Source organism: Oreochromis aureus, linkage group 12, assembly GCF_013358895.1.
Source record: "Oreochromis aureus strain Israel breed Guangdong linkage group 12, ZZ_aureus, whole genome shotgun sequence".
In the NCBI taxonomy this organism is placed as follows: Eukaryota; Metazoa; Chordata; class Actinopteri; order Cichliformes; family Cichlidae; genus Oreochromis; species Oreochromis aureus.
The window spans coordinates 9,330,674-9,449,650 of NC_052953.1; the positions used below are offsets into that span (position 1 = coordinate 9,330,674).

Here is a 118,977-nt window from a genome sequence, read left to right on the forward strand (position 1 = left end):
TGCTCCACAGCGCCCTGCTGAAATGCCTCTGTTTTGCTCTCCTGCAGTGCCAAACGTGCAAAACACTAACTTGGAAATGTGATCCATTTATTGCTGACAAGAAAAACCATCTCCCAGCAACATGGACCACTAATGTGGGTTCTGATAGTTTTTTGCTCACCACATGATCAAGGATGCAAGCCAAGGTTTGCTAGTGAGCTGTAATGTGAGGTGACTAGCACATGTAATCTAAGAGAAGAAAGACAGTTTTAAGCATATACAACATGCTCAGCATGACGTCACCCATGTTAGTGAAATATAGTGAAATCCCAATAAGAAGCCTTGAAATAAGATGAGTTGCTAGCAACTTGTGAACCTTTCTGACTCAAAAAATGCTCATAATTTGCCATATGGTCTTAATGCTCTATTCAGTATGAGTAGCAACTAGAAACATAAGCCATTAACTCATTATAAAAGTGTTTGCTGAATTCAGAGAGCAAGCATTTTCAAATATTTTCAAAGATTTCTCATGTGATGTCATGGGCACATTATTGAGGTTTTTCAATGATACTGGACATGATATAGCCACTGGTTGCTAGGGGAAAAAGTAACTTCCCAACTGCACCCCAACTGCAGTGAACCCCAAAAGTGGTTCACTGCAGTGGTTCGCTGGGTGAAATCAATTGCAAAGAAGCTCCTGGACCTGAAATTTACACACTTTCCTGTAGTTTTTCATGTTTGTCTGCTAACACTCACTAAGTAATAGCTGATTGGTATTAAAACCGGAAATGGAGAACCAATACAGTCACAAGGAGGTTTATGCTTGTGATAGTTGGGTCACTAGGGAAAGATATGGGTCACTGACCATCTTTAGGCCAGTGCCAACAGCTGCGATCAACCTCCAGCAACCACTTGCAACTGGCAAGGTAGTTCTTGTTTTTCCCTCATTGCATCCTGCCAAATGACCATTGCCCAGCTTTGATTCTACGCTGTCATTATATTTGTCATGCCCAAAATGGCTGACATGTTTACGTCAAATGGCTGGCGCTCACATGTGTGCAAAAGCTCAATATAAACAAAAGGCTTTCTGCAAACACAGGGGTTACCCCCTGGTGGCCACTGAAAACACTGCAGATTTAAGGGACTTAAGTGTTCCCTTCGGTTTTCAGACATGGTAGGTTTGTCCGTCTCTTATACTGTGTACGACTTTATCCAGTAAATCATATTTGGCCAAATGGCAGAAGAAACCAGAGTTAGTTTTGTCAGTGTATTCAAACAACTGTGTAACACTTTTCCTCTGGCTAATGGCTAGCGTAGAAAATTACTAGTAAATAAGGACCAAATAAAACAAATGATATAGATTTTGAGACTGTTACAAAAAAAAATCATTTTAAAGGTCCATATATCATGTAAGCTTGCCATCTACAAGCAATACAACGGTGGTGTTATGAGCCAGATAGCTAAATAAATAGCCAGTTAGCTGCACAGCATGCAGGCAAGCTAATGCTGACAGTTTTGTCACCAGACTGACTTTGTTGTCATTACAGCCTACTTTCATATAGGCATTCCGATGGTTTCTTAGTCGCAGGAAACATACCTTTTTGGAAATGCAGGTAACAAATCTGTCATTAATCCCTGATGACTTTTTTGGTCTATATGTTGACTTCAGTTCTTGAACAGCAAACTAGACTAAATCTGTCATCTAAACTAAAAACCACTTTATTGCTTTTGAATCACAGAGTTCATCTGATTGCTCAAAATATTGACATTTTAAATGCTTGAAATTCATTATTGAGTTATTGTAAAAATTAGCAAAGTATTAGCAAAAATGACAATAATTAAAACACACAGCTGCTGAGTAAATTATCAACACTGGCGATGCTGAAAATTCCAGGAGAAGCAAAATATACAACACATCAGGATAAACAGATGTTGGTATTCAGAATTCTGGAGTACACCTTTATTCATATACAGGCTTATAATATTATAAGTAATACATTATTATTTTTATGAAGTGCCTAATTTATTGCTAGTTTACAACATCCCTTTTCTTTTGTCGTGACACTGTTTAAGTTGGGTGATATACGGAATTCAGTTTTTGGCTTCACACTAAGTAAACGCTCCAGAAAGCATCACTGTTTGCCACTTCTCATTTTGAGGATGAAAATGGTCCTTTCAGATCATCCTTCAAACATCACTGTCTTTGATAAAAACCTCATAGTGTTCACATGGTCAGAAACTGGTCGAAACCCTCCAAAAACACGGTCACATTATCATTAAAGAACCTCTTTTCTCCTACAGCTTGACCAGCCCACTTCAAGCTGACCCTGCTCCATCTAGTAATTACAGTTAACACAGAGAGCTGCTGAAGTGCATTACACTGACAATACAAACTGAGACAATCAGGGGTGCTTTTTAAGCGATCAATAAAAATTAAGAGTCATTGATTTTGTGGAAACCTTTACTTTTGGTCTTTTTGTTCCCCCTCTGAAGGTGTTTGGAGTAAAACCTTATATATATATATATATATATATAGACAAGGGAAAATATTCTTGAAGTCGATGCTGTAAAATCTCTAGGGAACACATAACTTAAAGCACAGAAAGAAAGATCGAAACATTTCAAATGTATATTTTGTTGTGAACACACATAAAGAGTACAAGTACCCAAATGGTAGTTAAACATCTGTCAACGAAAGTTTCTTTCTACAGAAACTCAGTTTTATATTACCATGTATCAGGGGAGCTATTCATAAATCACATTTACTTATCAGTTTAGCCAATCAAACATGAATGTTTACATCATCATATTCACACAACAGCTAAGGTGTTATTCGTCCTCCATGACCTCAGGAAACACTGAAGTGAACGTGGCAGTCGTAACATGTTGCCATTTTAGCATATTTAGCAACAACATAAAACATCATATAAATGACTGCAGTTAAACAATGAAGCCTCTTAAGTATCCCTGTGGGGATGCAAGCAGAATGAGGTGTGTGATCAGTGCTGACTGTCTGTTTGTTAGTAAGATTATACAAAAACGACCAAGCTAAATTTCATGAAACTTACAGAAGAGGTGGAGCATAGGCAAAGGAAGAAACCATAAAATGTTGGCACTGCTTCAGTTCACTTTCTTTAAAGTGGACTTGGTAGAGGATGTGCTCTGCACGTCCCTTCATTGTTCAAATGTGTAAGTAAGCATGAGAATAGGTATCCACAACGATCACAGTACTGCAGAGTCCCTTAGATTCAAGTGTTTTTGTATGTCGTTCAGTTTGATTAAATTACCTCAGAGTTCCCGAGATTCAATCAAACTTTAATATTGTCTCTAAAATACTGCCAATTGGACCAGTAACATTATATTTAATTTCCTGTGGTATTTCTCAGCCTAAAAATGTCAGTGCAGGTGGCAAGCATGGCAGCAGATCAACAGAAACCATCAGTCAGGGATAATAAAAGCCAAGAAAGAGCTGCCTCTCTAGTTTACTAAGTAGCAGTGTGATGCTGGGAAACGTGTCATCAGTACTAAGTTTAAGTGTTGGAAGTAAAACTGTTATTCTAAGCAATGAGGGGCTTTCTCTGCACCAAATCATGGGTTCACTGCAAGGCGCTGTAAAAATACTGTGTAGATTATTGGATCATTTTCTAAAGCATGATCAGGGAGAACAAAAGTGTCCATCGGAAGATCAAAACATGAAGCCTGTTCACTGAGTGGTGGAAAAGCAGCTGCATAACAGAGAAAAAAGAGAAAAAAAATCATAGATGAAGACCTAAATAACTCGGCCAGCAAAAATCCTGTCAAATGAAGGCTGATCGATGGTATCAGTGGAGGAGAAGCATCACAAAACCCCTTCTTTGGAGGAGACCAGTGCCAAATACTTGAGGTGAACAAAGTTATATCAGCATGTTTCTTTTCTGACAGGCAATAGAAAGGTGTCCAAGAAAGAGCTGGAGAATTTTATCCTTCAGGGTATGAGTGAAACTTTGTGGTGGGACTGTTTAAGTCTGGGGGTGTTTTCTCAGTGCTTTGCTTGGACATCTTTACAAAGTCTCCTTCATCATGATCAAGTAGTCTATTCTATGACGACATCCTCCGCCCTCTGCTTTCCATCACTATAAAACATTATTCATATTAGTGCAAATATAAGATACCCCCAAAACAGTTTTAATACAACTACTTGAAGAGTAGTTGTTAACCTCACTGAACCATTTCTGGAGGAAATCATGTTTGTTAGAATATCCCCAAAATGTATGGCGTCACTTGAATCTGTCATTAAGCAGAAGGACTTCATCTTCTCACTGAAACTTTTTTAACTCACATAATAATATTACTTTTGTACCCCAAATGTATATTTTTATGAACAGTATTCACTTATTTGCTAAAGCGCTGAACATGCACTCTCTAAAAGTATGAATAGAAATCTTCTGGGTCTAATTATATGTCGTTTAAACTCTAAATAGACCTTAAATTTCTGTAGAGCAGCATTTCCTATATCCTATAGGATCACAAATAGATTTTTTTTTCATTCTGATAATGCAAAAAAGTATAACACTTAAACCATTTTAGAAGAATTAAGAGAATTTCTATATGACTGATTATTATCACTGCAGGCGTCATTAAACTCCTGAAGTTGCAATCAGCTCTTATGCATGGAAGCGATTTCAATGAAGTGGCCTCAAAGCTGCGACCTTTATATCCAAATGAAGAAATTCAGTTAATTAGCGGGTGTTCGCTCGTTTTTTCTCGAATTAATGCGCTAAATGTACATTTTCCTGTGAGAAAGGAGATCTGCTGGTCCAGCGTGCAGCATCACATCCTGTCTGACTGAACTGGGTGTAAACTCCGAGTCGAGGCGGGGAGGAACAGCAGAACTGGGAGGCTGTTTGGGAGGGTCACTGGAGCCACTGGTTTGTCCTGCAGAGTGAATGAAGTTGGATTATTATTATTATTTTTGTGTTGAATGCAGAAAAACAGAAGGAAGCCCTTGGGAGAACAAAAAAAACATGGTCCCCGGAATTATTTGGATATTTTACCTGTGATGTTTTGGAAAAACTTTCATCGGACGATGTTTTCTCTGCTTTTGGGAGGTTTTCTATGTATGAAGTATATGTTTTTATGTTCCCATAGGCCCTCTCGCTTCATTTTACTGCCTCCAATATTTATACCGTAGCTGGTAATTAACATAATCTTGCATTCGTGTTAATTTCGAGGAATGAAGGACAACACGGAGTCCGGATTGCCACCCAAACGCAGATTTTTTGGCAGTTTATGAATGCAGCTGTAATCACGCAGGGGAGCCTCAAGTACTTAAATGGGTCCATCACGAGAAAGAGACAATCAAGCTCCTTTATGTCTCAAGATCAGCTGCAGTTTCTGCACATTGTCTGTTATGAATAGACCGATCTCCAATTGAGCCTCTTCACTTTGAGATTTTTCGATTTTCGATTATACGGCTATTGAAATTAGGATGTGGCGCTTTTTTTTCTCTCTCTTAGCTTGGTGGCTTGGTTGCTTTTTTTTGATTGACAGATGAAATTGACACTCGGGTTGCCTCTTATCAAGCGAAGCATTTCAATCTACCGCTAATTGCAGATATAGTGCCATCCTTTCTTTTCACTGCGTTTGATTGCATGGGAATACAGCCTCCTATCGTGCACAAGAGGAATGATCGATCATATATAGTTTTTCCCCTCCTAATTACATCAAAATTTCTTTTGTTGCCAGGGTTTAAATGCAGGAGAAACTGTTATTCCTTGTTTTGGACCGGATATAGTGTGGGTTGGGGCAGAGATGCGTAATGCGCAGAGCAAGCTCCATCTCTTCTCCAAATAGGCAGCCTTCAAGATCCGAAAATGGTGAGTCACAAACATCTGGACGAGTTTGGTTTTCAACCTTTTCATTTCTTTGTCTTTCATTGACTCTCCCTATTTTATTTATTTATTTTCGTAGCGGGATAGAGTTAATTTGGCGGAAGCGCAGGTTTAATCGGGAGGAGATGGAGCGTAAAGACGCCAAAACTCAGTTTATCCACTTTCCTTTTGCGGTTGGAGTTCACATATTGCAAAGGTTCTAGGCTGAGATACAGATTCATGTAATTTTATGAAACTTGAAATTGCGAAATACCATACAACATATACGGGGAAATTATTAGTAAATATACACAGAAATAGTTAGCACTCACTGGCAAACCAGATCGAGTTATTTTTTTTGTTTGATATCAATGTTTTTTTCTGGACTGGATCTTCATGTTGGTACCACGTCTCTGGTTAGGATTTACATATTTCACTGACGGTTTTTTTTTTTTTTATATAAAATCTAAAAGATGCAATGAAACTGTATTTGCTATAAAAGTGATTTATTTTATTTATTTATTATTTCTTTTATTTCATGTAATTTTATTTTGTTGTCTTTGCGCAGTCTAAATCGGAGGTGAAGAAGGAGTCCGGGGAGTCTAGCCCGTCGGAGGCCGCCTGCCTCTGCCCTCCTCCGGCGGCAAAGAACCAGTGCGCGAGCTGCGGCATGGAGATCCACGACCGCTACCTACTGAAGGTGCGAAATTAACCCGTAAAACCTACAGTGAGAAGTAAGATTTGTTTTGTTTTTGTTTTTTTATTTAAGCGTAAGCTTCTCTTCACATCCCTGTCTTCAGGAAATCACTGATAATGACAGAAATGATCATTTTGCAAACGTTTCCTGAGGTTGCTGTCCATTTTTCTTCATGTCTGTTTTCTTTTCGAAGAAAATCCCAGTTAGTGTAGAATTCCAAAGAAGACTGTACAGAACTGTTCAAATGCTTTTTGTTTTAGATTTTTTTTTTCTAACGCGGTTTAATTTCTAGTTGAGCATCTCGATTAAGAGAGCTATCGGAGTGTGATATGTCAATGTGTGTGTGTGGGGGTGTGTGTGTGTGTGTGTGTGTGTGTGTGTATGTGTGTGTGTGTGTGTGTGTGTGTGTGTTTGAATCTACTCAGGTCAACAACCTGAACTGGCACCTGGGCTGTCTGGAGTGTTCAGTGTGCAGAGCGTCTCTGCGCCAACACAGCAGCTGCTACGTTAAAAACAAAGAAATCTACTGCAAGCTCGATTATTTCAGGTAAGAGCTCTGATGTTTTACGACGACTGTAGTTTTCCAAAGCTGCCTTTAAGAGTCTTATAAGCTTTTCTTGACATTTTAATATTTTTCTTAATATTTTCTTACTATTTTTCCTTAGAGCTTTTTCGACCGTTAAAACATAAAAACTCCGATATGTAATTTGATAACAGCCACAGCACTGAAATGTGTTTATTTTTCTATAAGGCCTGAATGGAAACTTATTAATCATTAGTTATCGTTTCTATAGGATTAATATTAAAATTGGCAATTATTAAAGAATAATGTATAACAATTAAAAAATTTAGTAAAGTGTAGGTCGCTTTTTTGCCTGATCGATGTAATTTATTCAGAAAAATAAATGCGACGATTTAGCTTGGTGGTTTCGATGCCACTCCATTTAACTGAGAATATCCAAAAACGTGTCTTATTAATAAACAACGCGGCGCATTAATTCCTCTTTACGGAAAAGAATAAACAAATGAAAAATGTGTATTTCACTACAAGCATAATGCTGATACAGATTATTTATCTTGCCATTTTTAACAGCACCCGCCTGTCTTATCATATCAATAGAAATCTACACAGCCAGACTCGTTGGGCAGACTCTACATATCTTCAATTATTTGGGGGGAAAATACAAAAAATAACCTTTTAAAATGCGGAAAGGGTGGAAAGTGTTTTTCCCTAAATTTTTTACATTTAATCCTTCATTTAATAGAGTAGAAAAAACTTGCCATAAAATATTATTGTGCTTATGTGATAAATTATTGCACCTAAATTAAATTAATTTCTAGCTGTTTTTACAGCTTATTGATCTTTGCTCTCCAAGTTGATCTTTTGGTCTCAACATGATTTGGCTTTAGTCATAATTGAAAAAAAAAAATAGAATAAATCACCAGTAAAACAATGTTTTTAAAATGACTTCTTGTGTTTCTATCTGCTTACTCTCATAAAACCTAATGACCAAAAGCCTCCAGAGGAAACAGCTTGATTACCAGCTGGCTGCCCTAAATGTCCCTTTCCATTTCAGTTAGTTTTGGCCTTTTGAGTATTTGCAAATTTGATAGAAAACTGGCGAAATGTGCAAAATCAACAGTTTTACTGGCTAATTTTGTGGTTCTTTCTAATGGAAGTGATGGCTATTGTTTTAATTTGAACTTCTTTTGATTGACTTTTTAAAAATATACAAAATGCAATCATCTTGAGATGTAGCAGTCTGTTGCCACTGCCTGCTCTCCCACATCCTCTTACCCAGCATCTCACACAAATCACTCAAAGAGAAAGAGGACACTTATTATCTTACACTCACTTATTCTTCAGTCCAGTTACTTCAAACCGAGTGACTCACAGAAATCTCTGCGTAGGACATTTAGTTTCCACTGGTGGGAGGAATGCCTCCACCTTTCACTTTTCACGGTTCCAGTTTTCCAAAATCTCACTGGCTTTTCTTTCTGCACCAGAAATGTTCATACACTCAGTGAGATCATGTTGAATCATTGTTTTTGTCCTGGGTTGTACCTTTCAGGCTACATGCAGATTGTATTTGGTGGACAAACAATCTGTGTGTGTGCAATGTTTAATTACCCCAAACAGAGATGTTGGATCATGCTAAGATAAGTCATGTTCAAAAACTAAAGCTTTATTGAGAGCAGATGATGCAAGATCGTATCAGTAATACGACTCCTCCGCACAGATGTTACACAAAACAGTAAAACTAATTATTTCATATTTTGCTGTTCTATATAGTCAAACTGTTTTTTTAGTCTTTTTGTGTGTTAACAAAATTTAACAAATATAGAATAGAGTTTGGTTGGACACCAGAATATCCCTTCTTGAACTCTGTAACCTGCAGCCAGCCTTCACCTGCTCGTGCTTTTCTTCTTCACAGTAGGTTCGGCACTAAGTGCGCCCAGTGTGGCCGACAGGTGTACGCCAGTGACTGGGTGCGACGGGCTCGGGGCAGCGTGTACCACCTGGCCTGTTTCGCCTGTTTCTCCTGCAAGAGGCAGCTGTCGACCGGGGAGGAGTTCGGCCTGGTGGAGGGCAGGGTGCTCTGCCGCAGCCACTACGACATCATGCTGGACAATCTACGCAGAGCTGCAGAGAACGGTAACCCAACCAGTGAAAGTTAATCTCACAGACATTGAAGATGAATGTCTGAGGTTGGATTACCAGCTAAAACCGCTGAGGGGAAAGTACCTGCTAGTATTTAGGCACACTAGAAATGCAGATTTTTGATGACTGATGAATGGCAAAACCTGAATCATACACAATGTCTAGTTGTGCAATTCTGAGGATTTTTTTTTTTTTTTTTTTTTGGTTAATGAAACATTTTTGTGGTCTTTGACAAGATATAAGAAGATTTTTATTTGTTCTGCACGGCCTGACTTTGTAATTAGAGAGAAGAAGCAATCTTACTGATAGTAAGTCATCATTGATCCGTTTGTGGAATAATATCACAAATGTCTTTTGGAGTGTTAATTGGTCCAAACATCTTTAAGAATCGGGCTACAAGATTGAAGAACCAACATGGCTGACACGCTGGTTCAGTGGTTCAGATTTCAAACTTATTTGTTATTAATTAAATAATTTGGAGTAAACCGAGGGGGCTTTTGAGGCCCCTGTGTACTTATGACTTCACTTGTTTTGTAACCCAGCCTTGGTTTAAGCCTCAGTAACAGAAGGAGCAGCTCAAGCTCTAAACCTCTTCTACTTCACTTGCTCTCGAGCTATTCAGCCCTTTTTAACAGCGATGTAATGCAAATAATCAGTTGAAAGGAATGTTTTTCTTGATGTGTTTGGATTTCGGATTCATCATTTTAACTGGTGTAAAATTTCTGAATTGCTTTTGCTTTACTTTGACTATCTAAATTCCCTCCTGTTAACTTGTTGGACTAAAATTAAGTTGCGAGGGTCTGAAAACAGAGAGAGTGTAGAGGTTAAGAGAGCCTGGAAAAAAGGAAGTTTTGCAGAGGGCTAACAATAATAAGAGACGTTCGATGAAAGACAAATAGAGGAATAATTCCTTCATTTCTCACTCTGCTGTGCTCTCAGTGATTCAAACGTATCCCATAATGGTGTAAATACTTTGGATAGTGCGGCCGCTGGCAAGAAAACATTTTAATTATGTTACTGAGTAAATCTTCCATTTTGGGACATTGTAATAAGATTTTCTTTTCCTTGAACTTGCTTTGTGTAACTTTGCACTCTGATGACTGCATTTTAATTAGTGAATTATTACTGTGTCTATCTTAAGGTACAGGACTGACTCTGGAAGGAGCGCTACCTTCTGATCAGGACTGCCAACCAAAACCAGCCAAGAGGGCACGGACATCTTTCACTGCAGAGCAGCTGCAGGTTAGCACCATTCTGATACATATGATTGTGTATGTGTGCAGCACAGTGTTACTTGCCATTTCATGCCCTCTGTGTGTGGCTTTGTGTGTTCGCAGGTGATGCAGACTCAGTTTGCCCAGGACAACAACCCTGATGCTCAGACGCTGCAGAAACTGGCAGAAATGACGGGACTGAGCAGGCGAGTCATACAGGTAGGCAATGGTCAAATCTGGTGATACACTATGGTTCAAGTTCTACATTATATCAAACAAAAAAAGAGTTTTCATGTAATATAAGCATGATAGAAAAGAAAAGGATGGTTTTGCTTTTTCAGGCTCCTGCTGGTTAATAATCACACTTAATAACACAAATTTGTGATTGTAACTTGATGTTTTAGGATCATAAGTTAAAGAAACTGAGGAATCACGGTATAATATTATCTGTTTAGTATCCAGAGTTTTAAAAGGGTGATCCCATTATTCTTACATTAAAACTTCACATGCTAACGGACTCGTACTTCGCAATGCTTTTCTTGCAATTTGCTCTGATGATGCTTTGTCTTATTATGACTTAATTTCCACCCAAAAGTTTTTGATTTTAAGGGTTTCCAAAAGAAAAAGCAGACATCTTTGAGAAAGTTTTCCTTTCTTTTCACTGTTAGTGCTTTAAAAACATGACCCCTCTGGGAATGATTCCATTTCAACTCTAAGACCAATAAAACACAATTACCATTGTTGTACTTTACAGAGAGGCCAGTTTAAACACTAACACCATTAAGCTGCAGAGTAAAACACTCACACATCAAACTGGAGTTATCACCTGGCTTAGATGAAGAAATTAATGGGGTGTGGTGAGGGGAATCTGAACCCGGGACCTGCTCAGCGTTGTTGTAGCGTTTGATCATATCCACCTGCATTTCGCACGATCACATTATCAGTAATATTTTTTACAGGTTTGGTTTCAGAACTGCCGGGCGCGACACAAAAAGCAGCCGCCTCAGAGCAGCTTCTCTCAAAGCGCCCCGCTGTCCAGGATGCCCCCGTCACTGCCAGAAGATATCCACTATTCACCGTTCAGCAGCCCAGACCGACCACACCTGCTGGCCCTGCATGGATACCTGGACAGTGAGTGTCAAGTCTTTAATTGTCTGCTAGTGCCATTTAATGCAGGGTCCTTTTTTCACTCCTGGCAGGTGAACGATCAGCTTTCACTGCTTAAATGTGACATTTTACCTCAATCTCTCTCTTTTATATCATAAACTATGCACAGGTGGAAGCCGATTTACTCAAGTGCAACCCCTAAGTAGGAACTTGAAGTATGTAAGGAGGCTTCTTCGTGCTTCCTTTAAGGAAGGAAAGTCATGAAAGATGTAATTATTTTACATGTGAAACAGATTGTGCATTAAAAATAGCAGTTTGCAGTGCTAAACCACCAGTAGTAGTTTAACAGTGATTATCATTAAATTATGTTGCATAGAGGAAGCTGTGTCACGTTATGGATCACGACTGCTTTTATTTTAAAAATTAATACGATAATATTTTTGTCCCATTAAGTTCAGTTAACACTATTTTTAATGCAGGACTTAATCTTAACTATATATATATATGTATGTATATTATTTATTGCACCACCAAATGTGTCCATGTTTGATAAATAATAAGAATAAAAAATATTTGTAGTGGTTTACACAATCACCCAACACACAAACGATTCCTGGTCTGAGACCTGGAGGAGACACAAATCCCTTTGGGATCGTGCCAAATCAAATATGGGGAGCCATCCACTCTGGTGACCTCTTGTGAATAATGGCGAATTTCATGTTTGCAATATCATGATTTGCATGGGAGATAAACGGTGCTTTATTCTGGGGTGGAAGCTGAAAATTTCATCGAGTGTTGGAGCTCTAAGGGACGCTTTAAAGTAAAATAATGGAAACATTTGACTGCTAACATGGAAATCTGAAGGACTGTGAAGGAGGGATCCCCTCTCTGGTTTGTTTGTTTTTTCTCATCAGAATTTTGTTTTGATTTCTGGCAACAAAACAGAAAAATGTATTTATCAGACTTTCAGTCATTGCTGGTAAATTCCACTTGTGTTCATGGTACTTAAATGTTCACTGGAATCGCTTTGCACACAAGTTTTAAACTAGCTGAGCAAAAAACAACAACTTTCTGTTCAAGCGCCATGAAATAATATGTGGCTTAGAATATTGTTTATTAAACATTTGTACTAGAAAATAAGTTAAAAGAGAAAACTGTGCTAGTTTTTTAGCATTGTAAAGTATAGAAAGTTTTTAGCCTGCACATCTTTGTGGTCACAAGGTAATAAAACTGCAAAGATTACTACATAAAAAAGAACAAGGAGCCTAATTTCTTTTGTGTTTAACTGATTTTTAACATGTATTACTCTATTTGTGCACTGAACTTAAAGTGAATGTTAAAAAACATTAGCTATAAATATTTGCACCCAAAATAGCTTCACATTAAAAAACAATGACAGACTTACATGTTTGTTTTGAGTAAAAAAAAATTTTTCTGATTTTGAAATTTCTTTATATTTGCATATGTACAACAGAAAAAAAAACAGCAATAATAAAGAAATAAAGTTTAGAAATCATTTAGGAATGGTGATGTAAAAACTGGATGCCAAAACTTAAGTTTAGAAACATGTTGTTTACAAAAGTGTAGGTTGGGAGAAGAAAGCTATAAATAACTAATCACTCTTGGGAGGACTTCACAGTTTAAACATCCACCCACCTCATCTCCACCCAGTCCAGGTTCTTCAAACTGACCACAGGACAAATTTGCTGTTGGGTGGAAGTTATTTGTGAACAGCTTGTGCAGAACGTTGCTGGTGACAACACCAGCAACGTCCACTGTACACTATGTGGGTATCAGCAAGTATTTCATAGGTACAGATTACATCCAGTGAAGTTACACTTTTATAAAAATGCTGTAATAGTACAAGGTGTGTTTTGTAGGTTTTAAAACCCTATATGGGAATATTTTGTGATTTTGAACTATTCTTTGAAACATTAACTCTGAGCCTTCTTCTCTGTGGTTTATCTCATTATTTTGATGCTTTAAGTATTTATGTCAGTCATCAGTAGCATTTTTCTTCAGCTTAATTATAATAACGTGGTCATGTTGCTTGCCAAGCTCATGTTGTTTCTCTTTCTTTGTGCAGCTCATCCCTTCTCTGTCCTCGCTGCTCCGGGCCACTTGACCCACCCGTCCATCTCTTTACCACAACTTCCCATCAGCCGCTGACTTGCTGTGTCTACTTTTCCACCGTCGACACTCTGATGATGTTGTGGAGGGAAAAAAAATCCTTCGGGACGCCCTGTCAGCAATTTGCTCCGTTTGGAAGTCAAGTCCTCGGGTGACGGCAGGACCGCGCTTTCTAATCAGTCGGGTTTTTCATTGTGAGACTGCTGAGTAAACTGTGGTGAAGCCTTCAGGCTAACACAGGAGTTACTTTTTAATTTTGCCTTGTTTTTTTTTTATAATGCAGAAGACCACTTTTATTTTATTTTCCTTTTTTTTTTTTCCACGGGACACGAAACATTGCATCGGAATTGGTTTTCACTTTCATACAAGATATTTTAATTGCTCCAACATGATCTTAAAGAACAGAAGAAAAGAGGAGTGGTTGTAGCAGTGTTACAGTAAAACCTCAGCATTTTTCTTTTTTACATTTTGTACTGGTGATGAGCACATTTGCAGCTTTATTGTTGTTTGTTGTTGTATTGTTGTCAGAAAATGGAAACTCTTATTTATTCAGAGCAAAACTTCACTTTTAAAAACGCACTTTTGAATGTGTCTTGAAATGGAAAAATTCAGTTACTGTACATTGTAAATACGGCCATGGTTTAATAAAATGTATCAGATCCCTTATGAAGGTTTTAGTGTTTGAATAATAGACAATCAGGCTGACTTGAAGAGCAAGGAGTAAAGTGTTTACACGTAAGTGTGTGTGTGATTGAAAATGCAACAGCTTCTCGAAGATGGAGTAGAAAAATGCGATGTTGTATGAGGACACACTCCAAACCACTAAATCTAAAGGTCACCTGTCAGAGGCTAAGTACCTAAAGTAACCTGTTATTAAGAGCAATATCCCACGACAAACCTACACATCATCTCCAATTTACACGCTGTACTTTACAGGAAATGTGATCAATCCCACTGTGAAAACGATTATAGCCGTTTTCACTCGAAGCGTGGCCATCGATTGGGCAGTTTGTCGGCTTTTATGAGCTCTTTTAGCACAGATTATCTACAGCTGTTATACTGATTGACAGCACTTAAGGCGCCGTGATGGCAAAGAGTGAATGGGATACTTCGAGCTAAAGCATATCGTTACATGTGTATTTTCAAAACCGGATCAATGTGGGGGCTTTTTAACAGCAAATCCAAGAGTGCGGCACCTGTGCAATTTCACATTCCTGCTCAAGAAGACCCCTGTCAGGTTCTGTAGAGTTTAACAAATCAAATAAGAGATCACATGTGTGACCATGTGACCAGTATACAGCTAAAAAGAATAGGGTGTGTATTGATTTACTAGAGATTTTTTATTATATTAAACCAGTTTTCTGATGTGGTTTATAGATACAGATATATTTAGGATTAGCACAAATGTTAGCATTAGCACATTTTCTGACAAGTGGTAAGTTTTGAAGATGACTCTTTACCTACAGAAATTGATTGTTTGCAATCAAAGTGAAAAGCTATTTTCTGTGTATAAAGAATGATCCATTTAAAGGACATAAATCCACAGTAAATAACTGCTTATTTAGATTCCTAGTTTGTATTTTATATCTTGTGAAATGAAATAGCTATTTGCACAAAAATCCAGAAACACCAGGATCAGTGAACTGACATACTTTCCACTGATGGTAGTCTTCCTCCTGTTGCTTGTAAAAAAGAAGCAGGAAAGTCCATTTGAGCCCCTGCTGCCTTAAGCAGACAGCAGATAAACACACACACACACACACACAATGGTTCCTTTATACTCCTCAGAGATTTAATTAAAGATGTCCATATGTTGGCTGGGCCAGGTGTGTTTGAGTGTCTATTGAGGCTGATTTTAATGTATATATGAGTGCTGTATTATCTCAGTGCTCTTGTTCTTTCCTAAACTTTGCGCTTAAATCAAACTTTCCTCTAATCAATCGCTTTCAATCAATTCAATCCAGGAGGAAACCTGTTCACTGAAACGACGCTGCTCCTTGTGAAATCTCAGAACAAAAGCTGTCTTCATGCTGAGCAGAGATGATTATCAGGCTGACACAGCTTGGGCCACCTGCCAGCACTACACTGTAAAAACGCACATTTCTTCCCCTCTCAGACGCGAGCGCTTAAGGCAGCGTTTAGGCATGTCTCTCTCCATGCACAAGCATCCCTGAACGCTAAAGTCGACCCATTTTTGTCATGCTGTCATGCGTCCGCCTCTGTGATTGGCAGCCTCAAGTGGTTGCAGATGAAAGCGGGCCCCCCATGCTAATGAATAGGCCCCTGATTGCAGAGCTGCTCGCTCGCTGAATTACAGCGTCGGCCGCCTAATGAGCAGATACACTGCAGTGCCCCTCGTCTCCACGTATTCACATTTCTCTCCTTCACGCTGATGAGCTCTCCCCTGCACAACAGTCAACAAAACCTCTGTGGAAGATTGCAACATGAGCCATCTTCATCAGCACCCTCCTCCTCCTCTAGTTTTTTTTTCAGACTGCCATATGCTGGCGGGGTCTTAGAATTTTTTTTGTGTGTGTTATTTTTCCTGCTTCACTAGATTATATTATTTGATTGCACTGAAGATGTTATACAAAGTAACTGAAAGGCTGATGAACATGATAATAGCTCAGTTCAGTTTAAATAAAGAAGCTAGATGTTTTGTGTTTTTTCTTACTTCAGTGGTCTACAGTCAAATGCATTACAAATAAATGTAGTCAAACTTTGCTAATTTTACAAGAAACTAAAAATGATGCTTAAATTTGTTGGTTGGCTCTGGTTTCATGGCATGTACCTAAGTCAGTAAGTCAGTTCTTAATTGAAACCAGAAAAAACTCAAATACATTTTGGCCACTGAAATTTGGCAAAAAATGTCCCGCATAAGGCCAGGCAATTTTCATTTCATCATTCTTCCTTAACTATTCATTTAGTTTCAATAAAACTCTATGAAGTATAAAACTGAATTTTCACATTTCAACTTTTATCTCTACTTTTGACCTTTTGACCTCCTCTTTGACCCTGGATCTGCTTTCAGAAAATCTGGGAAGTTCCATGGTTTTTTTAAGCATGTTGAAATATCCCACTAATAATAGTTCTCACTGAATGTACAAAACCTGAACCAATGAAATGTACACTCACTGGCCACTTCATTAGGTACAGTAGTAGTACCTAATACCGCAGTAATACGTCTCTTTTAGTACTGTTCAACCGTTCGCTACAGCAAATATCTAATCACCCGGGCACATAGCAGCAACCCAGTGCAGACTTGAACAAGATGACCTGCTGAAGTTCAAACTGAACATCAGAATGGGGATCAAATGTTATTTAATTTAATTTGAATGTGGGATGGTTGTTTGTGCAAGGTGGGCAGGTCTGAGTATTTCAGAATGTGCTGATCAACTGGGATTTTCCTGCACACCCTTCTCTAGGTCTGAAAAAGAGAAAATATCCCATGAGTAGAAGTTCTTTGGGGGAATATGATGCCAGAGGAGAGAGGGGAAAGGCCTGACTGCTTTAAACTGATAGGAAGTCACAGTAACTCAAATAACCACTGGTTACATCCACGGTATGCAGGAGAGCATAAACAACACATCAAACCCTGAGGCAGATGGGCTGCAGCAGCAGAAAACCATACCTAGATCCACTCTTGTCAGCTAAGTATAGAAAACTGAGGCTGCAACATAGTTGCACCAAAACTGAACAATAGAAGAAAATCGTTGCCTGATCAGATCAGTCTCACTTTCTGCGGTGACATAGTAAGGTCAGTTTTGGCATAAACAATATGAAAGCACGGTATCAGTGGTTCAGGATGCTGGTGGTTTATCATGCCACACTTTAGGTCTTTTAGTATCAACTAAGCTTGTTTAAATGATTTCCTGACCACACCTATACCTTTGTAATTAGTGTACCCACTTCTGATAGGTGCTTCCAGCAGAATAACACATCATCTCACAAAGCTCAAATCATCTAAAACTGGTTTCTTATGTCACTGAGTTAATTGTAGTCAACCACCAGAGTCAAACTCAGTCCAGTAGAGCACCTTTGGTATGTGGTGAAATGGGAAATTCATATACACCCAACCAAATGCAGCAGCTGTGTGAGGAATCTTTCCAGCACTCTCTTGAATCTGTGGCATGAAGAACTAATGCAGTTGAAGGGAACAGGGGGTCCAACATTGTACTAGTAAAGTGTCCCTAATGAAGTTCCCGCTGAGTAAACCAATACTAGTGTCCTAGATTGTTAAATGATTAAATAACTTTGGTTGTGGAGACATCCGTGTGCATACATGAAACAACGTGATGAAACTAACATATCTATTCAATAATGTTCTGGGTAAAACTGAAACTGATATTTCTCCATGTCAGGGCATCCACACTTGACAAAACCTCTTGGTCTAGCCTGGCAGATCAGGCTCTAAACAAATTCAGTACAGTTTTGTTGAGTTGCTTTTTGATTTACTGGTATTTGCTAAGCCTTGTGTATCAGTTTGTAAAAACATGGAAGAAAGATGTACCCGAAGGTTTATTAGGGTCTTCTTTGCTTCTTTGAACCCTTCTCCTTAGTTACACATGAGCAGCTTCTCTGCTTAAGTTGTTCAGTCATGTATCCCTAATATCTTTATTAATGTTTTTTTGGTTCTTCATGTTCTTAATCATGTAATTATTAACTCAATCCCAGAAGAAGGACATTTTTTTCCAGTCATAGTTACTACGAGCAAGGAGTCTTTTTTCTGATGTCCCTTATTCTGGAAGACAATTATTTTTTCCCACAGACAGTCTTCTGTGACTCACAGTGGATGTCTATCTACATCTTGGCATGAAACTCTCCCAGTTAAAACATCAGCTAAGCATATTAAAAGATCATTCTGGTGTATTTCAATCAGATGTATTTCCCATTAAGGCTGCTACTGTGGCTCTAAAAGTCATTCTAACTTTGCTTCTCCTTCTCCACCATTCAGATCAGGGGTACTGAGGAGCTGCAAGACAGGGCATCACAGCTTTGAGCTTTCATTATGTTCTCGATTCTTACAGCATTTTTAAACCTTTGTTTTTTATTTTGACTCAGTATAAGTTAAATTCCTTACTTGCAAACATCTTACAAGGCTCTAGACTATGCTGACATGATAAAATCAGACTGTATCAACTGCGAATTTAATGTAAATGATGATTCTCAGTGTTCACATCTTACATGATAGGAATCTCCATGTCCACCACATCCCGAAGGTGACCAGATTGAGATGTGCTGGAAGGAAACATGAGAAGACAGACACACTGTGGTCATAAAGAGCTGGACATAACAGCAACAACACTCAACTAGGCTGTAGAGTTTAAATGATGCTCAATAGGTACCAAGAGGCTCAAAGAGTTCCAAGTAAATACCCCCTCCAGGAATGCTTCCACACCCCTGACATGCTTTCATTTTGTTAACGCTGATCGACTATCTGGATGTTACAGCAAACGTGAGACTCTCCAGAACATGTGTTTTTCCAATCTTCTATTGTCCAATTTTGTTAAGCCCCAGTGAATAGCGTCAGTTTCCTGTTATTAGCTGACAAGAGTGGCACATACTGTGGTTTTCTGCTGCTGTAGCCGATCTGCTTCAAGGTTTGTTTTGAGATGCTGTTCTGCATGTCTCTTTTGTAACAAGTGGTTATTCAAGTTAATGTTTCCTTCTACAACTGGAAGATTGACTGGTGATTGACTGATTTGTGTCAACTAGCCTTTCCTATGCTAAAATGTAGCCTTTCCTACATTTTAGTATAAGAAGCTTCAAATTTAGTTTTCATGATATTGACAGTTTACTTCATTTATACAGCAGTTATCATGTTTAAACTTTCCTTTTAAGCTAATGTTAGCTTAAGCAGCTAATCAGCTATAATTGAGAAGATACTTCATCATGTGATTTTTTTATGTATTTATTTCTTTTCAGTTATGCATCATGTTAGTTATTTTGTTATATTTTTTATATAATAACAGTTTATATTCTTATTATTTTATTATCAGTTTTGTCAATAAAGTTACAAGGAAAATAGGTTTGCTAGCTACTCCGCTCCGCTGCTAGCTACATTTATTGCAAATTTTTAGTTGTAAACTTATTGATACTGCTCAGCCTTAGCATAGTTGGGTGTTATGAAAAGTGTTGCAGAGTGTCTAAGAGCTCCAGTATCTTTTAAAGATTGATACTTATGATTAGCTTTTAGATTAGATTAGCTTTTATTACCTGTAACCAGGGCTGCTCAATTATGGTGAAAAAAAATATATAAGAAAGGAAAAATGATGCAATTTCTTTTCTCAGTTATCTTATTTCATAATTGTTGGAAACCATAATTATAACTGATTTTAAATTTAAAATTTTTTTACAGTCCTTTGCATAACCTAGATCTGGTTATAATAGCCTTCTCTTTCTTTCTTTTCTTTTCTCATCTTTTGCAGTCCTCCAGCTGTCAGCCAAACAGCAATGACTTTGCTAATTTCCTCCCAAAAAACAGGTGTTTATTTGCAGAGGTCTCACTTGTAAATGTAATGTCATCAACCATCAACATTTTCATCTTTTCTCATTCTAAGACTCTAAATTTGTCCCTCAAAAGTGGATTGTTTGAGGCTTCAGAGCTAGACCACGTCGACAAACAGCGTGATGGTTAACACTACATGAGTGAGCATTTTTAGGTGAAATGTCCTTTCTTTAGGAAAACTGGACCACAGTGAATTTACTTTATGGCTTAGAGTGTTTTGTTTAAATATAGATACTGCACAGCCCTACCATTTAACCCTGGCTATAAAAGCACTGCACAACTGTATTTGGTATCGTGTTTCCAAACAAAGTCAAAACAAAGCAAAAGGAATTTATTTGGCTCTGGATTTTGGGCCTTTGCATAGTGCGCTGTAGAAAGTCATAGAAATAAACAAAGAACCTTTTTTTGTGTGTGTAAACGATAACTCTTACAGTAGCACATGAGAGCAGGGGCCCTGACGAAAGGCAAGGAAATAGCTGAAACTTATGATTCACTTCACCCAGGCTGACGGCCAACCACGCACCATGCAAAAATAAACATAGAACTCCACAGCAGGTTCCCAGATAGTGTTTACTTTGGGGAAATGACAACTGGTTTTGAAACATCACTGCACTTAAGTTTGATTTATAAGAAGCTGGAGCAGATTCTGAATCAATCTCCTGAGACATGTTGAAGACTGATATGATTAGGTGCTGCATGTCATATAAAGACAGTGGCACTAAAGCACACCTGAAGGCTGAGAATGCTGTTAAATTACTACATTTTACCCTCTCAGATGGAGCTTAAATGAAATGATTCTGTATATCATGCATGTCTGTATAGCTTCCTCCATTTCCACAGGTTCCACAGACACATTCAGAAATTTCAAATTCTCCTATAATTCAGTCCTGGACAAATACTAAATAGATATAAAGTAAAGAAGAAGTCACTGTAGTGTATTACAAGAAAGATCTAAATGTTTTTAATCTCTGCACTCAACCATTTCCATGTCAGTTATGTGGCGTATGGCTGCTGATGATGGCTTTTTCAAAGTTATTAAAGCAGTGATTCCCAAAGTGTGGTCTGTCGGCCCCTTGTGGGCCGTGAAGGTACTGCACTTTAAAATTACAGATTATTGTTTTAATGGAGATTCCCAAATAAGTGAATTGATAGAAACACAAAGAAGAAAGTGTTTCATTCTCAGCTCGTGGGGTAATCAGAGAAAGGTTTTGTTGGGTCCCATGAAGTTTTCAGACTTTAAAATGGGCCACAGTGACCTGCGGGTTTAATGCTATCTCCTCCCCTTTTGCAAAAAAAAAAAAAAACAAAACTTTACGAAAGTACACCCAGTACACTTATTTGTGAATCTTGTAGTAGTACACTTAAAGGTTTGATCATATAAAGTCTATCACCAGTCCAGAATAATTTATCAGTCTCATGGTAATGGCCTGATAAAGATATGGGAAAGACAACATGAAAAAGTTATATTTGTTTTGTATCCAGTTTGAGCTTCTGCCATACTGGAATGAGATGCCTGCTAAGGCTAAAGTTGTCCTTATTCCAGGCCATGGGATATCAAAAGCATGAGGACAACATGTGCAATCACTTTATACATTATTTATAGATTATATTGGCTGTAGTCTAATTTAAAGTCTGCACGTTAAGAAGCAGTTTTTCCAGTTATTCTCCAGTTTTTCAGTATTGTAAGCTAAACAGAAGCACCACATAAATCATTATCCTTATCGAAAGATATTGTGTCTTGAGCTTAAACCTATCTCGAACTTTTGAATAATTTTAACATGAAAGTGGGAAATAATTGAAGTGATTTATTTAAACTTGTGCAAACCTACATTGAATACAGCAAATAAGGGCAATTTATAGTAAGCTTGAAAGTCAATATTTGGTATGCTCACTTTTATAAACACTTTCAGGTAAGCCTTCTTGGAATTTTGCTAGTTAGTCTTGAAGGCCTCTTGAAGAAGAAGCTTTTTATGTCAACTGCCTTTTGTTCCGTTCTCTGTCAAGATGATCCTACACTGCTTCAGGGATGTTGCGTTCTGGGCTCTGGGGACGCCAATCTATGACTGACAGTATTGCCACCAGCATGGCTTTAGTAGTCTGCGTTACGTTACGTGTTTGGGAAAAATGAAACTATGCTGATCAGATTATTCAAAGAAAAGCGTCTGGACTTCTTTAAGTTGCTTGAAGACGTTTCACCTCTCATCCGAGAAGCTTCTTCAGTTCTAAGGTCAAATGGCCGAAAGTCCCAGATTTAAACCCAGTGGGAGTATCCCCCCAAAGAGGGACAAAGGACCCCCTGGTGATCCTCTAATCACATGAGCCAAGGTGTGAAAGCGGGTGTGGGACCTAATCAGCCAGGGTTTCGGGTGAGCTTATTGTGAAACCTGGCCCCACCTCGTCATGTGAATTCCTGAGGTCAGATGGCCCAGGATGTGAGTGGGCGTTAAGGTTTAAATCTGGGACTCTCGGCCATTTGACCTTAGAACTGAAGAAGCTTCTCGGATGAGAGGTGAAACGTCTTCAAGCAACTTAAAGAAGTCCAGACGCTTTTCTTTGCAAACTCCTTTGAGTACGATGACCTGGATGACTGAGAACCTTCACAGACATCAGATTATTCACAATTCCATTCATTTTGACAAGATCCCCCAACACCACTGGCTGAAATACAGACCCAACCCATGACAGAGGCTCCATCATGGCTTTAGACACTCACCTTTGTACTTCTCTCCTGACCTGGACTGGACCTGTGTCAGGGATTTGCTGTATTTCTCCCAATATTTCTTAAGGAAAGGACTTTTAGATGCTTTTCATCTGCGGTAGATAGCATTTTTGAAGCCTACAACCTCCATTTGTCATATTTACTTAATTTTTCAAGGAGACACTGAACATGCCAAGATATCCTTAGTTTTGGACTAATAGCTCAAGTCATCTGTTGTGTGTAGCAACAGCACTGATTCGTCCCTTGAGTTATAGATTCCCTTTTTGTGCTTGAATGATTTAAGAATAATTTCTAAGTAACTTAAACATAATTCTTCTGAAAATGGTCAGATACAAAGACTGGACTGTGAAGTATGAGTGAAGTAGCCAAAGCCTAGAGACCTACAGCTCAAGACCGCTTTAAAAAATTACAAGAATGTCTGGGTCATAAAGAAATCAGGAGTAGGTCAAGAGTTGCGCACTTTATTGGAATATAAATCTTTATATTTCTATATAACTTTTAATTTTCATACCATGGCTCTTTACGATTCAAGTAACTTGTGTCTGAAAATACTGAAGTTCTCTGCTGTAGTATGTGTTTTAAGCCGCATGAAGGCGCTGTATCCTTGCTATGTCTTGCTTCAGTCCTCGTGAGAATCCGTTTTATGGTTTTTCCCCTTTGTCTAAGGAACAAAGATCCCACACATACATGAGAAAAATGTAACGAATATCAACACAAGTGTATTTTTACAACATGTATGCATCCAGTTGTATTACACTATGATGTAGTGACACAGTAATACAGACACACTTGTCCTGCAGTTAAGACCACATTTATTTTAAGTTAATTATCCATTTGTTTGATTCATTCTGGGCCAAGTTGGACAGCTTTAAGTCATTAATGTTAGTGTGCCTGCAGCCTGTAGAAACAGACGGGTGATAGGTGGCTTGTACGGTTAGCTTAGAAACGGCACAAAAGAAAGTTTCCACCTTGAGCTGTCCCAGAATGTAGCCGGCCAATGCAGACGAGTGCTGGGCGGGGATGGGTGCAATGAGATGTAATTCATACAGCACTAAATCAGGTCACTGTCACTGAGAGCTCTGATCTTCTTGGCATAATAAAGCCCAAAGAAATCAAAAGTCATACATGTTTTCAACAGTAACAGGGGATTATATGCGCTAAGATGGAAATAGAGGGCTGAGAGACAATTCACCCTTATAAAATGGTGCGTGTTCATGTTGATGTGGGTGTGTGTGTCTGTGTGTGTGTAAATATAAGCCAGGTTTCCAGTTCATCCACACCTACGCCCTGCATTTCTTTGTGTATTTCTCAGGGGTCTTCACTTTCTTTTCATTCTTTCTCTTCATTGTTCCCGTTTCCTCTCGTTTCTGCCCATCCTGGCTGGCCGTCCTCAGGTGAAGCCTTCTCACATCACTCTAAAGCCATTGTGTCCGCTCTCAATACAACCACTGTGGAAAGAGACAGGTCAGATTCAAGTCTGAGGAAGCTATTGTGAGGACAAATATAGCAGTAAAGGCCAAATTTTCTGCTGGGTAGGACCGGTTTGTTTTTTATGTAACAATATTGAGTGAATACAACTTTTTTTACCCCAGCAAACTATTACATTTGTTCTCATTTTAACATTTTTTTCTGCCATATTCATCTTAGATATACTTATATTACCTGAAAAAAGCAGGTTAAACTATAAACTATACTGACAGTAGCAGTACAGGTTTTTCCTCCAATGAAAGGACACATTGATTTAAACTCATGCGCACCTCTGTATTTTTTCAGTCCTCCACAAGGTGTCATATTGCATCCTCTTCTTTGTTGCTGATGACTGGCTCCTCCCCAGCCAGGACAGCTGATCCTCTACAGCCGGACTCACCTGTGAAAGCTGCTCCAGCAACAACAGTCACTCTCACCATCAGCGACCAGAAGAGACCAACTGAACAACTGAGCTCCAGGTAAATACTGTTTTTGTCCTTCTCTGTTTCTCTTCATCAAATTACAACAGGGAACACATTTTCTGGATGATGTAAAGCTCTCAGGGACTTGAAATTTACTTGATCCTCACTGTTGTTCTTTTTAAATGACTCTGTGACGAGGAAAGACTGATGATGCTTTGTATCCTGCACTTGTATTTCAAACACAATGTTTCTTTAGTAGATTAGAAATATGATTGGTAATATTTCCTGCTTGAATGTTCAACAGAAACCTGAAAAAGGGAGACAGGGAGACAGAGTGATTCAAATGACTTTTTAAGTTTTTCAGGATCTCAAGAAAATCATTTATTGTTACATTTTTGGTAATCGTTTAGTAGAAAGTCATAAAACTCAGTCAGAGTTGTTTCAGATCTATCAAATCCAACAAGACAAATCACATGGCTGAGCTTGCTGGATTAATCATGTGACTTTAAGAACCAATAGGTGTGCGCTCTCTGTTTTCCTAACCAGTGTTGTCTATTCTGAAGTACTTTCTATTTTTTCCTTTTGGGTGATTTTGAGAACAAAATAAGACAAAAGTGGCCATGACAGCCTATTCATGTATCAATCTACTAATAGTTTTATTTTATTTTATTTTATTGATGGGAAATCATCTCAAAAGGAAACTAGTTATAGTCTTGTAAATAATGACTCCATTCTTTGAACAATGTTATAGCCTAATGACATACTAGCTTAAGATATGACAGGGTGCCTTGACTTTTAGCCCTTTCAGAGTATTCTGGTGTATGATAGGCATAAAAAGACCTCTAGGTGTGTTTTTGTCTTCCTTATTGATCCTTATTGACCCAAATGTATCTAACTATCTGTGTAGTGGACACCATGGCCTCTGCTCTCTCTGTGCGCTCGGTGTGGCAGCCATCCTTCTCCAGCATCTCTGTGAGGGGCAGTGGACGCAGCATCCGCTCCAAACCCGCTGTCTCCAATCTTTCCTCCATCGGCAGTCTGTCACGCTCCCTCTCTCTGGGCAATGGCCTCAACGTGCTGGGCTCCAGCCTTTCCATCAATGGCCTCAGTGTCAGCATCAGCGAGAAGGAGACCATGCAGGGCCTGAACGACAGGCTGGCCAACTACCTGGACAAGGTACGGTCGCTGGAAAAATCCAATGCTGAGCTGGAGGTGAAGATCAAGCAGCTTATGTTGGAGAGAGCTCCAAAAGGGCACGACATTGAGGGGATGATGGCACAGGCCCATGCCATTGGACAGGAGGTCAGTGTCTAGTGCTTTAGACTATACAATTAATTTTAAGACTTCCTGTCTTGAGATTTATTTATTTTTTTCATATTTGTGCGTGATGTCTTGTCATGAATTCTCTAATTTGATGTACAGTTTTGGTGGAAGAACTCAGCTTAACACATTAATATTTAACATATGTTAAAGCTAGACACATTAAAACTACACGTGATTTTAACTTGCTGTGCATTGTGTTCTTCCACTTAGGTGAGAAGGAAGACACTGGAGAATGCCCGAATAATGCTGGAGATTGATAATGCCAAGCTGGCGGCTGATGACTTCAGGGTCAAGTGAGTGTCACACTGCAGCCTTTTCCCTGGCTGTGAATGTTCACATGGGAGCGCCAGACTGCAAAACAGTATGAATAAATGACCTTTCTGTCAGGCGCCGAAATAAATGCCTTATTCCCACGGTGGGTGCTCCAGTACCGAACAATGGCACGTCAGTTAGAGGAGAATATGATAGATGGTGCAGGACAGAAAGAGGATCGTCCCCTTACGGAGATTCTACAGTTGGCAAGGTGAAGCTAAAGGTGACAGAGTCAGGAAATACCTGCTGCTGGTGTTTTTCACAGTGTGTTGATGGTATGTTTTGTGGTCTATCGTGTGGGAGTATTATGTCAGCTGACAGTGATTCATGGTATTTACAGCAAAGTGAGTGTGGACCTTAATAACACAGAGCTTTGCAGGAGTTTGCATGCTATTTTTCACATTTGTGCATCCATTCCTGAGTGGCCTAAGTGTCAAATTAGCAGAAGAATTACTAATTAGCTCCAGCTGCCTTTATCAGGTGCCTGTTAATCAAAGTGTCAACACCCCCAACACCAGTATCCACATGAACGAGTTACCAGGCTCTAAATCTGCTATCTAAAGTTGTAAAGTTGGATATTTTACTGTAGGATTTTATGGAAACTGATTTTCTTTGAGAGGTAGTTGCCTCCTGAGGTACTTAAGGAAAAATGAAAATAGCATGGAAGTGTTCGGCTACTTGTTCAAAAGTCATTTTCTTTATGCACAAGCAGGAATATTTTTGATCTATAGGTACAGAAAGATTGTATTAAATAACCTGCAGTATTTTCAGATCTCATGACAATGAGTATTTGTCAATAATGTACACAATAGGTAGAAACCTGGTCTAATATTGCACATGTTTACTGATGAACTTCCATTCTCTTAAGATGAACTTGTGAGAATTTACAGGGAATCATGTTGGGATATTTTCCACAGATGTCTCACATGTGCAGACAGCAGGAAGTAGCCGCTTCAGACACATTCACACAACTAGAAATGCTTTATGCGCCATGGGTAACGTTGCTACCTGGATAAAGTGTACAGGAAGAGCTGGCAGGTTAAAAGTAGTTTCTGTGATTACTTTCTGCATTTACCCCCATTTCCTCAAGAAATTTTAGCTTTTCCCAGAACGTTGTGGATAATGTATGTGTGCATTCTTATTGATTTGCCTGGCTGACTTGCCACAAAATTGTGGTACAAATTGCTATATGAAATCTCTTCAACACAACACATGGGACAGCTGTTATTCTGTTGATTCCTCATATCCAACCTGACTACATCAGATATTTCTGTTCTCAAGTGCAGAGCTACAGCACAAGTGTGACAGTTGATTTATTTGATTTAAACTTATCTTTAATGCTGATTTTTTAAACTGCAGATGGGAGGCAGAGGCCACCTTGTGCCAGTCAGTAGAGAGGGACTGTCAGGCTCTGAGGAGAGCAAAGTCAGATCACGACCAGATCATCGCCACTCTCCGAGGAGACCTGGACAGCCTGAAGGAGGAGCTCTACTTCCTCAAGAAGAACCACCAGGAGGTGAGACTGCTGCCAAAACGAAGGTTACATGAGATTAAACAGTGTTTACATATCCATTATTATAATCTTCTTCACAAGACACAAGTTCATATAAACTAGTTCTCTGCCAGGTCAATTTGTGTTTTCTCCCACAAGGTTTAAACAGTGTTCGGTGTCTGAAATACGATAATATAAGTACAGGGACACACCCTTCATCTTTGTAACCAGACTGCTTCAAGATAACGAGGTAACTCCAATGTACACAAAGCAGGAGTGTTTGAGCCCAGTCATTGCAGCAGTCTGTGTGTGTTTAGGCAGTCAGGTGTGGTGTCCAGGATATAGACTGAATTTTGCACGGAGGGAATTTTTTTATTTTGTTTTAAAAATGTGTAAAATTTGACTGACTGTAATTATAGTGTTATGATAACTGTACAGTGCAGCTTTTTAAATTTCAAAACACATCTAATTTTTCTCAAAACGAGAATCTAAAAACACAAATATTTTCTAATTGTTGCAGCAAGTAAGAACTGCAAAACCCAAGGGGTGTTGATGCCGCTACCAAATAAATGTCTCAGAAATTAGTTTGTAGCAAGGGTGAAGTAGATGTAGCCTTCTGACACACAACCTGTGGTGACACTCTTTTAGGCAGCTACAGTGATCATTTAAACTCATCACTCATTTAAACTTTAATTATATTGTGAGCTTTATGAACAATACAGTAATAACTTTTAATTCACTGTGGCATTCCTTCTTTAAAAAATCTTATTATATTTGGCTAGTACTCTGAAGATTATCAGTTGGCACTGACTTTTTCTTGAGGCTTCATATGTTGTGAATAAAAACTTTACAACTACTGAAAAGATGTAAAAGGAAGTGAAAAATGGTGGCATAAAATAGTTAGCGGAGAGCTGTGAAGTTTCTGTGTTTCTGTGATACGAAAGCTGACCTGATTTTGTGGCATTAGTCCTGCACATGTAGCTGATGTTATTACAGGTGTCAAGGTAGGCAAAGGTAGGAAGACAAGAATTAAAATTCAAGAACAACTTTATTGCACAGCTCTTAAGTAAACAAAGAGCAGCAGGTCAGGTGCTGAAAGTACAACTCTTCTGGGGAAATGCACGAGGAAGGACACAGCCATGAGAGAGACTGTGATAAAGGGTAAGAGATGAATGAGACAACACACACACACACACACACACACATATGTACATAAAACCCTAACCCAACAGATGTGAGAACAGCTGTAACTAATTACAGGTGACAGGCAAATAGAACTAAATACACGACAGACCACCGAAATGAAACAGGAAGAAACAGAACACGGAAACAGAAACTCAGACATGACACAAAGACAGAAAGATAAACAAACACTGAAACAAGACTGACTTCACAAGAAGTCACAGGGAACACAGGGGAGGCGTGAATATGAGCCAACTTAGCAAAACTAAGACCTGAGAATACAAATACTAAACTAAAGCTAGTCTAGTTTAGAAACTTCAATAGAACTAAATACACAACAGACCACTGCAATGAAGCAGGAAGAAACAGAATGCTAGTTTCTTGAATTCACTTGAATTCAAGAAACTTAAAGTCCAGACGCTTTTCTTTCCAAGCTCCTTAGACTTCGATGGCCTGGATGACTGAGAACCTTCACAGACATAAACTAAAGCTACTTAATGATGGAGATGGGGTGTGGTTTTGGCAATGCTGTGCACTACTGTAAGAGGTTTTATGAGTTCACTGCTGAATAGCATCTGCAGCACCAGGTTTACACTAAAGTTGCACAGCTGTAAAGCTAATTTAACAAAGTACATTAGAGTTTTGATTGACTCTAACCTACATCTGCTGTAGCAATAGGTTAGCTCATTGAAAACAAACAGCCAATTAGGCAACGTGGATGATGTTAAAGCAGATTTACCAACTCTCACGCTGATGGCATGACTTTCACCTTCAGTCTCACGCTGCTAAAACAGTCTCACGCCAAATAAAAGGAAGCCTCAAAGCTCCTCCTTTATAAAAAACAAACAAATAAAACGAGCAGGCTCAACAGGCTTTTTCCATCTGAACATCAGACCTTTTCTTAATTTCAGCTCTGGTCCCTGAACATCTCAGTTTACAAGCTTAATCCACCAGAGACATTTAAATGACTAAATGCAAACAAACAAATGTCAACAATGTTAATGGTTTTCTTTTAATATAGCAGCTCTTTTACACACATATTCGTTTTGTTTGCTCAGTGTCTGTATCATCAGAGAGTACTAAGTGTACTAAAACCACTTGAAGTTGAAGTTGGTGGATTAAAAGGTGGAGAAGAAAAGTTTAAGTTAAACGCACAAATCTCAAAACAAAGTACAGCACATGTTGTCGTGTCAGTGTGCTTTGTGTGCGTAAGGAAAGTACTGTATATAAGTCAAGTCAAATGTGAAGACCCACTGTGGCTCTTCAATTGTGTTTTTACATCAAAATATTTCTCTTATAACCATGATTTACATTATAGTGCATCTACAGTGAGATGCTGTTTTTTTCCCTCATTCCTTCTTTAAATGTCTGCAGGAAATGAACTCCCTGAAGGCCCGTCTGGACAATGAGCAGGTGAACGTGGAGGTGGATGCGGCTCAAAGTCCTGATCTTGGGGCCATCTTGGCTGAACTCAGAGTCCAATATGAGGGTATTGTTCGCAAGAACAAGGAGGAGGCTGAGTCTTGGTACCTGAAGAAGGTGTGTAACTGCACAAACCAGCTCTTGTTCTTCTGTCTTTTCCCCACAGTAAATAAATATGTACGACTGCTTTCTTTCATCTCTGCAATATTGTCAAAGTTAGAAACATCCAGTTGCAGAGTGAACCTAAAAAACTAAACCATGCATTGGTTACAGCTAGTCGGGATTATTGTCATTCCTTTTTATCAACATGTCCTAAAAACTCCCTGAATAACTGTCAGTTGGTCCAAATGAAAAGAGAAAGAGAGAGAGCGAGGTATCATATTCGTCCCTTGTTTGTTCACTGGCTTCCTGTTAAGCTCATCATTTAATTTAAAATCCTCCTTGCATAGAAAGTCTTGAAGAGTCAGTCCACATAACATCTTAAAGACCTTAAGTTGTTATATTATCCTATCAGAGTGCTTCACTCTCAGACTGCAGGCCTTCGTCTGGTTCCCAGAGTTTCTAAAAATAGAACTGGAAGCAAAGCTTTCAGCTACCAGAACCACCTCCCTAACTAGGTTCAATTATATACTAAGATTAGGCTTCAAACTTTCATTTTTGGCTTATAGTTAGCGCTGCATCATGTTAACCTGAAACATTGCTTAGTTATCCAGCTTAGGCTGCTAGAAAGTAATCAAGTACTTCACCTCTTGTTACTCATTAAGCATTTTTATGCTACTACATTAATTTTCTTTTCCCTTCCCTTCTCTGTCATCACCAAACCAGTTTTAGCAGATAACTGCTCCGCCCTGATCTTGGTTCTGGTTTCTTCCTGTTAAAGATCTTGTAATGACCGTAAACAGGGAGCTAAAATTAATAAAAAAATGGATGGATATAAATAAATTATCATTAAATATAAATAAAACTAAAGCAATGTTTTTTGGTAATTTAAAATATAATATAGAATTACCAATTATCATTGAAGGTGTACCAATTGATAATGTGAGTGAAAACAAATTTTTGGGAGTCGTAATTGATAACAAAATTTCATGGAAACCCCACGTCAGACACATAAAAACCAAAATTTCAAGAAGCCTCGCAGTTTTGAACAAAGTGAAACCATACCTTGATAAAGATGCACTTCGTACTCTGTACTGTACCCTGGTTCTTCCATATTTTTTTATATTGTGTGGAAGTGTGGGGAAATACATATAAAAATACAACTAATCCATTAGTCACAGTACAGAAAGCGAGCACTGCGTATTATTCACAAGGCTGGTTATCTAGATCATACTCACAAACTCTTTCTTCAGGCAAAGTTACTTAAATTCCAGGATCTGGTTAATTACAATACATCCATAATCTTATACAAAGCCTTTAATAAACTTTTACCTGCAAATTTACAAACTATATTTGAAATTCGAGAAGGGTTTTATAATGTGAGAGGCTTCGGAGAATTCAAATTACCCAGAACTCGAACAACCCGTAAAGGTTTTTGTGTGTCTGTATGTGGTGTGAAAATCTGGAACAGTCTGAGTTTACAACTGAAACAATGCAAAATATTCATAGATTTAAATTCCTCTACAAACAGTTGGTCTGGTCACAGTATAATCAATGATGGTTTTGGTGTGCTCTGTAATGTCTGTTCTCTTACCATTGCTGGTATGGATTCCCAAAAAAAAAAAAAAAAAAAGTGTGTGCATATGTATGTACATATATGTACATGTGTGTGTAGATATATGTGTATGTATGTATATGTATGTGTGTTTGTTACTATGTAATTATTATTGCCTGTTACCTGTGGTAACGCAATTTATAATTAATATATTCTGTATTCAGTTATGAAGGTTCTATTTGTTGTTTGCGAGCTGCCGTTGAGATGCTTGCTTGTGCCCGGGGCTGTTGATGGGTTTGTTTGGTTTGCAACGATGGGCGTAGCTGCGGGAAGTTTATTGTTTTTTGTTGATGAGTGAGTATAGGGGTGGGATTTAATAAGTTTTCTTCGTCCCACTCCTTTTCAGGCAAATTTTGCTTTTTGTTTTGTGCACTTTATGTTTATTATATGTATTTTTGTTGTGCCTGAAATGAACAAATTAAAAAAAAAAAAAAAAAAAAAAAAAAAAAAGCACATTCTTCCTCCTCAGTGTCTCCAAGTCATAAGCGATTGCCTGATTTTGGGGGGTTCTCAACCTAATGTTGTCGGGTCTTTACTTTACAGTATGAAGCACCCTGAGATGAGTGCTGTGGTGAATTGTTTTGAATATTATGTTGTTATGTGTTTACAGTTAGAGGCAGTACAGTCGGAGGTCAAAGAAAGCAACGAGGCTTTGCGTTGTGCGCAAAGTGAGCTCGGTGAGAGGCGGCGTTTCCTTCAGGCTCTAGAAGTTGAGCTTGAGAGCGTTCGTAAACAGGTACAGTACAGTTTGTTCATATACATGTGAATCACTGGCTTTTCTTCCTACTTATCTTCTTCAGCAGTGAGGTTTCCGTGAGATGGAGACATTAGAAACCCTGTATGAGGGCACATGAATGATTGGTCCTCACCACATCCTCACATCCTCCCCCGCACACTTGTCGAGACTAGCTATAGGTAACAGCTGCCGTCTTTTTGTCAGCGAAGAGCTGCTGCTGTATAGATACAATGTACACAGCAGGTTAATAATGCTTCCATAATCAATCAGTGTGACAAGACACAAAAACCTGGTGTTTTGTCTCCACTTCCTGTGAACTCAGAACTAATGTACAGCATACAGACATGTTCACTGGAGGCAAACATAGCTCTCAGATATTTGCTCAGCCTGATCACACAGTCATGAATGCAGCCGTATTATAGTGCTGACAGGAAAACTTCTTAATAGGTAAAATTACAAAGCAGCAATCTTTTGACTGATTGTCTGACAGTGGTGACACTCTTTATGGTCCGTGTGAACAGTGAATTAATACGGATGCTTTAACATTTTATCCTCACTGTATTTACCTTCATCCTAAAAGTTTCTACTGTTACATGAAGACCATACACCCCTTTAGAGCAGACTTATAAATTAACAACTTAATATTTTTTTCAGCCATTTCCAAAATTAAGACTGCTGTACCACTTTCTGAAATGTGAAAAGCTTTAACAAAGTCAAACCTTTAACACAGCTTTGATCCTCCTTTATGTTTTAATTGATTCATTTTAGTCTCCTAAAGATTTACTTCCTGACTATAAGAAGCCGAAATGAAGCCGTTATAACGGCTTCATTTCGGCTTCTTATAGTCAGTGCCTCATTTTAGCTATTTGCACTACTGATGAGATTTAACAGTTAAAGATTAAAAGAAAGTCAGAAAATCAAGAATAACGTGTCATTTTAAAATTTTCTGGCTTTGTTTGACTGTCGGGAATCACTGTTTACACAATCGATGACCAATGCAGCTTGTATATGCCATTAAGAGCAAAATAAAAATGTTCATGCAGTTTTAAATATTAAAACAGCTGTTTTGTTATTTTGTTATTTGTGATTGCTCTGTAATTAATTCCCCAAAAGGCAAATCTACTCTACTTTCACCCTAAGCCAACATCCTCATTAGTGACGCTTCATCTTTAGCACACAGACATTAGAGCATTAATTATTTCATTTTACTATCTGGAAAACAGCAAATAACAATTTTTTTAAATGTCAAAGTGGGCAGTACCATCTTAAGTAAGCAAAGGACGACATTTTGGACAACTAACTCCAAAATTTGATTATTGTTTCCAAAGACATTATGTGTTTTTAACCAAGCATGCTTCTGCCACTCACACTGTTATCTGTGCTTCTCAGGATAAAACAAAAAGTTGTTCCTTAAACGCAGTTCTTGATGGCATATAGCGAATTTTCTACTATTGTTTGGTGGTGACCTGTCTGAATATTCAAGCCAGCTTTAGTAATTATGTAACACGGAGGAGAAGATGTTATCTGTTGTGGCCATTCAGCATCAGTATGCTGTGTTTTCAGGTTAGCGTTTTAGAGGGAAATCTCGGAGAATCGGGACACAAGTACTCTGTGGAGATGGACCGTCTTCAGGCCGTTCTGACACAGCTGGAGGATGAGCTGTCTCAGATGCGTTTGGACATGCAGCGCAACAAGACTGACTACGAGCAATTACTGCGCATCAAGCAGAACCTGGAGATGGAGATCGCCACCTACAGGAGGCTGCTGGAAGGAGAGGACGTGTAAGCAAGTAGAAAAACAAATCCAAACCTAAGGGATGCACACTCCCAAAATAACAACAGTCACAGGACCAGTTCCTTTTCAAATGCATATTATTTTACTTGAATATTATCAAAAAAACAATTGACTCTTGTAGTTATACATACTTTCTACAAGAAGGAGGCATTTGTGCATTTATTATTCTTCGAATTAAAGGACTTGTTCTCCATTTTGGGACATATGTGCATTTTTTAGCAGAAATAAGATTATCGTGTCTGTCCACTAAATTTAGACCACAGTTTGTTTTAGATTAGCACAGATTAAAAAAAGGGGGTAGCATTTAGACAGAAAAATCAGCCTACCAAGAATGTCAAGCTTATTAACACCTTATATTTTATTTGGTTATTTACTTTTGCACATACGTTTGTATAGACTAAACTTTGGACAGAGCTAAAGTTAAGCTAACCATAAGCAACTGTAGCTTCATATTCAGTTCACTATGATTGTTCATATCAGAGTTATTATAGCTTTGTGTTTTCTAATTAGTATATTTATTTCATATTTGACTTTTTGTTTTTATATTAGTTTCTTTTCAGTTAGTTTTCAGAATTTGGAAATGTTTAGTTTTACTATAGTTTTTATTAGTTTCAGTTTTAGTTTTAGTCTTTTTAATTACTGAATGGAGGACATGTCTCTGAGGCCAGATTTAGAAAAATCAGTGCAGGTAATCTAATAAAAACACATAACTTTTTTAAAGCACCTGACTGATGGTCAGACTCTCAATAAAAATGTGCATCAATGCCTCGTCAAGCAAGATGTAATAACATTTTTACTACACTAAGCACAATTGTTTCAGTTTGTTAAAACATTTTTTAATCATTAACTAAAATGTTTTTCACATCTACTTTTAGTTTTTACTTTAGTTTTAATAAACAAGCGTAATGACCTTGACTGGTATGAATATTAGAATATTAGGTATTAATATTAAGGTGTAATAAATGATGCCCATAACTGCAGTGAAAAAAAGAATAGATATAAAATACAATAAATAATTAGACAAAAAGAAAACATGAGAACAAAGTGTTTTTTCCCACAATGCAGAACTGTATTTGCTTGAACCTGCTTTCTGCTTTGTCTTCACTGATTATAATTTTGTCCTACAGGGTGAAAGAAACTCCACTCCCTCCGCCTCTTAAAAGTAAGTTCAGATTATTAAATTTAACAAATCTGTTCCATTCTGAGCGTGTCATCTGCAAGTTCAGGTTGGATAATGCTAGTCTGGGAGAAGCACTTGAAATCCAACAGGTTTTCTGAGCCAGAGTTGAGTTGCTTTAAAACTGCTGAATTTGAACCAGAACTATAAAGGCTGTCGATGGTTTGTGTTAAATTCTTTCATAACAAAAGTTATTTGCTAGTAGAGCAAAAGAAACAGTTATAAATACAGTATAAGAAATTGTGGGTGTCATACTACAGGCAGATGCCACAGATAGGTTACTAGAAGTACCTTAATCTTACAGTTATGGTTTTTATAATTATAGTTTTTGCATTCAAAAGTGTGCTAAGGTCTGCTTGGGTCAGAGTGATGTCACTTGTCAAGAGACAGTCATCCTGACACTCGTTGCGGAAGTCCACTTGTCAGCCATTTAATACAGCCCACCAACAAATGTGCTCTACAGGAGAACTTCAGAGAACTTTACAAGAGAATAGAATAGATATTTATTCATGGTGTCTGCTGCTGTCTGTGCCTCAAGCTTCTGAGAATTTATGTGACTTGGGACAGAGTGACATAAATTCAAGGCTCGATGCAGATGTCCATGTTTCTGAAAATGTTTTGTGACACACTGCGGCACACTGTCGCACTACAATCCACCAATCGCAATGCGTTTTAAGGCCAACTTAACTGGATATTATCGCTTGCAGAGATGGAACGTCTTATCACTATTATTACATTTAAAAAAAATTCAGTCTGCTTGGAGTCTCTCTGAGCAACACACTCTTATTTGGTAAATTTTAATAAAGCTTTGCTTAGACAAATAATGGAGTTCGAAGCCTGGTTTTCACCTCATTGGTGATGAAATGTACATCACTCAAACGCAACCAAGGTAAAAAGGAAGGCATACTCACCAGCAGTTTCTGCAGCTCTCGTGCGTGTGCTTATCCTCAAGCAGGCATGATCGAGGCCACAGAATCTATTTTTACACACTTTAATGCAGGTGTGCCTCGAAACTTTGGTGCGCTCTGGGCAAAAAAAAGTTTGAAAACCATACCATACCATACCACACCATTGTTGAATGGTATCCAGTGTCATACCAGAGGCCAGAATTCATCACTACTGCAAAAGGGTCCTATGTTTCAGTACAGACTTCTATAGGACGTCTGTATAAAAAGGACTTGAGTGCTGTTGTCCTTTATGTCTTTTATAGTCTGCTCTTGTAAAGCTGGGTATTTTTAGTCATCTTAAATTCTTCCAGTAAGCCAACAATGGAGGAAAATCTGATCCTTTCCTTCGCTATTCAAACTCTTTTGTGAACATGTGTTCACTTGATATTCACACGGGATCATAAAAAAATCAAAATAGTACATGACTCACTCGGGGAAAGTAGGAATCCCTTTTCTCGGGCTCAGTGTCGCTTCGTAGCCTCAATATAAACTTCTTATGCAAGCATTGCACTGTTGTTTCACTGTTAATGACACTTTCTGTGGCTTTAGATTACCAACATTAGTGTGATTAACCCTTGTTATCCACGCTCCTGTGTTACAGAAGACCCCGATGTGAGGACTAGGAAGATTGTGAAAGTCGTCACTCAAACAGTGATCAATGGCAAAATAGTCGATGAGTCCAGCGAGGTGGAGGAGATCGAGGAACCCAAAAAATGAGCCAAAGTGCATCAGTGTACAGAAGCAATGTTTCATAAATCCAAAGCGTTAGCTGACTGTGGATCAAATTATTGTTTTCTTTATTAACTTTATTTAATCACAGCTAATATTAGCCCTGTGAGGGTCAAATAATGGCTCCAGCTCTGAACCAACACCTGTTTTTTTGAGAAATATAAAAAGGTATTCTTTCCTATATAATAGCCTTACATAAATTGTTTATACACATTACTTAAAATAACTTTTTTCTTCCCACGATTGCAAAGAATTTGAAAAAAAAAAAGAAGCAAAAATGGCATATTGTTCTACCATAGGGTTAGGGTTGTGGTGATAAGCAGTGATGAATAAGACCTCACAAGATCACTGTGATTGTCAGTGTATTGGAACAGGGCTGACCAGATTCTTCTTCTTCAATATTAAAATAAGTCTGACTAAAGATTTATAATCGCTTCCACACTTGAGGGTTACAGTCAGTTTAGAAAATGATGCACTGTGATGGTCTTTGTTGTGCTTTTCAGTTTTTAATTCAAATCCATGAAGTTTAATTTTCTTAAAATGTCTTTAAATAGGTCAACCCATTATTTAAACTTCTCGTCCCTATTTTCTAAAATAAAATGTAATTATTAATATATCCTAGTTCTGCAGCAGAAGTATTCTTTATGTAAATCGAAGTACAGAAACCTGTGTTTAAAAAGTACTCTGGTAAAAGTACTCAAAAGTGAAAAAAATACAGGCTCTGAGATGTACTAAAAGTACTTTTAGAGGATATTTCTACCAGCGATTTTTGTGCAAAGCTAACTGAAGCTTGTGGTAATAATAAAAATAATAATAAAATTATGTTAGTATGTGAGAGTACAAACAAAATTCCAATCTGTATTCCAATTCTAATGAATGTAGTCAGCTTGAATCTGTTATGTAGGACACATCATCATCTGCCTAAAATCAAATTGGCTACACTTGATGTAACCCAGTTTGACCATGAACACAACAGTCACTGGACACCGGTCCAACACACTGCCTCACTGTAAATTCATCAGTGTAACTCTCTGAAAAACCTCTGAAACGTACAACATTAGTTTACCTCAGTGTGTTTCGCAGGATGTTTCAAAATATCAAAGCATTTAATTCATCAGAACACATCATAAACAGACCCCATCCATCCATCCATCCATCCATCCATCCATCCATCCATCCATCCATCCATCCATCCATCCATCCATCCATCCATTCGCTTCCGCTTATCCTTTTCAGGGTTGCGGGGGGCGCTGGAGCCTATCCCAGCTGTCATAGGGCGAGAGGCAGGGTACGCCCTGGACAGGTCGCCAGTCTGTCGCAGGGCTGACACACAGGGACAGACAACCATTCGCACTCACATTCACTCGCACATTTACACCTAGTGGCAATTTGGATTATCCAATTAACCTATCCCCACAAGTTGCATGTCTTGGGACGGTGGGAGGAAGCCGGAGTACCCGGTCTGTTCTCTCATAAACAGACCCACTGTTTGATTAAAAAATGATAATATAACACGTAATCGTAACAGTTTACAGATGTCACTGAGCAGTCTTTACCTTTAAATATAACCCCTCTTCTTCCTCTTCTGTCTTTCTTACGTCATTCTTGTGCAGCTTTAGCTAGCACACACACTGCCCGCAAACAGTTTGTGTTGATATTTGTTGAGCTGTTAGAAAAGTTTCTTTTGAAATTATCTGCCACAACATGTTATTCCCTTTATGCTGTCATAGATGACTTTGCTCAAATTGCATTAAAATGAAACGTCCAGGAAAAAAATAATCATGTATTTTTGTGGTTTCCAATATTTTAAAGGTTTAATGTATGTGAAAGTGAAAATGAAAGTATTTCCCAAATTTTAAACCCTTTCTTTTGATCATTACTGGAGGCTAAATGTGATTAAATATTTGTCTTAACTGTGCCAATAATGTCATTCATAAAGTGACTGTACCAACTCTGTTATCATGTGATAGTTCCACTGTGAAAAACTACTGAAAGTATTGTTATGTACTTTTAATATCCGAATAAACATATTAACCAAAGCGGCTTTACAGTGCCAATAAAACTCAGTGATTAAAATGTGTTTTGTGTTCTGGGTTTGTTTGAAACAGAAACTTTGACTAATACTCAGAGAACAAAACGAAATGTGATTCTGCACCAACAGAGCAGAAACTACCAAACCTGAATCCAGCAGTGTCGGGTATCAAGCTTTGTGCGTGTGTCTCTGTGAGTTTGTGTTCACATTAAAGTGAAAATTTACAAAAAGATGGCAGAGCAAGCTCCTGCAGTGTTTAATGTGGTCTGCTGCGGTGGTGTATGAAAAAGTCAGATGTCAATGCAGAAACAAAGAGCCTACAGTCAAAGTGCAACAGGTGGAACAGGTAAGAATTGTATCAGAGTTTGTTTTGGGCTTTTTTGCTGTATGTGAGACTTGAGCAAAAGATACTTGGGTGTCTACCCAGAGGATTCGTCTTTGTTTTTGTGTTTTTTTACTGGGAAATGTTCCTCTTTTTGTTTCCTTGTGAAAACAAAGTGCTCTGTGTGCAGTCAGGATGTCATTTGGGGATTTCAGCCACTTTGAGTTTTTGTTGTCTGGTCGCTGAAGGATTTTATCTTTCTTAGAGGTGTTTGTGTGTTGAGGGAGGTTTCATTTAAATACTGAATGCATTTCAAAAATGTGTGCTCTTGTGATGACTCTACATAATATGGGAACACTAAGGACCAGGCAGTTGGGACACAAAGTAATGAATAGTCAGGATTGCTGGCAGGTGTGCAGCAGGGGTGTTTCCAGGGTTGTTAAAAAAGGCCGGCGTGGGGGACATTGAGGAAACTGTTAAAACCAAATAAAATCAGTTCAGTGAGTTGTATTTGCACACACCTCCTGCTGCCATAAACATGCATTAAGATTAACATGGCACCTAAACCAAAGCACAACATTTAATATGGACATATCAAAGCTAAGACGCAGCCTGGTTAGAACAGTAAATGTGATTAACTTACTGAGTGTTAGGATGAAATAATAACGTCTTACCGTTTGCAAAGTAAAGGAGGGGGAGGAGGAGTAGATTGTGGATCAAATCATGGGGGAAAGCCCACTTTTAAAATATGAAAAATATATTGTTTCCCATCTAAAATTAACCAATAGTATTCAGCACATCCAGTATTACTGTATACATTTACATCATTTTTTTTGATGGGGAAGCTTTTGATCTCACTTGTAATTTCCACTTGCCTGCGCTCACATGTCAACACATTTTTTGCCTGGAGGCTGCTCCCTTCTGTACCTGGTTTGTTTGGTGTAATCATTTCTGTTTTCTTTCTGTTTTTTTGCAGTCTAGCTGAGCTTTGCTTGGACATAAACTACAGAAGCTCAAACTGCTTAAATGGCTCTGTTATGACCAAGAACTCTGGGGAGTGAATTGGCCAGTGTCTGTCTTCATGTCTTGTAAATAGTGAGTTATTTAACCCACATTGACTGTTGTGGCTTCTTACTGACAGCCGGATGGGAAAACACTCAGTGTGTGGTGTGGGTTTTGTGTGGATAGAGGTGATGTGTTAAATGGGATTCAGTCCAGAACATTGAAGCAGCCCCCTTAAAGCTCCCCAGACTGAAAATAACTTTTAATTAAAACCTGCTGTGACACCTCTGCTCTATGTTCTACATATGGACATCACTGTCCTCACTTTTCCCCATGCTACACATATAATACTTTCCTTTATTTTTAGTGACATGTTTTGGATGAACCAGTCTTCTTTTGATAAACTGTAGAGATTCCTTCTGTTCTTTAGATAATTATTCACAGCTGCTCTATGACAGAGGGGGTTCTAGGATTCCAGTCAAAGAAAATAAACCACCAGCTCTCCTATAAAAACCACTGGATGTGATTGTTGCAGTGTGTTTGGCATCATCATCTAATTCCTCTCCTGTCAACCTTCTGGAGAGCGGGAGTCATCTTTTAATTCAGTGTTGGGAGCATTCTTATTCACACAGGCATCGCGCCTTAAACCCTCATATAGCCTTGACAATCTTGTGGTCTTGTAGAGGCACAACACTGAACTCCACCTGATCTAAATACATTCTCTGTTTTCTTCTCTCCACACTGTCTGAGCATGACAGGTAATCCTTACCAAGTCACGAGCAATTTAACTTAACGTTTTCAATGTAAGTCTGTGTAAATAGTTAATCTGACTGCCATTGATAGTATGTCTGTCATTTTATTTCCTAACCCAGTGATAGAGTAACCAGGTTAATATTACTCAAGTAACTAAACAAACCCTAAATTACAATATAATTAGAGGACTTAATGAATATGAACAGGTTATTTATTTCAAAGTATGGATAAACCACAAAAAGACTATAGAATGCAAAAGTAAATGTAATTAAATGAATAGTAAAGCACTAAGTAAAAACTAAATAATTACATAAATGTGGCAATATTTCTTTAAGTTTAAATACATATAATAACAATTGGAATAAATATCTATGTAAGTAAATATAGTTATAAAGTTATAAGGGGTAAAGAGTCATAATATGTTGTATAAATTGCTGAAAAAGCTGAAGATAATGGATAAATGTTAAAACATATATCTATATACTATGATATACTATGAATAAAGTAGCTGAGACCAAACTGAGCAAAACACTGACAGTGTGACTGGATGAAAAACATCCTCTACATGAAAATAAAACATCAGAATAAGAGTTGTGTTTATGATGAATCAGTCTGAGAGGCCTGTGGGGATGTTTGCTACTGTCCTGAAGTCTGCTGCAGCTGCTTGAATGTCTGTTCAGCAGCCCTCTGACGCTCCTGTTTTCTCTCACATCGTTATGAAGTCTCACAGTCTAATGTCTTCCTTGTTCAGGCAGCTTGTCACCACATGGAGCCACGCTGCATAACACACAACCTACTGTAAGTTAAAACTATAGAAAGCTATGATATTTACTAGTTTAGTTTCCATAATTATAATACAGTTGACTCTAACTAGAAATTATATAAATACTTGTGCCTTGTATTAAGGTTGTTTATATTCATCTGTTTATATTGTATGTTTTAAATCACGGAGGCACACTCAGTTTTTTCTGTGAATACCTGAGGCAGTAATCCAGAAATCGAGACAAACACCAGCTCACATTTAGTGCAGTTTCATGTCAGTGTGAATTTTCTGTATGTTATCACTCCTGTGAGAAAGCACACATAGCCAGAATATGCTGTCTTAAAGTGAAGCCTGTAAAGCATGCTGGTATTTTGTCACCTTGATGAGAAACTAGCGAACTCCAGACATAGACCTTTAAGCGTTTAATAATTTTCAGTTTACCCAATCAGGATACACAGATGAATTACAAGGTCACAGAAGAGACAACACAAAGTTAAAACTGTCCACACCCATTTTTTCTAATGAGAGGAAATATAATAGAGAGGACGGAAACACCTTGCAGTTTGTTTCACTTTCTTTTCTTTTCTTCTCTTTCTTTTCTTTTCTGTAAGATCGAAAATCATCTCGTTTGGAAACTGAAAACCGAAGGGCCCATATCTTGTAGGCATATAGAAGAATTGGATTGGTAATTGTACTTCCTTGACTGATGTTGATGGTGAAGAGCGCCCTCCTGTGGTGAAAAGTAGAGTGTCCGTGCAATTGAAAAGCAGAAAACACAGAAGCCATTTAGTTCATTATTACACTATAACTATTATTGTGTCGATTTGTATGGTAAATTGCAACCCTGTTTTTCCATATTTAAATATAGAAACAATTTATATTGTGCCACAACATGGCACATTTACACAAATACTGTGTTGGGAAAATAATGAATAAATAGCTAAGAAATATGTATTACAGTGAGATTTATTTATGGTTATCTGTGATTTAAGTGTTTAAACCCAGTCCATAGTCAACATCTTAGTTGATGTTATCCTTGGTGGACTGGCTTTATACAGGAATAATATAGGAATTTTAAATTTACCTTTTATTTTGTTCAGTCTATGGGGAAATGTAAAGGGGCATTTTGACACATAAATGTGTGTTTCTGCCATAATGAGACCTGTCGGCACTGACCCAAACTGAAATCTGGCGACATCCTGAGATAGAAATGCTTCGTCACCAAGAAGAAACGAAAGACTCATGGACCATTATAGTGTGGAAACGAGTTAATCTTTCCTTATCAGACCAAAAACATTTATATGAGTGTAGCGTATAATTTTGTAATTAGTCATTTTAATCCTAGCGCCTCTGATGGCCTATGTTAGGTATTACATTGTCATCCACACAACCACAGAAAAAAACGTTGGCCAGCGTCCATTGAATATTTGTGTCCATGGGTCTATAACTTCAGTGGGGGCCTTTCCAGGATTGACAAAGAGCTCGTTGGGGTCCCTGAAATATTTTAGGTTTTCTCATTTTTTAGGCAAATACTATTCAAACTTTTTTTTTTTCAAAGGCAGATCCTAGCTTTACTGGTCACATGTCTCAGAGCGCATGCGTTAATGCATCTTGAATAAACAATCTTGGACACTACAGCTGCGCAACACTAAAACTTAATTACATCATGTAAGTTTGCTGTTACTCAAACACACAGTGTTCTTATTTAATTTTTTTTGTCAGGTTTCCATGTTTAAAGCTTTAATTTTAGAGTTAAAATGTGTAAAAAAAAAAAAAAATAAAGTCTTACCTTAAAACCTAGCTATAGTACGATACTTGCTAGCTAAGCAAGCTAATAAACTTGAAAGATTTCCATGTGACAGTTTTTATCCGTTTACATAAATATATTTGTTTATAGCGTGAGACATTAAGTTAGTTGGTGTGATGTAAGATACTGAGGTACAGACATGTTACCTGTAACTCCGATTCTTTGTGTGCACAGGTCAGAAAAGGACAACTCTCCCCAGACTGAAGTCTTCCCTGCTATCAGATATAAAGCTCTTGACTATGTTTTTGAGGTGAGCTTGTTCATTTTACCCGGAGTATTTCATTAAAAGCTTGTTGTTCTGATTCTTTGTGTGTTTATTTCAGGCCACCACCAGTCTGAAAGTCATGCTGAACCTGCTGGCTCTGCCAACACCTTACCTGACAGGTGCCAGTGACCTGTATCCACATAGTGGAAAGCTGCTTGAAGACACCTACAGGAAACCGTGGGTCAGAGGTATTAAAAAAAAAAAGAAAAGAAAAGAAAAATTGTATTTTTATTGCTAAAGATTTTGGTTAAAATGCACATCCATCATTAACACATTTGGGTATCTGTGCAGGTGTGCCAGAACTTTAGTGCTGACTGCTTTCTGCACAGAGTAATTGTCAATGTGTATTTGGTGCACCCTGTCATATGTTGCCATTTATATGAGCTGGCTTAATGAAGATTATAGAGTCAGTTTGTAGAGCGGGGATGTAAGTGGACCAGACTAGTGAAAATCTCATTTCTGTTAGTGCAAAAAAGTTTGACTGCATATTTAATCCTATTATAAGAAAAAGATGTGCAACTTCAATAGTACATCTCAGTTTTTATATATGATAAAGAAATGCTGCTATAGTTGAAAGAAATCTGTCAGCATGACTCTTTGGGCTTAAATTGTAATAAGTCAAAGTGTAAAATTACTAAAGTAATTTTGAAAGTACTTAAGCAATCAGTAATAGCATGTTGATGATACAGGTAATCTTCACATGCCTGCCATATGAGTTAATTTGCTTATATATTTACTCCCTTGACAGGACAGGTGATCTCCACTTGCAGACTTAATGTCGGTGGCTCTGTCCTTGATAATCTGAGAGAAAAAAACCCACCAGTAAATTCAACAGAAAGGTTCTCCCTTTTAAAAACACAATCCATTCACTGAATTTTGTATTTGTGGAGAGATATAATAAATACTTTTACTTTTCAGATTTGATGTGAAAGATGAGGTGGAGGTGATACCCAGCTCTAATCCTGACTCACTTCAGGATTTAGATGAAGATTTGTATGTTTCCCTTTTAAAAGACTCACAGACTGACGGTCCATGTCAGGAATCGTTTTTAAAGCAGACACCTGATGAGATCACAGATAAGAGTGAAGGTGAACCATTTCTGTATACTACAATAAAGTTGTGAGTCTAATCTTCTTAAGGAAATCAGTTATGCTTAATAAAACATGTTTGTGTTCTGTGAAAGACCTCCTCTTGTCAGAAGAGCTCATTCCAGTCGATCACCTGCCCGAGTTTAAGAGACATTTGCCTACACTGAGAGTCATGTTGTTCAGATTGAGGATGCTTCCTGTAGCTGACCCGCTGCTGAGTTCATTGGGAAATCCCATCTCAGAAGACAACATGTTCAGGTGTATTTTAAAACCTGCAAATAAACAATCTTTGTGTGTTTATGGCCTCACTAACCATCGTGTCAAACCTGTTGGATTGAAGCTGTTTCAAGCACTGTGCATCTTATGAAAAACCGGCAGATGTGGACACCACTAATGTTCAGACATGCGCAGACATTCAAGAGGAGTTTGTTAAAGAGCCACTCACGAACGGAGAGGTAACTAATCCTTATAAACATGAGATTATTTGCTCAGTTTATTGTTAATAGTTTTTCCTCTGCAGTTGCTGCTGTTGCCTGCTGTAGTGGAGACTCTTCAGCTGAGCACAGAAAAGTTCACAAGGTTTTCAAGCATCTGCAGTCGTGTGAGTGTTTCCACTGAGCTGATGGATGAGGAGGTTCCAGTCCTAGATGTGCTTCAAAAAGGTGACAAAGACCAAAATCCTTTAAGATGAAATAAAAAATATATTTTTTAAAACACTATTAAAAGATAAACTGATATATCTGACTTTTCTTCAGCTTCCCTTTCAAATCCTTCAGTGGATATTTCCAAGTTTAATGTACCAGATGAAGCCGGTGAAGAAACCAAGATGAATGGAGGTCTGATTGAGTCAGATTTTGCAGGTACAGAGAGTTTAGATAAAAACTGTAACTTGTTGGTTGCACTTTTTATCCAACAGTAGAGAAATGTACAGAAGCTACATCAGGCACACCATGTCTCTTCGATTGTTTGAGGTGTCTAATTATCTTTTTATGTGAGCATGTAAGTTTTAGTTTACTGTGTCTTTAAGGATGTGCGGTGCTTCCCACCGAAATGGAGCTGGAGTTGACTCTCACCCCGACTCCCCTGAAGAGTCAAACTGACATCAGTCTGTCCACCTCTGAGCTCAAGAAGGAAGAGCTGTCTCCTTGTTGCAGAATGTGTGTTTTTTTTGTTTATTTTCACTGATTTCACATTAACTGAACAAACATGATGCACACATAGAGATGTCATCACACTGGATTAACATGTATATTAAGATATAAATTCTTATAAACTGCTACAGCATGATGAGAAAATATGAGTGATTCCCATTTTATGGTACTTGGAGAAGCTTTTGAAACAGTAATAATTTTCATCTAGATCTTTGGTGTCGCCGAGAGCTCAGAAAGAGATGAAGGCGGCACTTTGGAAGGCAGAGAAGCACCTGAACTTTGTGGTGGGCTTTCTGTTGTCAGGTAATTTTGTAATTAAAGGAAGACTCCACAAATTTTCCACATTAAATACTCAACACTGATTAACAGTGGAAAAGTGCCAAAGCCTCCACTGGCTCTTTAGAAACTGCTTTGTTCACTGTGACAGTTTTGCTAAAGTGACTTTGAGAGAATCAGCAGGGGGAACAAAAGCCATTAAGTTTAAATGATATGAGTACACATTTTGTATTATTATGCAAAATTTGTGGTGCATCTGCTGCAGCACGTCTGACTAAGAGGACTTTTAAAATCACTGAGGTGCTGCACTGCTTTGGCATCAATAGTTAAAAGGCTGATGTTTTTGGAGACCACCAGATGTCACTGTGGCCCCAAAACATCCTCTGTCTTCAACCACCCATCTACTGAAAACATTTCTGATGGGTTTGCAGCTCTAAATGGAGTCTCAAATTGGATGTAGAGACTTAAAACTTAATGTATCACAATCGAGGGACAGGCGTTGACAAAATGTGACTGTTTACCAGGCAGAGAAAGTCAAACTCTGGGGTGCATGTTTTTGTGTCATGATTGGACTTAAAGTGAGATTTTTTTGTTTTGGTTTGGGTTTTTTTTTGTTTCTAATCTGTCACATTTACAGACCTACTGAACACAGAAATCTGTGAACTGTGTCACTAAATTGCTGTATTTCCTACAGAGCCTCAAATGTATGAGCCAGCTGTTGACTTCCAGCCTCTGTGGGAAGCCTTAAAAGTTATCAAACTAGAGAAAGAAAGTTTCATAAGCGCTGCTGACAAACTGCAGTCCGAGATGGAGACGGGAGTCCCGCAGTTATCTTCGTGCTGCTGCTGCGACTTCACAGAGAGTGTGAAGTCTGATCTTCCCTCCATCAGAGAGGAAACTGGGGAAGACTTCAGTAAACTGCCACCTGAACATGTGGAGGGTGAGTATTTTTGGTTTTTACATGTGAATGTGTCCATGTGTGGTAGCTGTATTAAACATATGTAGGTAATTAATTACTAGGCCATCGGTTCACTGACACCGCATCCATTTCTTGGGAGCAGCAGTCTGAGTAGAGATACCCAGACTTCACTCTCCCCAGCCACCTAATCCATCTCTTTCAATGACACACTGAAGTGTTCCCATCTAACTGACAGACATAATGTCTCCACGTGTACTGGGTCTGCTTGGGGGTTTTCTGGCTAAATATGCCCAAAATATCTCATCTAGGTATCCTGAAATGATCCTATGCCAGAACCACCTCTGCTTGCTCCTTTTGATGCTGTGCAGTAATCAGTCTCAGGTGGGGCTCAGACCCCTTTAGGAATTGTCCACTCTGTGGTGTTAGTGGTTTGCATGGTAGTTTTTGTCCATCGCTATGTGTTTTTGGCAGCTCACTTGCAGCTGGTTTAAATGCCAAAATGCAGTCAAAACCAGGTTAATTGTTTCAGGTGTTTTTTTTGTTTTTTTTTTAGTTGAAGTGCAAAAATTATTCATATTAAGTATCATCAGACCTCATCTCTTTTCCTTCTACTCTGGTTTCAGTCGACTCCTTTCTATTGAGCACCACAGCTGAAACTCTTCTCCAAAAGAAAACCACTGTTGATTCATCTCCAAATGCCTCCCAAATGCCTGCATTCAACACAGTGAATAAAGATGTAAAACCAGCTGCTGTCACCAGCACCAGATATGATATTGGTGGCAAGAAGTTTTCTGAAGTTGCAAGCTGCTCTTCAGCTCATAAAAAAGGCATCGGCAGACAAGGACACGACTGTCAGATGGAGCTGGGTGCGAACATTTCTAAGGAGGCTGTCGCCTCCACACTGAATACTAGAGATGATGACAGAGGTTTGCTGTTTGCAAGAAATCCACCAGAGCTGGACCTTGACCCCCTGGCCACCTTCATGATGCTTAGGTCTCAGCAGATCACTCCTGTTTCTGCATCACCTCAGAGCTCAGGCAGCACTGCAGGTACACTATGCTTACTATCTGTTCTTGCATAGTCTGAAGGTGATTTTCAGCACCTGATTTATGCTTTTGCAGCTTTATTTTCAAACATTTTTTCTGAACTTAAGACCAGACTGTTTGTATTTATTATGTGAAAAATGTAAATGAAGTATTATAGCCAAAGTCTCCACAGGAAAACTGTGTGTAGCCACAGATCCCTACACTTCCCACACAAGAAAACAAAATGCGTGAAGCTCTTAGATTCTTCATGTTAGATTCCTCAGTAATCATCATAATTTCTTCAGCTAATCTTTTAATCCCGATAAGTTTATAAACTTCTGCTCACCCAACTCACATAAAGAAGGCATTGTTTCTAAGGAGGCTCTAAAGCTCTCAGGTAAGCTGATTATTTTTAATAGTTAAAAACCTCAACAGATCCAGTAAATTTACCTTAGTCTGAACTTTCTTGCTATGACTCCAGATGTATGCCTGTAAAAACTAATTTAGCCTAATGAAAACATGTTTTACCTAAGCTCATCCTTTTATTTATCAGCACATGAGGTGAACCAGCAAGCACTATTGTCAGAGCTGCAGCCTTCTCCAGTGCAGAATCAAACACTGGACGTGAGGCCAGGAAATTCGGCCAGAGAGGAAGAACCTGCTAATCAGTGGACGGGACAACTCAGTGGAAAATCACAACAAAGACAGGACAGCCAAGTAGTTAAGATCAAACCTACAGGTGCGACACAAGTTATCAGAGTGAAGTAAAGTAACAAATATCCACACCTTACTTTCACATTTGAGTTTCAGTCAAGTAATTTCACACTTTTACAAATGTATCATTAGCAGCGATTATATGGAGACCTGAAAGCCAGGGGCGCCTCCAGAATTTTTTCATAGGGGTGGCCCTATCTGGGCCACTAAAAATAGGTCACAGACCAAAAACAGAATTTCCAATATAGGTTTTTTGAAAAATATGTCAAAAAGAGAGAGGTCTTGACAGGGGGGACCACTAGGGGGGCCAGCAAAGTTTGGGAGTGCCCCCCCATCCCCCTCTTGGCGATGCCACTGCTGACGACAGAAGCTCTTGGAGAACAATTGCAGTTTTGTGACATCAAAAACATCACTGCTAGTGTCAGTTGTAACATGTTACTTTAATGCTGCCTTTTTGTTTTGAAGTCAGGCTGCTTGAGTGCATTTCTCATTGACCAGACTATAGTAGGGTTTGTTTGGAAAGCATGGTGGTTCAGATGGTGTTTTAAATTAGTGTTTTAAACCCTGTGCAGACAGCCAGCAGCGAGCCTACTGTGAGCTGCTGGCCTTCGCTCAGCCTTGTCTGAGCTCTGCCAGACAGCTGGGGCTCAACTTCCCAGGGTGTGGAGACTTCAGCAGCCTGGCACCAGACCAAACTCACTTCCTTCTCAAACAACAGGAGAGGGCGCTCTGCGGGGCCCCTGCACAGACTGCAGAACTGATCAAAGGTAGGAAATGCCATGTTAATGTTTTAATTTGCATGTTGTTGTATTAATGTATTAAACCTAGATTTAAAAGGAGTAAATTATCTACTCCCTCTCCCACTGTGTTGCAGATCAGGAAGCGCTTTTCAACCTTGCAGCTCTGATCCATGTGCTGGTGACATTTAAGGAGCTGCTGCTGAAGTGCGACCTCAGTACGGGTTTGGGTGAGCTTGATCTACTGTCACACAAGCAGCCAACCTTTAAAGTTTATTAAGTTAGTTCAAAATGCTGCAGTTTTAAAGGGGGAAAAAATCACATTGTAATAAATTCAAAGTTCAGACAGTTAACTGGAAGTAAATTTCATAATTGTGCTATTTTTATTATAATTTAGTATGATATTGTTTTTACTTTCATATAAGTAATGACTTTGTCGAGCCAGTAGGAGAGAACCTGGGCAAGATACAGAAATATCTCCTGTAAATATTCCAAAAAAGTAAGGTAGAAAGTAAGCAATCATGTGGGATCCCATCACTCAAAACTGGAAGCTGGAGTTTCCAAAATCTTAACTTTAGTTTCAGTGTCTGCACTGAGGTTTTAACCAAACAGATGAAATATGGTGAGATTTGTAACCTGCTCTTCTTGGACAACAGAGTACCTGACAAAGGCACCTAAGGCATGTGCAGAGCAGAGTCTGCAGCAGCTGCTGAAGAGGCTACACATCATCCTCTACCTCAGTCAGAAAAACCAGGAGTCCAACCTCAAACTGCAGGAGCTCCAGCACCTGGTGGCTGAGTGGCTGAACAGCAGTAAAGGACAGAACACCAAAGATAAAGTCAGTATTGTGTAATCAATCATATACTTCTATCAGCTAAATATGATATCAGTTAAAGTCATAAATCTTTATGTGAAAAACACTTGATAAGTTGTTTATTTACCTTTGTGTAGATTCTTGTGATCATATCAGTTCACTGTGATAGCAGCAGATCAACAATAATCAACAGCTTGAACCAGGTTACAGGTAAGTAGCTCACTGATCATTTCAGTCAAAGGTTGCTAAACTAAAAAATATTCAAAGAAAAATTAAATGCTGCAAAACATGCAGAAATAAGACAAACAGGTGACTGTCGTTGTGTCATAGAGTTAATTATATTTGCCTTTTTTTTGTTGTTTGAGGTGCAACTGCAGTTTGTCCAGAGCAGGACAAGATAAAGCTCAATGGTGCAAGTGTAGTCAGCAGGTAAAAGTGTATCATAGTTCATTCATCTAGGTCTGTGTGATACATTGGTATATAGAGATATGAAGTCATAAATAATTACATGATATTTTTGATGTAGTTGGATATTATAGAGACATAATAAAGCTGTGCTTGAGGTCCCATCCCCTACTTTCCAAGTTATTTTTTTTAAATTAACATACATTCTTTATTTTATTTTATTTTATTTTTTCTGAAGTGCCTCATATGAGTGTTTCTGAAAAGACTTGAAAAGGGTATTTTCAGTTTCAAGGGGTAAATAATATCTATTTTGTTATTTTATATTTTGGCAATAGCAAAATGTATACATCTAATAGTTATATTTTCAGATTAGGAGCCATTCATCACACTGTCCTGAGTATAAGTAAACACGTTGTTGTCATACTTCTATCCTGTTTCCAGCATGCATGATAGCGTGTGCGTGGTGGTGTATGAACAGGATATTGGCCCCGACTTCCCCTGGACCTGTTTCTCTCTAGTCATGGAGTACGACCATCCGGGCCAGTCTCCATGGTCTGCAATCTGTAGGGAGAGGAGCATCAGCCACCTAACGTTCAACACCAGCGTCTCTGATGCAGGTCAGCTGCCACCAAATTCCACGTATTAATATTATGTCTGATATTTTCGCTTAAATTCTTTTAAATGTGCTTGTTTCCCTAAAGAGAATATCTCGTGGTGCCTGGAGGACAACGTCCCATATGTGTTATTTGTGACGGAGGGACTTATTAACTGTCCGCTGCTACTGCAAACACTCGAGTCAGAGTGAGTTTAAATATCCTTGGAAGTAAGCCAGCAGTCTAAGTGCTGTCATAGTCATCACAGAGTTTACTCATATCATGCATGGAGGAAACTTATTTTCTAGTTCTGCTGCATCACTTTTGACATTTTAACAGATAATTATAACTCTGACAGCTAAAAATCAATCAATCAATATGCTGCCTCTGCCTTGGACTTTCCTTACCTTCAGACAGCAAAGGCTTTTTTTTTTTTTTTTGGTAGTTTTTTTTTTTTTGTAGTTTTTTTACCCGACCTCCCAGTCCTGACGAGCGCTGTTTGATTATTTGGTGAAACATGTCTGTCACAGGTTTAATGTGACGGTGCTCGAGAGGAGCCATTGTCCCTCGCTGCAGAGGCTCGGAGGGATCCACAATTACACTGTCATCACAGTGGACGAAAGCACCACCATCGTCATTCAGGTATCAGGAAACACATAAACACTTCATCTTTGTGAGGAAACGTCATTTAATACAGTGCTGGTTGTAAATTTTAAAGCACATACAATAACAGTAGACTCCGCGAATGTGGGAAAAGAAACATTTTTCTTTACACATCTCAGGCTGTTCATGGTTTGTAAATGTGTCAGTGACAAAATAAAAATCCGATGTCTGACAGTGTTTTAAGGGAACTGGTAACATGTGCTTCACTTAGGTACGGAAGCTTTTTTCTAACACTGAAAAAAAATGTACATGAAATTTAAACTGGTAAGTTATTTTCAAGTTGATGAAATTTTTTAGATACTTAACTCAAAATTTAGAGTTTTTAAGTTAGAATTTAAACATGCATAACTCAGAATTTTGACTTACAGACAAAATCAGTGATAAAAGTCTGCTTCCATACTTAGGTTTATGGTTTCATGTTTTTAAACATCTTGGTTTTAGCCAAGCTGTTTTAGATCCTACTCTCACCACTTGACGACCATCTTGATACACTTCTGGGCAGTTATTTTGAAGCATTATTTAACTTTAATTTCAGTCCAATCAGTCCTCATAAAGACAGTATACACAGACTTGTTATGAGGGCGGATTTCCTCTGCGTTTAGTCCCAATGCTCTGAGTCTCTTAAGTGGAAATGCTGACCAACAAACTCTGCAACTACTTAAAGAAAAACACACATACTTTTGCTGACTGTGTGTGTGTGTGTGTAGGAGCAGGATGAACTATGTCAAGAGCGAGCCAGTGAGAGAGTGGTGATGAGGCTGACTGCTCTCTCTCTTCAGTACAGCTGCTGCTGGCTCATCCTTCATTGTCCAGAAGGTCAGGGAGGAAGGTGGGTGTCCACATATACTTAACCCTACACCCTCACTTGGAGAGTGTATTTAACTTTGAACCAAGTATTGACCCTAAAACCTGATGATTTTGTCTTCCAAAAGGGTCCTTATTTATCTCCCCTAAACAGTAGTAGTGTATGAGAAGGCTTGATTTTGTGTGTGTGCAGATTTTCCAGTGAAGCCTTCAGCAACTTGGTGCTAGTCTATTCATCTCTGGTGCTATTGAGAATGAAGTCTGAGGATCTGGATGTAAAGGTAGAACATGTGGTGCCCCTCTCTGTAACAGATCATTATTATTATTATCATCTTCATTCAAATCAAATTAATATCCTTTCAGGATATTGAAGACATTTCACCAATATTTTAAACAAAAAAAACAAAAGTTATAAAAAAGAATAAACAACAGTAAGATACAGGCATTTCTGAACATTGTCTTGCAGGTGCTGATTGTGTCAGATGTATTGGAAATAGCAAAGTCCATCAGTCAGATCTGCTTCCACAGCCTGATGTCCAGTGACAGAGACCCTGTCAGGTTCCTGAACAGAGACTGGCTGACTGTGATGCCCTCACAGGTGAAACTCATATCCCCAAATCAAAGCTATTCATACGGAAAGGTCTAGAATAAATTGCACCAACATCAGTGATGAATTAAAGCAGTGTTTTGACTCTATTTTTAAGAGCATGTGGATACTTTTTTATCAATGGTTAATTATAAGCTGGTCCAGTTGTAATCAAGAGGGATAACTGGACAGCATACAGTTAGAAAATGCAGGTTCTGTGCAGTTCGGTTTTTGTATTTCTGTAGTCACACTGCAGAAAACAGTGGTTGGAGACTGAGGAACAACTGAAATTATTCTTACTGTATGCAGGATCCTTTATTATTAACTGTGATAATTAGGACTGATAAATCAGGAAAAAATGCAGATCTGTTGCCATCTACATGCACAGAAATTCACATTTAACAGAATGTTTTTTCATTAACTACTTATACTGAGAGACCAGTCAGGACCTCATAGGTTTGAAACAGAAATTATTCCATAAATGGTGGTGAAGTTTCAAAGAGACAAAAACTAAATGCACCTTTTACAACTGTCTTATGTCTGCTGTGTGATTTTATATATTTTTTTATGAATCAAAATCTATTACATGTTTTGTCATTGATTGCATTTCTTTTTTTTCCATTTGCTTCCTCCAGGAAGAAAAGTGTTTGTCACAGTTCCCTTGCATTAACCCCCTGGTTGCACAGCTGATGTTGAGCAGAGTGCCATCCTTTGAGTGGCTCCTGGGGGCTTCACTGTGTCAGCTGAAGGAGCTGCTTCCTGAGGTGCCACATAAAGTGCTAAAGGTGATCATGTGCAGTAAATATGTTTGTATTTGGAACACTTGTTTTAGAAAAATTTATTACTTTAGACAGAAGGGAAAGTACAAATTACAAATAAAAATAAACAGAGTTCGGGCGCCGGTTTAGCTCAATGCGTTGAGCAGGTACGGCTGAGAGCAGCCGGCCCGGGTTTGAGTCCGACCCGAGGCCCTTTGCCGCATGTCTTCCCCTCTCTCTGCCCCCGCTTTCCTGTCCTTTTTTCACTGCGTCTATCAAATAAAGCTGAAAAAATCCCCCCAAAATATTTAGAAAATAAATACATAAATAAACCGAGTTGTTAAGAAATTAAATTGGATTTTTTCCCCCTTCTCTTCCGAGTTTAGCTCTTCAGTGACACGACCTCCCTGTATCCACTGGCACCAGATCCAAAAGGCCCTCAGACTATTACCACTGGGACAAACCAACAAAGCAGCCCACAGACTCACACTGGGGATTATGAATGCATGAAGTCCCCCCATCCAGACCTTCTCTGTAGCAACCAGAACACCAGCCTCCTGTTCGAGAGTCCACAGGAGAGCTTCTACCCAACATTCGAGGATGGCAACTCGGATTTCAAACTTGACCTGAGTGATACTTTTGGCAGTTCAGATGTTTGTTTCCAGCGAAGCTGGACCAGCAATGATCCATGGAGAGAGGATGGGAAGATCTCTGGATGGAGGAGCATAGCTGGAGCAGTGGGGAGGGTTGTTGAAAGATCAGTCAATGGGTGGACACACAAGACTCCGCTAAACGATTGCACCATTTCTTTACACCCTGCTGACAACCTACTCAAACTGGACTCCACCTTCAGTTACAGTACCTCCCTGCAGCAGCCAGCCAGCCCCCAAACGTCCACATACCCTACACTCTACAAGGACTTTAATCCTCCCAGTCAGCACGTCACCTCCAGTCTTAGCACACCTACAGGTATCCTGTGGGGTCATGATCATGTTGGTGGAGAGATGGCATCACTTTCAGCCAACTATGGCTCCAGATACTGGACAGGACAGGAGAGGAAGAGGAGCAGAGAAGCTGCAGGCTTGATTGGATCAGGTGAAAAATAGAAATAGAAGCTATTCGGGTCTCTAGCACGATACTAGCTGTTGACACAACCTTTGATACTATACTTACGTTGCCATGGTTCCCTGTAGTTTTTGTGGAAGATGTCTATGTCTGTAAACACTAACCAAAATCCCTCTGAGCAGCAGTAAAACTGAAAACTTCCACACAAGCCACAAATGGAGACCATTCGCCTTCAGAGTAAAAGTTGTTTCAAAAAGGTGGAGCTTTTACTTTGAAAGCGAATGTAGTTTGTATAGTTGACCATTCACAAGATTTACAATGACAGGGAAATGCAACAAAGTATAAAGTACGTTGTGCATTCTACACCATGGTCCTCAAACTTCCACAGAGAACAAACAACTTTTATTGTCTGGCATACTAACCTGTATTTCATGCTGCTGATGTGAGCTGAGTCACTGGTGACAACAGAGCAGCTTTTACTTCAATAGTCAATAGTTTCCAAACCTGAAGGCAGCACATCAGGTGAGGAGCAGACTAGGTGCATGCTCAGAATCTTTTTTTAACTTTTTTTAACTCTCTCGATTTTCCTCCCAGGTCCTTTATCTACATCTTATAATTAAAAATTTTGTTGAATAGTCACACGAGAACCAGCAAACAATAAGTGGGCATAACAGGAGTTGTGTTGGGTGATCTAATTTATAGATCCCATGTTCAGAGCTGCACGAGAAAATGATCCTGAACAGATTTTGTGGTTGGAAATGCACATTACAGTCTCCTTTTTCTTATTTCGCAGGTAAAAGTTTAGGCGCTAACATGGCTCATTTGTTCTTACTTTATTTTTTGGTTGTTTTTTTTTTTTCCATTTGCAGTGTTGTCACCATCGAAGAAGGGAAGGCTGAGCTATGAGAGAGTGCCCGGGAGAAGTGATGGACAGACGAGGCTTAAATTGTTTTAGAAAAGAATGGGAGAAGGAATAAAAAATATTAAAATGCATTAAAACATTAAAAGTTCAGTCATGGCATAGTTTGCAGTGGGGTTTTTTTTTTCTCAGATTACATTTTTAGTTTTTCACCTAAAAGTCTACATTTTAAATGTTTATAAGCAGTTGTGACTTTCTGAATTCCTTTTTTGTCGCCAAAAATGCTGTTAATGTTTAAAAAAGGAGGAACAGTTAATTTTATTAAAGTTCAAAGGCAATATCATATGATTTTTGTATTATCTCAGTGTAAAATATTATTTATTGTATAAATTTGCTTTGCACTTTTTCATATTATAGTATTAGCTATTTTAAGCAGTTTTACAGGGCGCGCTGCTCCTTTTCTATTTATAATTTAATTAATTTTAGTTATCTATTTCTAATTTATCAAAATTCAGAATTTGTTTGGTGTTTTTCTTTGTAAGTGTCCCTGAAGTTTCCCAAGCTGGTATAGAAACAGACAATGAATAGTACTAATAACATGGTGGCATTTTAAATTGATTAACGCCTTAAATCTGCTTACAACTACATTATAATGTGTTATAAATGATTATATGTTTAAATACTGCTAAGTAACAAGGAGAAGGTGTTGGCAGGTTCTTCTTACAAAATAAGATTAAGCATAATTATAATTATCTGCACATGTTTGCTGTGCCCCCTCCCCATACTGAGCATGCTCAATTGAGGAAAAACAAATTGTGATTTATGGCTGGAGGAATGGGATGGAGGGTGTTTCCCAGTTAACCTGATAAAGTCTCATTTTAGCAGCTCCAATGGCGGGGCTTCTTTTTTTATATATATAATTTAGTGAAGCAATCCCCTTATCGTGCTCTCTCAGCATGTGGAGAGAGTGCTTATCTTCACGAGCCAGCAGAGTGAAGCCAGCTCCCTCAGGAATGATCCCCAGACAAAGACGACCCCAGGGACATCGACTCCAAGCCTCCCTGCCTCTGGACAGCCATATCAAGCACTGACTACCACCATCAATAACCCACCACTTTCTTTTTTTTTTTTAAATGTGTCCCTCTCTCTACGTGTCCGTCTCCCTGGCTGCTGCCTGCTTAGAAGCAGTGGACAAACAAAGAGAGAAATGGTTTGTTTTTTTAATGGCACAGGAACAAAAGCAGTCAGCAGGGTGGTCAAAGGAGTCCCCCTATGAAGGCGAGGCAAACAGTAGCCTAATGGTGCAGTAATGGTCCCTGACTACACTGGAGCCCTGCACTGAATGGGACAGGAGAGATATTGTGGGAAGGAGCAGGCTGTTTAAACCAAAGCATCCTTTAGTCTGGCTCCTATTTTGGCTTCAGCTGTAAAGGTCACACTGTTATCTTTAATCACAGCCTGCAATTAAGAGTCACCTGTGAGTTTTCTCTTTTAAAGAAGAGATGGAGCCCTAGCAGAAGCACCTTTATAGTTGGATAGTTATTACAGATAAAGAGGGGGGGAAACTAAGATGTATGATTGCTTTTGGGCATAAAAAGCAGCACCTCAAAATGCTGAGTAAAAGGTAAATGACATAAGCTCCATGAAACAAATCAAGAAATAATGATTTGCATGGTAAGAATAAAATTTTCTGAAGTATGAGTAACGTGTTGGTATTTGATAATCCAAATGTAGATTTATCTTGTAGTTTTTTGCCTGGTTCTAGTTTTAATATGTAAGGTTTATTACCATTTTAATTTTATTCTGGGGTTGCTGTTCTTACACTGATTTAAAAAAAAACTATCTAAAAAGCTGGTGCTGATTTTTGCACAGGGTTCTTATAACATTATTTAAGGTAAATACATTTGAAAATGAAGTGAATTTAAGATTAGGATTTTTCTTTTTTTTTATTTTAAAAAAAAGTGCCTCCAGGAAACAGTTCATGTAATAATAACTGGTCAGTCAGTGATCATCGATAACAATTTAGTCATGTGTCAATTCAAGTCAAGCCACACTTTGACGACACTTGAATCATTGACTTAGCAATCCACTGCACACATGGTGTCACAGTTTTGCTAAAATTATAATTGTATAGGCTAACGTATGAATGTTAGCTTAGACTGAATGATTTAAATTGTTTAAACTAATGATGGTGCTGTAGAGGATAACCAAAATGCTACATGAATGTCCATCTGTACAAAATGTGGTTCCAGTCTTCAGTTTTCAGGGTGTTGTGCCACAAAAAATGGACATTTCCAGGTAGACTGAGCCCGATTGAATGTGTACCTTCTGTGTTGCCTTAGTTGATAAAAAATGATAAAGTTTACCACTATATGCCTCCCGATGATGAACAAAAATGTCTTTAAGTCTAACCAAAACTAAGCCCCAATCAACAAGGCTGCTTAAAGATTGCTTTGTTTTACATGTCTGATGAAAACTCCTCACATGATACCAACTGTTGAAATGAGATGGTGCTTGGATAAAATTAAAAGGAACATTTTTGGTCCAGTGCATCAACTTGCAAAGGAAAAACGCAAAAAATAAAACACCTCATTATGTGGTTTTGGTCAGCTGTTTGAAGGACTGCATCAGCAGGACTTATTACGTTATATAAATTAGTATACAAAGTTAAAAATGGGAAGTATCCAAACAGCTCAGACTCATTTTACTGTAACTTCTCTGATCTTTGGCTGTGTTGTAACAGTGTAGGATGAAGTAATGTGATTTGGTCTACTGCTAAAAAAAGATCCAGTGTTTGTAATGTAGTACAACATTCTTTATATATGAATTCTGCAGTGACTTCTGGCTTAGATTTTCTCTGCAGAACCCCCTGAAAAGACACAACATGCTGCACTTCATTCAGTTGAATTTATTTTACGAGTTTGCCCTCATTCTGCTCCCAGATGATGATGATGACTTACAGCAGGTACACTCTGCCATCAAACCACCACACAGAGAAGTGAGTCTGCAGACCTGGAGTGGAGGCTGGACGGAGGCAGCGAGCAGCGGCGCCTGGCCTGCAGGTGCAGCCTCTTGGACGTGCAGCGGGGTCTCATGAATGCCCGATTCAGAAAACGGCCCCCATCGGGCCTGTTCTCCAGGCCCGGGGCTAATCCCGGCCCCTAATCGGATTATGTAAATTCCTACTCCACACAGAGACTTTTATGGAAGGCTGCGTCTTTGAAACAACACTTGAAGGGTGTAAAAAGAACAGTGACAATTGGTTAAACTAGATGTGTTTTTCTGTCTGAACGGAGGTTGAAAGTGGGAGGCAGAGGAAGGGGGTGAGATGGGGGAGTGAGGAGTGGCTACAGAGAGGTGAGTTAGACGCTGTGCTCTCCGTGTTTCCTCTCTAATTTATGTGTGGCCCCTTGGAATGGCTCAACAAGATTACCCTAGTCATAACAAAACCCATATTGTCCGACTGTCAATCTGGATATGGTATTTTTACCTTTTGTGGCCCAATCAGGCCGGATTCAAAGCAGAGCAGCCACTGATATCAAGGTCTTTTCCTCGGTGGAGGGGACGGTGGGTTGTCCATGCCTAATGTCAGAGAAACAGAAAGGAATAAGTGTCCACAGCAGTAAGAGAAGGATCAGAGAGATGAACGTCTCAGTTTCACTTCAATAGGAATTTATTTGTCACCTTTAGCGCTAACCTTCAAGGATTAAATGAGCAATGAATCATAAAAGCAGCACAAATAGTCATTTAAAGAGCTGTTAAATCATAAAAGCTGCAGAAAGGCCCCCACAAATAAAGACAAATCATTTAAACACAGCAGCATCATAAACACACACACACTTGTTCCAAGTGACAGAAAAGGGAGGAGTTATGTGTTTTAACAATCACACCAACCTCACACAATGCACGCAGCAGCTCCACGACAGCACACGTCACACAATGGAGCTCGCGCTGCTATAAAAATGTGGGATGCGAGCACTCGGCACTCTCATCCCTCCCTCCCTCCCTCTCTCTGTCTCTCCCCTCTCCTCTAATTCATTAGGAGCTCAGTGAGCATGAGGAGACGCATCTAAGTGGACCTTTACACTGGTCTCCAGGACACGCTGATGACAAAGGAACCTCTGCCTCTGAGATTTCTGCACATTTCCCACACACAGGTACAGGTAAGACTTCATTCTCCAGGATTTTCCCTCCTCCGAGGCAATGTTTCCACTTATAGTAGCATAGTAGATATTTAATGTGCTGTAATAAACAGTTGATAGCTGCAGATATTTGTTTTCAAAATATTAAGTGCAAAAGAAGTTTAATAAATAGTGTCTAATGTAGTTTAAAATACCATCTGTTAATGATTTAAAAGCTTCATTGCTTGCAAATGGTAAACACTGCAGAAGAACTTGATGTGTCACTTGTGCCAGCCAAAAAAAACTCTGGAATATGCCTTTAAATATGAAGAAAAACACAAAGGCTGCGTATTGCAGAAATAGGTAGTAAATGAATCAATTATGATAAATGCTTTTGTGGGATTTAAAACAATTTGCAAATTTCTCCCTGCTCCTGGTGCCTCCACCTTCCTCCTATCATTTTCAGCACCAGCACTGTGACTGATGATTTACTTATTTATATATTTTAAAGCTTTTATATCCATTTTCTCTGTCTTGCATTGAGTTTGGAAACAAAAACTCAAAATAAACACAAATTACTGTCATGCCTTGAATTAAGTAGCCTAACGTTTTGTCACTTGTTGCAGCTGAGCTCAGCACCATGACCAGAAAGGTGTTCACCAACACGAGGGAGCGCTGGCGCCAGCACAACGTCAACACCGCCTTTGCCGAGCTCCGCAAGCTCATCCCCACCCATCCTCCGGAGAAGAAGCTGAGCAAGAACGAGATCCTGCGCCTGGCCATGCGCTACATCAACTTCCTGGTCCAGCTGCTGGAGAGCCAGAGCGGCCAGCCGGCCGGCCACTCCCCCACCACCCTGCTCACCTTTCTCAGAGGCAACATGGAGCAGCTGCACTCCCCTCCTCACCCCTGGGCCCTGACCAGTGACACGGAGGCTCCGTCGCCCGGATCCAGCTGTGACAGCTCTGAGGCCTGGTAGAGCCGCAGCTCATCTAACAGAAGCAACTCTGGAGTGAACTTTTGGACCCTTTCTTTCTTCCTGGGGTTTCTGCACTGATCTGGTCCTCTGTAAAGACTGTTGTGTGTCTGCCCTCAGGGCAGAGTGTGTGATAGTCAAACGTGGCTGAAAAGTGAGCACCGTCTCTGTGTTGAACTTATGAAATATAATTTGCAGGTGAAATTGATTTGTGTTCTGCATGGGTGTGTAAAAACCTGGATGTACTATTCCCCTCATGTCTTTATGTTAATATTCCTTGTTGCCAGCCCGCCTGGAACTAATTTAGTTTTGCAGCATCGGGGTGTTTTGCCAATGAGGAAAAATGGAAGGGATTAAGGAATTTCTCATTTCGAGCAAAAGATTGAATAAGGAATTTGAATAGATAATGGTTCAGCCAAGACTGCAAATAATCTCAAAATAACCAAGGGCACTTTTTCCCCACTAGTCGACATGCTGCCCCCCTCCTCCCAGAGAAGACTACATGTGACCTTTCTTTTCAATTATCAAGGTTATACCACTTCACAAAAATCAATCCTACGAAAGCCTTTCCCCCTTTTCTCATCCCTTTCACACAACAGTGTCAGTATTTGTTACTAGTCGGGTTGGGTTTTGGCAAAACTGACAATCTTCTTTCAGTAATTGTACACAAATCTCTTCGCTGTGTTTTCACTTGGTTATTTTTTGTACAATACGCATGTCATATAGCCAAAGATGATAATAATAATAATAAGTTGATTGTCTCCTGTTAAGAGTGTGCTGATTATCTTCTGATACCTCTTTTGTAAGTTATTTTGGTTTGTTTGTGAATATAAGGTATGTTATTTATTTGAACTATTTATTTAATAAATGATTTGTTACCTTCTGAATTGTTAAGTATGAGTAATTGTTTCACTAAAGTGTTTCAAAGCCCCCAGTAAGCAAATTTTGAATCACATAGACATAGATACATTTTATCATTTGAACCTATTATAGAAAAGGGGATCTGGACTAGTTTCAGTCTGACATTTACTCCAGGCGCTGATATGAAATCTAATCATTCAGGATACTTCAATAAAAGATAATGCAGATAATGCATTATTATCATTATCAGATAATGCAACAAATGAACTGCTCAGAGGAGTTAAAAAGATTATCCAGACTTCTACCCATCTTTCCCCAGGTATGTATCAATGCAGCTAACCAAAAATTTAATTGTATACTTTTAGATAATAAACTCCATCTTTTAACTAATTTGCTTTGCCATTTCCACCTTTTATTGTTTTTTTTATCTAACAGTTTCATTTTCAAAAGCTAGTTATTTCACCCATCCATCCTCCGTGTTTAAATGATTTATGCACTTCTTTTAGCTATCAATAATTTTTGTTTTTACATTTTGTTTCTTTTTTTTTTGTTGTTTTAGTCATGCTAATATTAAGTGCCCTCAGGGATATTTGTACCCCTGGTTGGGAATCACTATTCTAAACTTTTTGAGGAAGCAGGAAAGTGGACACTCCTACTCCTTTTTGAGGTAAAAAACAAACAAACAAACTCTCAAAAAAACCAAAAATAACTTATAATTAACAATAACCAATAAATATACTATATATAATTTCTGATAGATAGATAGATAGATAGATAGATAGATAGATAGATAGATAGATAGATAGATAGATAGATAGATAGATAGATAGATAGATACTGTAGGTTTTTACACTAAGTCAGAAACACAGCTGATGTGAAATTAAGAGCAAAGCTGCTGCGTCGTTGTAAGCCCAGAGACATTTGCTTTTAGCAGCGCCTGTGATGACAGTGTGGACACAAAACTGACCTCTGCTCTCTGTCTACTGACCAGAGGCCTGAGGGATGAGCGCTCAATGTGACCGCTTAACTTGCAACCTCTGAGGTCAGAGGTCACTCTGGAGTCAAACACTGTTGAGATGACCAGAGTGCAAATGCCGTTCTTGCTCTCTCTCTCTTATTTTTTAAAGGATAGCATCACTCTGTTGCTTCATAAAGTATTTAACAACCCTAAAGTAAATGTAATATATACATAATACAAATATATACATATATATATATATATATATATATATATATATATATATATGGTTTAATAATCCAAAGTGCTCTTCAGATATTTTCTTCGACAAACACTCTGAAAGCAACATTCAGTTAACAGTACTTTAAAAACAAGAAATTTTACATTGCATTGCTTATTTTTACTGCTGCCAGTAAATAATTAGGCCTTTTTTTAATTATCAGAATAGCTGCTGATCAATTTTCAGTCAGCAAACCTATTAATGGATTATTTCTTTCACCTCTAGCTACAACATCAACAGTCTTCTTGTTTGGCAGCCGGTTAAACTGAGGTCAGACATTTACATGTCTAATCGCCTATTGTGACTACAGAAAATGGGCCCCGTTTTCAGGCAAGAGGCAGTAACTAACTGAGCTGCAGAGTAAACACTGAGTCGGTTTTAGGCGCTTTCACCCCGGCTGTTAAACTCCGGCTAATGGTGTGTAAACGGAGCAGAGGGCAGCTGGACACAGTGACTGCAGGCCTGTGGGACGTGACAGGTGACTCTTTGTGATGCTGCAGTAATACTAAATGAATTCTATGGTAGAGGCAGAATGACAAATATTTCAACCAAGCAGTATGGCTCATCTATAACATGAATTTAGGAAGTGTTTATGGCTTGAGGAATTTAACAGGAAATTGAGCAACTTTCTGGTAAAATGCAAAAAGATTAAAATAACAGGGGACTGCTTTGTGGGCTGAACGTTTTGGTGAAAGTCATCGTGATGTTCCACAATTCAGTCATCTGACATTGAAGGCGTGTGAAGCCTTTTCCGTACAGGCTATAAGGCTGTGAAAAAGCATTTTGTTGAACCACCTTATTTACAGAAAACGCCTAACGGCAGCGTGAGCATAACTCTGACCTCAACTTTCCACAAGGATTATGAAACCATGCACTGAGAAATAATAACAAATCTGTACGCTTCTCATTCCCTCCACCAAGTATATTTGCCTGATTGACTATTCTCTCCCAAGTATGTGGGCAATCGTCTATTGAGAGCACATTTCCTTATCAGCGTCTAGCACACTGTCTGAATCCGTTATCACAATGGGCCAGATCAGTGCAGGCAGCCCCTCGCTCTCTCGGCTGAGGCGCCCATGAAAAAGAATTTCTGGAGTTGGGTGCCAACCGATAGGCCCTGAGCTCTTTATCCCCTTAAAGCCAATTCACACTCTGCATGTTTAAATATCTCAGCTCAACCCCTGCCCTCCCACTCCCATCACGCACTCGAACCCCTCCTCCTCCCCCTGCACCTTCCTCTCGCTCTCTCTCTTACCCTTCCGAGTCCAAGCATAGACTTGCGAAGCTGCCGACCTGCAGCACGGGTTGGTGGGTGGCTGGGTGGCTGGGTGGGATGCAGGTGCAGGGCTGGTTGGATAGTGAGAGGAGGGGAGTCTTCCATTGTTGGGCTGGACAGCACCCTCTCTCCTCTGGAGCACCCTCTGATGGGGGAGCCCACTGACAATCACACATCCTAATCTGATTATGCAAATGTCTACTTCAAAAAGCATTGCGCTGTAACCCCTTACCCTGTGGTGGGAAGACAGAGCAAGGAAGGAAGAAGTGGAAGCAGTAGGAATGCAAACAGGAAATGGTAGATTGTTGAGTTCCAGAGAAAATTAAATATGAGGGCAAAAGCACAGTTAGGGGCTCAGTGATTCTGCTGGTTAATCACTCATTGATCACTCACTCTCACACATCCACCGCACCACCAGGGGAGGTCTAAGGTTGAAAACAGTACACACTCGCACACTGAATGGCCAGTGACTGCCTCAGCAGGCCATTGAATCCAATATTCAAATGCTTATTGTTTTTCCAGACGCTCCTGAATCCAGTGTCAAAAGGAATCTACAATGTTAATGAGGGGGACAAAGTACCCAGAGTTAAGATTTACACGCCCAAACAGTCAGCAGTGACGTTTCCCAAGAACAACAACGATTCCTGAAGGCATGGCTGACAACTCTTCCAACCCTTCTGGCCTCAGCAGATTTCTGAAATCAGCTGCCTCTTTCTGCTCCTGGATATCTTTCTACTACGAGTCTTTAAAATGTTGGGAGACATTGTGTAGTTATACACTGTAGGACTTTCAGCTAAGTGCTAATGGTTTAAAATTCAACATCGTAGTGTATCATGGTGACTTATCCAAATATGGACTGGAGGCACAAGTGAATATTGTCAGATCTGAAAGTATTTGCTCAAAAACCAAAGTTGAAACTCAAACATAATAATGTAAGGATCAGTTCATGATACTGAGAGCTAAAACTTCACCCATTTATTTTCTTAACTACTTTTTGGGTTGGTAGCCTGGACCATCCCCTGATGTTTGGAGAGAGGCAGAATGCAACCTGGACAGGTCACAGGCAATGTTGGATTTAATTTAGAGTCACTAAACCACCTAACATGCCAGACAAAAATAACAAAGACAAAGAACACACAAACTTGCAGAGATGCTGGAACTAACCACTAGTTTTAAGCTAGGAATGCACCGATGCAACATTTTCCAAGGTCAGATATAAAACTCTAGCATCCATAATCCAGATTTACATCGTAGATGTAGCAGTAAGTAGTGACGAAGGGCGTGCAGAGACTTTGTGTGAAACAGGAGGCTTTTTTAAAAAAGGGAAGGGATCAGAAGTATGAGACATCATATTACTAACTCTATTACTTACTAAGTTCCGCATATGTTGTGGGAGTTATGTATAAGCCTATATAACTGAAATTTCACTCTACCTGTACTATACTAACAACCACAAACTGGTGCTCTGAAAACTTTTTTCATTTCCTAGTGTTTTTCTCTTATTTGTTTGTTTTGTTTTTTCCAACACTGTCAAATTTATGGTTATTACGTTTTAACGCACGCTAAAATAAGCAATGGTTCATAGAAAGAAGTGAGTCAGAGTTCAGATTTATTTAATAATCATCTTTCCTTATATACTTTTACAGAAGGATCAGCCCACGGCTGGTTTTCCTGCTGACATTCAGACACCATGGAGCTGCGTCTCTCTGCCTGCATCCTGCTGGTACTTTGTGCAACATGGAGTGCAAATGGAGGGAACATTTTGGTGTGGTACACCGAAGGCAGCCACTGGATAAACATGAAGCCTGTTCTGGAGACATTGGTTGACAGGGGACACCAGGTGACTGTACTGGTCCCGAGCTCGTCATTGTACATGAATGCCAATGAGCCATCCCGCTTTCGCTATGAGCCCTTCAACGTCTCTTTCTCAAAGGACGCCATGCAGGATTTTTTAGAAGAATTCCTTCGATTCTCCATGTACGAAATTGATTATATGAGCTACTGGGAGATCTACATCAGATTCAGTGAAATAATCAAGACTCAAATGCAGTTTTCTATCCAGTATTTGGACGGTGTGGTGAAATCAGAAGTCGTCATGAAGAAATTGAAAGAGGGAAATTACGACCTTCTCTTGGCTGACCCCATCTATCGTGGCAGTGACTTGGTAGCAGATATTTTGGGAATCCCACTCGTCTTCTCCTTGCGCTTCTCTGTAGCTTATAACTGGGAGAGACATTGTGGTCAGATGCCTGCTCCACCATCCTTTGTACCCGGTGCTATGAGCAAACTCACAGATAAGATGGACTTCTCAGAGAGAGTGTGGAACTTTCTCTACTACGCTCTTCAAGACATCGCGATGAGTCACATTTTTGGAAAAGTAGACAGATATTACTCTGATGTCAAAGGTGAGCAAATAGGCATGAAGCACTGGTTTAAAAAAACATTTTTTTAAATCTGCTAATACTATAAATGCAGTGTTTTATATCTCATCAGATCTGATTAAGAAAATATGTCTTCTATGAACTATTGGTGATACGTTTGGTGATACTCATGCATTGCAACAGGAACTCCCACAAGTGCCTGTGAGTTGATGAGTAAAGCAGACATCTGGTTAATCCGAACCTACTGGGATTTTGAATTCCCTCGTCCTTTCCTCCCCAACTTCAAATATGTTGGTGGGATCCACTGCAGACCTGCTAAACCTTTACCAGAGGTAAGGACACTCAACTATTACCATCTGATTAATCATTACATCACAGAATATTCCTGCCAGGAGCAGTGAAGCCATCAAAATGTTGAACAAAAATGCAAAAACAGCTGGTTGGCTGCCAGTGGGATAATATTCGACTTGTTACAGGATCTGGAGGAATTTGTGCAGAGTTCTGGAGATGATGGCATTGTGATCTTCACTTTAGGATCCATGATCAAAAACGTCACCAAAGAGAAGGCAAACATGATAGCCTCAGGCCTCGCTCAGATCCCACAAAAGGTCAGAGGATAATCTTTGTGCCAACTGTAATCAGTTTTTGTAAAGCGTGGAGTAGTTTTTCATGTTCCAGATAACTACATTTATTAATGACATTACAGATTGGACATTTCAAGTTCCCCTCCCTTGTGGGAACAAGCCAACTTAAGCTTGTTTTGTTTTTTAATTCAGAGTGTGAAAATTCTTTGTCACCAACTTGATACACTGTGTCCAACAAAAACACCACAATACACTGACAACACAGTAAGCTTAGAAATGTGTTACTGTTTATAGGTGCTGTGGAGATACAGGGGAGAAAAACCAGCAACTTTGGGTGCCAACACTAGAATATATGACTGGATCCCTCAGAATGACCTCCTGGGTAAGTAATGTTGGTACTCGTGGATATGGGCTTGGATGGGCAGAAATTATACTAGTGAAATGAGATGCTAGAGAGATAGCAAATTTAACAGTACCACTGCCAACGAAATTATTTTTTTTCTCAAAACCTTTACTTAATTTTAATTCTTAAAGCCACTTGAGGCTTGTTACGACCCGGCTCATAGCCGCAACATAAGAGACGATGAATACCAGATTGTGGGTGAGAAGAGGTTGGCTAAAAATGGCTGGTGCCACTAAGGCAAAGACAAGTGAGCTCTCGAAGCTCCGTGGGTGGGGTGAATGCCGCTGGATCCATATCTGGCTGGTCCGTACTGCCACGGCGAGTGAGATGAGCCATGTGGGAATTAAAGGAGGATCCAAACGCAGGCACTTGTAAAGGTGTGAGGGTGGTTTATTAAACACAACAAAAGAGATGGACAAAATGGTGAACGGAGAACTAAACTATACTGGGAAAACTAAACTACTGACCCTGAACAGAAACACAAACCTGAACACGAATAACAGCGAGCAGAAAACAGATGACGGTTGGCAGCAGGGAAACACACGGATGAGACATGGTGGATACACAGACGGACCAGCCAAACTACAAAGACAGAGGACACGACTTAAATACACACAGAGAAACACAGGGAGATTACACACAGGTAGGGAACACAGCTGGGAATAATCAACAAGACGAGACAGAGGTAAAACTGAACACACTCACATGAGACGCAGACCTTCACAATAAAACAGGAAACGAGAACAAATCCTTAAACATAACATAAAACAAAACACTGACAACATTAAATCATAACAGGCTTATTTCACCACAGTCAACATTAACTTCCTAAGACCCAAACTCTTCCATGGCATGCATTTTTAATTTCTTTTTTATATTTGGGCATGTTGGGACCTGATGAATGTAAAAACAATGAATTTCCAGATTTTTTTTTTTTTTTTTTTTTACCTGTTTTTTGTTTCTGAGAAAAATGAGATCCACATATGAGGTTTAAAATTGTTTAAAATTACAGTAGAACAGTGGCAGTATAATCCTCATAAGTGGATATCAGGCCCTTGTTGCGCAAAATTTAGTATTTTGGTCTAGACAACCCAAAATGCCATGTCCACATATGTGGATACCAGGTCCTGGGAGGTTAAATGTATTTTTGGAAGCTGTGAGCACTTTTGATGACACAAGGAAACAATTTGAAGACTGAGAATTTTCTGACATACTATCCTGATAACTTATTACTTCTTGTGCAAACCTGCTGTGTTGATTAGGCTGGGATTTTTTTTCTCTCTCTCTTCTTCTGTTGCACTATAGAGTTAGCTGTTTGAATGTGCAAATCAGTGTCAGCTAAAATCCCCTGTTCCAGGTTGTTGATATCCTCCTGTTGTCCAAATGTAAAAAACTAACTTTCAATGTCACACGGTTATTTGGCATGTGTCAGGTCATCCTAAAACTAGAGCTTTCATCACTCATGGAGGCACAAATGGGATTTACGAAGCCATCTACCACGGAGTTCCCATGGTGGGCATCCCAATGTTCGGTGACCAGCCAGACAACATGGTCCATATGAAGGCTAAAGGAGCTGCAGTTATTCTCAACTTGAACTTCATTACAACAGAAGATCTTAGAGACACTATCAACACAGTCATCAATGACAAATCGTGAGTTCTCTGAACTATCTGTGCTTTGGATTAGGTACTGAAAGCATAGACTGTAAAACAAAAAAACATTCAAAGAAAGGATGGATGTAGGCTCAGAGTATGAAAAGTGAAGTCTGCCTCTGCAGAAATCCATACAAGAGGATATACAACCCTATAGCTCTTTCAACACAAAACGCTCCTAAATTATGGTCACATTTAAAATAAAACAGATGTCAACACTTTAGGGCATGGCTACTTTGCGTCATTACCCTATGAATGTGCAGTAACCTCAGATTCTCAGTTAGTCATGCTCAAGTCAAGGCTTCAAAATAGGACTTTACTAATCTGTTATTTGTCACATGGACCATTTTATTTTTTTACGTACAGTAAATGATTGAAGCTGATTTTTTTTAAACCCATATGCACATTCACAGGTACAAAGAAAATGCTATGCGGCTGTCCAGCATCCACCACGACAGACCCATGAGTGCTCTGGAAGAAGCAGTATTCTGGATCGAGTTCACACTGAGAAACAAAGGGGCCAAGCACTTGAGGGTCCAGGCCCATGAGCTCACCTGGTACCAGTATCACAGCCTGGATGTCCTGGGCTTCTTCCTCACTATAGTTCTACTCCTCATATTCATCTTCATCAAGACCTGCAGTTTCTGCTTGCACAGGTGTTGTGTCAGGAAAGGAAAGACAAAAAAGAAGGCTGAATAACAACTAAACTGAAATGGTGCTGTGAATGTTGGGCCGGGGCAATATTTGTTACCTACATGAAACTTTCTTTCATTTATGTTGAATTTCCCTTCATCTTCTCCTTTATGTATCACCACTAACTACTTTAACTGATGCACCAATTTGCAGAAGTGTACCTGAAGTTAATCTGACATTAAAAACCAAATGCTGATTGGATGTTGTTTTGTTTTTTAAAAGAAAAACCCCCCACAAATACACACACCCACACACAAAATTCCTTCTGTGCCTTTATTTGAGTAATGAAAAGTCGACACTTTATGTAATCTTAGCACTACCATCAACTTATATATAGATGTGGATCATTTTTACATATAGAAATCATATTAACATTAATCACATAACAAAAAAACAAACTGCCCTCCATGTCCTGAAAGAGGTTTACACAAGAGGTTTTACACATTTGTATGGCATTTACTATCTACCTTTCTTCTTATTTATAAACAGTTTAGGAATTATATTATTCCAATCATTTTTTTCTATCTTCTTTGACCTTCCCCAGCATCCGCTATATTGTCATGTAATACCACTAAAATGGTGCACTGAGTCAATGTAGCATGTTCTCTGCCCTGAAAGATGTAGGTAATACAATGCAAGGCAGAGGAAGCACTGGTGTCCTACTCAAGGGGACAGCAAACAGTGACTTGAACACCTTGAACATGGCCCTCATCACTACCAGATCCTCCCAGAAGATAACATGCTCAGTTCCAAAGAAAATAACATTGGAGCAGCTTACAGCTGTTCAAGAGTAAAATGAATCAATGATACTCAATTAACAGCATTTCTTGTGAACTGATAAGATAAGAGATGTTGTTGCCTATGATGACACGTAGGAATATCAATCTGTTACGGACAGTTCAAATACATTTGCTAAGATAGCTTTTTGTGAAACGGTTTCATACAAACACAATTGCTATTCATGATTAGCTTAATTATGTCAGAGCAAACTGTGAATTTGTTTCTATTTCAGTAAAGTGTTGCCACCTGGTGGTGAAAGTTTTAGGTTCATTTTTGCAGACGGTAATTTCAAATAGCACACACATTGGTTCAGGTATGTGGATGTGGATGACACCTGGGAGAAAATCAAATCTCAGGACATACCACAATTCACTGATCACATTAACTCGGTGGACCAACGCTTCAAATTCACCAGGGAGGATATGAAAAGTAGCAGGTTAGCCTTCTTAGACTGTGAGATTTCCATCAGTAATGGGGGACGTTTAAAAGTTGATGAAAGCTCCAGCCGATTCAGGAGAGATGGTCAACTGCTGCCTAAGCAAAAACCCTTAATGATCCCTTATGTGTCAGGAGTATTGGAACAGTTGAGACGCGATTTTTCTAAACACCGCGTCTCTGTGGCTTTTAAACCCCAAAACACGGTGCCCCAAAAAATTGGTCCACCCCAAGGATCGGGTCCCCCGACACAAACAGAGTAATGCAGTGTATGCTGTTAAGTGCCAGTAGGATTGCCAGGACTTATACATCAGAGAAACCAAACAACCTCCAACTGTAGCCATTCCCCAACTCTCTGTGAATGGTACTCATGGCCATTGATCAATGGTCACTGATCAGTGATCAATGGTCTTAGAGGATCAATAGGGTGCACATGACCCTCTTGGGGACACTCCCACAGGGCTTAACGTCTGGGACTCTCCACCAATTGTTCTTAAAACTGAAGAAGCTTCTTGGGTGAAACATCTGGGTGAAACATCTTCAAGGAAACTTAAAGAAGTTCAGACACTTTTCCTTGATTTCAGTCATTGTGCAGATGTACTGTTTATAATGTTGGGGAAACCTGCAGTCAACTGAGACTGAAGAAGTCACTTGGATGAGTGACGAAACGTTTCTCCCACTGAAAATGACACGTCCAGATGAACAGAATCAACCTTTTGGAATTTACTTACCTGGATGATTGAGCATGCACCAAGATACAAATAGCACAGTTAAGATACTCTATCTTGCCAAAAGTATTTGCATTATTTCCCATCTGCCTTCACATGTATATGAACTTGAGTGACATCTCATTCTTCATGGCGCAGGGTCAGTTGTTTGGACCCAGTCTTCTGTCCATTGCAGGCACTGTGGCACATCTTTTTGAAAATGTCGGGGTGCTTCAACTCTTAAGATTTTTGTGGGCAGCTATATTGGCATTTCATCACCATGTCGAAGGCAGGCGACTTGGCGCTCTTTTTTGGGTGATGGAATTTCAGTTCCCATCAGATCTCGTGGGCAGAACAAGATCTAGCTGCAGTCAATATAAGGGTGATAATGTGGTCTGTCCAACTGCAGTCTTAAGTGATTTAGTGGATTGTCACTACAGCGACAACGGTGACAAGCCAGCTGGAAAAACAGGAAATGGGGCTAACAGCCGTTCATCTACCTAAATCTTAAAATCGCTGTGTGGGAAACACTGATTTTTTTGTTTTGTACATCTCCAAAACATGACTTCTACCTAACCTAACTGATTTGCTTAGTTTTGTTCATTTGAGTTGCAAATAATTTAGTTCAAATAATGATATTCCACAATGATTGCGCTTAATTGTCTAAAGCTGATGTATGAATGTACTGAAAAATATTGTTAAAGTTAAAATACTTAAGAGTAATAAACTAGTACAGTTTATGAACATTTTACTGATGGGCTTTTTTAGACAGAGGATTTAATTATTTCTGACATTTCTGAACTGGATTAAAAAATTATAATCAGAAAACACTCTGTTTTAATATTCTCCAGTGTGAGCATCTCTAATCTGAACTAATATCAGCCTTCACTGAAAGCCAACGGCTCTCTGACACTGGGCATTGAGATGTTTTACTGAGTTACTATTAAACCCCATTTCACATTTAACTTTCAAAGTAGCATTGCAAATATCATCAAAGGCAAATGTGTTATAAGAAAACCCTAAGCTTTTGTAGAGCCACGAACATGTTACATGCTACATTTCATCTTGAAAGGATCTGCTCAAAAATCAGCCACTACGAACGGATCCAACACAGATCCAGACCAGATGAACTGGAAAATGATTTGTTCCACACAATGACTCCACACATCTGCGATCATGATCCTTCCCGCTGTGCAAGTGGACCCGGTGTTACGGATCCGGTATTGAGCCTGTGGTACATCCGGGGCGGGTCCGGTCCGGAGTGACTTGACAGTCAGGGAAGTTTTAGCGGATTCAGGCCCGTGTTTACTTTCGGCGGTGTTGAGCCGCTGTTCTGTCACCTGCTGTCGGGATTCAGCGTCTCTTTACTCTGGTAAGTTGCTCTTAGAGACATTTTGCCCATGTTGTGCAAGCAGTTACATCCATACTGATACTTTGTACTTTTATTTTAGGGAGCTCGGTCATGTCTCCTTCAGCGGCCCGAGTTTAATGCCTTCCGGTATTGTGGTCACGTTAAATCAAGGTTGTATAACGGCCACAACTTTGGCGGCCTGTCATTCTCGAAGATTGTTTTCCTTACTTTTTTGTTTGTTTTTCCTTGTGGCTTTGTGTTTTTTTCTCTCGCTTGTATTTCTCGTGACAGAAACTTAATTTCTTTCGAGGGGGATTTTGTTCCATCGAGCTGTTGGTGTCAGGTTCAGGCAGCAGGCTAATTTAGAAATTGTTTACTTACACGCACGCACGCACGCACGCACGCACACACACACACACACACACACACAAGATATAGATAACAAAGAATCAAATGAGTAGTTCATTACCAGGCCTCTGTGCCTGGAATAAATCTTTAGTGTTTTTCAGTGGTTTTATTTGCAATATCTCACCGTTAAGCACCTAGACTAAGGTCAGTTCCTTAGTTAAATCCAGTTTAGGGTTTTCTTTGACCAGTAATCATCTTGAGTGTGTGTGTGTCCTTTCATTTCCCCGTCATTTTATGGTTCCATCCTTAACAATCCCTTTAGGAGTTTTGTAGATACTTATCTTTAGGAGAGCATCTGGGCCTATAGACGGTGCCGCATTCTTTTTAATTCTGTTCCAGGCACCAAAATTGTGTTAATTTGTTGGTGGTGGTGTTTTAAATAAAAAGTTGTATTAATATTAAAAACCACCTTACTTGCTTTGGTGTATTCTTTACAGACATAGTAGCACAATTAAAGAGCAGCTACTTGGAGAAAGTTATGCCGTTCTGAAGGATTCTGGTACGGTTGCTTTTGCTTCCTCTGCCCCGACCAATCACATTTCATCTGTCAGTGCCGGCTCTCCGGCTTATGTCAAATTTTTAGAAAAACTTAAATAACTGCAGTATTTCAGGGTGTATCCTGTTGAATACTTTGTTGAGTATACTCTGGTTTTTTACATCTTCAGATGTGACACGGGTTCTTGGACATATCATAGAGAAGTTTGGTGAATTCGACATTTGAAATGACTACTGTTTCCTATTACTTCACTCTGCCTCTCCTCAGCTAACAATTACAACATCAGGCTTTGACATCCTTTTTATTTCTTTAATTCTCATACAAGTTAGATATTACTCTTGTTTTTTTCAGTACTGTCAACTTTACTATCATTACTTTATAACCCATTATGAAATGACCAATGCAGTACTCAAAGAAGTGAGCCAGAGTTCACCTTTATTGAGTTAATGATTATTTTTCCTGGAATGCTTTCACCAAAGGATCAGACCACAGCTGGTTTTCCTGCTGACATTCATGGAGCTGCGTCTCTCTGCCTGCATCCTGCTGGTACTTTGTGTGACATGGAGTGCAAATGGAGGGAACATTTTGGTGTGGTACACCGAAGGCAGCCACTGGATAAACATGAAGCCTGTTCTGGAGACATTGGTTGACAGGGGACACCAGGTGACTGTACTGGTCCCGAGCTCGTCAATGTACATGAACACCGATGAACCTGCCCGCTTTCACTATGAGCCCTTCAACGTCTCTTTCTCATTGGAGGCTATGGAGGAGTTTCTAGAAGAGTTCCTCCAATTCAATGTATATGAGATTGATTATATGAACTACTTGGAGCTCTACATTAGATTCATTGACATAATGAAAACTGACCTGCAGTTTTCTATCCAGTATTTGGACGGTGTGGTGAAATCAGAAGTCGTCATGAAGAAGTTGAAAAAGGGAAATTACGACCTTCTCTTGGCCGACCCCATCTACCCTGGCAGTGATTTGGTAGCAGATATTTTGGGGATCCCACTCGTCTTCTCCTTGCGCTTCTCCTTAGCTAATAACTGGGAGAGGCATTGTGGTCAGATGCCTGCTCCACCATCCTTTGTTCCCGGTGCTATGAGCAAACTCACAGATAAGATGGACTTCTCAGAGAGAGTGTGGAACTTTCTCTTCTACGCTCTTCAAGACATCGTGATTGATCAGTTTTCTTGGAAAGTATTAGACAGATATTACTCTGATGTCAAAGGTGAGAAAATGGACATGAAGCACTAGGTTTAAAAAAACAACAACAACACTATTAAATTCATCCATTCGCTTCCGCTATTAAATTCAGTGTTTTTTATATCCCATCAAACCTGCCCAAGAAAATACAACCTGCATGAACTATTAGTGATATGTTGATGTCTATTATTCATGCATTGCAACAGGAACTCCCACCAGTGCCTGTGAGTTGATGAGCAAAGCAGACATCTGGTTAATCCGAACCTACTGGGATTTTGAATTCCCTCGTCCTTTCCTGCCCAACTTCAAATATGTTGGTGGGATCCACTGCAGACCTGCTAAACCTTTACCAGAGGTAAGGACACTCAACTATTACCATCTGATTAATCGTTACAGAATATTCCTGCCAGGAGCAGTGAAGCCATCAAAAAGTTGAACAAAAATAATAAAAAAAAAACAGCTGTTTTTTTGCAGCGGGATAATATTCGACTTGTTACAGGCTCTGGAAGAATTTGTGCAGAGTTCTGGAGATGATGGCATTGTGATCTTCACTTTAGGATCCATGATCAACAACGTCACCAAGGAGAAGGCAAACATGATAGCCTCAGGCCTCGCTCAGATCCCACAAAAGGTCAGAGGATAATCTTTGTGCCAGCTGTAATCAATTTGTGCAAAGCATTGAGTAGTTTTTCATGTTTTAAGTGCTCTACTTCTGACCATCAGAAATGAATTACTATTTCTTAACATTTTGTATTGTAATTAACAATTATTATTCAAGTTACATGTACCTTGTGGGAATCAGCTTACTTCATTTTTATAGCCTTATTCTTTTAAATTTCACATTAATATTTCTGAGCAGTGTATTTTAAAAGAACCTTTTGAAAACCCATTAGATCTCAGTGTGCAAAAAACATCATGTTGAATATCTATAGTGGTACTGACTGGGTAAACTGTTAGGAATAAAAGGAAAAAGTTGCCACAACATGTAAAGGGAAACACAACCTAGCAAGTGCTGAATTCAAAGACGCACTGAAAATGAAAATGAAAAAATGATGCGGCAGGCTAGTCTATTTTGCTGAAATATTATTGCAGCAACTCAAACAGGGTACTCTGTAGTTACAGACGACTTCACAGATAGGTACCAGGGCATCACTTAGATCCTTAGAGTCTGAGGTGCAAACTGGCGGTGTTGGATGTACTGAAACATAATGTCCCAAAGATGTTCGATTGGATTTAGGTCAGGCCAGTGTGGGGGACAGTCAGCGGTATCCATTCCTTTATCCTCCAGAAACAGCCAGCATACTCCTGCCACATGAGCCTGCGTATCGTTGTGCATCAAGAAGAACCCAGGGCCCAGTGCATCAGTGTAGGGTCTGAAAATGGGTTCAATCATTTTATCCACATAACTAAATGCAGTAAAAGTACTGTTGCCTAGTCTGTAGGTCTATGCATCCCTCCATCGATATACCTCTCCAAAATATCATTTAACTAGAAACTCCTCCATGCTCATGACACTGTGCTGGGAGACGGCAAACCTTCTTTCAGTGTTACAATATGTAACACTTCAGTGTTACATATTGTAACACTCTGTCAGTGCGCCCCAGGGTGGCTGTGGCTACAATGTAGCTTGCCATCACCAGTGTGTGAATGTGTGTGTGAATGGGTGGATGACTGGATATGTAAAGCGCTTTGGGGTCCTTAGGGACTGTTAAGGCGCTATATAAATACAGGCCATTTACATATTGAAGTACTACCTGCACAACCTTTAACTGATTAACAACTCCCGCAGCTACTTAGCCGATCAGTGTAAGTTTAGTTATGCTGAAAAAAACAACAACAATAAAATAATGTGATATATGTACTACAATAAATAAGTATGATAAGATATAATGAAAAAATACCATGTGAACTTTCTATTTAAAGGTGCTATGGAGATACAGAGGAGAAAAGCCAGAAACTTTGGGTGCCAACACTCAAATATATGATTGGATTCCTCAGAATGACCTCCTGGGTAAGTAAAGTTGGTACCAATCACAGTTATTTCTATCTATGTCTGCCTTTTATGCCATGAGAAATTATGCTAATGAAATCAGATGCCACAGAGACGGTAAAGTTCACAGTAATACTGCCAACTAAGAATTTTTACAAAAATACTCAAATCAGCTCAAATTAGTTGTTCAGGTTTATTGAAAGCTTTTTGCTGTCCAAGTGTGAAAAACTTACTCCAGATGTTTCATGGTTATTTGACATGTCTTAGGTCACCCTAAAACTAGAGCTTTCATCACCCATGGAGGCACAAACGGGATTTATGAAGCCATCTACCACGGCGTTCCCATGGTGGGCATCCCCATGTTTGGTGACCAGCCAGACAACATGGTCCATATGAAGGCTAAAGGAGCTGCAGTTATTCTCAATGTGAACTTCATGACAACTGAAGATCTTAGAGATGCAATCAACACAGTCATCAATGACAAATCGTGAGTTCTTTGAACTATCTCTGCTTTGGATTATGAAAGTATAGATTTTATAGCAAAGATGAATGTGGGCTCGAAAAGTATGAAGGCCAAGCAAAACATACCATAAATATGGATTACAGTGGTCCTTCGTTTATCGCAGGAGTTACGTTCCAAAAATAATCCGCAATAGGTGAAATCCACGAAGTAGCCAACTTTATTTTTTACAATTATTATAGATGCTTTAAGGCTGTAAAACCCCTCACTACACACTTTATACACTTTTCTCAGACAGGCACAAACATTTTCACACTTTTCTCTCTTGTTTAAACACTTTCAAACTTTCATAGAAAAAATAAAAAGTCCAGTATTATAGAATGAAACCAAAGGTCCCCAGGGTTCCCTTTGACGGTGCAAAACGTTTCGTCGGCATTGTTGTGTTTGTTGGGGAGAAAACTTACAAACATACAGTACAGCACTCCAGAGTCACACTGCTAGCGATCAAAGATTTATGTCAATTTGACAAGCTGAACGCATTCTGTACTGTACAGGAGACACGGCACGAGGTTGATTGACAATGGTCTACAGCCAATCAGGACGCAGAACACAATGCGCTTTAAAAACATTTTTAAAAAGCATGCAAAATTGAGTACACTCAACAATAGAAATATTAACTGGAACTAAATGGAAACTAATTCTGCAGCATTAATCTCTGGTTTTCTTTACAACAGTTCATTACTAACTTTATGTTGATTGGAAAAATTTAATGACCATGTTATCATCAGATAACACCTCTAGTATGCAGAACAAGAGTCAAATGACCTGCAAAACACACATTTGTATTTCAGCGCACACAGATCCTAAAGCAGAGGGCCTGGCTTAACAAAGAAAGTTCATAACCATTGTCGTGATACCTGTCATCTCCAACTGGGGTTTTAAGTTTTGTGGAGCCAGCTAACACAAAGAAAGCCTTACTGGGTTAAACTTCTATAACCTCAGTGAACCCTCTGACAATGATCTTGTGGTCTCACTGGTCTCAAAGCTTATTTTACTTCTATCTTTTTTATAAAGTTCATGATTGAAAGTTTTTTTAGGGGGCGTGACTTATAGTAGAGTCCAAATGATGGACGGATGGACAATAGCAGGTCATGAAGGAACAAGGGTCTAATGAGCATGATAGTTGAAGTACCACTAAAAAGCTTCAAAGACCACCAAATGATTGAAATATCTCTAGATGTCAATTTTAACTTGAGGCGTTATCAGTTTTAGAGTTTTGAAATACATCCCTGTATTGTCTGGCAAAAAAAAATCAAAGTATAACAATTCAAAGGTTAATTTTTTGAACCTATATGCACATTCACAGGTACAAAGAAAATGCTATGCGGCTGTCCAGCATCCACCACGACAGACCCATGAGTGCTCTGGAAGAGGCAGTATTCTGGATCGAGTTCACGCTGAGAAACAAAGGGGCCAAGCACTTGAGGGTCCAGGCCCATGAGCTCACGTGGTACCAGTATCTCAGCCTGGATGTCCTGGGCTTCTTCCTCACCGTAGATCTACTCCTCATATTCATCTTCATCAAGACCTGCAGTTTCTGCTTGCACAGGTGTTGTGTCAGGAAAGGAAAGACAAAAAGGAAGGCTGAATAATAACTAAACTGAAACGGTGCTGTGAATGTTGGACTGGGGCAATATTTGTTACCAGCATGAAACTTTCTTTCACATATGTTGAATTTCCCTTCATCTTCTCCTTTATGCACCACCACTAATGACTTTAACAGATGCATTAATTTGCATAACAGAACCTGAAGTTAATCTGACATTAAAAACCAGGGGGGTAAAGAAAAAACACTAACATCAGATTGAATTCAGTATATTCAAACTTGGTTTTTTTTTAATGCATACAGAAATATTTTCCTAAAAAGCATTTCATTATTTATATAAATATATTCTTTACTTTTTTTTTTTTTTTTTACAAATTCAATCCAGGAAATGTGACAATCAACATCTTCATCAATAAATCTGATATCTGCATCATGATTCTGTGGCGTTTAAAGTCAAATTTCACTGTATGATAATGATTTATCTTTATGTGGATCAATAATAACTCAAGAATGAGATGATACTCTGTAAGAATATTTTAATAACAAATAAAACATTTGCATGGTGGTGACCCAGCACTCTCTTGAATGGATCATTATGATATATTCAGCTGTGAGCTTGTTGAGGGTCAGCTTGTGACCACTGACATATCCACCACCATCCCGTGGAGCAGCTGTAGTAAACAGGAAGACGTCTGAAGCTTTTCTTACTGGTTCCAAAAACGGCAACCTATCCAAAACATTTATTCAATAGATATGTCAATTTAATGTGAAATAGAGCCAGCAGTACTTTCACAACTTGTGAGTAGATACAGCATTAACTCCGCCCTGAAAGATGTAGGAAATACAATGGAGAGGCAGAGGAAGTACCAGTGTTTTAGTCAATGGGACAGCATACAATGACTGAAACAGCTGGAAGGAGGCCCTCATCACCACCAGAGTCTCCCAGAAAGACACCATGCTCATTTCCTATGGAAAAAAAACAACCCCAAACACGATAGCTCTTCAAGAGTAAAAATGATCCTTGATTAACAACATTTCTTGTAGAGTGATAAAAGACGCTGATATCTACGAATATGTAACTGTTAATGACAGTCCAAACAGGTTTTAAAATGTTTTTTGAGAGATTTTTCATATAAAAAATATGACATAGAATTAAGCTATATGATTAGCTTAGTTGCAAATTCTTTAATATTTGTTACTACTTCAAGAAAGGGGCGAGTAGCTACGTCAAGACTTTCCAGTTGCCATGTGGTGGTCAAAGTTGTAGCCAAATTTTGGTTAGGGACATTACAAATAGTACAGTTAAGATTGTCAAATTGAAATTCGTTAAGACTGAGAGAAATAAAGTGAGATTTCTCTTGTATGCGTGTTCTTGCCAAATCACTTTTGTCCCAAACATTACTGTATTTTGCCTAGAAATTATTCATAATCAATTAATTCCAGCTCTGCAGGACAAGACCACAAGAGCATAATGGCGTTTCAATATCTGTTGCTCTCAGTCAAGTAATTGTATTTGGCACGTTGTGTCTTGTATCTTATCCTATTAAAGTGCTCAGAAATTCCTAATGTGAAGAAATTGGTAACATAAAGGGTGTGCACTCAGAGTGCCGTCTTCAGATGACAAACATGCATGCTTCTGGTTTCAAAAATATCCAGATGGTTTCATATCTTTTTCTTGTGTATCAAAGTTTAGTAAGGATTGTCACTGACAGATGTGAAAACATCTGTGTATTAAATTTTTTTTAAAGAAGCTTAAAGGTAAACTTGATAAAACAAAGGTCTGTCTTACGTTGAGTTTCGTAAGTCCTGCCTAATGGAGGCAGGACTTACGAAACTCAACGGGGTTTTTTGGACCTCTCTTATTAAAGTGAGTTCAGTTGAATTCAGTTTTATTTATATAGTGCCAAATCACAACAGCAGTTGCCTCAGGGCGCTTCACATTCTCCTCAAAAAATCTGGAGAGATCATCACACAGACTGTAACATTAACTTTTATCAGTTCCTTTATGTAGCAGAATGAGTATTATATTTACTGGCTTTTGATCCCATTATTAGTCAAGCACATTAGATGGCGCTGCTATAAATAGTAGCTGCCATCTGAGCATCCATGAATCGCTCACCTGCTGTCAGCCGCATCCGGCTTTTCGGTCACCTGACTTCCCCCCGTGTTACAGGTAGTGGTTTGCGTGCATGTTGCTGCTGCCTCAGCCTGAATTGGCGGTACTCGTGTTGTTCGTGTTACAGCGATCACCCGCGGATCATCTTCCTGAAGCCTCCATCGCGGCTGGTATGTGTTTATTTGTTACCATGCAAAATCTTACTTGGTGCTAATATGGGTTATATAGGTTGTAGCCGCAGAAGCCTCCTATGAGCCACTCTGTTAATGAATTGAGCGACACCGTTTGAGTGGTACATAAGTCCGATTTGTCACAGTCTCTGTCTTTCATTGTTTTTCTATAGTAAACACTCATGATATGATGCCTTGCAGGAAGTGTGGGCCTCAGTGGGCGGCCAATAGCCTTACAGCGGAGCCGCTACTGCTGCACTGACAGAAGTGCTGCTGCTTTGCCTTTTTCTTTTGGGATTTCCTTTCCCCTGTTGCTGCCTAGCTTCTTAGACTGAATTATTAAATTAGAGCAGTCAGATGGAGGATGATTTGGCGTGACACTGTGACGCCTTCTGCTCTAGATCAAAGGTTTAATTTATTTTGTTGTATATTTGGCTTCTTTACTGTTTTAGATTTGTAAACATTTGTTTTTTGTGTTACACCACTGGAAGGAGGCCCCTTTTCTATCTGTGGCTCACTAGTGTGTTTCTGTAGTTGGGCTAGCTACAGGGGTGCATATTAGTTTTTTGGTTTTGGTTTTTTTGAATACATTAGAACTTTGTTTCTTTCATTCAGATGGAGGAGTTTCTAGAAGATTTCCTCCAATTCTCCATGTACAAGATTGATTATATGAACTACTTGGCGCATGTCTGGCAATCCGGCAGTCGGTATTTCTCCCATAGTGAGACAGGAAAGGAATGATATGAAAGAACTTAGGGTTATGCGTTGTGTTTTGAATGACATTTGAGGCCATGTCAGCCTATTATATAGGGAGGCACTAGCCCCTCCTGACATGGGCGTCCCTTAGCCAGCCTGTAAGGGCTGGCATAATGGCATTTGAGCTTCTGATGAGGTCACGCAGGAGGCCTTCCCATAGTAAGACACTCACTCATGTTACTCAGAGAACCAGGGTTATATACACATAACCTTGAGTTTTAGCGGATTCAGCCCGTGTTTACTTTCGGCGGTGTTGAGCCGCTGTTCTGTCCCCTGCTGTCGGGATTCACCGTCTCTTTACTCTGGTAAGCTGCTCTTAGAGACATTTTGCCCATGTTGTGCAAGCAGTTACATTCATACTGATACTTTATACTTTTATTTTAGGGAGCTCGGTCATGTCTCCGTCAAGGGACCGACTTTAACGCCTTCCGGTATTGTGGTCACGTTTTCTTTGACCAGTAATCATCTTGGGGGGGTTTCTGTTGTTGGATTTGTGGGATTAGGCCAACAGGTGGACTTTGTTACCTTCCTGGTGGTGGGCACTGCTTCACAAGGCCCTCTATCGTACAGGGGTGTGTGTGTGTGTGTGTGTGTGTGTGGTTCCCAGATAGTGTTAAGTCCTACCCTTAACTATCCTTTTAGTAGTTTTGTAGATATTTATTTTTAAGAGAGCATCTGGGCCTATAGACGGTGCTGCAATCTTTTTAATTCTGTTCCAGGCATCAAATTGTGTAAGTTGTTGTTGTTGTTGTTGTTTTAAAAAAAAAAAAAAAACGTAATAATGTGTATGTGTTTTCCGTAGGGAAATTACTCCTCTGCATTTAACCCATTCACCCAGTGAAGCAGTGGGCAGCGCTCATGGGGCAACCACTTTACCTACTGAGCTATCCCTGCCCCCAAAGTTTTAAAAAGTTGTATTAATATTAAAAACCACCTCACTTGCCTTGGTGCATTTTTTTTTTTTTTTTTTTTTTTTTTTAAAGAGACATAGTAGCACAATTGAAGGGCAGGTACTTTGAGAAAGGGATGCCGTTCTGAAGGATTCTGGTAGGGTTGCTTTAGCTTCCTCTGCTCTGACCAATCATATTTCATATGTCTGCTGTTACATAGTGGCTGTTAATAACCGTGATTGCTTAGGTGAGGCGCTGTTCTTGTTGTCATGAAGTTAGTTACAGAGTTGTTACTTTTCATAAGCATTTTAAAAATCTATAGGTGGTTATTCTAAAGAGAGACAAAGGGAGTTTTTTCCCTTCTTGCAGTCACCTTGTGCTGCTCATAGTGGACTGAGAAAAGCCCAATAATCGGACCATAATAATAATCAATAATCTGTCCATAGCTGTTGTGAATTTTTATGTCGAATAATTAAAAAAAAAAAAAAAAGTGAAATGATTGCAGTCTTTATAGATGGATCCTTTTGAATACTTTGACTATTGTTTTGTATTACTTCACTCACTCTCTCTCCTCAAATAACAGCTACAACATTAGGCACATATTTATTTTTTTAATTCTCATACAAGTTAGATACTAGTCTTGTTTCTTCAGTACTGTCAACTTTACTATCATTGCTTTATAACCCATTGTAAAATGACCAATGCAATACATAAAGAAGTGAGCCAGAGTTCACCTTTATTGAGTTAATGATTATTTTTCCTGGCATGCTTTCACCAAAGGATCAGACCACACCTGGTTTTCCTGCTGACATTCATACACCATGGAGCTGCGTCTCTCTGCCTGCATTCTGCTGGTACTTTGTGCGACATCGTGTGCAAACGGAGGAAATATTTTGGTGTGGTACACCGAAGGCAGCCACTGGATAAACATGAAGCTTGTTCTGGAGACACTGATTGACAGGGGACACCAGGTGACTGTCCTGGTCCCGAGCTCGTCAATGTACATGAACGCCAATGAACCTGCCCGCTTTCACTATGAGCCCTTCAACGCCTCTTTCTCATTGGAGGCTTTACAGAAGAGCCTAGAAGAGTTCCTCCAATTCAGTCTATATGAGATTGATTATATGAGCTACTGGGAGCTCTACATCAGATTTGCTGACATGATGAAAACTAACCTGCAGTTTTCTATCCAGTATTTGGACGGTGTGGTGAAATCAGAAGCCGTCATGAAGAAGTTGAAAGAAGGAAATTACGACCTTCTCTTGGCCGACCCCATCTACCCTGGCAGTGACTTGGTAGCAGATATTTTGGGGATCCCACTCGTCTTCTCCTTGCGCTTCTCCTTAGTTAATAACTGGGAGAGACATTGTGGTCAGATGCCTGCTCCACCATCCTTTGTTCCTGGTGCTATGAGCAAACTCACAGATAAGATGGACTTCTCAGAGAGAGTGTTGAACTTTCTCTTCTACGCTCTTCAAGACATCATGATTGATCAGTTTTCTTGGAACGTATTAGACAGATATTACTCTGATGTCAAAGGTGAGAAAATGGACATGAAGCACACGGTTTTAAAAAAAACCCAACAACAATATTTGAAGTCTGCTAAAGATTTAAATGTAGTGTTTTTATATCCCATCAAAACTGCCCAAGAAAATACAACCTGCATGAACTATTGGTGATATGTTGATGTCTATTATTCATGCATTGCAACAGGAACTCCCACCAGTGCCTGTGAGTTGATGAGCAAAGCAGACATCTGGTTAATCCGAACCTACTGGGATTTTGAATTCCCTCGTCCTTTCCTCCCCAACTTCAAATATGTTGGTGGGATCCACTGCAGACCTGCTAAACCTTTACCAGAGGTAAGGACACTCAACTATTACCATCTGATTAATCATTACATCACAGAATATTCCTGCCAGGAGCAGTGAAGCCATCAAAATCTTGAACAAAAATAATAAAACAGCTGGTTGGCTGCCAGTGGGATAATATTCGACTTGTTACAGGATCTGGAGGAATTTGTGCAGAGTTCTGGAGATGATGGCATTGTGATCTTCACTTTAGGATCCGTAATCAACAACGTCACCAAGGAGAAGGCAAACATGATAGCCTCAGGCCTCGCTCAGATCCCACAAAAGGTCAGAGGATAATCTTTGTGCCAACTGCAATCAGTTTGTTCAACCCCTGAAAGCATGCAGTTGTTTTTCATGTTTTAGGTAACCAGTTTCAGCTCTGGAGTTGGCCACCCCTGACTTAGATCCTTAGAGTCTGAGGTGCAAACTGGCGGTGTCGGTTTGCAGTTGGATGTACTGAAACATAATGTCCCAAAGATGTTCGATTGGATTTAGGTCAGGCCAGTGTGGGGGACAGTCAACGGTATCCATTCCTTTATCCTCCAGAAACTGTCAGCATACTCCTGCCACATGAGCCTGCGTATTGTTGTGCATCAAGAAGAACCCAGGGCCCATTGCATCAGTGTAGGGTCTGAAAATGGGTCCAAGGATTTTATCCACATACGTAAAAGTACTGTTGCCTAGTCTGTAGGTCTATGCATCCCTCCATGGATATACCTCTCCAAAATATCATTTAACTAGAAACTCCTCCATGCTCATGACACTGTGCTGGGAGTCAGCAAACCTTCTTTCAATGTGACATAATGTGACATAAGTACTACCTGCACAACCTTTAACTGATTAACAACTCTTTCAGCTACTTAACTAAACTTAAACTGATCTGCTAACTTCATGCTTTCCTGATTTAAAAATTGCTCCTTTAACTTTTTTTTTGAGCAATGTATTCTAAAATAAAACCCCAACATTAAAATAATGTGATATATGTACTATAATAAAAACAAAACCAATGAACTTTCTATTTAAAGGTGCTTTGGAGATACAGAGGAGAAAAGCCAGAAACTTTGGGTGCCAACACTCGAATATATGATTGGATTCCTCAGAATGACCTCCTGGGTAAGTAAAGTTGGTGCCAATCACAGTTATTTCTTTCTATGTCTGCCTTTTATGCCATGAGAAATAATCCTAATGAAATCAGATGCCACAGAGACAGTAAAGTTCACAGTAATACTGCCAACTAAGAATTTTTACAAAAATATTCAAATCAGTTCAAATTAGTTGTTCAGGTTTATTGAAAGCTTTTTGCTGTCCATGTGTGAAAATCCTACTCCAGATGTTTCATGGTTATTTGACATGTCTTAGGTCACCCTAAAGCTAGAGCTTTCATCACCCATGGAGGCACAAACGGGATTTACGAAGCCATCTACCACGGCGTTCCCATGGTGGGCATCCCCATGTTTGGTGACCAGCCAGACAACATGGTCCATATGAAGGCTAAAGGAGCTGCAGTTATTCTCAATGTGAACTTCATGACAACTGAAGATCTTAGAGATGCAATCAACACAGTCATCAATGACAAATCGTGAGTTCTTTGAACTATCTCTACTTTGGATTAAGTACCGAAAGCATAGATTTTGTACCAAAGACGAATGTGGGCTCAAGAGTATGAAAAGTATGAAGGCCAAGCATAACATAACTTAAATATGAATTATTTGGAATTTCCAGCTAGGAGAGAATCCACTGGCTGGAAATTACATACACTGAGCACCATCTGGTCTTAGTTTGGCCAATTTTTAAAATTATTATCTTTTTACTTTTAAATGTATTTAAATGTCTATGTATTAATTTGTCAATGCAAAAAAATGTAGAAATGTTTTTGTACTTTAATTTGCTGTTAAGCCTCTTTTACTCTGATGGAATAATAGAAACTTGAACTTCCAAGACAAGTACCTATTCAAACAATTTAATTTTGATGAAGTGATTTCCAATTCTTATTTATTAGGTTGTAGAACATTAATGTTTAAAAGGATCCAGTTTTACATCTCTAATGTGAAGCCGTGTGGTCTCAGTTGTCTCAAAGCTTATTTTACTTCCATCTTTTTTTATAAAGTTCGTGATTGAAAGTTTTTTTGGGGGGCGTGGCTTATAGTAAAGTCCAAATGATGAACATAGCATAATAGCAGGTCATGACGGAACAAGGGTCTAATGAGCACGGTAGTTAAAGTACCACAAAAGCTTCAAAGGCCACAAAATGATTGAAATATCTCTAGATGTCAATTTTAACTTGAGGCGTTATCAGTTTTAGAGTTTTGAAATACATCCCTGTATTGTCTGGCAAAAAAAACATCAAAGTATAACAATTCCAAGGTTAATTTTTTTTTTTTTTTAAACCCAAATACACATTCACAGGTACAAAGAAAATGCTATGCGGCTGTCCAGCATCCACCACGACAGACCCATGAGTGCTCTGGAAGAGGCAGTATTCTGGATCGAGTTCACACTGAGAAACAAAGGGGCCAAGCACTTGAGGGTCCAGGCCCATGAGCTCACGTGGTACCAGTATCTCAGCCTGGATGTCCTGGGGTTCTTCCTCACTGTAGATCTACTCCTCATATTCATCTTCATCAAGACCTGCAGTTTCTGCTTGCACAGGTGTTGTGTCAGGAAAGGAAAGACAAAAAGGAAGGCTGAATAATAACTAAACTGAAACGGTGCTGTGAATGTTGGACTGGGGCAATATTTGTTACCAGCATGAAACTTTCTTTCACATATGTTGAATTTCCCTTCATCTTCTCCTTTATGCACCACCACTAATGACTTTAACAGATGCATTAATTTGCGTAACACAACCTGAAGTTGATCTGACATTAAAAACCAAATGCTGATTGGCCATTTTGTTTGTTTTAAAGAAAAACACTAACATCAGATTGAATTCAGTATATTCTAACTTGTTTTTTTTGTTTTGTTTTTTTTAATGCATACAGAAATATTTTCCTAAAAAGCATTTCATTATTTATGTATATATTTTATTTACTTTTGATTTTTTTTTTTATTTTTTAACAAATTCAGTCCAGGAAATGTGACAATCAACATCTTCATCAATAAATCTGATATCTGCATCATGATTCTGTGGCATTTAAAGTCAAATTTCACTGTATGATGATGATTTCTTTGATCAATATTAACTCAGCCATGAGATGATACTCTGTAAGGATATTGTAATAACAAATAAAACATTTGCATGGTGGTGACCCAGCACTCTCTTGAATGATCCTTATGATGTATTCAGCTGTGAGCTTGTTGAGGGTCAGCTTGTGACCACTGACGTATCCACCACCATCCCGTGGAGCAGCTGTAGTAAACGGGAAGACGTCTGAAGCTTTTCTTACTGGTTCCAAAAAAGGAATCTACATTTTACTATCCAAAACATTTATTCAATAGATATGTCAATTTAATGTGAAATAGAGCCAGCAGTACTTTCACAACTTGTGAGTAGATACAGCATTAACTCCGCCCTGAAAGATGTAGGAAATACAATGGAGAGGCAGAGGAAGTACCAGTGTTTTAGTCAATGGGACAGCATACAATGACTGAAACAGCTGGAAGGAGGCCCTCATCACCACTAGAGTCTCCCAGAAAGACACCATGCTCATTTCCTATGGAAAAAAAACAACCCCAAACACGATAGCTCTTCAAGAGTAAAAATGATCCTTGATTAACAACATTTCTTGTAGAGTGATAAAAGACGCTGATATCTACAAATATGTAACTGTTAATGACAGTCCAAACAGGTTTTAAAATGTTTTTTGAGAGATTTTTCATATAATAAAATATGACATAGAATTAAGCTATATGATTAGCTTAGTTGCAAATTCTTTAATATTTGTTACTACTTCAAGAAAGGGGCGAGTAGCTACGTCAAGACTTTCCAGCTGCCATGTGGTGGTCAAAGTTGTAGCCAAATTTTGGTTAGGGACATTACAAATAGTACAGTTAAGATTGTCAAATTGAAATTCGTTAAGACTGAGAGAAATAAAGTGAGATTTCTCTTGTATGCGTGTTCTTGCCAAATCACTTTTGTCCCAAACATTACTGTATATTTTTACACTTTTGCCTAGAATTTATTCATAATCAATTAATTCCAGCTCTGCAGGACAAGACCACAAGAGCATGATGGCGTTTCAATATCTGTTGCTCTCAGTCAAGTAATTGTGTATTTGGCACGTTGTGTCTTGTATCTTATCCTATTAAAGTGCTCAGAAATTTCTAAAGGTAACATTCTTCTAGTAAGAGTCACCATGTGCTGCTATAGGGGCTTGAGAAAACTCAATAATCCAATAAGTTGTGAATTTGTATGTGCTATTTAAAAAACATCTGAAATAACTGCAGTATTTCTGGGTTCATCATGATGAATACTTTGATTGTATAACCCCCCCCCCGCCCTGGGTAGCATAAAAGATGAGTTCGGGGGAGAAATTACGTTGACAAGCACTCAGAGCGCCATCTTCAGATATGACACACATGCATGCTTCTGGTTTCAAAAACATTCACGTGGTTTCATATCAGTTAGTTGTGTATCAGACTTCAGTAAGGATTGTAACAAATGTGGAAACAGCTGTGTATTAATACATGGATTGCATTTATATAGCGCTTTTCGAGACCATCAAAGCAATTTACAACTCCACTATTCATTTACTCTCACATTCACACACTGGTGGAGGCAAGCTACAGTTGTAGCCACAGCTGCCCTGGGGCAGACTGACAGAAGCAAGGCTGCCATATCATACCATCAGCCCCTCTGGGCATCAGGGGCTTCAGTAGGTGAAGTGTCTTGGCCAAGGGCACAACGACCAAGACAAACAGAGCTGGGGATCGAACCGGCAACCTTCTACTTACAAGATGAGCTTCCCAACCCCCTGAACCACAGTCGCCCACATAAAAAGAAACTGAAAGGTAAATTTGATTAAACAGAAGTTCGTTTTAAGGCTGTATCCAGTTAGAATGGAGTCAGGACTTATGAAACCCAACAGCTTCTTTTGGTAAAGTGATTTCAGTTGAATTCAGTTTTATTTATATGGTGCCAAATCGCAACACCAGTTCCCTCAGGGCACTTCAACTTCATCCTTCACATCCTCCTCAAAAAATCTGGAGATCATCACACAGACTGTAAATTAAACATTTATCAATACATTTATTTTACCAAATATGTTGTGAATGATAACTCATCACCTTTCAAATATTGGCTTAACCTTGAACCTCAACACCTGCAGAGTCAAATCACCAATGGGGTTACAGCTTGTTTGAATCCTACAATCCTGACTCCTTTGTGTTTCAGTGGCATGCAGGGAAACAGTTGCACAGGCACCCACAACTTCCTCAGATTATGCAACAGTGTCCAAGCCTATACAGTTGAAATGACCATTGTTTTGCATTACTTCACTCTGTTTCTCCCCGACTAACGACAACGTCGAGCTCTGACATTTTTACTCATTTCTTAGTGGATTTCTTATACCAGTTCAGTCCTGTTTTTTTCAGTACTGTCAACTTTATTGCCATTAACTTTTAACCCATTGTGAAATGAGCAATACTGTACAGAAAGAAGTGAGTCAGAGTTCAACTTTGAGTTAATAATTATCTTTCCTGCGATACTTCTACAAAAGGATCAGACCACAGCTGGTTTTCCTACAGAAATTCAGACACTATGGAGCTGCGTCTCTCTACCTGCATCCTGCTGGTACTTTGTGTGACATGGAGTGCAAATGGAGGGAACATTTTGGTGTGGTACACTGAAGGCAGCCACTGGATAAACATGAAGCCTGTTCTGGAGACGCTGGTTGACAGGGGACACCAGGTAACTGTACTGACACCAAGCTCGTCAATGTACATGAACACCAATGAGCCCTCCCGCTTTCGTTATGAGCCCTTCAACGTCTCTTTCTCACTGGAGGCTATGGAAGAGTTTCTAGAAGAGTTCCTCCGATTCTCCATATACGAGATTGATTATATGAACTACTTGGAACTCTACATCAGATTCATTGACATAATGAAAACTGACCTGCAGTTTTCTATCCAGTATTTGGACGGTGTGGTGAAATCAGAAGTCGTCATGAAGAAGTTGAAAGAAGGAAATTATGACCTTCTCTTGGCTGACCCCCTCTACCCTGGCAGTGACTTAGTAGCAGATATTTTGGGGATCCCACTCGTCTTCTCCTTGCGCTTCTCTGTAGCTTATAACTGGGAGAGGCATTGTGGTCAGATGCCTGCTCCACCATCCTTTGTTCCCGGTGCTATGAGCAAACTCACAGATAAGATGGACTTCTCAGAGAGAGTGTGGAACTTTCTCTTCTACGCTCTTCAAGACATCGTGATTGATCACACTTTTTGGAACGTATTAGACAGATATTACTCTGATGTCAAAGGTGAGCAAATGAACATGAAGCACTGATTTATAAAACTATTTAAAATTTGCTAATACTGTAAACACAGGGTTTTAATATCCCATCAGATCTGATAAAGAAAATATGCCTTGTGTGAACTATTGGTGATACGTTTGTGTCCTTTACTTATGCATTGCAACAGGAACTCCCACCAGTGCCTGTGAGTTGATGAGCAAAGCAGACATCTGGTTAATCCGAACCTACTGGGATTTTGAATTCCCTCGTCCTTTCCTCCCCAGCTTTAAGTTTGTTGGTGGGATCCACTGCAGACCTGCTAAACCTTTACCAGAGGTAAGGACACTCAACTATTACCATCTCATTAATCATTACATCACAGAATATTCCTGCCAGGAGCAGTGAAGCCATCAAAATGTTGAACAAAAATGCAAAAACAGCTGGTTGGCTGGCAGTGGGATAATATTCGACTTGTTACAGGATCTGGAGGAATTTGTGCAGAGTGCTGGAGATGATGGCATTGTGATCTTCACTTTAGGATCCATGATCAACAACATCACCAAGGAGAAGGCAAACATGATAGCCTCAGGCCTCACTCAGATCCCACAAAAGGTCAGAGGATAATCTTTGTGCCAGCTGTAATCAATTTGTGTAAAACATTGAGTAGTTTTTCATATTTCAGATAACCAGTTTCAGAGTGCTCTACTTCTGACTAGGACTACCAAAACTACCATTTTTTTTAATGACATTGCAGACTGTGGACATTTTAGGCTGCATGTTCTTTGTGAGAATCAACCATCTCAAATTTTACATCACTCAGTTTTTCTCTTACAGGGTGTGAAAAGTCAGATTTTGTCTGCGGCTGATGATTTGTAATAACAAGTCTTGAGATGTCCCCTACCCTTCAACTGTTGAAAAATTACATTACAATATAAAACTAGAAATCCTGTCCATAAAAATTATGAACAGAACCGGTGACAAAGGGCAGCCCTGGCGGAGCCCATCACCCACCGGGAACGAGTCCGACTTATTGCTGGCAATGCGAACCAAACTCTTGCAACGGTTGTATAGGGATCGAATGGCCCGTAGCAATGGGCCAGACTCCCCATACTCCCGCAACACCTCCCACAGGACACCCCGAGGGACACGGTCGAATGCCTTCTCCAAGTCCACAAAACACATGTAGACTTTGGGCAAACTCCCATGCACCCTCAAGTATCCTTGAGAGGATAAAGAGCTGGTCCAGTGTTCCGCGACCAGGACGAAAACCGCATTGTTCCTCCTGTATCCGAGGTTCGACTAGCGGACGAACTCTCCTTTCCAGCACCCTGGCATAGACTTTCCCAGGAGGCTGAGGAGTGTGATCCCCTGTAGTTGGAACACACCCTCCGGTCTCCCTTCTTAAAGATGGGGACCACCACCCGGTCTGCCAATCCAGGGTACTGCCCTGATCTCCACGCAACATTGTAGAGGCGTGTCAACCAGGACAGCCCTACAACGTCCAGAGCCTTCAGAAACCCGGGGTGGACCTCATCAACACCAGGGCTCTGCCACCAAGGAGTTGTTTAACTGCCTCAGTGACCTCGCCCCGAAATTGGCGGGTCATTCCCTCATCCCCAGACTCTGCTTCCTCCTTGGAAGACGTGTCAGTGGGATTAGGAGGTCCTCAGTATTCCTTCCACCGCCTGACAATTTTCTCAGTCGGCGTCAGCAGCGCTCCGCCAGCACTATACACAGTGCAGGTAGAGCACCGCTTTCCCCTCCTGAGACGCCTGACGGTTTGCCAGAATCTCTTGAGGCAGTCCGAAAAGTTTTTTTCCATGGCCTATCCGAACTCCTCCCACACCCGAAGTTTTTGCTTCAGCCACTGCCTGAGCCACATTCCGCTTGGCCTGTCGATACCTGTCGGCTGCCTCCGAGTCCCACAGGCTAACCAAGCCCGATGGGACTCCTTCTTCAGCCTGGTGGCTCCCTTCACCTCTGGTGTCCACCATTTGGTTCGGGGATTACCACCACGGCAGGCACCAACCACCTTGCGGCCGCAGCTCAATGCAGCAGCTTTGGCGATGGAGACGCTGAACATGGTCCATCAATGTCCCCAGTCTCCCTCGGAATGCTGTTGAAGCTCTGCCGGAGGTGTGCGTTGAAGATCTCGCGGACTGGGGCCTCTGCTAGACGTTCCCAGCACACCCTCACACGCGTTTAGGTGCACCGGGTCTGTCCAGCGTCCTCCCCGCCACCTGATCCAACTCACCACCAGGTGGTGATCAGTTGACAGCTCAGCCCCTCTCTTTACCCGAGTGTCCAGAACATATGGTCGCAGGTCTGGTGATACGATTACAAAATCGATCATCGACCTGCGGCCTAGAGCGTCCTGGTGCCACGTGCACTTATGGACACTCTTATGTTTGAACAAGGTGTTCGTTATGGCCAAACTGTGATTTGCACAGAAATCCAATAACAAAACACCGCTCGGATTCAGATCAGGGAGGCCGTTCCTCCCAATCACGCCCCTCCAGGTCTCGCTGTTGTTACCCACGTGAGCATTGAAGTCTCAGGATTTCTAGGTGCAGCCAAGTGGCGGAGGGCTTTCGCTTCGGTGGCCTCAGAATCTCATCTCTGCTTTTTGCGGATGATGTGGTTCTGTTGGCTTCATCAGGTGAAGGCCTCCAGCTCGCACTGGAACGGTTCGCAGCTGAGTGTGAAGCAGTGGGAATGAGGATCAGCACCTCCAAATCTGAGGCCATGGTTCTCAGCCGGAAAAGGGTGGAGTGCCCACTCCGGGTTGGGGATGAGTTCCTGCCCCAAGTGGAGGAGTTCAAATATCTCGGGGTCTTGTTCGCGAGTGATGGGAGAAGGGAGCCGGAGATCGACAGACGGATTGGTGCTGCGGCTGCAGTGATGCGGACGCTGCACCGGTCCATCGTGGTGAAGAGGGAGCTGAGTGTAAAAGCGAAGCTCTCAATTTACCGGTCGATCTACGTCCCTACCCTCACCTATGGCCACGAGCTGTGGGTAGTGACCGAAAGAACGAGATCGCGGATACAAGCGGCAGAAATGAGCTTCCTCCGAAGGGTGGCTGGCCTCTCCCTTAGAGATAGGGTGAGAAGGTCGGCCATCCGGGAGGGGCTCAGAGTAGAGCCGCTGCTCCTCCACATCGAAAGGAGCCAGTTGAGGTGGTTCGGGCATCTGACAAGGATGCCCCTGGGCGCCTCCTGGGTGAGGTGTTCGGGCATGTCCCACCGGGAGGAGGCCCAGGGCAGACCCAGGACACGCTGGAGAGATTATATCTCTCGGATGGCCTGGGAACGCCTTGGTGTTCCCCCGGATAAGCTGGAGGAGGTGGCTGGGGAGAGGGAGGTCTGGGCTTCTCTGCTTAGGCTGCTGCCCCCGCGACCCGGCCTCGGATAAAGCGGATGAAGATGGATGGATGAATATAAAACTAGCATACAAAAAAAACAATCATGTTAGCTAAGAAATGTCTTACTGTTTATAGGTGCTGTGGAGATATAGAGGAGAAAAGCCAGAAAGTTTGGGTGCCAACACTCGAATATATGACTGGATCCCTCAGAATGACCTCCTGGGTAAGTAGTGTTGGTACCAATCACAGATGAATAATGGATCAATAGATGATGGGCAGTATAGAAACTTTGATTCCATCAAAACTTATCTTAGCGAAAACAGATTCCACAAAGATGGCAAATTTACACTGCACACTAAACAGAAATTTTTTCTACAAAGCTTTTAAAAACATTTATATTTTTTTAACTATACCCGGAGCTTATTTTGCCACATTCAACATTAAATGTATTATTGGAGACTGTGAGCATTTCTTATAATAAAAACAAGTAGAACTGGATGAATATAATTTTCTCTCAGATGTAATCATGTTGTTTAGTTCATTTTCTCCAAGCTGTTCCACTATAACCGATGTCTGGACATGCAAGTTAAATTTCAGCTTAAATCGCTTCTTCACATTTATTGGCATCCCCAAGTAGTCCAAGTGTGGAATAAGTAACTAAATGCATAATGGTTATTTGACATGTCTTAGGTCACCCTAAAACTAAAGCTCTCATCATTACAGTAAAGTTCACAGTAACACTGCCAACTAAGATTTTTTTATATTTTATGTTTTAAATACTCAAATCAGCTCAAATTAGTTGTTCAGGTTTATTGAAAGCTTTTTGCTGTCCCAGTGTGAAAATCCTACTCCAGATGTTTCATGGTTATTTGACATGTCTTAGGTCACCCTAAAGCTAGAGCTTTCATCACCCATGGAGGTACAAATGGGATTTACGAAGCCATCTACCACGGTGTTCCCATGGTGGGCATCCCCATGTTTGCTGACCAGCCAGACAACATGGTCCATATGAAAGAAAAAGGAGCTGCAGTTATTCTCAACTTGAACTTCATGACGGCTGAAGATCTTAGAGACGCAATCAACACAGTCATCTCTGACAAATCGTGAGTTCTTTGAACTATCTGTGCTTTTGATTAGGATTTGAAAGTATAGATTTTATAGCAAAGATGAATGTGGGCTCAAGAGTATGAAAACTATAAAGGCCAAGCATAACATACCTTAAACTAGAATTATTTGCAATTTCAAGTCACAGTGATCAACTTACACTGAACACAATCTGGTCTTGGTTTCTCATTTGTTTATTTATTTTTTAATTTATTAGCAGCATGTTTTGGGATGCTTTATAGAGCCTTTGCAAGGCAATTATTTTTTTTTTATAAATGTAAGTTGTTATGCTGTACCTTACTAAAACCACTGAGCCCTTTATTGTCACTGGAATGTGCATGTATTAATTTGGCAATACAAAAAAAGGCATAAAGGTTTTGGCAACACTTTATAACACAAACTACAAATATAGTGCAAGTGCGCTGTACTTACGTGCATTTTGTGGGCAACAAGTCAGTTTTTTGCAGGAAATAATGAAAGAAGTACACCATAAGTACCCTGTACTTTCTGGAATGCTAGCCATATTATGGAGTCACCTGCGAAACAATGAAACAATTACACTGTAGCACCCACAACTAAGGCACAAGTAGCCTGTAATTACGTGTAATGTTGTGTACCAAGTCAGGTTTTTGCAGGAAACAATAAAATAATTGTTAGATTGTTAGACTACAAGTACAACATTTTTTTAGTTACACCATAACACAACCCGTGCCCCAGAAAGCACAGGGTACTTAACAGTGTACTTGTTTCATTGTTTCTTGCAAAAACCTAAACTGTTGCCTGCAAATTGCACGTAAGTACAGGGTACTTGCATTTATTCACTGGTCGTGTTAAAAAGTGTTAGCAATCCTTTTGTACTTTGTTTTAATTTGCTGTTAAACCTCTTTTACACTCATGGACTTGTAGAACACACACCAAGAATACCTATTCACACAATCAAATTAGTTTCACTTAAATCTGCAACAAACTAAAGTTATTTCCATGTCTCTTATTGGGCCTTGAGACCATGACATTTAACACTGAATTCGATCCAGTCTGGTGTTTGAGCTCTAACGTGCAGCAGTCTCCATAGAAATGAACAGCAGCACCGAGTGTGCACAAAGTGATTAAATTATTAACTGGAGTTAAGGGCTCTTTACAATAAATTTCAAGATTAATGATTTTCTGTACCATTAATCTCTCGCCTCATTTAACAGTTTATTCTTGCAGTTTTATGTTCTTTAGCAGTGTTTAACAAATTTATCATCATCTGATATCATCTCTGACTGGAGTAGGTGGTACTCAAAGGGATTATTTCATACAGAAGAAGAGTCACATGACCCACAAAACACCTGTTTTTCTGTGAGCGCACGCAGAGCCTGAAGCTGAGAGCTTTATATAGAAAGATGATACGGACAGTAATCACCAGTCACTGAATGTACATGCCCTTGGGTTCCCAGGGCCATGCTCACAGTTCACAATTTAAAACAAGATTTCACTAATCAGTGGTTGATGTCACAATGCCTACTTCTATCTTTTATGTACAAACTATTATTTTTCTGCTTCATAAGAGAGTTCAAAAGACAGATTAATAGCATACCATAAAGGTCTAATGAGCACAAAAGTTCAAGTACCACAAAGTTTCAAAGTTCACAACAAGATTAAAAGATCTCTTGATGTTGATTTTAACTTCAAATACTGGTCACAGAGTTCTTGGAGTTTTATCAGTTGTAGAGTTTTTAAATGCATCTCTATTTTATAAGGCAGAAAAAGTATAATAACTTAAAACTAAAAATGTGGGCGGCTTCTGGGTGTTCTGGGAATCCCTCCTACCTCACAAAACATCCTACCCGTTATTTCACAACTCAAAAACGCACGTTAATAGCATCCGGCTGTGATTTCATGCTACTCAGTTTTCATATTTGGAAAATAGGTAAGTATTAGCATTTTATTAGCATTTTATTGATGTGGATACTTGATTTTTTCAAGACATTTTTTCCAAGTTTGTTAATTTTTTCAAATTTGTTCATTTTAAAGCGAAAATGCTATCTGCTTTTTGCACAAAATTATCGAATTTGCAGTTTCGGTTACGTCTAGTTTCAAGTTATTGGACACATTTGATATTATCGAGAAAGTTAGCAAGGTTGCAGTGCATTCTTGCTGAGTGATAAGACTATTATATTCTAATTCGTTAATATGTGTATCATACCAAGATTAGCCTATGCTCAAGGAGCATAGAGTTCATCCCTCATGGACTCGTGTATATGGGAGTTCGTGAGGGATGGGTATTACATGTTTTTATGATTTTTTTTTTTAAAGATAACACTTTTCTAAGCTTTAGTGGCCTGTCTTCTTTGTAAAATTTGCACTTGTATCATTTCTTCCGCTATTTTCAAATAAGACACTGTGCATCTTCTATCTTGCCAGAGTTTCCAAGTCAGCCCCCTAAGCAATGGTGGGAAGACTTATTTGAGCTGAAGCCTCACAGTAAGGCTCTTATAACACAAATATATACCTTAATTAAGACATTGGGCAATTACTGAACCCCCAAAAAATGCTTCCAGTTGGGAACAGGACCTGGGCCTTAAGTCTGGGGAAGATTACTGGGACAAAGTAAATGACAGAATTCATATCTCGTCCTCATGTGCAAGACTCTCCCTTATTCAGTTTCAGACGGTATACAGATTGCACTTCTCAAGATCTAGACCAGTGGTTCTCAAACTTTTTGCAATGAGTACCACCTCATAAAATATATGGCTGTTAAAGTACCATGCTTATGACCGACATTAAAGTACAGTAGTATAGGTCTATTTAACACCACATACAGTTTACACAAGACAATTTTATTTCTTATATGAATATTATTTATTTTAGCTGTCATAAACAGGATGTGATGAGTGATAATAATAACAACTGTACTGCATTAAAACATTCATAGCAGGTGGGATATCCAATCTTTAAGTGATGACCTGATGAATACTGCTTCCGGGTCCAAACTACTCTGCATTTATTAAAGCTGTTGTGTTTTTAACATGTTTTAATGCTTTGTATTTTGTTCTATTTAATCTAAACAAGCCCCTAAAATCAGTCAGTGATCACTGTCGGCCTCTCTCAGTTTTTATTACTGCTAATCGTTTTAAAGCTCAGTTTTTAAAACCTTACGATGTAACTACAGCCCAGCCCATGCAGCAGAATATTAATGACTAACCTCGCATTGCCTGAACTGTGATGAGGTATATCTTTGCATCATTTGGTACTTGTTTTATTAGCCCTGATATGTCAAGCTACATGTAAAAATTCTATAAATAACGAGGAAAAAAATAATAAAAATGTAACAATTCAAAGATTTGTTTTTTTTATTTATATACACATTCACAGGTACAAAGAAAATGCTATGCGGCTGTCCAGCATCCACCACGACAGACCCATGAGTGCTCTGGAAGAGGCAGTATTCTGGATCGAGTTCACACTGAGAAACAAAGGGGCCAAGCACTTGAGGGTCCAGGCCCATGAGCTCACCTGGTACCAGTATCACAGCCTGGATGTTCTGGGCTTCTTCCTCACTATAGTTCTACTCCTCATATTCATCTTCATCAAGACCTGCAGTTTCTGCTTGCACAGGTGTTGTGTCAGGAAAGGAAAGACAAAAAGGAAGGCTGAATAATAACTAAACTGAAACAGGTGCTGAGATGTTGTACCAATGCAGTATTTGTTACCTACATGAGACTTTCTTTCATATATGTTGAATGTCCCTCATCTTCTCCTTTATGTATCACCACTAATTACTTTAACTTTACCAGTGGTTCTCAAACTTTTTGCAATGAGTACCACCTCATTAGCACAAGTGTGCTAATTTGCATAAATGTACCTGAAGTTAATCTGACATTAAAAACCAAATGCTGATTGGCTGTTGAGTTTATTTTTTTAATAAAAGAAAATACATACAAAATTCATTCTATGCCTACTGATTGCTTTTTTTTAAGAAGAAAAAAATACACACACAAAATTAGTTCTATACCTTTAGCCGAGTAACATAAGTTTCTCTTTTAGTATCTTGGCATACATCCATGCCATTACCAATCATATAGATATAAAAGGTTCAAATTACAATTTTACATAAATTATATTAATACAAATTATGAGGAAAAACAAAAACAAAAAAAACCCCACACTAAATCATGTTCTGAAAGAGGTTGATAAAACCTGATACAAAATTTCCTATACATTTCTTTTGTATGAACATGTTTTTCCATGTCAAAGTGTCAATATTTTGTGTGGCAACCATTATTTTCCAACACTGCCTTAACTCTGTTGGACTGTGTTCACTAGAGTTTCACAGGGTGTCACAGGAATCCGCCTCCACTCCTCCATTATGACATCATGGAGCTGGTGGATGTTAGAGACCTTGTGCTCCTCCACCTTCCCCTTGAGCATGCCCCACAAATGCTCAATAGGGTTTAAGTTTGTAGACATGGTTGTCCCGTGGCTCAGTTTCTGAAGGGAGGGGATCATGCTCTGCTTCAGTATGTCACAGTACATGTTGGCACTCATGGTTACCTCAATTAACTGTAGCTCCTCAGTGCCAGCAGCACTCATGCAGCCCCAAACAATGGCAACAATGGCATTAGTCCACTACTGCCACCTGTGGCCAAGTGCCTTAGCCTACTACCAGGTTAACTTGTGACACATCTGCACCTGGTTCTATGACCACCCTGAGTAGAGGCTGAGTTGCTGCACTTAAACCTGATGCATTCAGATCTACCCACAAACATGCTGAAAGATGCAATGCCAGCAATTTGGATTGTCAACACTTAAACCAATCATTAAGCAAAGACAACAGGGATAATTTTTTTCTGTGTATTAAGCCTGCGCAACATTTGTAGTCGCATTGTGTACAGGGGAAGTCCATGCACAGTCCTTGTATGACTTTCCACAGCAGGTGCATTCAATCTGAAAGAAAATTTAGATTGTCAGAATCATTCATCTAAAGTCAGGCTGTTGAGTGAAGCAACTAAACATGTTTCAATGTGCAGTTACTGCACATTTGTGTGCAAAATTCTTATCTGTGGATCACTAGATGTTTTCATGTGTCCTTTATGTGCTCCAGTGTCTTAAAAATGCAAAGGCATGCAGGTTACCTGGAGTATAATTTTTCCGTTGGTGCAACAAAGTGACATGTCATGTTTAAGTAACCCATTTAAGGTGCTACTGTCATGGTCCTGGGTCCTTTTGACCCAGTGTTTTGAGTCTCTTGTATTTTTGTCATTTGGTGTTAGTATTTGTTTTTTAGGCCCACTGTGTTTATTCTATAATGCCTAGGTTTTTCGGTTTAGCTTTTGGTTATTAGAATTCCCCTTGTGTCTTTGCCCCTGTGTCTCCCTCTGTGTGTCTGTGTTTATATTGTAGCGTGAGTTCTTGTTTCCCCTTGTGTCTTATTCCATCTTGTTTTCCCTGCCCATCATGTCTGCCTCTCTCCCTCATGCTCCATGTTCTCTCTCTCCCCTTCCAGTCTGCATCTCTGTGTACTTCCCATTTTACTTTGATAGTCTTCCTCGGTGTACGTCATGCTGTGTTTGCCCCTTCCCTGTCTCGTTATGATTATCGGTGTCAGATGTGCCCCACGTCCATTGTTATCTTTCTGTGTATTTATGTCAGCGTCTCCCTCAGTTCTGTGTCGCGTCGTTAACGTCATCCACACCCCGTCATGCTGTGTGTCTTCCTTCCGTGTTCTGAGTTTATTCCTAGTTCCCAGTTCTGGTGTGTATTCTAGTGTTTAGGTTTGAGTTTTCTAGTTTCTAGTTCCAAATCTTGTTTTGTATTCATAGTGAGTGAGTTCCAGCAAATAAAACTGTGCTTTCAGTTAACTTCCTTCCACACAGCCTTATCATGACATCTTCAGTCTTAGGTATTAATTTGGTTATCTTACCCACTCATCGGTTTCTGCACCAGAGCTTCTCTCGCCACAGGCACGGCATGGCTGGAAAAGGTCATCTGAAAATATATGCCACAATGCCACATATGATATACATATAAATATTTTATATGAAGACCCAAATGCAGTTTTTCGGGTATACCTGAGTTTTGGAACAGACAGGGCGCTCTGTCCAGTCTGAGCCTGGCAACTCCCTTCTCTTCATAAGGGCTGTGTATTTTGTCCCTGATAGAATTTGTTCTGCAAGCTGACCATTTTCTATTCATTAGAATCTGTTTATTCAAGTACAATACACCATGAGCATTTTACCTACCTTGCATACAAAAACACCACAGGATGTAATCTCCTGCTGTTTAGGATGGGCAACAGTTGAGCATGTCCATTTGCCAGTGGCTGGACAGTTCCTCCTAACCAGAGCTCTGTACAAAACAGGTACTGTACTTAACATTAATCTTTTTGCTCACCTTGTTACATCCCTGCTCTTTGCCATTTGTTCTTATGTTGCCCCAAATGGGTAAATTGAAAATTGTATTAAATCTAGTAATTTCATTTAAAAGTCTCATGGTTGTGTGATTTCTTACAATTAGTTGTCCAGAGACTGTTGTTGCACACTGGCCCCAGCTGGCACATCATACTTTAGCAGATCCAGCTACAAAGTAAAGATGCTGAAATTAAGTTAAGACTATTCATAATTCAAAATTCATACTTGCATGCTGAAACTCACACACAGCCAGGGAACTTGACAGCAGTTTTACACATAGTTTTTTGCTTTGTATCTGTAACCACACCTTAACAAAAACAATTTGTAACTCATATTTTTTACAAAAACAAATTCTCATCTATAGACGCACAAATATAAAAGTTTCAGATATTTGGGTTTACAAGGTTACAAAACTCAGTTCACAGCTACGCATTTGATTTACAAGTACAAAATATTTGTGACCACAATTTGAGCCCATAGTAACCTCACAAATGTCACAGATTAAATATTTAGTGTTTATTTGCTGGTTTGTCTGTATCGCCTCCTTAAAAGCAAGTCTACCACACATCTGTTTGACCAATGCCAGTTAATCTACAACAACAGCAGTACATCCTGTTACATAACTTTGTACCAAAAACTAGTGTAGTGAATCATGCCATGCCCTCTGCCCTGAAAGACACTGTGCTCAATCCAAATCAAATAACGATGGGGTAGCTTTCAGTGATACAGGTAAAACTGTTCACTGATTGTCCAAACATGTTTGCTAAGATGGCTTTCTGTGAAAGACATTTCATAAAGAAATCAAATTGAGTTTTTTAATGAAATCTCCAGTGGGGCTACAGTGTGTTTAGATCCTAACAAACCTGACTCTCATTTTTCAGTGGCATGCAGGGAAACCGTTGCACAGGAAACGATAACTTCCTCAGATGATGCAACAGTGTTCAGTTTTGCATTACTTCACTTGGTTTGTGCTCCAACATCATTCATTTCTTTTCTTTTTCTTTCAAAAAAAAAAAAAAAAAAAACAATAACTGGGTCATCCGCAGCCACCCTAGGGTACTGGTACAGGTTAGAAATCTATGGTGGCCCCTAGAGACAAAGCACATACAAACTCCAAAACACTTACAAATTCCAAAGAACAAATAAAAAAACATCCAAAACACATACAAAACTTCAAAACACTTACAAACCCCAAAACACGTACAAAACTTCAAAACACTTACAAACCCCAAAACACGTACAAAATCCAAAACACGTACAAACTTCAAAACACGTACAAACTCCAAAGCACGAACAAATTCCAAAACAAACTCCAAAGCACGAACAAATTCCAAAACACATGCAAACTCCAAAACACAACGGAAGTGCTCCAAGACGCTAGGGGCAGTGTTGAGCTTTTGTTACCTAGTGGCTACACAAGCCAGGAAGTACCAATGATCGGATTTGGTGTGTGGTAGTAACAGGTAAATGAAATTTTTTTTGTAATTATTTGAATATATATTCAAATAATTACAAAAATGAGTGTGGTTGTTCTGTCCTTGCAGGTGTTTTCCACCGGTATCCAACTCCATGTGTTTGCAACAAACTTGCCGTGTATTTTGCAAATCGAGCTCAACACTGCCCCTAGCGTCCTGGAGCACTTCCGTTGTGTTTTGGAGTTTGCATGTGTTTTGGAGTTTGCACGTGCTTCGGAGCTTGTATGTGCTTTGAAATTTGTACGTGCTTTGCAGTTTGTACAAGCTTAGGAGTTTGTACGTGTTTTTGATTTTGTACGTGTTTTGGAGTTTGTACGTGTTTTGAGTTTGTAATTGTTTTGGAGTTTTGTAAGTGTTTTGGAGTTTGTACGTGCTTTTTTAGGTTTGTACATGTTTTGGAGTTTGTACGTGCTTTGTCTCTAGGGGCCACCGTAGAAATCAGTCGTTTCTTCAGTACAGTCAACTTTACCATCGCTACCATTTAACTTTTTTAACTTCTGTCTGTGCAATCACCGACAGAAGTGAGTAAAAGTTCAGCTTTACTGAGTTAATAATTATCTTTCCTAAAATAATTTCACCAAAGAATCAGACCACAGCTGGTTTTCCTGCTGACATTCAGACACCATGGATCTGCGTCTCTCTGCCTGCATCCTGTTGGTACTTTGTGCGATATGGAGTGCAAATGGAGGAAATATTTTGGTGTGGTACACCGAAGGCAGCCACTGGATAAACATGAAGCCTGTTCTGGAGACGCTAGTTGATAGAGGACACCAGGTAACTGTACTGGTTCCGAGCTCGTCAATATACATGAACACCAATGAACCCGCCCGCTTTCACTATGAGCCCTTCAACGTCTCTTTCTCATTGGAGGCTTATAAGAAGTGTCTAGAAGAGTTCCTCCAATTCTCCATATACGAGATTGATTATATGAACTACTGGGAGATCTACATCAGATTCATTAACATTGCAAAGACAAACCTTCAGTACAGTATCCAGTATTTGGACGGTGTGGTGAAATCAGAAGTCATCATGAAGAAGTTGAAAGAGGGAAATTATGACCTTCTCTTGGCTGACCCCTGGAAACCTGGCAGTGACTTAGTAGCAGATATTTTGGGGATCCCACTCGTCTTCTCCTTGCGCTTCTCTGTAGCTACTAACTGGGAGAGACATTGTGGTCAGATGCCTGCTCCACCATCCTTTGTGTCTGGTGCTATGAGCAAACTCACAGATAAGATGGACTTCTCAGAGAGAGTATTGAACTTTCTCTTCTACGCTTTCCATGACATCGTGATTGATCACACTTTTTGGAACGTATTAGACAGATATTACTCTGATGTCAAAGGTGAGCAAATAGGCATGAAGCACTGATTTAAAACTTTTTTAAAAATTTGCTAATAATGTAAACACAGTATTTAAAAATTTTCTGATTAAGAAAATATGATGCCTTGCATAAACTATTCAATTCAATTCAATTCAATTTTATTTATATAGCACCAAATCACAACAGAAGTCGCCTCAAGGTACTTTATATTGTACAGTAGATCGCACAATAATACATACAGAGAAAAACCCAACAATCATATGACCCCCTAGCACTTTGGCGACAGTGGGAAGGAAAAACTCCCTTTTAACAGGAAGAAACCTCCGGCAGAACCAGGCTCAGGGAGGGGCGGGGCCATCTGCTGCGACCGGTTGGGGTGAGAGAAGGAAAACAGGATAAAGACATGCTGTGGAAGAGAAACAGAGATTAATAACAGATATGATTCGATGCAGAGAGGTCTATTAACACATAGTGAGTGAGAAAGGTGACTGGAAAGGAAAAACTCAATGCATCATGGGAATCCCCGCAGCCTCACGTCTATTGCAGCATAACTAAGGGAGGATTCAGGGTCACCTGGTCCAGCCCTAACTATATGCTTTAGCAAAAAGGAAAGTTTTAAGCCTAATCTTGAAAGTAGAGATAGTGTCTGTCTCCTGAATCCAAACTGGAAGTTGGTTCCACAGAAGAGGGGCCTGAAAACTGAAGGCTCTCCCTCCCATTCTACTTTTAAATACTCTAGGGACAGCAAGTAGGCCTGCAGAGCGAGAGCGAAGTGCTCTAATAGGGTGATATGGTACTACAAGGTCATTAAGATAAGATGGGGCCTGATTATTTAAGACCTTGTATGTGAGGAGCAGGATTTTGAATTCAATTCTGGATTTAACAGGAAGCCAATGAAGGGAAGCCAATACAGGAGAAATATGTTCTCTCTTTCTAGTCCCTGTCAGTACTCTTGCTGCAGCATTTTGGATTAGCTGAAGACTTTTCAGCGAGTTTTTAGGACATCCTGATAATAAAGAATTACAGTAGTCCAGCCTGGAAGTAATGAATGCATGAACTAGTTTTTCAGCATCACTCTGAGACAGGATATTTCTAATTTTAGAGATGTTGCGCTAATGGAAGAAAGCAGTCTTACATATTTGTTTAATATGTGCATTGAAGGATAAATCCTGGTCAAAAATGACTCCAAGGTTCCTCACAGCATTACTGGAGGCCAAGGTAATGCCATCCAGAGTAAGAATCTGGTTAGATACCACATTTCTAAGATTTTCAGGGCCGAGTACAATAACCTCAGTTTTATCTATTGGTGATACATTGATGTCCATTACTCATGCATTGCAACAGGAACTCCCACAAGTGCCTGTGAGTTGATGAGCAAAGCAGACATCTGGCTAATCCGAACCTACTGGGATTTTGAATTCCCTCGTCCTTTCCTCCCCAATTTCAAATATGTTGGTGGGATCCACTGCAGACCTGCTAAAGTTTTACCAGAGGTAAGGACACTCAACTATTACCATCTGATTAATCATTGCATCACAGAATATTCCTGCCAGGAGCAGTGAAGCCATCAAAATGTTGAACAAAAATGCAAAAACAGCTGGTTGGCTGGCAGTGGGATAATATTTGACTTGTTACAGGATCTGGAGGAATTTGTGCAGAGTTCTGGAGATGATGGCATTGTGATCTTCACTTTAGGCTCAATGATCAACAACATCACCAAGGAGAAGGCAAACATGATAGCCTCAGGCCTCGCTCAGATCCCACAAAAGGTCAGAGGATAACCTTTGTTTCAGCTGTAATCAATTTGAGCAAAGCATTGAGTAGTTTTTCATATTTCAGACCCTTCAATATACAGTTAGGTCTATAAATATTTGGACAGAGACATCTTTTTTCTAATTTTGGTTTTGTACATTACCACAATGAATTTGAAATACAATAACTCAGATGCCATTGTAGTGCAGACTTTCAGCTTTATTTCAGTGGGTTGACCAAATACATTGCATGAAAATGTGAGGAACTAAAGCATTTAAAAAAAACACAAACAATCCCTTCATTTCAGGGGCTCAAAAATAATTGGACAAATTACAATGAATAAAAATTAAAATAAAATGTTCATTTCTAATGAAAACCCTTTGCTGACAATGACAGCCTGAAGTCTTGAACTCAAGGAGATCACAAGACAGTGGGTTACCTCCTTTTTAATGCATTGCCAGGCCTTTACTGCAGCGACTAGTGGATTCTCCCACATTTAAACTCATCTAACCTCATCTAATATCTCTGTTTTTACTCTGACACACACACACACACACACACACACACACACAGTCAGCAGATGTTCTTCAAATATTCATTTTTTTTCATTTGTAATTCTTGGGTTTAGGCATTTAAAAAAATAATTCCACTCTTCTACCATTTTAAGGAATATAAGCTGTCAACACTCATCCAGATTAGTTCTGATTCAAGTTTTTATTTTTGACACTTCACATATGTACTTCCAAGTCATTTAAAGAATATCAGATTTCAATATTCATTCAGATGTTTTCTGACTCTAAATTTTCTTTTGTCATTACTCAGCTTTTTCTAATGTGTATTTTAAAGATGTTTAGCTACTTTCATTTTGAAACTTCTTCTGTGTCATCTTTCAACAGTTTTGCACTTTTATTTTCAGGTGAAAAATTCTCTTCTTCAGCTCATTCAACATTTTTAACTGAACATTCAACGATCATGACATTCCAGCTCAAAACATTCAACTATCAGCATTCACACTGCATTTTCTTCAGGAAATAGAAGTAATAATATTTTGTGATATATTACTTAAAGTTGGGCTGTAAGTATACTACCACAGAAAAAAAACATGCAAGCTAAGACGTGTTATTTTTATAGGTGCTGTGGAGGTACAGAGGAGAAAAACCAGAAGCCTTGAGTCCCAATATTAGAATATATGACTGGATCCCTCAGAATGACCTCCTGGGTACATAAACCTGCTACCAACCACAGAAGTTCTTAAAAGTGCAATAACATAAATTAAACATGCATTTAAAATTAAATGCAGGTTGTGAGCATTCTGTTTATTAACACAAGGAAATATGATAAATTATTTACTTTTCTAACAGATGTGATCTTGATTACATATTGCACCCTGTGTAAATCTACTCTGGTTAGTTCTTTTTCTCGAAGAGGTTGCACTAAAGATTAGTTAAATGCATGTAAGTTATAAAATCTGCAAATCAATCTCAGCTCAAAGCAGTTATTCTGGGTAATTAAAATCCTCCTGTTGTCCACATGTGGAAAACTAACTTTCAATGTTACACGGTTATTTGGCATATGTTAGGTCACCCTAAAACTAGAGCTTTCATTACTCACGGAGGCACAAATGGGATTTATGAAGCCATCTACCACGGTGTTCCCATGGTGGGCATACCCATGTTTCTTGACCAGCCAGACAACATGATCCATATGAAGGAAAAAGGAACTGCAGTTATTCTCAATTTGAACTTCATCACAGCTGAGGACCTTAGAGATGCAGTCAACACAGTCATCAATGACAAATCGTGAGTTCACTGAACTATGTGCACTTTAAATTAGGCACTGAAAACAGGCTTTAAAGAAAAAAATGGAGCAGACTCAGAGTATAAAACATGAATACTCTACCTTAAACCATTTTTCTTGGAGCCAGCTAACACAAGAAAGCCCTGCTGAGCTGAACTTTAATGACCTGTGTAAACAATTTTCTAGAGTTTTTATGGTCTCAAGGTCTTTTTTATTAATTCAGGATAATATTGATTTTTGCAATTTTTTTTCTCATTTGTATACACATTCACAGGTACAAAGAAAATGCTATGCGGCTGTCCAGCATCCACCACGACAGACCCATGAGTGCTCTGGAAGAGGCAGTATTCTGGATTGAGTTCACACTGAGAAACAAAGGGGCCAAGCACTTGAGGGTCCAGGCCCATGAGCTCACCTGGTACCAGTATCACAGCCTGGATGTCCTGGGCTTCGTCCTCACCGTAGATCTACTCATCATATTCATCTTCATCAAGACCTGCAGTTTCTGCTTGCACAGGTGCTGTGTCAGGAAAGGAAAGGCAAAAAGGAAAGCTGAATAACAGACTGAAACAGGTGCTGTGAGTGTTGGGCCGGGGCAATATTTGTTACCTACATGAGACTTTCTTTCATGTATGTTGAGTTTCCCATCATTTTATTATTTATGTATCACCACTAATTACTTTAACTGAAGACAGATGTACCAGTTTGCAGAAGTGTACCTGAAATTAATCTCACTTTAAAAACCGAATGCTGATTGGTTGTTGAATTTTGCTTCCCCCCCTCCCCGAGAAGAAAACTCACAAAATTCACTCTATGCCTTTACTTGAGTAATACTCATGAAAAGTCACCACTTTAGGTCCTCTTGGCACTACATGTGGTCAACATTTATACAAATATGGAAGATGGGCTCCAAATTGAACTTTTACATACAGAACTCATTAACATAAATCACATTAACAAAAACCAAACTGCCCTCCATGTCCTGAAAGAGGTTTACACAAATACATTTGAATCACAGCTAGTATTTGTTCCCCCTCCCCCCATATGAATTGTACAGGAATAATTTTATTTTCATCATTTTTTCAATTTTCCATCTTCTTTCACTTTCCACAGCATCAGCTCCATACAGGCAGTAGCATCTTCTGCAGTGTCATGACCACAAACTAAGGGGGAAAAAAAATAAAAAATAAAATCATTTTTTAAAAATTCAATGCAATTGAAATCAGCATCTTCAGCAATAAATCTGATATCTGCCGCACGAGTCTGTGGCATTCAATGTTATAAGTCATATTAATAAGTCATCTTTATTTGGAATGTAATGATATTATAATAACGGATAAACCATTTGCATGGTGGTAACCCACCACTCTCTTGAATGATCCTTCTGAGGTATTCAGCTGTGAGCTTGTTCAGGGTCAGTTTGTGAGGGGGGCCCAGACGGTGGGGAAAGACTACCGATGTATCCACCACCATCCCGTGGAGCAGCTGCAGTAAACAGGAAGATATCTCAAGCTTTTCTTATTGGTTAGAACTTGATAAATTACTGTTTTACTTTCAACATAAACTATAGCTACAGAATATGGAGAAGCAACCAGTGAATCTTGCAGCAAACAGTCCCTTTGATGGGACTGTTTGCTGTCCCAGTGGTGGCCCCGTCGTCACCACTAGATTCTCCCAGAACGACACCATGCTCAGTTCAGAAGAAAATAACATTGGAGCAGCTTTCCATTACTGCACACAGCTCTTCAAGATTAAAATGAATCAATGATCCTTGAATAATAAGATTTTTTTAGACTGCTACCTGTTCCTACCAGTTGATATTTGTTTGCTAAGGTAGCTTTTTGTAGGAAACTTCATACAAAAACAATTGCTGTATGTGATTTGCTTAAGTCAGGGCAAATGGTGACTCTTTCTTTCTACGCCAAGAGAGGGGTTGGTAGCAATATTATATTAAGACTTTCCAGTAATGTGCTGCCACCTAGTGGTAAATCACAGCAAAAAATCCTGGCACAACTTCACCTGCTTCCAAGGTGCATGGAGAAGATGAAAGAATTAAAAAAGCAGGAACTCCAGCAACACTTGAGAAATGAAGAACAGCTTTAATAATTGACCAACGCGTTTCGGCTTGTGGCCTTCATCAGGGTCATAGTGAAACATTGTAAAAAAAATAGCTTAAATACAAGACAGGAAACAGAGAAAAAAAATTCAAATTAACCAGTCAAAACTTCACAGATAGGTCAGCTGACATATCATAAGTAGGTATTGGTTAATTGGTTAGGTCACGCCCAAGTAGATGTTGGACTAGAACATTAATGATGAGGAAGAGAGGGGGGTGACATAACCTCCATATGTCTGAAAATAATACATGCATGAATAGCATAAGAAGGATACTATAAATATACACACAGGTCAAAAAAAAAAAAAAAAAAAAAAAGAAGATTAATAATAATAATGATAATAATAATAAAACCAACAAGGGGCAATCTTTAATGGTAAAAGCACGTTTAAAATGGAAAACAAGATTGGTTCGGGTAATTACAAATACAGTGGTCCCTCGCTATAATGCGGTTCACCTTTCGCGGCCTCGCTGTTTCGCAGATTTTTTTCTGTGCAACGTTGCAGGCTTTTTTTTTATAGCGCATTGTCTTCTGCATCCTGATTGGCTGTAGACCATTGTCAATCAATCTTGTGCCATGTCTCCTGTCCAGTAGAGAATGTGTTCAGCTTGTCAAATTTACATAAATCTTTGATCTCTAGCAGTGTGTGAAGTGCTGTACTGTACGTTTGTAAGTTTTCTCCCAAACAAACAACATTGTCAACGAAACATTTTGCGCCGTCAGAGGCACCTGCAGATGCGTTTGGTTTCATTCTATAACACTGGACTTATTTGTCTACGAAGGTTTTAAGTTTGAGAGTGTTTAAACAAGAAATAAAAGTGAAAATGTTCGTGCCTGTCTGAGAAAAGTGTATAAAATGTGTAGTGAAGGGTTTTACAGCCTTAAAACATCTATAATTGTAAAAAATAAAGTTGGCTACTTCCCGGATTTCATGTATCGCGGGTTATTTTTAGAATCTAACTACCGCGATAAATGAGGGACCACTGTAGTGCAATTAAGATGGTCAAAATAAAATCCTTTAGGAGGACATCGGAGCGAAATAAAGTGAGATTACTGTATTATGACATTTGGACCCTTTTGTCCAAATGTCATGCAAAAAATTAATTTCAGGGTATACAAGACAGCCAGACCATGATGTAGTTTCAATATCTGTTGGTCTCTGTCAATTATGTGTTTAAAATACATTACCGTTCAAAAGTTTTAGAATACCCCAATTTTTCTGTTATTTATTGCAATTTATGTTGCTCAAATCTAATGAATAGCTTGAAATGGTACAAAGGTAACTGTTGAACTGCCAGAAAAAACAATATATAATAACAATAATAATAATAATAATAAAATAAATAACGTCCATTTCAGAATTATACAAAAAGGCCTTTTTCAGGGAACACAAAATGGGTTAACAAGTTAAAGCTGTTCTAGAGCAGTGGAGGTTGATCAAGCCTTGAAAGCTACAGGTGTTCCAACTTTTCTGAATTACAACTACCCTGTCTGTCACTGTTGGAACGCACTGTGATACCACACCCTCGTGAGCATCACCTGAACAGTTTCGTGCTGCAGAAAGTACTATGTTTCTAAAAAATTGGTGAGAAAAAGGCAATTAACAATGGAAGTGGGACAGACCATCATAACACTTCAAAGTGCAGGTCTTTCCTACAGAGAAGTTGCAAAGAAAGTCAAGATGTCAGTGAGTACAGTTTCCTTTACCATCAAAAGGCACTCAGAAACTGGAGCAAACTGACAGAAAGAGGTCTAGCAGACCCAAAGCCACAACTGAATCAGAGGACAGGTTTCTGAGAGTTAACAGCTGATAGGCTCATACTAGACATGTGTTCAAACACTTACTACGACCACTATTAAGCTGTAAGTCACAGTTGCAAATGTGAAGAGAAGACTTCGAGCTGCACGTTTGACAGGACGAGTTGCAGCAAGAAAGCCATTGTCTTATTCTGAAATCTTAGTAAAGAGACTTGGCTGGGCCACCACCATTGGACTACTGAAGACTGGAAGAAAGTATAATGGATTGATGAAAATTGATTTGAAATTGGGTTCATCATGCAGGAATTTTTACCAAAACGGCTACCACAACATTCTGCAGCACCATGCAGTACCCTCTGGTATGCGGCTAGTTGGTCAGGGGTTCATCCTACAGCAAGATAATGACCCAAAACATAGGTCCAAGCTATGCCAGAACTACCATAGGAGAAAAGAAACAAGATGGTAAGCTCGGAAACATGGAGTGGCCAGCACAGCCTCCAGACTTAAACCCCCATCAAGCTGGTTTGCAATGAAATGGCCTGAAGAGTGAAAGCAAAGCAACCTACAAGTTCCACACATTTATGGGAACTTGTGCAACAAATATGGGAAGAACATTCTGAAGAATATTTGATTTGTACTGTAGAAAGAATGCAATAGGTGTGTTCAGCTGCTATATCTCCCAAACGTGGCTACTTTGATGAGTCAAAAGTTTAGAAAACATTTGGGTCTAATAATTTATTCCTTTTTTTGACTCCGATTGTTCAACATTTACTCTTAGAGAACTATGGTGACCCTTCACATCCTCCTCACTAACACCTGAAAATCTGGCCAAGTAAGGTGTCACACGAGCTCTAAGCAGAGCTGCATCATATGCATTATTAAGCAAAACCTAACCATCTTTAAACTACTGGCTAAACCTTGCACTTGATGTTGACTAAATTTTCATTATACAGAACAATTTTCAGACTGCTGCCACACTTCTGTAATGACAGAGCGTGTTGGTATAGTTTATGTAGTGCACAGAGAAAGATGAGGGGTATATTATCACATTACCTGGTGTTATAGTCAATGACTTCATTTTCAGGTTTAATCCAAGGTGTCGTATAGAATTAGCTGACTCGAGTTGACCGTCACTCTGGATAACTCCAAACCATGAATGGTGTAACACTGCAAAGGCAAACATATGTTTTCATTGCAAACTGATTAAAAACAAAAATCAAACTTCAGAAATCTTTTTCCACACCAACAAGTTCTGACATAAAGCCCATGGGCACAAGAGTTAAAGGTAGAGTATATAATGAGGTGAGCTGAAGTGTCATACAGCAGTCCTACACACATCAACAATCCTGCTGTGTTGTGCATGTGTCACAAGATATACTTAATATTATACTTAATTAATAATGCCTCCTGGAACCAGAGGCAGACAGAGAAAGACCTGGGTCATCCGCAGCCACTGGTACAGGTTAGAAATCAGTCTTGTTTCTTCAGTACAGTCAACTTTACTATCACTACACAGCAAAATCGCCAGTGTCAAATTGACACTGTGAGTGTTAAATTTAACACTAGAAAAGTGTCTATATGTGTCCACTCTTTTGAGTGTTAAATTAACACTTTTCAAAGTGTTATATTTTTAACAATGAGCTAGTGTTATTTTAACACTGCACAGAGTTAAAGATTAACACTGAGTTACACTGACCACTGTCAAAAATATTCTACACTGGTGTTAAGTGTTAAAAAATTAACACCGAATAGTGTTGGTAGTACTTTACACTAGCCCTGGTGTTTAAAAATTCAACACTGAATAGTGTTAATTTTCTAACACTAACACTAGTGTCAGTCAAATCATTAATACTACCAGATTACAATAAACTCCCATTAATCTCTGATATCTCTACTGCTACAAGTAACCCCTAACATAGGGCTGTGCGATATGACCAAAATCTCATATCCCGATATAAGAATTCTATCGTCCCGATAACGATATAAATCACAAAAATTTAACATTTTCTGTAAATTCTGTGAATCTCGGGCAGCTCGACTTGCGGGAAGTGTTTCCAGCTGCGCGTCATGTAGCTGAAGTCCAGTGTTTTAACAGATGCATGAAACGATACATTTTTAGACATAAGTTGTAACGGCCGCCGTTTTCTTTGTGAGTATTTATTACACGGTGTGCTGCGGGGAAAAGCCTGTTCTAACGTTTGAGTCTAAGGTTTATTTTTTAGCACCTGGCGGCTCTTTTTTTTTACTTCTCATCCGTAAATAATCTGCTCTTTCACGTGATTCAGTTTATTTTGAAAAGTCTCAACAGGATCTTGAGCTTTATTGTGAAAGGTTTATGTGGAACATAAACAAGCGGACACGAGGGCCGTTTATTAATGCCCAAGTACGCGAGTACGTACTCGCGTTCTCGGTGAGTACGTACTCGCCGAGAACGCACGGGAGTACGTACCCGCCGAGAACGCGAGCACGGACTCGCGATATGTACAATTGGAACACCTGCGTACGTGATGATGTCACAGGTCCGGAGTTTTTAAGGTCGTCCCTCCTAATTTAACTGTGAGTAACATGTTATGAAGCTTAACTGTAATCACAGCCAAACCGGTTTACTCAGGAACAAATAAAACACTGAAATAAACCAAACATTAACATTTAGAAGTGATCTAAGTGACTTATATATCATTTTTAACCTCAGTAGTGAAACCTCTATTAATAAAAATAGTGTACATGTACATACGTGTACATACCTTAATAAAAACAAACAGGTGAGATGTTAGAACGCTTTTATTTCTATTCTAGTGGACACTCAATACTATAGACAGCTGCTGGGGTTTCTTTAACCCAGAGGTTCCCAAAGTGTGGGGCCCGCCCCCTAGGGGGGGCGCAGAGCCATTGCAGGGGGGGCGCGGTATGAAAATTAAAAAAAAAAAAAAAGAGCGCTTGGACACTGTGGACAGGTTTTTGACGGGCTCCCACACAAACGCAAAGCAGGAGATGAAGCATCGCCAAATATGTTTCCAAACCAACTTCCTTCCAAGCCAAAGACAGGAAAATATGGTGAAGCATATCTTCCTTTGGCTTCACCTGCACAAGTGCCAAGGTAGGTCTCCCCTGCAAAATTAGTTTCCCTGCGTCGGGAGCACGGGCTGTGCTCTTCAAATCACGGACAAACAGTATCCCACATTCTTGATTTTTAGTTCACAAACACTTCTTGTAATAACTAACTACTCCTGACATTTTGGACATGTTACTAACATGTCCAAAGCACGGGCTGTGCTCTTCAAATCACGGACAAACAGTATCCCACATTCTTGATTTTAGTTCACAAACACTTCTTGTAATAACTAACTACTCCTGACATTTTGGACATGTTACTAACATGTCCAAAGCACGGGCTGTGCTCTTCAAATCACGGACAAACAGTATCCCACATTCTTGATTTTTAGTTCACAAACACTTCTTGTATTAACTAACTACTCCTGACATTAAATGTCAGGAGTAGTTAGTTAATACAAGAAGTGTTTGTGAACTAAAATCAAGAGCTAACATGATGTTAGCTCTTTATGCAGTAAAGTTACAGTGGGATACAAATAATATCAGGCTGATCCTGCCGTAATTTGTTCCCCTGTTCAAATCACGGACAAACAGTATCTCACAGTTGTTTATGTGTTTAAACCCATTTTGTACAGAGGCATTTTTTGAAAAATGTATTGATAGCAATGTTGAATATTATTACACAGGAAAAAAAAAAACAACTACACGTAAAATAATTACACCGTGATGCCTCTGCCTTTCTAAATGGAGGGACAGTAACTGCGTGTGTATATGTAAGCATGTAAAACCTGAAGATAGTCAGATTAACAGTATTTTGTCTCTATCTGCCATTCTGCAATTCATCTCATGTAAACAATAACGTGGCGCACAGCGTGACGTGAAAAAGGCACATACCTTTGACGTTGCGTGATTTAACTCTGTAATCCTCGTCCACACGTAAACGCAAAAAGGAGTTTTAAATAATCTCCGTTTTCGGTGAATCGCAACGCCGTTTACATGTTGACGAAAAGCCCAAACGCATAGAAACAGCTGAGTTTTCAAAAATACCCGTGTAGTTGTGGACGTAGCGTAAAAGAGTTAGTAGTATATTTTATTACTACCTGTAATTTATTGCCGTTTACTTGTATTTGCTTAATTGTTTACTAAATGTTTGAGGTGTGAAATAAACCGCAATGGAGTTTGTAAACAAAATATGGGTGTGTGTGTTTGGAGGATGTGTTTGTGCGGGGGGGGTTAGGTGGTGGGGGCGCGAACATTTTTCTTGTAAAAAGGGGCCTGGCAAAAAGTTTGGGAACCACTGCTTTAACCTGAGTAGTGAGAAGTCCGCGAGGGGGTTAAAACGATGTGCCGGGAGTCCGCTGTTGACTTTTGGACGAAATGCATTCTGGGATATATAGCTGTCCTAAGTCCACACCGATGCATGCTCGATAAAACGGGCGGATCGAGAACACATCCGGGACTTTTTCGCGTTCTCGGCTTGATGCGTACTTCGAATTGGAACAGTACTTGGTCTCCGACTGATGACGTATCACGAGTACACGAGAACGCAAGTACGCACAAAATGTGGGAGCCCGAAATTGTGTCTACTTCTTACAATCCGGCAACAAATAAATTGCACTGCGAACAAAGTATATCAACAAAGAAAACATTTTCGTTTCATAATTTCTTCGTTATATTCCCTTACAAAGTTAGCTTTAACGCTTCGAGGTTTCCGTTGTTCTTGCCATTGCCTCGGCGCTTGACTTTCGCTCTGTAGTTGCTTAGTACTACAAAAAATTCTAAATCTGTGATATATGATTGATAAACGTAATGGTAACTGTATAAATGTGTTCAAGGACTTTGTTACTTTTAATGATTGGAGAGCACCCGCTCAATTCGCACTCAATTCAAACTTTACGTTGCACGCTCACGTAACTTTACGTTGCACGCTCACCTACCAATTGCGTTTGCACCTTTCGTCCACACGTAAACAGCGTTTTGGTCACTGAAAATGGAGATTTCTAAAACGCCTGCCAGGGTGGATATTTCGAAAACTCAGTTTTTGCATTTATGTGTGGACGAGAAAAAC

General features: G+C 39.4%; 8 protein-coding genes and 1 long non-coding RNA gene across 23 annotated transcripts; 8 read left to right on the forward strand and 1 right to left on the reverse strand.

Annotated features, from left to right (window-relative positions):
• Positions 1–4,881: 4,881 nt before the first annotated feature.
• On the forward strand, positions 4,882–14,287 carry lhx6b (LIM homeobox 6b). The gene is made up of 9 exons (XM_039621074.1): positions 4,882–5,075; positions 5,704–5,834; positions 6,397–6,528; positions 6,951–7,072; positions 8,961–9,181; positions 10,329–10,429; positions 10,525–10,620; positions 11,361–11,532; positions 13,595–14,287. Exons 2-9 carry the CDS (start codon positions 5,832–5,834, stop codon positions 13,675–13,677), a joined length of 930 nt encoding a protein of 309 aa, XP_039477008.1. The 5' UTR covers positions 4,882–5,075; positions 5,704–5,831; the 3' UTR covers positions 13,678–14,287.
• A 4,862-nt stretch (positions 14,288–19,149) lies between these two features.
• On the forward strand, positions 19,150–38,834 carry krt1-c5 (keratin, type 1, gene c5). The gene is made up of 10 exons (XM_031747315.2): positions 19,150–19,238; positions 24,639–24,811; positions 25,662–26,056; positions 26,288–26,370; positions 27,749–27,905; positions 30,438–30,602; positions 32,810–32,935; positions 34,499–34,716; positions 35,857–35,891; positions 37,455–38,834. The coding sequence occupies exons 3-10, from the start codon at positions 25,670–25,672 to the stop codon at positions 37,568–37,570; spliced, it is 1,287 nt and encodes a 428-aa protein (XP_031603175.1). The 5' UTR covers positions 19,150–19,238; positions 24,639–24,811; positions 25,662–25,669; the 3' UTR covers positions 37,571–38,834.
• Positions 38,835–42,452: 3,618 nt separating this feature from the next.
• LOC116326176 (protein shortage in chiasmata 1 ortholog) lies at positions 42,453–57,345 on the forward strand. The gene is made up of 29 exons (XM_039620346.1): positions 42,453–42,489; positions 43,066–43,139; positions 44,436–44,511; positions 44,585–44,714; positions 45,275–45,365; positions 45,445–45,614; positions 45,710–45,872; positions 45,955–46,069; positions 46,135–46,276; positions 46,370–46,474; positions 46,642–46,771; positions 46,974–47,068; positions 47,736–47,981; positions 48,584–49,009; positions 49,539–49,724; positions 50,272–50,466; positions 50,574–50,666; positions 51,093–51,274; positions 51,388–51,460; positions 51,616–51,679; positions 52,097–52,272; positions 52,357–52,456; positions 52,779–52,890; positions 53,619–53,740; positions 53,909–53,996; positions 54,182–54,313; positions 54,937–55,086; positions 55,446–56,154; positions 56,994–57,345. Exons 4-29 carry the CDS (start codon positions 44,606–44,608, stop codon positions 57,077–57,079), a joined length of 4,260 nt encoding a protein of 1,419 aa, XP_039476280.1. The 5' UTR covers positions 42,453–42,489; positions 43,066–43,139; positions 44,436–44,511; positions 44,585–44,605; the 3' UTR covers positions 57,080–57,345.
• A 3,648-nt stretch (positions 57,346–60,993) lies between these two features.
• tal2 (T-cell acute lymphocytic leukemia 2) lies at positions 60,994–62,901 on the forward strand. Of its 2 annotated transcripts, none has more exons than XM_039621290.1 (2): positions 60,994–61,146; positions 61,731–62,901. In XM_039621290.1, exon 2 carries the CDS (start codon positions 61,745–61,747, stop codon positions 62,081–62,083), a length of 339 nt encoding a protein of 112 aa, XP_039477224.1. In that variant the 5' UTR covers positions 60,994–61,146; positions 61,731–61,744; the 3' UTR covers positions 62,084–62,901. The 2 variants fall into 2 exon arrangements, with proteins under 2 accessions (XP_039477224.1, XP_031602500.1); XM_031746640.2 differs by having other exon boundaries at positions 60,994–61,140.
• A 4,240-nt stretch (positions 62,902–67,141) lies between these two features.
• LOC116326259 (UDP-glucuronosyltransferase 2A2-like) lies at positions 67,142–71,208 on the forward strand. Its single transcript, XM_031747462.2, has 6 exons — positions 67,142–67,860; positions 68,020–68,168; positions 68,313–68,444; positions 68,715–68,802; positions 70,256–70,475; positions 70,889–71,208. The coding sequence occupies exons 1-6, from the start codon at positions 67,146–67,148 to the stop codon at positions 71,172–71,174; spliced, it is 1,590 nt and encodes a 529-aa protein (XP_031603322.2). The 5' UTR covers positions 67,142–67,145; the 3' UTR covers positions 71,175–71,208.
• A 3,105-nt stretch (positions 71,209–74,313) lies between these two features.
• On the forward strand, positions 74,314–81,183 carry LOC116326212 (UDP-glucuronosyltransferase 2A1-like). Of its 5 annotated transcripts, none has more exons than XM_039621237.1 (8): positions 74,335–74,462; positions 74,542–74,612; positions 75,825–76,576; positions 76,758–76,906; positions 77,012–77,182; positions 78,475–78,562; positions 78,809–79,028; positions 80,368–81,183. In XM_039621237.1, exons 3-8 carry the CDS (start codon positions 75,859–75,861, stop codon positions 80,651–80,653), a joined length of 1,632 nt encoding a protein of 543 aa, XP_039477171.1. In that variant the 5' UTR covers positions 74,335–74,462; positions 74,542–74,612; positions 75,825–75,858; the 3' UTR covers positions 80,654–81,183. The 5 variants fall into 5 exon arrangements, with proteins under 5 accessions (XP_039477173.1, XP_039477174.1, XP_039477172.1 ...); XM_031747394.2 differs by having other exon boundaries at positions 74,336–74,462; positions 77,051–77,182; positions 80,368–80,653; XM_039621239.1 differs by lacking the exon at positions 75,825–76,576 and having other exon boundaries at positions 74,314–74,462.
• A 1,546-nt stretch (positions 81,184–82,729) lies between these two features.
• On the forward strand, positions 82,730–89,641 carry LOC116326270 (UDP-glucuronosyltransferase 2A1-like). Of its 5 annotated transcripts, XM_039621243.1 has the most exons (8): positions 83,786–83,954; positions 84,034–84,080; positions 85,320–86,078; positions 86,253–86,401; positions 86,546–86,677; positions 87,418–87,505; positions 87,752–87,971; positions 88,799–89,084. In XM_039621243.1, the coding sequence occupies exons 3-8, from the start codon at positions 85,361–85,363 to the stop codon at positions 89,082–89,084; spliced, it is 1,593 nt and encodes a 530-aa protein (XP_039477177.1). In that variant the 5' UTR covers positions 83,786–83,954; positions 84,034–84,080; positions 85,320–85,360. The 5 variants fall into 5 exon arrangements, with proteins under 5 accessions (XP_039477179.1, XP_039477175.1, XP_039477177.1 ...); XM_039621241.1 differs by lacking the exons at positions 83,786–83,954; positions 84,034–84,080 and adding an exon at positions 82,759–82,893; XM_039621242.1 differs by lacking the exon at positions 84,034–84,080.
• A 2,209-nt stretch (positions 89,642–91,850) lies between these two features.
• LOC116326242 (UDP-glucuronosyltransferase 2A1-like) lies at positions 91,851–110,669 on the forward strand. 5 transcript variants are annotated; one of them, XM_039621249.1, is made up of 8 exons: positions 91,851–92,808; positions 100,716–100,724; positions 105,829–106,455; positions 107,779–107,927; positions 108,072–108,203; positions 109,318–109,405; positions 109,766–109,985; positions 110,258–110,669. In XM_039621249.1, exons 1-8 carry the CDS (start codon positions 92,091–92,093, stop codon positions 110,541–110,543), a joined length of 2,229 nt encoding a protein of 742 aa, XP_039477183.1. In that variant the 5' UTR covers positions 91,851–92,090; the 3' UTR covers positions 110,544–110,669. The 5 variants fall into 5 exon arrangements, with proteins under 5 accessions (XP_039477183.1, XP_031603303.2, XP_039477180.1 ...); XM_031747443.2 differs by lacking the exons at positions 105,829–106,455; positions 107,779–107,927; positions 108,072–108,203; ... (1 more) ...; positions 109,766–109,985; positions 110,258–110,669 and adding exons at positions 92,969–93,117; positions 93,262–93,393; positions 96,278–96,365; positions 97,026–97,245 and having other exon boundaries at positions 92,091–92,808; positions 100,604–101,182; XM_039621246.1 differs by lacking the exons at positions 91,851–92,808; positions 100,716–100,724; positions 105,829–106,455 and adding an exon at positions 105,064–105,101 and having other exon boundaries at positions 110,258–110,543.
• A 119-nt stretch (positions 110,670–110,788) lies between these two features.
• Positions 110,789–114,928, reverse strand: LOC120443175. 2 transcript variants are annotated; one of them, XR_005615213.1, is made up of 3 exons: positions 114,912–114,928; positions 111,348–111,468; positions 110,789–111,146 (listed from the first exon to the last, which is right to left on the reverse strand). It is a non-coding gene; the product is annotated as an uncharacterized LOC120443175 (long non-coding RNA). The 2 variants fall into 2 exon arrangements; XR_005615212.1 differs by lacking the exon at positions 114,912–114,928 and having other exon boundaries at positions 111,348–112,015.
• Positions 114,929–118,977: the final 4,049 nt, after the last annotated feature.

Coding starts and splice junctions, on each gene's coding strand:
- tal2 (XM_039621290.1), top strand. CDS start 61,745: ATGACCAGAAAGGTGTTCACCAACACGAGGGAGCGCTGGCGCCAGCAC.
- LOC116326270 (XM_039621241.1), top strand. CDS start 85,361: ATGGAGCTGCGTCTCTCTGCCTGCATTCTGCTGGTACTTTGTGCGACA. Junction 86,678..87,417: donor TCGCTCAGATCCCACAAAAG/GTCAGAGGATAA, acceptor TTCTATTTAAAG/GTGCTTTGGAGATACAGAGG. Junction 87,972..88,798: donor ACAGTCATCAATGACAAATC/GTGAGTTCTTTG, acceptor ACACATTCACAG/GTACAAAGAAAATGCTATGC.
- LOC116326242 (XM_039621249.1), top strand. CDS start 92,091: ATGGAGCTGCGTCTCTCTACCTGCATCCTGCTGGTACTTTGTGTGACA. Junction 106,456..107,778: donor ATATTACTCTGATGTCAAAG/GTGAGCAAATAG, acceptor GCATTGCAACAG/GAACTCCCACAAGTGCCTGT. Junction 109,986..110,257: donor ACAGTCATCAATGACAAATC/GTGAGTTCACTG, acceptor ACACATTCACAG/GTACAAAGAAAATGCTATGC.
- krt1-c5 (XM_031747315.2), top strand. CDS start 25,670: ATGGCCTCTGCTCTCTCTGTGCGCTCGGTGTGGCAGCCATCCTTCTCC. Junction 30,603..32,809: donor AGTCTTGGTACCTGAAGAAG/GTGTGTAACTGC, acceptor ATGTGTTTACAG/TTAGAGGCAGTACAGTCGGA. Junction 35,892..37,454: donor ACTCCCTCCGCCTCTTAAAA/GTAAGTTCAGAT, acceptor CCTGTGTTACAG/AAGACCCCGATGTGAGGACT.
- lhx6b (XM_039621074.1), top strand. Junction 7,073..8,960: donor TGCAAGCTCGATTATTTCAG/GTAAGAGCTCTG, acceptor TCTTCTTCACAG/TAGGTTCGGCACTAAGTGCG. Junction 10,621..11,360: donor TGAGCAGGCGAGTCATACAG/GTAGGCAATGGT, acceptor TATTTTTTACAG/GTTTGGTTTCAGAACTGCCG.
- LOC116326212 (XM_039621238.1), top strand. CDS start 75,859: ATGGAGCTGCGTCTCTCTGCCTGCATCCTGCTGGTACTTTGTGTGACA. Junction 76,907..77,011: donor CTGCTAAACCTTTACCAGAG/GTAAGGACACTC, acceptor AAAAAAAAACAG/CTGTTTTTTTGCAGCGGGAT. Junction 79,029..80,367: donor ACAGTCATCAATGACAAATC/GTGAGTTCTTTG, acceptor GCACATTCACAG/GTACAAAGAAAATGCTATGC.
- LOC116326259 (XM_031747462.2), top strand. CDS start 67,146: ATGGAGCTGCGTCTCTCTGCCTGCATCCTGCTGGTACTTTGTGCAACA. Junction 68,445..68,714: donor TCGCTCAGATCCCACAAAAG/GTCAGAGGATAA, acceptor TACTGTTTATAG/GTGCTGTGGAGATACAGGGG. Junction 68,803..70,255: donor CCCTCAGAATGACCTCCTGG/GTAAGTAATGTT, acceptor GGCATGTGTCAG/GTCATCCTAAAACTAGAGCT.
- LOC116326176 (XM_039620346.1), top strand. CDS start 44,606: ATGCTGAACCTGCTGGCTCTGCCAACACCTTACCTGACAGGTGCCAGT. Junction 46,277..46,369: donor CCTAGATGTGCTTCAAAAAG/GTGACAAAGACC, acceptor ACTTTTCTTCAG/CTTCCCTTTCAAATCCTTCA. Junction 47,069..47,735: donor GGTGGGCTTTCTGTTGTCAG/GTAATTTTGTAA, acceptor TATTTCCTACAG/AGCCTCAAATGTATGAGCCA.